The sequence below is a fragment of the Ochotona princeps genome, chromosome 14 (genome assembly GCF_030435755.1).
Source record: "Ochotona princeps isolate mOchPri1 chromosome 14, mOchPri1.hap1, whole genome shotgun sequence".
Taxonomy (NCBI): domain Eukaryota; kingdom Metazoa; phylum Chordata; class Mammalia; order Lagomorpha; family Ochotonidae; genus Ochotona; species Ochotona princeps.
The window spans coordinates 59,631,615-59,775,793 of NC_080845.1; positions in this window are offsets into that span (position 1 = coordinate 59,631,615).

Here is a 144,179-nt window from a genome sequence, read left to right on the forward strand (position 1 = left end):
AAAGATACCTTCTATTCTGGATAGTTGCTTTAAGTCTGTTTTTTCTTTTGTGCCTTTGAACATCTTGGCTTTTTTAGCATGCCTGCTTTGAGATATTAGTTATTTTAATGTTGTTCCCCCTGCGGATTCATACTCTCGTAGTACCATTCATTGAAGGGTTCTGCTGTCCTCTCTCTGTCAATAGGCAAGGCATTATAGGTGAAGACTGTTGCCATCCCTGCATGCTACCACTTACTCCCAATATTTAAGATAGATTTGTTATGCATTAGACAAGTTCCCCTAATTTGCCTTTTTAAAAAAGCGATGTCTTCCCTATTTTTAGTCCTTCATAATTATATTTACCCATTTTAGAATCAGCTTACCAAATTCGACACTCCAACATAATAATTTTCATTAGGAGTTGATTAGAGGGAAATTGATACATTTAAAATTCTGAGCATTCCAATCTGTGTGCCTGTTAAATCTTTTTCTCACTTGTTTAGTCTCTGCTGCTATTTCTCAATCAAGGAGAGGCAAGGATGAGACTCCCTCTCAATTGAATGTACAAGTCCTCCTCTGTCCAGTTGTCCTCTGCCACATTCTTCTTGTTAAATTACATCACTGTCAATAGTAAAAAAAATGGGGTTCTCTGGGGCTCAGGTATTTATAACACTCAGGAGTTTCACATTTTGGGTATATTACAGTGAAATTTCTTGTGCTGGGATTCCCAGCCAAAGAAGCCAGATCTTTGCAGAACAAAATCATTCATAAGTTGGCTAGAAAACTTGGTGATTACAGTGTGATTTGCAAAATTCCTGGTTATCATCATGATTATGTGCTGTGCTGCTTGGTCCTTTGCAGCATCTTTCTAAATGTGGTTCCCTCTGAATGATCCCCAGGTGTACAATGGTTGAGACTTTCGGTCTGAGTTTATCGTACCAACCTGGAAGAACTTAGTCCTTTTTGCCTTGAGCCGAACATCGTGGATTCTCTAGCAATGTCAATCTTTCACTAGTAGCCTGTTGAGGTGTTGCTTAAAACTGTCACACCGTTCTCATGCCATCAGTAGGTGCTATCATATAAAGGCTGCCATTTTTGTATCTATATATTTGAAGTGCAAACAAAGAAAAGTTTCTACTGGTTAGCTCTCCAAATACCTGCAACAACTAGGAGCTGGCCAGGCTAAAACTGGGAGCCCAGAACTCAAATCTGGGTCTCCCACATGAATAATAGAGGTCTGGTCACTTACATTTTCACCCATTCCCTGCTGAGTGCAACAGTAGCAAGCACTGGTGGGACTCAGAGCCAGCTACTGTGAGAGGACAGATGATGTCTCAACTGCCGCATCAGGTGCCCACCACTAAAGAGCACCTTGAAGGGGAATAAACACCAAATTATTGCTGCTGATCGAAATCATGACATACAAGGATGGTTATTCAAGGATTGTAGAGGTAGGGTTAAAATTGTGAAGCTGATTTTTATATTTAAAACGAGCATCAGGAATAACCTTGTATAGAAAGCCGTACTTAACTTATAGACCTTTTTTATGTAGGACGCTGGAGGCAAATGAACTGGTGTGGTGTTACCATATTTGTCAACATCTTATCCCCAGAGTGACTCATTGCCAGGGGAAGTAGATTTTTTAATACCATCTGGCGATGAACATTTTTGGCAACATTTTCCTGAATATTCATCAAGGCCACTGCGGAAAAAAAGGAATGTTCCTTGTCCTCCAAAGGCGTTGCTAAAGGGGTCACCTAACACAAGCATGCTTCCAAAGGCTCATGGACAAACAGAATGAGAGATCAAGCACATTTTCCGTGAATTTTTGTTCCTGCTCCCTCTGTACCATATGAAGGATGCCTCCCAGGAAGAGAGTTTGCTTCCTGTTAATATTTATTATTTCAAGGATGAAGGGTAAGGCTATAACTGCAGGGTATTATGTCTCTTGGGGGCAATTTCTGATATTGAATAATTTTACTCCATCTTGCATTTATTAAGATTTTTACGATGTTGAAGATCTGAAGGTTGGAGCATCTTTATGCTTCGAAGAGAAAGATTTCATGTTTATTTCAACTCTTATCCAGCAAATCAGAAGCTGTCTTCAGAGGGTCGGCCATAAGGAAAGAGCATCCCACCCCTTGGGGAAGTGGGTAAGAAGGAAAAGAGAAAACAGAGGGAAGGAAGAGATCCTAAGCTGTCTCATGGAAGAATAAATGCAGATTTTCTTTAAATGTTGTAAGCAACAAGAAATAGCTTCCTAGTACATGTACAGTCTGTACATCTAACATGTATCTTTATCTTTTATTTATGTTTTTCTTTTTCATAATACAGTTCCTTAGGCTCAGGGACTTCCCTAAACTGATATCTTTAAATGAGTCAAAATCCCAGGCCAAGATTACTTTACTTTGGAAAAAACCATAGACATCCAAAGCCCTTGAAATCATCAGGAGCTTCCACAAAATCATCCTGCAGAGCAAAGAAAAAAAAAAAAATAAATGTTCCTGGCTGAGCTGACATTTGCAAAAGATTTCCCTCTTGACTGCAGCAGAAATGGACACAATCTAGTGCCAAAAGCCAAAGCTGGTGCTTCGGGTCTGTTGCTGCTTCCAGTTGAAATTCTGGTTTTTGAAAATTCTTCCTCGCTTTGTTACCAAACTCAGTTACCATTAAATGAAGATAGAAATTGCAACTGATCAATAACGATGGCTGAGTCTTAGTGTTTAATTTTTGTGCCTGGGGATTCAGTAGGATAATACTATCCATGGTCTTCTGCATGGCATTAGCACTTGGTGAGCAAACACTCATTCTCACTGTGCTTCCCAGCTCCTTAAAGAAAAAAGGAGCCTTCCCCAGAATTAGGGGTATAAAGAGGTCTCTGTGCACCTGCTACATTTCATCATTTTCATTTGACCTCTTGAAAAATGGCTTTCACTTCAGGCTGCAGCTGTCTTCAATATCCACACTATGGCCAACTCATCTCTCAGGTCCCCTCTCTCCCTCCATATCTATTGCCTAGACTCCATCCATTCTGGAATCCTCTGCAGCTGCTTTTGTCACCGTCTGCTAGCCTACTGGTTCCTGTCCACCTTGCTTCATGTCCTCCCCTTCAGCGGCCCTGCCTCTCCATGGGTGTGACACACGTGCCCACTCCCCCAGGACACGAGGAGATTTGGTTGTTTCTGCTCTTTGGGTCGGGGGACAGCCTAGCAGAAATCCAGTCATACAACTTATGAACCGAAGCATTGCACTGGAGCTTGCAGCTGCTATGTTTTTGTCATAATTATGTGCTCTCTTGGTATTTTTAGTTTTGTGGCCTTTCAGACGCCTGCACTTCATTCTGCAGAATACTCCGGGACACGGAATTTTCTCTGCCATGTTTTGTGCTTTCAGCACCACCCATGTGTTCATTGGCTTATTCAGTCAGTCATCCTGCAACTCCTACTGTCTGAATCACAGCGAAGTGTTCAATTGATTCTTCAGAATAAAATCAAATTGGGCGAAGATCGTTGTTGAGGCTCTTATTGTAAAAATCAATGACTCCAGGAAGCACGGGACAGCATTGGCTTAGTTTTCAACTCAAGGATGTAGTTTGTCAGACTCTGTGAAGCGTAATGATTATTCGCTTAATGAGCCAACAGAAAAAGCAACTATAACACGTGAAAAAGATGCCAGCCTGTGGGATCTGAAGACACCTGAGCTTTATTTTAACATTGTAAGACACCCAGTGTCCCATTCAAACCTTAATTGGCAAGGCAACTTCTAGGATGTGTCCTCACTGCTGAGGCTGCTGATTCCTGGATTAAACTCTCACAAACTCTGGAGCCTGCTGGAAGTAGATTGGATGTTACAGCTGTCTCAGCAATCACCTGCAGGAGGCCGGAGTTGTGGATCAGCAGGTTAGGACTCTTTGGCACTGTCAGTTTCAGTCCCAGCTACTCTCCTTACCCAAATCCCTGCTATGCACCTAAAGAGACAGCAGAAGATTGCCCAAATACTTGAGCCTCTGCCACCTTCCTGGAAGACTGGGATGGGGTTCCTGGCTCCGACCTTCAGCCTTGGCTGCGGCAGTGATTTGGGGAGTGAACTAGAGGATGATAATCTCTGTTTCTCTTTCCTTGTGTCTCCCTCTCTCTGTCACTCTGCCTTTCAAATAAATACTTAGATAATGTATCTAATGCAAATAAACCTTTACAAGGATATAATCTGGGGCTGACTTTATGATGCGGTAGGGGATACTGCCATATCTGTATCAATTGTTTAAATTACATTAAAATACCTGAGGGGCCCGTGTTGGCACAGCCTGAAATGCTGATATTGCACATGGGTGCTGGTTCAGGACCCAACTGCTCCACTTCTAATACAGCTCCCTGGCAAAGCAGAAGAAGAGGCCCAAATAACTGGACCTGCTGTGAAAAAACAGAGAGAGCTTTCAGAATACAACAAAACCCTGAATTGAGCTTCATAGCATGCTGTTTTGGGAGAAAGGCTCTCAAGAGACAGCAGCCCAGAAAGACGAGTGCACCATTCTGTGTGTGCTCCACAGAGCATTGGCCATTTCTAAAATGGCTGTTGAAGATGTGAAAACCGACTATAGCTTTTAACAGCTCAGATTGGCACAGTGAAGCAAAATGAGATCAAGTCTTGTCCAGAAGGCGGAGCTTAGGAGATCGTTGGGTTCCTCGAGAGCTTCAGGTTGAGCTCAGCCACAGGTGGAGTAAAACTGAAGTGAGTAGACCAGGTTTTGGAAGGGTGTGACCCGGCCTTGGGGGATGCCAGTTCCTATGTGGCTTTTTGAAGCCAACCTCACAGCTTATCAGCTGCCAGAACAAAAATCAATCATCCCTGGGAAATATCACTCTGTGTTCAAGTGATCATTAAAAGCATGCAGAAACAAGGCTTGGTTTTCTATTAAAAAAAAATCACTGAGAACTACTTGGAGTAAACATGGTGGCATTGCCAGCTAAACCTTCACTGGTGTTGCCAGCATCCCATATGGGTGGTGGTTTTAGTTCTGGTTGCTCTATTTCCAATCCAGCTACTGGTTAATGGGTAGGGAAAGCAAAAGAGGATAGGCCAAGGCCTTGGACCCCACTAGCAGAAAGTTTCTGGCTTCCAGCTGCATATCAGCCCATCTCTGGCCTTTGTGGTCATTTAGGGGAATGAATTAATGGTTGGATGCGCGCTCTCTCTCTCTCTCTCTCTCTCTCTCTCATCTCTCCTCTCCCTCTGTGAGATCTAACTTAAAGATCTAACATATGAATCACTGGGGTCCCAAAGGAAAGAGAAAACACTAGGTGACAATCTCTAAGAGGGATGAAGGACATTTAGGCACAGCACACACCAAACCAGGGAACAGCCAGCACATTTGGTGAACTGCCTGTATAATAAAGACAATGAGGCCAGAGGGAGGAAATATCATTTGTAGAAAAGAAACAAAGACCGAAGACTGACTTACTCTGGCAAAACTCAGAAGTAGTAAGAAAATGCAGTGTGCTGTTCAAAGGTTTTAAAAGAACAAAAGAAAGTGAGGTAAAAACCATCAGAGAATTCCATGCTCAGAGAAAAATACGCCACCAATGATTTGCAAGCAAAAGGTCTATTGGATTTTTTACTGGTATACTCACTTTAAGCTGCATGCTCAAGAGAGGGAGTCCAGGTAAAATCTCAAACAAATGTAATGTGACAGGAGCACCCCAGTGGGACAAGGCATCACAGGGAGGCAGCGTGGATAGTAAATGGTTGTAAGGATAGTTGCACTCAGTATTTTTACTGTGATATTTTATCGAAATATATACCTGTCAATACTTTTTGAAGTGTATTATCTAAATAGTGGTTCTCTAACATGCTGTTTATACCTCAGTGGTTTTTTTTTTAAGTGACTATGTTTGGAACAGTATCATAAGGATAACTTAATGAAACATATGCATCATTACCACCAATGATAAGAATGATCAGAGATGAGTGGAAATCAAGTTATAACCACAGACATGGTATTTACGCCAGTTCTAAGGCTGATCTATAAATGTGTGCTGTCCTGCTACGGAATCCCTGTAAGGCTGGCCTATGTGAACACTGATAAATTGATTTTAACATAAAGGTTGAAAGTTAAAGACTAAATACATAAAAGACAAACGGGAGAAGCCACCCAGGGAACTCACTCTACTGTCTGCCAAAATTCTAAGTCATGTGCCGCACAAGGATCTTCCAGTCTGTGACAATAGCACATGAAGTGGTGTCCCCATAAGAGCTTGTCCATCATAGGCACTTTGTTGTGTAACTCCCTTCCATCATATCTGCACAATAGTGAAATCACTGATGATTCATCTTTCAGGATGTATCCCTGCTATTAATGACACACAACTGTGTAAAGTTCCAGTAATAGAATGTGGGCTTAGGGCAGATAGACACAATCAGAACAGGATTTCTGGAAACAGAAAATATATGATATGAATATGTATATATATATATATATATATATGACTATACATTCATAGATATATGTGTATATATATATTCATAGATATATATGTGTGTGTATATATATATTGATAAAGCAGGCACTGCTGTGTCACGGGACAAGGATTTCTTTAATACCAACAACCGACTCTTAACCTTAATCTCATTGGACACAAAATGGTGAAGGTTAGCTGTAGATTACAGCACTGAAAGAAGAAACTGGAGCTGCTTAAAGATAACAAGGGCATAGCACTACATCTTCTGAATCTTAGGTGGAGACGTTTTTATAAAATAAGGTGCCAAAAGAACTACTTACGCTTTTTTTTTTATTGTATTGTTGTTGACAATCTTTACATAGTTAATTACAGTTAAAGGAAAAAGAAGAAAAAAAAAAGACAAAAAGAAAAAAAAGGTTCAGGGGGATAGGAAAGTGGGCAATGCCATTATGTCCATATTGTTTCCATCATGCATCTGAGGTAAAGGGGGACATTGAGGGAGAAGCCCCACCCGGTTTCCCGCCCACCCCAAGTCCCGGATGTGGGGCATGCTCTGAGATATGTGCCCAAGTGGTGCTAATAGTTCTCCAGTTATGAATCGCTGCCAGTTTCGCTTGATGAGGTCGTCCACTGATTGACATGGTCCATCATAAAGTCTCCGTTTGCCCCATAATTTGCTGCCAACATATAGCTGAGATGAATGATTGTCCCGTTCTGTCTTCTGTCTTTTCTTGGTTACACTTTTTTTTTTTACTATAAATTTACACGTTGGGCTAAAAATGCTTTCAACAAGACATAAAAGTATGAATCATAACGGAAGTCTGATAAGTTGAACTATATCATATGTACAAATATGAATTCATGTAAGATAATCCAATCTGAAGACACAGAGACAAAAATTGATGTGTTATACTAAACTATACTATTTTTTGGTATATTTTAAATGTTAATATTTCCCCCCACATCTGCGTGGCTTATAAAAACAGAAAATATATTTCCAAAAATGTAATGGCAGACATGAATCAAAGTTTTAGATAGACCAATTTAAAAAATTGAATCAAATATTAATTTTAAAATTAATACATTAAATGGAATATCAAATAATATTGAGAATAATTGTCTAAATGAAAAGAAAGCTGAAAAGGAGACACAATAGTGGAAAAAATGGTAAGTTATTGAATATAACATGACTTATATGTAGGTTAAGTCTTCAAAATAAATATCATGAGAGTAAAAAATTCTATGTTCTATATAAGAGACCCACTCTGAATATAGACACAAAGAGTTGGCAAGCGAAATGATGGAAGGAAAGATGCTGTGGAAATAGAAACAGTGTACAGCCTATTAATATCAGATATTGATTTCAAGATGAAAAATGATATCAGCAGTGAAATATTCGCTTTTCACAAATATTAGAATTCTAAACATTTAGTAATCTAACAACAGAATTTCCAGATATGCAAAGCAAGTATAGATGAAACTAAGAAGAATAAGAAATGTTATGACAGGTCTTGTAGGATGGAGATATATATGAAAAGAGAGACAGTATGGTTTTCTCTGTAGATAGATATAGATATAGATATAGATATAGATAGATCTGATATCATTGTAAATTCCAACACTTAGCCAATACATTCAAGGACATGGATGAAAATAACAAATTCTTTAAAATAATAACTTACCAAGATATTTGCAAGTAGAATAAAAATCTGTATGGCCCTTTGGTTTTTAGAAGTAGCATATGCAATTTAAAAGTTTTCATGGATAAACTGAAAACCTAGAGTTTTTCATTTGTGAATTTCGACATTTGAAGCAGAAGTAGTACCAAACTTAAGCTATGCAAAAGTAGTGCAGAGTAGCACCTACACATTTTTGTGAGGCCAAAAAGAGTACGACACCTTGAAAATAAAAAACTAAAATAAAATAAAGGAAAAGGAAAGAAGGTTACAGGACAATGTTCCTTGGAACAAAACACTTACCTTTAAAATCCAAAATTATTTATTTGTATGCCTGTTTGGGTGTATTTTTATCATGTTATATAAATGTTTAGGGTTTTTCCCAGATATTTAAACATGGTTTAATGTTTAATTATTAGGAATGAGAAATGTAAATTGAAACCAAAATAACCCAGGATTCCACATCCAATGGAATAACTGAACTATAAGGAATCTCATATCACACAGCACTGAGGACAGCCAGAACTCTGGAAGACCGAACAAAACATATTAATGCAACTTCATTCGTATCTAAAAATCTGTCTTTCAAATAAAAAATAAATAAACTTTTTAAAGCAAGAATAATTAATCTGCGTTAATAAAATCTGTCATTGTAGCCCTTGGGAGAGGAGGGCTGGTTTTGTTATTTACTGGAAAGAAACAAACGGAAGCTTGACAGGCTGATGGAAATATGCTTTTGTTTGATGTGGGTGTTGGCGACACGGGTATGCATATTTAACAAAAACTTACTGAGTTACACACTTAACTCTTGTACTTGTCATTACGCATGTATTTTCCCACTTAAAATTATGAGCTTACATATAGAAGAGATGAACATGTTAGACCTCAGAAAGGAGATCCATACTTGGTACCCAAAGAGCATAAACTGGGCTCTGTCCCTGTCCCTAAGTCCATGTCACAAAAATCTGAAGATGTTAGAGTCATTTTCCTGTTGTTAAAAGTAACACAGTATTTGTCATGTGGTGTGTAAGCACAGATCAAAATCACAACCAAATTAAAAACAAATACATGCTGAGTCAAGCAAGATAACCAGACATTTTTCACGTAATTTCCAAGGCAGTAGATGCCCCAATCACACCACCCTTGGCTCTGCCATTTCCATGGCAAACTCATCATCCACAGTGCCTCAAGCCAGCCAGCTGGAGGGGAAGCGGTTGGCAAGATTTAGAGCCTGAGCTGCAAGGACCAAGTTCCACTTCTGCTCACTTGCTGCTTGCAGGAACACAGGCCCACAGCCACACTACATTGTGAATGCAATCCAGCTGAGTGTGCAAAGAGAACACAAGGGAGGCTGGCATCTAACCAGCCAGTCTACCATGCCCACCAAGAGCTCCTGGGCTCAGAACAGATTTCTGTTTTTTTTCTGCTTTGTTTTCTCCTCCTCTTCTTTCTAGTAAGGGAAATAGGCAAACGTTCCTCCACCGCTCAGGATAAATCTGAGCACTGAATATGTGCTATTTATTCTGAAATATACCACGCATATTTGAAACCAACTTCATTGAACTTCTCAGAAAAATGACTTTCTACCTGGGCTTCTACCAATGACTCTCAGGTAACAGAAAACACACCCACGAACCCACAGGCAATGCAAGCATCGTCTGCGGACTGTATAAAAAACAAATCTTGCACATCCAGCTTGTGCCCGTTTGCTTTTTCAGAAGTAGTAGCACATTTTACTTAATGTCTTAATGAATATTAGCCGTGTTTTTTTTTAAATTGCTCTATGTTATTTCAATTCTCTTGTTTTCTTATTGTAGATGGGGTCCCTTATTCAAAATGTTTGATAACCATGTTATTCTAGAAAGTTAGCAGGTGTTGTCATTACAATTCAGAAGACTTTAATTCAGATTTCAGAAAGTCAATCAGATTATTTCTCAAAATTGGACTCCTTTTGATGAGGAGCAGGGGGTATTAGTCGTTAGGTTATTGCTCCAGGTTCTCATCAGCCACAAAGAGCAGCACACTAAGGGCTGACACAAATAAAGTGCACAAAAATGATCCAATGCATAAAAAGATGAGAAAGTGAACACACCCACTCCAGTGGGCACAGATTGCTCCGCACAGACATGTTCATCAGGAGTGGGCAATGGGCCTGAAGATTGGCTCAAAAGGACAAGGGGTGAGGAAGGAGAGACAGAGAACCCGTGTAGCCCCTCTAGCCCTGGTCTCCTGAAGGAGAGAGAGTGAAGGCGAGAGCAAGAGAGAGAGGTGAGAGAGCCTTTCATCTACTATTTCACCCTCCCCCAATGCTTACAACAGCCAAAACTGAACTAGAAATTCAATTTGAGCGTCCCCTGTGGGTGTCAGGGACCCAAGTCTCTGAGCCATCACCTGCTGCCAGCCAGAGTACATTCCCAAGATGCTGGAATTAGTAGAGCTGGGAGTGGAACTTAGGCACACCACTGTAGGATGTGGGCATCTTATGCAAGTCTTACTCACAGATCCAGCTGCCCTTCATCTAGTTCCTTCTTAAGATGGGCAGCACCACCTGGGCTTTCAGCCTCTGACATTTTTCCCATTGATCTTCAAAACGACAGCATCTTTTCACCTCCTGATAGTGCCGATTGGACTTTGTGCTCACACGACTCGAACTCCATAGACAAGCAAGGCTTTAGAAGTAGAGTGAGACCCTTTGCATGATTAGCTTTTCGTAAAAATATAACTTCACTGAATTAACACTCACTCCTGCTGCAGGAAGAGACATTCTCTGAAGACGCGAGCGGGCAGAACCAGAAATCCAGAGAAAGTCAGAGAAACTTTGTCTTTCCATTGAACATCTAGCATTTCCCTTAAGATTGCTAAATTATCATGTGGTTATAAAGAGAAAAGACATGGCAAATGATTCTCATGTGTGAGAAGTTGTAAGAATGACTTTCTGCTTTAGTCCTTTGAGGAAAAAATTAATGTCACTGTTTAGTTATAAATAAGTTATTTTGGCATCTTCCTTAATAGAAAAAGCAGCGGATGAAGACAGAATGCAAAATGCTACCAAGCAAGTGACTTGGCAAGTACATTCCAAGACCCTCCGTGCCAGCCCTGGGGATCAAGGTTCTGGCCACGGCATGTGGGTGGTGGCCTATGAGAAAGAGCAATAGAAATATGAAATGGGCTAATACAGTCATGTTGAGTTGTTTCACTGTTGACTATGTGAGACAGAGAGCCATGGTAGACAAGCTGTCACAGTGTGTGGACAGGCTAGACTGGCCACCCAGCAAACGAAACCGAGCGTTCAGTCTGCACGCGGATTGAGAATTCTACGGAAATGGAAGCCAGGAGCCACTTCTTCCCAAGTCTCCTTTCCCTTCCTTCTCCTTTTGGGATGCTGCCGGCCAAAGGGCTTTCCCAGGGTGAAATTCATGAAAATTCCTCTGAAGGTATAATGCCCAGTGTTGGCAGATTGGGTAGATTCCTCTTTTCCAGGCTGTAAGATTTTCCTGGGACGTCTCCAGGGGGAGCCTGCAATCCCCTATAAGGTTATCAAAGACAGGACTTTGATTCAGCTGTGGGCAGGACTTTGATGTGACAATGCTGGGCTGCTTCCATGGCATGCTTCTAAAACCGCTATGTTCCTGACCCTAGGATCTTCTCTTTTTGGTTTCTTCACACAATCAGCTACTAAGTAGCGTCCTGTCACTAAACCCAGAACTCAAGCCTCCCTTCAAAGCAAACTGAAATACGAATTTCTGAACAATTCCGACCTAATATTGGATTGAAAGTACAATTGATTTCGAGTTTCTTGAAAGAAGCTGTATTCTTGTTTGAAAAACAGAGAGAATGAACATCTGGAGCTCCACTGGTTCACTCCCCACATGTTCGAAAGAGTAGGGGCGGGGTCAGGAGGAAACCAAGGGCCACAGATTCATTCCATGTGCCCTACATGGGCCATAGGAACCCAACTACTGCTTGTCATGGTTCACAGATGCAGTTAGTGGATGAGGCTGGATTCAGGGCCTCAGAGGAGGAGGGGGTGCCCTCTCCCTGCACCTCCATCTCACAATCCTCTCTCTGCATGAAAGAAGCATGCTCCCTGTACAAAGTGGTGCAAAACAATATTTTGCTCAGCCCTGAGGGACTTGGGTAAGCCAGCCAGAGGTGAATTGCTCTTCATTTTTCCTTATTTTTTTCTTCTCAAATATATGGGGAAGGGCTCCCCGGGTCATGATTCAGGGTCAGATGGCCACTTGAGAAATGTTACAGTTAAGAATATTGCTAATGAATTAAGAAATGGCCATTTCCTTATCAGCCCTCGCCCAGCCACCTGGTCCCCCATTTCCTCCCCCTTTGAAAGAAAAGACCTTCGAGGCCTGCTCCCACACTCCGTATTGTCACTTCTCGTCGACAGGGTGCTTTCCTTTTGCTTTGCTAAAAATAAAGCTTCTGCAGCTCCTGCAATTTTTTCCTTGCTTTTCATTAATGTGCTAAGCTGCGCATGAGCCCCTCTGAGCATTGAGCTTCACTGCTCATGGTGGAATTAAAAGCAAAGCTGGGAGCCCAGTCACTCCAGGATGGAATGCAGGCGCCCTGAGTAGAGTCTTAATGACTGTTACGCACATACAAACCCTGGAGTTCTGCTTGTTTAGAAAATATGGAAATATAGTATGAAGATGCTTCAAAAGTTCATTGGAAACGGAATTAAGTGATATGCTTAATTTGGGTAAATTTAAAATCTGTGCATAATTTTTCACACTACACATTTTCCATGACTTGCAAGACACCTCATATGCATGGATTTCAAGCTATTTGCACCCCAATACACATCTATTTTAATTACATTTTCTATGGGCTTTTTTTGAAATATCCACATACGCTTAAAAATCACCAAGCATCTGAATGGTCCCTGCACATGAACTTCTATACAAGGATTTCAGAGGTGGGAAGTCGTACTGAGTCGACAACCTGTTGCTGCAAACATCAGTTACTTATCTGCTTGATTCTTCGTAGGTTTTTCTAGCATGCATCCTTACTTCATTATCTGCATAGACTTGAGTAAGTGCAAAATCATAAAATGATGTATTTTAATGACCACATGTTAAGATGCAATGTCTCCCAACTCCCACACTAAATAACCACTTTCAATGAATTACAGATACACCTTTCTCCCAAGTGTTCGGTTCCTTTTTGTGCCTCCAAATAGATGTTGGAGGGAACAGGTCTGCACTCAGTGCTGTCAGTGTTAATTAGTGTCTGCGAAGCACGGCTTCCTGCCAGAGGCACTGGCCAGCTCCTGCCAAGCCCACAGGGACACACACACAAACCTTGTTTATGACCCAGCATGCTTCTGTGCTTGTGTGATTTTATGGCATTTTAGCGAAGAACTCATCCAGCGCTCTCTGTAGGAGTAGAAATCTATTTTATAGGCGGCGAGAACTTCACCTAAGCTATTATTGGAATGATGACTCCTCAGCTGGACATAAAGTTTTACCAAAAAAAGCCCCCCAAAAGAAAAAAAATTAAACCTGAGAAGTGAATTAGCAAGCTACATAAAGCAGAAGTGGAAAAAATCCATGAGATTTTTATTCAGTGTCATTTCACACATTCCTTATGGCATTTTAAGTACTGGGTGGCTTCTGCAGAGAAAACAAAATCACTTTCTGAGGACACTGACAAAGCAGTCTTGCAAGTAAGTGTAAATGCAAGGTGAGCCTAATCATTGCTGAAATTCCTTCCCTGGGGAATGGCAGGCTCAGAAACATGCTAATGAGTCAAGGGAGCCTTGTTTGCTCACCTGCCAACATCTAAAGGATCTAAAGGATCCATCCCCCCATAGGTGGGTGTGAGATCCACCAAGCCCCTCTGGCCTCTCCCATGACTTCTGCTCCAGCGGCTGCAGTGGCGAGGGAAGAGCTGCAAGCTTGACCCACGTGGATGCTGGAGGCCCAGCAGTTCTGTCCTTCCTGTGGGAGCAGCCACTTGGGCGAGAAATCGGCAATGTGTAAGGTCCTCAAATTGTTGTGGGGAAGTGGGGATTGATATTTTTTATTCCAGGCCCTAGCCATGCACAACAGAAGAATTCTTGGTGCTGACATTTATAAAGTGTTACTGGGAAGGTGAGAAAGAAAGCATACACAACACACATATGTATGCACAAGCATACACACACACACACACACACACACGAGCAGGTCATGGTCCAGAAGGACAAAGGGATCGGGGAGGTGAGGCAGAGCACACCTCAGCATCTCCTCCCCTTGTGGTGGTTGGTGGGAGGGAGAACTCCAGCCAATTATTGGCCACTTGCATGAGGATGGAGGGCATTGCTTTTATAGGCATGAAACCAGCTGGGCGTTTCATGATGCCACATACAATTTCATATGGACCTTAACATGCACGCTCACCTGGCAGACTCCTCCCTCACATCCTGGGAAGCAGGGGCATCCCAGGAAAAGGCTTTCTCTATTTTTAAAAAAGATTTATTTATTTTTTACAAAGTCAGATATACAGAGAGGAGGAGAGACAGAGAGGAAGATCTTCCATCCGATGATTCACTCCCCAAATGAGCACAATGCCCGGTGCTGCGCCGATCCGGAGCCAGGAGCCAGGAATTTCCTCCAGGTCTCCCACACAGGTACAGAGTCCCAAGGCTTTGGACCATCCTTGACTGCTTTCTCAGGCCACAACCAGGGAGCTGGATGGGAAGTGGGGTTAGCCGGGATTAGAACCGGCACCTATACGGGATCTTGGTGCATTCAAGGCGAGGACTTTAGCCGCTAGGCCACTGCGCCGGGTCCAGGAACGGGATTTTGTTTTGACAAGTAGGAGAATAGAATTCCACTCGACGCAGTGCTTGTGGATTGCAATTACCTCCAGCACCAATTTTGCAACGGCTCTGATCACTTATTGTCAGCAAAGCAGGAATCCCCCTTTCAAAGGATGGTTCCAGCTGGCAACAGGCCTCCCTTCCCTTTTTAGTGGCAAGCATTTGGTTATGTGTCCAAATGCTGCCCTCCTCGGAAACCCAGGCAGGCTTAGTGCCTCATCTCCCTTGTCCCTATCTCTACAGGCTGGACAGTTACTACTAATAGGTAGTCTCTCCTTTTTTAGAAGATTATTTTATGTATCTGAAAGCTGGTGTTATGGAAGAAGTAGGGGGAAATAGAGATCTTTCATCTGCTGGCTCACTTTCCAAATGGGGCATCCCAAAGCTGGGAGTCAGGAGTTTATCTGGGATTCTCACATGTGTGCAGATTCCAAGCAGCTGAGCCATTTTCCATTGCTTAGCCCAGGTACATTAGCAGGGAGCTGGAGCAGAGGTGGAGTAGCAGGGATTCAAACCAGTGTCGATATGGGGTGTTGGTGTTAGCTTAAAATGTTATTCCACAGCATCAGCCCTGACAGCCATTCTTAATTGGGGAGTATTTGTTCTATGATAGGCACCAAGCTAAAGACTAAAACAGATAATTTTATTTCATACTTATGCATAATGCATTTCCTTCTCAGATGCAGAAGGGACCCACCCACACAAGACTGGTAATCAGAGAGAAGTCCTGGTACCTAGGTACCAGAGTTCACATTGTTGATTACCCACACTCTGAACATATTTGGAAATTTCCACTGTGGTCTGAAATAGTAGGGGGAGGGGAGGAAAGGACCTCTAAGTAAAAGAGAGGCCTGAAGCCACACCACGTCCCTTCTTTACACATCTCCTTGCTCTCTGGTTTTGTGGAGACCAAACTGTTACGAGCCTATGTGGCTAAATTTTTTAATTCCAAATTGTTATCACTCCCCTTCTCCCCCTCCACTCGGCCCTAGGAGATAAGAATACAAAGCTGAGTGTGTGTGATCAGGATTTATTCGAAAGTGAGAGGACAAATATGCACTCACTGCTGAGTGTGGGTCACCCTCCCCAGAGAGACTTCTGTCATGAGAGGGCCAGAGCGTGTGTGCCAGGAGGTCAGTGGAGGACCGAAACTGTGGAAGGGCCAAATGGGCTTCTCCTCCAGGTAATAACAGTCCCCTCATGGAGTAGGAGGTGGTACCCTATTTGAATTTAGAAACGGATGGAGTTCAGTGTGCATGAAGATTCTTGGGAGCTTCCTGGCACCCCCACGTGGAGTTTAACTTCAGGAGGGCTGTCGTTGTGTTGCCTCCTTTCCTGTCCTGGAAGAGATACAGGTGCAGCAAGGGCAAGTGGAGATACTGGAATGACAGTTCAGAGGTGGAGTCACAGTGAAGGCCTAGAGCTCAAAGTCATTAGGAACATTTTCCTAGTCATCTATTCCTACCTAATCTTCCTGTCTGTCTCCCCCATATCAAAACCATAGTCTGACCATGTAGTTTTATTTCGATGCTCATCTTGGTCATGAAATACCATTTGAAACCTCTCCCTGTGTTATATCCAGAAAGTAATAAAGTTCAATTTGGAGAAGGCCACAGACTACAGGTTTTTCTTGGAAAACTACTGAATATGTATTGCTTTGCAGAGTGAGAGTGTATATCCTGTGCTCACAAGTGCTGGGAACTGGCAGAAACAAGCAGCTCCTCCACACCCACCAGACGCCAGAAAGGCTCTCAGCCCACTGGGATCTATGACATGCCTCCCACTTCCGCATGCAGGGGAGTGAGAAGTCTGGAGAATGACAGTTCTGCCTTGAAATGACTTGGCATTCTCTTTAAAAAAATTCCTGGGTGCTTCCTCTGGAATTCATAAGCGAGAAGTCAGTTTTGCCAATAGTCTCCTGGAAGTGGTCCCGGCCAGTTCCATGAACCTTTCTGCTCCTTGTGCTTCTCAAACCATAAGCTGGAGCTATTCAGGGTGTTCCCCATGGATGGTGTGCTAAGAAGAAAAGAGCAGCAAGCAAAACACACAGCAACTGATGCCTGGTCTACTGGTAAACTGCCTTATTTGTTTGTTGCTGCTCTAACTGAAAATCACAGATTGGCTAAATCACAAGAACACAGGGTCATTGATCTCATAGCGGTGGGGTATGCAAAGTCAAAGACGTGACATTGGCATTTGGTAGGGACTTCTTCCTACCTCGTTATATGGGGAGGGCATCCCAGGATGTGAGACAGCAAGCTGCCAGGTGGGGTCTCTCAACTTCCTGTTACAAAGTTACCAGCATCATCATGAGGGTGGGAGAGTGGGGTCCTACTCTCACAACCTCGTCTAACCCTCTTTTTTCCCCCCAAAACTCCAACTCCAAGCAACGTTGATAATAGAATTCAGGGGTTAGCTTTTTAGCACACGACTATTGGGGGACCAAGTCAAGATGTAGCATAGATGATAAACAGCATTCATCCATGTTCCTCTACTGACGTGGGCCTCAGACTTCTTCAATTCCCGGTGAGCTCTTCCATTGTGCCTGTCACCATGTCTTTGCTAACCCCAGCGTTCTCTCTCTCTCTCTCTCTCTCTGTATGTGTGAGTGTGTGTGTTGGGATTGGTCATTTTGCTCTATGCACCCAGCAGGAGGAAGCTGTGACTGTCAGAGATGGTGGCATGAAAAAGAACATAACAAAACAGAGGTGCAAGCTCAGATCCTAAAAAGTAATAACTGAGAACAAGTTTCAAGAAGGGACTAGGAGGAGCTCTCCCACAGAGAGCTCTATAGACTGTGTACGGAATCACCCGCGCAGTGTGGGTGTTTGGAACACCCCTGAAACATTCTCATTGCCAGCTTCCTAGGAAGCACTCCAAAATCATTCTCAGCTCCTTGTGCCAAGGACTCAGAAGTCACTTCACAGGTGAAAGTCTGAGACATCTGTCATGGAACAGTGAGCAGGTGTTATGCAATTTTAATTCCGGTGGGCTGCTGGAATTGTGCAGGGGCTGGAACAGGGAACTACAAGATCTCAAAAGTAACCAAGAGAACATCGTAGAGGACTCAGACCAAGAATTGGAGGACTCAGACCAAGAATTTGAGAATCTAGATGGAGTAGTTCTAGTTACAGGGTACAATGAAATTAACGTGAATTTAAGTGGCAGAAAATCTTGGTAGAAATTGGAGAAGCCAAGAACTCTCCTGAAAAAGCATAAGATACCCTTCACCAGGTGTAGGCTACAATCTCTTTAAGAGAGAGCAATTTTCCGGGTTACAGAACTGGTCTGTGGCATGCCAGGGAAAGTCAGCTCAGAGAAGTCTGCCGGATCATGATGATAAACCTGTACCACACGCAAGAAGCAAGCAATATCTTATTTAAGTACCTACAGAAGATAGGAAGACCTGCAAATAATGATTGTGATTCTGAAGGGTGTCCTAATCTGGCAATTCTCCCCCCATAGAACACTTTTAATGTAATTTTAATCAAAATCTCAAGGTGATTTTTATTCAATTTGACAAACTCATTTTCAAGTTCCTATGGGAAGGAGAAAGATCTAGCAAAGTTGTTAAAGAAATGTTAGAGAAGAAAAGAGAGGCGCTTACTTAGTAGCTATCAGAAGCAATCATGAAAGCATAAATAATTTGATACATTAAGAAAAAAACAAAATAAAAGAATACATAGCTGCTTCAGGAACCAGAACAGAGATTTCTTGCCCAAACATACACGCAGCCGTGGTGAATATGTGAACACTATACGTTATTGGTTGAATGACGAGTGCCTGAACAGAGGTGGGAGGATGTCACCTGTTGTGCTTCATTGAAGGTATGAGATTATGGGAGGATAAACAGGGATGTCCCATGTGCTTCTTCTAAAAAAAGAAATTTATTTTATTTATTTGAGTGAGAGAGAGAGGAAGAGAGAGAAAGAGATATTTCCTCCACTGATTCATTCCCTCAATGGTTACAATGGCTTGGGCTGGGCCAGATCCAAGTCAGAAGGCTGGAATCCATCTGGGTCATGACATGGCGTTGCTTGGGCCATCTTCTACTGCTTTCCAGGGGACTGGGTGGAAAGCAGAACATCTGGGATTCTAACCGGCACTCAGACTTAGGCTACCAGTGTTCCAGGTGGCATCTGAAATGCTGAGTCCCATACCAGCCCTACTATGTTTTTAAGTGTTTGGATCTTTCATACTAATATATTTTAATGGATTGTATATTTCCTATTCAAATATAACATTGGCAGGGAGCAGTATGATGATTAGATATCTGTGAACAACGTGTGTTCCTCAGGGAAATGGGCATTTCCAACACTTCCAACTCTTTGTTTTATGAAAATGTGACTCGTCCAGTTCTTTTGAAGTCGTCCCCATCCATTGTACTTCAGTTATCCTACTGGGCTATAGAACATGTAACTAACTCCTATATTCTAATGGTTGGATTATGTGATTTTTAATGTTCTTTTGGCAATTTTTGAGGTTTTGTGAGCTTTACGTTTTTCTTTTTTTTTTTTTTATTTCAAGTACATTTTAATTTTAAAAATAAGACAGATATTTTAGAACTTCTTTTTTTTTTTTTTTTTTTTTCTTTTTTTTTTTTTTTTAATTTTATTTTAAATTCATTAATTACATTGTATTATGTGACACAGTTTCATAGGTACTGGGATTCTCCCCACCCCTCCCCAAACCCTCCCACCATGGTGGATTCCTCCACCTTGTTGCATAACCACAGTTCAAGTTCAGTTGAGATTCCCCCATTGCAAGCATATACCAAACATAGAGTCCAGCATCTTATTGTCCAGATAAGTTCAACGGCTTCTTAGGTATACACTCTCTGGTCTGAAGACAGAGCCAGCAGACTATCATCCCGATCAATTAAAAGCTCCAACATACCATCAGCAAAAATTTACATCACCATGGAATTAATTGACATAGTAACGAGTAACCAATATGGTAAAAGTAAATGCGATTTCTTATCCACCTTCTGTGACCACCTCATTGACATTTCAATTTAGGTTTATACACAACATATAACATTCATAACATAACTTGTTATACATAACATCGTGTCATCTTAAATTAAGGCAAACATGTGGTATTTAACCTTTTGGGATTGGCTCATTTCCCTTAGCATTATGGTTTCCAGTTTGGCCCATTTGGCCACAAAGAACTGCATTTTGTTTTGTTTAATAGCTGAGTAGTATTCCATGGAGTAGATGAACCATAGCTTTCTTATCCAATCCTCTGTTGATGGGCATTTTGGTTGCTTCCATGTCTTTGCAATTACTGATTGTGCTGCTATGAGCATAGGAGTGCATGTTGGTTTCTCATAAAACAAGTGTTCTGGATATATTCCTAGGAGTGCTATTGCCGGGTCATACGGTATGTTGTATTTGAGTTGTTTGAATGTTCTCCATACTGATTTCCATAGAGGCTGTACCAGCCTGCAGCCCCACCAGCAGTGGAGTAGGGTTCCCTTTTCCCCGCAACCTCGCCAACAAGTGTTGTTGGTGCTTTTATTCATATGGGCCAGTCTTACTGGCGTTAGGTGGTACCTCATTGATGTTTTAATTTGGATTTCCCTTATTGCCAGGGAACTTGAGCATTTTTTCATATGTTTATTTGCCATTTGGGTTTGTTCCTTTGTGAAGTGTTTGCCCATTTCCCGTGCCCATTTCTTGAGTGGCTTGTTTGTTTTGACATTTTGGTTGTTTTGTAGCTCTTTGTATATTCTGGAGATCAGCCCTCTATCACCTAAGTCGTGTGCAAAGATCTTCTCCCATTCTGTGGGTTGCCTTTTTACTTTGTTGATTGTTTCTCTAGCTGTACAGAAGCTTCTTAGTTTGATGAGGTCCCAATTGTTTATTTTGGTCTTGATTTCTACTGCATTTGGAGTCTTTTTTAGGAAGTGAGGGCCTACCCCTAAGTGTTCCAGTGTGTTTCCAACATTTTCTTCCAAAAGTTTGAAGGTTTCTGGATGTAGGTTTAAATCTTTTATCCATTTGGATTTGATCTTAGTATATGGTGAGAGATGTGGGTCTATCTTTTTGTTTCTGCAGGCTATCAACCAGTTGTCCCAACAGCATTTATTGAACAGACCTTCCCATTTGCCTGGGTTGTCGTTTGTCTTTTTGTCAAAGATTATTTGGCTGTATTTCTGTGGGTTCCCATCTGGTGTTTCTATTCTGCTCCATTGATCTTCTTCTCTATTTTTGTGCCAGTACCAGGCTGTTTTGATAACCACTGCCCTATAGTATGTCCAGAGGTCCGGAACTGTGATTCCCCCTGCTAACTTCCTGTTCTTGAGAATGGTTCTAGCTATTCGTGGTTTTTTGTGCTTCCAGATGAACCTTTGGATCATTGTTTCCAGGTCTGTGAAGAATGTTTTGGGCAATTTGATTGGGATTGCGTTGAATGTATATATTGCTTTTGGCAGTATAGACATTTTAATGATATTGATTTTACCTATCCAGGAGCATGGGATGTTACTCCATCTTTCTAGATCTTGTTCAATTTCTTTTTTAAGTAGTTTGTAGTTTTCCTCGAATAGGTCTCCTACATTTTTGGTTAGGTTAATTCCCAGATACTTCATGCTTTCCTTTGTTACTTTGAATGGTATCTTGCTGGTTAGATCTTTTTCCAACTTGGGGCTGTTAGCATACACTATGGCTGTTGATTTTTGTTCATTAATTTTGTACCCTGCCACTCTACCGAACTCTATCTCTTTGATGAACATTGATGCTAAGATTCTCAACAAAATCCTAGCCAACAGAATTCAAAAACACATCAGACAGATCATTCATCCAGATCAAGTAGGATTCATCCCTGGAATGCAGGGATGGTTCAACATTCGCAAATCCATAAATGTGATACACCACATCCAAAAACTGAAAAACAAGAATCACATGATAGTATCAATAGATGCAGAAAAAGCTTTCGACAAAATTCAGCACAACTTCCTGCTAAAGACCCTAACCAAGGTAGGCATAGATGGAAAAATCCACAACATAATCAAAGCAATATATGAAAAACCCAATGCCAGCATCATACTGAATGGAGAAAAACTGGAACCCTTCCCACTGAGATCTGGAACAAGACAGGGATGTCCGCTTTCTCCGCTGCTATTCAACATAGTTCTAGAGGTACTCGCTGAGGCCATAAGACAAGAAAAAGAAATCAAAGGAATCCAAATGGGAAATGAAGAAGTCAAGCTTTCACTATATGCAGATGACATGATTCTTTATATGGAAGAGCCAAAAGGCTCAACACAGAGACTACTAGAACTTATACGAGAGTTCGGTAGAGTGGCAGGGTACGTTTTTCTTTTAAAGTATTTATTTGAAAGTCAGAATTATATATATATGTTTTATGTGAGTATATGTAACAAAAATATACTACATATATATACACACATATATACATATGTTATAATACAAACACACACACACACACACACACACACACACACACACATCTTCCATTCATTGACTCTCTACTCAGTTGGCCGCCATGACCAGGGTTGTGCCAGTCTGAAGCTGGCAGCCAGAGTTTTCACTGGAGTATCCCACATGAGTGGCAGGGGCTCAAGCACTTGGGTCAACTCCTGCTGCTTTTCTTAGGTCTTTAGCAGGGAGCTGGATTAAAGTGGAGCTGCTGAGAAATAAACTAGTGCCCTTCTAACATGTCCATGTTCAACCCAGTGGCTTTACCTGATGAGCCACAAAGCCAGTTCTGAATTATGCCATTTTCCTGCCTGCCATGGCCCAAGTTCAAATCCTGAATCTATGATTTTCCATCTGAGGGGTTATTGGGCCTGCCATTTCACCTCTTTCAGTGTCAGGTTCTTCACCTGAATCTTGGGGCTAATGATACTCTGTGGCTGTCAGGAAGCCAAATGAGACACAATATTCTTGGTATGCTTAAAGCAAATCATATAAGAAGCTACTTGGTTGACTTGCAAACTGAAGGGAGCAGCCTTGTGTTGCTGGGATTCCTGAGTTTAGGGGGTGATGCCAAGAGAAGCTTCAAATCTTAGAATGATTAAAGGCATTGGGAAGCATTCAACCATTATGGGACAAAAATATACCCATGGATTTGTCCTCTCAAAGAATTCTCCTGGCAGAATAAAACTGCATGATATTTTTACTCTGTTATATGATTAAATTCATTGTGTATAGATCAAAAACCTTTGTCAACAGTGACCATGAACACACAAAGGCAAAAAGCAGTTATTTCCCAAAGCCTGGGAAGCATAACTGTGATCATGATCTCTCCCAAGAGCACATTTGGGCCCCAGTCCAGAGAGGCTGATTTTTACAGCCTGCCTGCCTGCCCGTGACAGGGAGACAGAGAACTGCAGGAAATGTCACGCAACTCAGGAAAAGTTTCAGCATTATGTCAGGGACTCCACGACACTTAAACCATCTTTGTATATTGTATATTTATTTTGTTCTTGAAGCTTTTTTCTCTTGCTAGTCTTACTATGACTCATTATTTTGAGAAACATCTTTTTAGAAGTAAACCAAACACATGAGCTTTAATAGTCAATTTACTCATGCTAACACTGACCTAGTTTCCAAGCAGAATCATAATAAGCTCCAATGAATTTGCTTTGTGTTATCAGAAATTTTGCGGGGAATTTTAATGCATGTTCAATGTTTCAGTAATCTAGGATATTAAACTGTATGTTTGGTCTCTGAAAGAAGTGGAAAAGATTTAAAAAGACAACGTTACTAATCCATCTTTTTATTTATATCAAATAAACACATGTTCAGTATCTGAAGCATAAGAGAGATTACAAAACTGGTTTTATTCCTCATGGCTCTTGTTTCCTTTGCCTTGGATATTTTCATCTCTCCAACACATTTGTGGAAGAGGCAGGGCAAAACAACTCCTTTGTAGAATCCTGGGGGAAAGAATCTCTCTTGGAAAAATACCTGATATAATGGGTATTTGTGTCCGAAATGTAAACAAGGGGATATTCCTGTAACTATTGAACTAGCAGAGCAGATTGCAGAGGCAGGGCCAGTACTTTGTGCATAGTTTTGATGTTAAGGTAGGGGGAAACAGATGGACAGAACACAGAGCTTTCTATTAAATGTTCACAAACGGATTTACCAGTGTGTAAGAACAGTGGATGGGTTGGTAAGGCCCCATGTATTAGTGTTGGACGGCATGAAAATTTCATCTTACGTTCATATTAACATGTTTAAGACTCAGAACTCTGGTTTTCAGAGATAAATACTGGTCTTTTCTATGAAATCTCTCAGCCGAGGGTGCTGCAAAGGAGATATGGCTGCTGCCGAGGCAAACTTGTCAATGTGAGGCTTCATTCACATTTTGTGACACTGAAAGCAATTGAATGGTGTGCAAAATAGCCTACTAAAATCCATCCACAGCCTTTTTCTTTCCCCTCTACGAAGCATTGGCATTTAACTTACTGGAAATCTTACAAGTCACTGGAAATCATGTGGTTTTTAAAATTTTTAATGTGCTTTCCAATTTAATTATTATTCTTACCAATGCACCTTAGCTAGCCAGTTAAATTAAAAACCACATTTATTTATTATTTTTATTGGAAAGTCAGATTTACAAAAAGAAGCAAAGATAGAAAGATCTTCCATCCACTGGTTCACTCCCCAAGAAGCCACAATGGCCAGAGCTGAGCCGATCTGAAGTCCCAGGAGCTTCTTTCTGGCCTCTCACAGGTGCAGGGTCCCAAGGCTTTGGGTTGTCCTCTACTGCTTTCTCAGGCCACTAGAAGGGAGATGAAAGGGTAGTGGAGCAGCTGGAATATGAACCAACGTGCAAATGGGATCCAGCACATGCAAGGCAAAGACTTTAGTCACTAGGCTACCATGCCAGACCCAATAGTTAAAAATATTTAGTGGAGTATTTAGTAAGTTTATATTTAAAATGTAAAATTGCAAAGAAAAAAAGAACATGATCAAAGCTAGTGAGAGAGAGAGACAGAGGCAGAGAGAGAGAGAGAGAGCCAGCTAGAGAAAGCACATGCTCCCATCTGCTGATTCATTCCCCAAATACCGTCAATGGCTGAGGCTGGGCTTGGCTGAAGCCAAGAAGTGGAAACTCGGTCCAGGTGTCTCAGGAAGCTGACAGGGATTATTCTAATGGAGCTCTCACTGCTGCCTCCCAGAGCACACATTCACAGCGAATTCAAAACAAGAACCGGAATTGGGTGATCAGATCAGTAACTTGGAAGTGAAATGTAGTCATCTTAACAGCTAGGCTAAAATGCCAGCTCCCAGTTATGCCATAATGCTTAAGCAGAAGCTAATAAATCCTTCGTTACTTCCCTGAGTGTACAGAAGAATGCCAGTTGAGGCTTGATAATACAGTTCCTCCTTTCTGTTTTCCTCCTGTCTCTATTTTCTTTTCTCACTCCATACCTTTTGTCTGTCTCTCTGTTTCCCTCCCTCCCTCCCTTCTTCGTCCCCCAACAAGCAGCATGACCCTCCTGGTACACACCCCACATTCATGGCTCCCAAGTCCTCTGACCTAGAACAAGACTCTCCCTGCCTTTCCACTCACCACCATTCTCTTTTTCACTAATCTGTTTCATTTAGATTGTCTCCCAGAGGATCTCCCCCAAAATATTGTCTTCAGCCATACCTTTTCCCAATATCACAATGCTCAACTTTTACTCCTGTTCTAGCACCTGTCCCAATCTAAAATGACACCTTTGAGGTGTGTGTGTACTGGGCTAGCGAGAGTTCAATTGTGTATGACAAGTTCACTGCATGCTTCGAGCAGAAAGACTTTTTATGTTTTGGCATGGTTAGGCTTCCAGAATTCTCAGAGAAACTAGGAAGCCAGAAGAATTCAACCACAGCACGGACCTGCAAAGTCAAAGTTTTGCTACTGCTAGACGAAGCTCAGACCTATGATATTCCAGCAGAGCCAGCAATGGACAAAACCTCCAGCCCATTCATTCTGCAAAATACACACCACACACCCATACACACCACATGCACACACAGGCACACTCCACACACACGTGCACATGCATGCGCGCGCACACACACACACACCTGACTCTTACACTTGCACCTCCCAGGTCTTGCGGGGGACAGAATCCAGCAGCAAGAGGCCCATGCACAGGATGGAGCAGACAGGAAAGCTGGGTGCGGGCCTCTGTTCTCTTCTGCCCACTGTCTTGCCCTGGCCCAGAAAAGCAGCTTTGTAGTTACTACGCATCTGAACCTCCAAGTCTAGAGTGCTGTTTGTCATTGTGCCTCTCCAATAGTTAAAAATGGTGATTTTTGTTTGAAAGAGCACACACACACAAAACGAATCTTAGTAATGATCCCTAATAGTATCAGGGTAGGTAGGCTTACTGCATTTTTTAAATTACTTAATTATATTTGGAGCAAGTAAGAGAGAGAGAAAGAGTTCAACAGAGAGAAATATGAATGCGTTCACTCCCTAAATGCACACAATTGCCAGAGCTGGCCCACGTCAAAAGCAGGAGCTAAGTGTCACCCACGTGAGGGGTGAGGGTCCAGTTACTCAAAGTGTCACAAGTGCCTCTTCTGGTCTGAACCACCAGGAAGCTGGACTTGACTCCAGCACTCTGCTGTGGGATGTGGAGGCCCCAAGTGGCATCTTAAAGGTTTATGCCAAAGGCTGACCCCATTGTTACTTTCTCTCTAAGGCGACACCACCACCAAATCAGAAAAAAAAAAAAAGTTAAAACAAGGGAAATACTCCTATTTTGTAATAATCACCATTTTTTAGTATTTGTTTTCTAGATTTTTTATTTCTCCCTTGACCCAGCTGTTAGGGACGATTAGAAGCTCTTCAGCATTTTCTAGTTTTTTTCTCTCTAGTTGTCTCCCACTATGATCAGAGAATGTGATTTAGTTATGTGGTCTGTTTTGTACTTTCCTGAGTATTCTTATAGCCTACATGGGAAAGCTTTGTGTGTAATTAATGAATGCTTATAAATAGACTCATGGATATGTAGTATCACCCTTGTCAACTTGCCTTATGTATAGGAATCTCAGCCATGGCTTTCACAATTCTTAGCCATGATTTTCAACTCTTTCTTCATAGTGTACTGGAGAGGAATTACTCAATTCTTCTCCTATGATGGACTAACCAAATACATTGGTTATCCGAGAACATTTTTCCTTTTCTGTGTCTTGGCTTTGAAAATACCAAGAAGAGTCAATGAGGTGGGCCTTGAGGATAACTCCATGAAAGTTCGTTTCCTTTTGGTGATATGTGGTCCTTTCTGTTAATTCCATCGGGGTGGCTTGGTTTGGTGGTGAGGACACCCATGATGATGTCTGTGTGGGAATGTCTGTGTCTGAGTGCCGACTGCAGCTCTGACGCCAGGTTTGTCCCAGTGCAGTCCCTAGCAATTGGATTTCTGCCACCTGGACTGCAGTTCTGCTTCTGTTGCGGGCATTTGGGGCAATGAGCTAGCCAATGGGAGCTCCCACTCTTTCTCTGATGTTCCACCTCCCAAATAAAGCATAAATTTTCCTAAAAGTATTTTATCTGACACACAGCTTTGCCTATTGATTTGAGTTAACAAGATATCTTGAGCTCTCATCCCTTACTCAAGGTAAGACCTCTAACTTCATTGCTGGTATTACAGTTTTTGCTAACAGACCTATTAATTCTTCAGCACATGTAGGAATAGTCTCTTCTACATGATTTTATGAAATCTTTTCTTTTTTATAAAAAGATCTTAATACACTCTCTGACTTTAAACATGCCTACCTTGTGATGTTCAACCTCTCTTGGTCATTTTAGCGTTTCTTTCCGTATGTTCACATGTGCATGTGGGTCTGCTTCTTAGTGATTAGGGAGTCCTAGAGTGTGCTTTCAGGTTTTGTAGTCATTCTTTTTATAATTCTTGATCTTACACGTACCCTCTGATTCTGGATTTAGCACTCTCACAGAGCATCTGTGGATTCTGAAATGACTAAGAGAAAATCACCATTCTCTACTTCCTCTCACTTCCCCTCCACCTCCAGACTTCTCTGGGCTTGATCCTTATTTATAGTTTTTCTGGTGGTTCCCTTTGCAGCCCTGAGTCTTCCTGGCTTTCCCACTCGCTGCTGTAGCTAAGGAGGAAACACTAGCTTTCCTATTTTCTTCTTCTGCTCATAATTCTTGTTTTCTTTGGTAATGAACCTCACTTTCTTGTAGTTCATAAGATCTATCTTGTGGGTCTGAATTGACCAGAGAAATAATACTTTAGTTTTATTTTATATTTATTTATTCATGAAATTGATAGGCAATGGGGCAGAGAGAAGGAGAGGAAGGAAAGAAGGGAGGGAAAAGGGGAGAGAGAGAGAGAGAGAGAGAGAGAGAGAGAGAGAGAGAGAGAGAGAGAGATTATTTCCATTAGCTGGTTCACTCCCTAAAGGCCCACAATAACTGGGGATGGTCCCAGGCTAAAGTCAGGAACCTTGAACTTCAATCTAGGCCTTTCACAGGGACCCGGGTACTGACTTCATCATCTGCCTCTTTCTAGGGAGTCCATTAGCAGAAAGTTTGAATCAGAGGCAGATCTAGAACTTGACCTCAAGCCAGGACTTAAAGTCAGGGAGTCTAGTATGCAAAGGCATCTTGACCACCATGCCAAGCATGGAAGGGCTTAGAAGCAAACTGGCTATTGAAGTAGCCTGCCCCTTGACTGTTCTTTTGTTTCTGTCATTGCCAGCGATGTGTCCTATCCTCCATGAATGTATAAAGAATTGTGGTGTTTTTATAATCATATCTAGTAGTCCCCGTGTTTTTGTGCACAATTTCTAAATTATTTATTTGAAAAGTGGAGTGACAAAGAGAGGGAGAGACAGAGAGAATGAGATCATCCATCTGCTGGTTCGCTCGCCAAGTGATCGCAACAACTGGATCTGGGCCAGGCTGAAACTGGGAGCCACTCATCCGCATCTCAGTGTGGGTGGCAGGAGTCCCAGCACTTCGATCACCATCTGCTGCCTTATCAGGCATGACGAGAAGTTGGGCCACAGGACCTGAACCTGTTCGCCACTATGGGAACAGTGGCTTAAGCCCAGTACCACAATCCAAGTCAGTGCTCATGCTGTTCTGGGTGGATCTGCAAGTTCTATGATTCTTTAGGTTTAGGAGAGAACTTTTTGATTAGATCATTGAGTGTGGTCCCTGGTCCCTGTGCAGGGCTCTAATGGCAAAGACAAGGCTGTTGGCTGAGTCTGGCCTCTGTGAATGCTCTTTCTTCTTTAAGCACATTTGGGTCTTCTTGTCTTTCCCCATCTGCGTTTGTGGGCAAGGCCTCTGACCCTCCAGTCCACCGGTGACTGGACTGGACTGGACAGGGAGTCTGGTAGAGTCCTTGTGATTTGCTTTATCATATACACTGGGGATGTTTGAACTCAAAATGTGAAGTTCAGGAGCTCCTCTTCCAGGAACAGATCTTTCTGTGTGCAATTTTGAGTCGCATTTCTCCCTTCTTCCTTCCCTTCTCTCTTCTTTCTTGATGACTTCATCACTCATGCGTTCATGCTGTATCAAGTCTGTGTGAATGACATATTCTATTTCCTCACATGCTTATACCTCAAGTGCACACTTGTGCCCTTATGCAGTGGAGGCTGGATCTCCCTGGGTAACTTTCCTGGTTCCTCTGAGAACCAGGGTCCTTCCTCCCTGGCTTCTGGGGTTTCTCTGAGACCGCCCAGCTCTGCTGTAGCAGGTGCAATGGTTATGTTACACAGGCTTTCTGACGTCCTTCCATATCTTGCACCAGCTTCCTTCCTGCAGCTTAAAGGGCATCAGAAATACCTGCAGTGCCTCTCTGTTGGTGTAAGATACTTCTGACCCCTGACAGTTCTTTCTCTTCTGTTCTGCTGTCTTTGGGGAGAGAGAGGCTACCAGGTTTGTGTCCTGGCTTCCTTTCTGGTCCCCTTGCTTGATTCCCCAAACAGACAGATCATCACCCTGCATGTTTGTCTTAACTGCTTTTTTCCTTTGGGAGAAGGTCATCTCTGCTTTTGTGACTTTTCTGCTTGCTGTGCTTACTCTGGTGGGACATGGCACTGGCTGTGGACACTACATATGCGGCCCAAGCAGTTATAATGAAGCTCCTAGCTCCTGGGTTGGCCTTCAAGGATGGGCTTCAGGCAGCTTTCTTCCGACCCCAAGCTTGGATGAGGACAGCTCCCCACCTTAACATGGATGCCACTTAGACCTAGCTCTCTGCTTTCAAGCAAATTACTAGATGTCTTCTTGAGTGCATTCAGAAACAAGTTCTTTTCTTTATTTCCTTGAGGGCTTATATGCAAAATATTCAACCTAATGGTTGAATATGTTCAGTTTTCCAACACCCCGTAAAAACATATTGTATTGTTTGCAAAAAAAAAAAAATCATTTCAGAATCTGGCGTAATAGCCTAGTGGCTAAATCTTCACCTTGCAAAGTTCTAGGATCCCATATGGGCACCCATTTGTGTTCCAGCTGCTCCACTTCCCATCTAACTTCCTGCTTGTGACCTAGGAAATCAGTAGAGGACAGCCCAAAGCCTTGGGACCTTGGGCCCAAGTGGGAGATCCTGAGGAAGCTCCTGGCTCCTGGCTTCAAATCTGCTCAGCTCTGGCCATCGGGGAGTGAACCAGTGGATGGAAAATCTTTGTGCTTCTCTTTGTCTTTGTAAATCTTCCTTTCTAATCAAAATAGTAAATCTTTAAAAATTTACAAATTCATTTTATATGGACAGGGAGATAGTTGGGTGTTGTTACATGTAAAGTCTGGGGATGGGAAGTCGCCCATAGAGCAGAGCCCACCTTAGCCCCCATCACTCTGGGGTCTTCAAGCGAGTACCTGAAGCTTGTGTGACACCAAGTCCTATAGATCCTATGTTCTCCATTGTCTCTGCACACTTCAGAGTCCATGGAACATGTTCATCATGATATGCATGGTCTCTGCCTGTGGAACACCAGCAACAGGTTTTCAGGTCAGCACATTCCAAACTTATCATCTAGTTAGTGAGACTTTATCTCTGGCCACCAAAATAACCTTATGTTTTAATTCCATGGACATTTTTGATGCCTGCTCAATAAAGTTAGATAAATAATCTAGAGAGGATTTAAAATGAGGTTCTGTGTAGGTTCTGTGTAAGTCCTACATCATTTTACAGAAGCAACTTGGGAGACTGTGGATTTTGCTATCTGCAGGATAACAGTCGTCAGCGGACACCAGGCACGAGTACATTTTATGTCTGCTGAGCGTTAATGAGTTAATGACTGTTGAGCATCAAATCTCTCTCTCCCTGCAAACAGGCATGGTGTCTGCAGTTCAGACGCTATTTATTAGGTCAAACACACATGGGAGGCATTGTACTAGATTCTGGAAATGAATAGGACAGACTTCCCAGAGTTTATGGCCCAATGTCAGGGAAACGAAACACTGAGATACACTCAAGTCCTCGTGCGGGTATCTGACACGGCTCCGTCTGTGGTGTGCTTCTCCTGCTTGCAATCTCTCTCACTGCCACTTACCCACAAACCCCTTTCTTTTCGTAGTGCTGTCATCCCGCATTCCTCACCAGGACTGGGGCTGGAGCCTTGCTCTTCACAGGTCTCCAACTAGGATCTTCCTGTGACCACAGATTGAATCTACAGGTGTGTGGTCAGCACCTCGCCCCAACAGATCTTTTCTGGTCATTGCAACTGGATTGGTCCCAGTCCTGCTGTTCTCCTCCACCGCTTGCTGTTCTGTTTCCAAGGGACTCCTGTGACTTGAAGTAGCAGTGGGCGTGTCTTCATCTACTTGTGGATGTGACTTCACTGTATCATCACCTTCTTGGGAGCAGTGGTTTGCCTCAATTGGGCTCTAGTACCTGAATGACAGCTGTGAAAAAGACGATAAAGGTCTGCTAGATCTATGGACTGAACGGAACTGTCATTTAAAAATGCTTTTGGGTAAAAGACAAGGAAAACACATCCAAATAGACTGAAACAATACGTGTGCTTCTCCACATCATAAGCTTTCAGAGAAAGGGGCTGGTATGATGGCACAGCATCCCATATGGATCTTGGTTCAAGTACCAGGTCTTCTTGAGTGTCTGGGAAAGCAGCAGAAGGTGAACCAAGTGCTTGGGCTGCCATGCACATGGGCTATCCAGCTCCTGACTCCTAGCTTTAGGCGGGACCCGCTGCAAACTACCGTAGCTCGTGAAAAATTGGACCAGCAAGTGACCGATCTCTACTGCTCACGCCTTCCATCCCTCACTGCCTCTGTCTTTCTCTCCCCGTAACTGCCTTTCAAATAAATAATATAGACATGTTTTTTAAAAGGTTCAGGCATAGGTTTCTGCAGCATGGTATCAGTTGTTTGATTATGTGACATCATTTCTGATTTTCTTTTTAGAGGTCTCAGCTTTCCTTTCATGGATTCAATATACAATGACACTGCAAAAAGCTTGTGAGAATGGAGCTAAAAGATAATTCTAGCTTGTTGCAAGAATTCATGGGATACATACAATATGAAGAAAAAACTGCATGTATTTCAAAAGCTTTTTTGCACCAAAGTGATTCTGTTTCCATGGACTTTTTGAAGGATGCATATGTTTGTACTTATTTTCTATTTGTGCATGATAAAATGCTCCAAAAGTCTGGCTTTAACCTATTGCTGTCATCTTCGAAGTTCTTTGGGCTGAGTTCAGTGGGATTATGTTCCACTGGGATCTCTCATACAGTTGCAATATTTACAGCAAGCTTAGTTGAATATAGAAGGCATAGCTTGAAAGCAGTTCAAAGGATTTTCTCAAGTCTTTGATATCTTGTAATAGCATAATTTATGATATATAATTATAAGATATCAAGTCTTTGGAAATTTGTTTCCTAGAACAAGGTTTTCTCCTGCCTTTGATGAAAACTTGAGCAGGCCAACAAATTTGTCCTTACTTCATGAATGCAAGACCCTCTGATCCTCTGATCAATAGTTAATATTGTCAGGAACAGATAACCAAATCACATAACTCCTACTGCTGAGACAATCCAAATCTTCCTTAGAAAGAAGCCGGGCTTTCTCTGTGCTAATGTAGGGCTTCTATTTCTCTTTGGAGATGGGATGATTAAGGGGCATTTTTTGCCTAATGGTTCTTGTCACGGTTTGGGTTCAACTCTCTGAACCTGGCAGATGTTTTAAACTAACTTTAATGAGAATTTTGAGTCTTCAAAGTGACTTGTTTCTGTATAGCAAAACATCTCCGAAAAAAATGGATTAAAAGAAATGCATTGTGATTGTGTCTTGTGATAATGTGTCCTGAAAATTTGGGCAATAATTTGCTGGTTGATTCTTCAGTTCCTGTGGCATAGATTTGGGCCAGAATTTGTTTGCCACATAGTTAGTATCGCATCTTCATAAGGTCTTATGCTGGAGTCTCAGTTCTTTGGTTCTCACGTCCTCCCTCCTTCTTCCCTTCCTCCCATCCTCTCTTCTTTTTCTCTTTCTTCCTTTCTTTCTTTCTTCTTTCTTTCTTTCCTTCTTTCCTTCCTCTCTCTCTTTCCATTTTCTTCTTATTATTATTTTATTATACAATTCCGTAGACTCTGGGATTTCCCTTACCCCCTTCCCAAATCCCCTTCTCCCAGCCACTGGTTTCCCCTGTATCATTATTGTAGGAGTACAGCTGATCAGATCTTTAAGAAAATAATTGATTAAAGAAAGGACGATGGGAATCCATGCCAGTGTGGAGCCAGAGCTAGTTGCAATTCCACTGGGAAGGCCCCAGAAACAGTTAATATGTAAATGAGCAGGCAAGAGACTCCCTAGTCCTCAGGTTTAGAGAATAGATCAAACAGAGGTGCTTCCTCCCCCAGGCAGGGGGGCTGGAACTAACAGACTGAGGAAAGGAACCTGCTAGATGAACAAATTGTGTATTATGAGACCCTCTCTTGCTGTTGAAATGTAAATTCCTCAAACACCCCTCCGTGATGGCAGGTGACCACCTATCTTTAAAAAGTCTTTTGCTGGGCCTGGTGTGGTGGCCTAGCGGCTAAAGTCCTTGCCTTCAGTGTGCCAGGATCCCATATGGGCGCCGGTTCTAATCCCAGCAGCTCCACTTCCCATCCAGCTCCATGCTCCCTGCCTGGGAAAGCAGTTGAGGACAGCCCAAGGTCTTGCAACCCTGTACCCCTGTGGGAGACCTGAAGAAAGTTCCTGGCTCCTGGCTTCGGATCGGCACGGCACCAGCCGTTGCGGTCACTTGGGGAGTGAATCATTGGACGGAAGATCTTCCTTTCTGTCTCTCCTCCTCTCTATATATATATCTGCCTTTGCAATAAAAATAAATAAATATTTTTTTAAAAGTCTGATGCTGCTAATAAACTTTGGCTATTGACCATCAGTTAGCAGTCCACAGATATTCTTACATCAACTCTGTGCACCAAGTCCATTGCTGCTGGACAGTGAACACATTACAGCAGTATAGTCCTTCATAAACCGTCATATGTCCATCCTTCTGCTATTGTATAAACAGTGTGCTGTAAGTGTAAGACATAACATTTAAAGAAATCCCAGGATATCATTGTGTTTGACAACCGTGGGTGGGTATCTTTTATCCAAAATATTTCAGACAGAATTATTTTGAATTTCAGGTTTAAAATTTGTTTTTTGAATATTTGTGTATACGGAGGAAGAAATCTTGGCTAAGGGTCTTAAATTCAAGCATTTATTCTACATGCAGTCCAAAGATACTTCTTATGCCATCTTGGTGAGCCTGCATTTTGCTGCAATCTGTCACAAGCAGGTAGTGTGGAATTTTCCACTCATGGCATCTAGTTGGTGTTCAGAAAGCTGGGTTGTGGAGCATTTTCAATTTATGGCTTGGGAATTAGGGATCCTCCACCTGCCCTTGCACTGATCCCTGTGATTATACATTGTTTTCACTTCCAGCCTTACTTTTTCTCGTGTGTAAAACTGGAAAATTTGGATAAAGTATACTGGATATGAAAAACATGGTAATGTTTGACACTTCGCCCCAGCTGGCCAATCACAATTAATTAGCGGCCATATATGATTCAATTGGCAGTCAATATTAAACAAGCTTTTATTTATTTTTGTTGGAAGGGCAAAGTTCCAGAAAGAGAAGGAAGGACAGAAAGAGATCTGTCATCCATTGGTTCACTCCTCAAATGGCTGCAGTGATGGATGATGGGAGTCTGGCCAGAGGTTTCCTCCAGGCCTCCCATGTGGGTGCAGAGGTTCAAAACTAGGGACATCTTTCATTGATTTCCCTGGCACATCATCAGGGAGCTGAAGTAAAAGACTTGACCTGGCCTGTATGGGCTGCCACTGTGGTGGATAGAGGCTTAGCATACTGTGCCACGGCACTGGCCCCACTCATGATTTTATTATATTTTTTAAAGATTTATTTAATTTTATTGTAAAGTCAGATATACAGAGAGGAGAGACAGAGAGAAAGATCTTCCGTCTATTGATTCACTCCCCGAGCAACTGTAACAGCCAGAGACGCACTCCGAAGCCAAGAGCCAGGACCCTCTTCCAGGTCTCCCACGTGGGTACAGGGTCCCAAGGCTTTGGGCCGTCCTCGATTGCTTTCCCAGGCCACAGACAGGGAGCTGGATGGGAAGTGGGGCTGCCAGGATTAAAACTTGTGCCCATATGGGATCCCGGTGCATTCAAGGTGGGGACTTTAGCTACTAGGTTACTTCGCCAGGCCCCTCATCATTAATTTTGATTTAAATTCACCTATTTGTTCCTTCACTTTTTCAAGAGATTAAAAGTAGAGTGGTTTAACGGAAAGCTTTTGGTTCTGAAGTCAGCAGAACTGAACTGTAACCCCAGCTCTACTTTATGCCATCTGAGTAACCTTGGCAGCACAGTTTTTCTAATTTAAGCCTCAGCTTTCCTTTCCCTGGTATTGTTCATGGAACTGTGCGATATCAGTGGTTCCATCAGAAGCCATTGTACCTCCTGGGGGAATTTTAGAAGCCAGTAGGCATTTAGAGAGTGAGAACTTTGGTTCTTAACACCCCATAGCATCTAGAATCCTCCAAAGTCCACTATTCTGAAAAACCAAGCTGTGTGCTACACTACATTTGAATCAGCGAGAATGCTGAAAATGTAGAAAACTTAGAGTTTAATGCCTTACTCCATTTCACATATAATTACACTGCTTTTACAAAATTGAGACAGGCATTAAAATTTCTAGAAATGAATCTACCCCTTAAATTAATGTGGAATAACAGCCTGATTTACTGGGCATTTAGTAAGTGCTATTGATTATTTCTAGAAAGAATGCTACTGCCAGGAGTTTTCTTCCTGGTATTTGAGTCATTGTGAAAGCACACTTCATCATCTATATAGATAGCAGCCACACTTACGTGGGTTGTACATACGGAGATACACACTTAGTCCTAATTAATTAATTTTTTTAAACTTACTTGAAAGGAAAAGTTGGTTGACTCCTCTAATGGCCATAACAGCTGGTCCAAAGCCAGGGGTTTCTTCTGCGCCCACCTCATGGTTGTCAGGGTCTCAAGTGCTTCGTTCATTTCTCCGCCGCTCTTCTAGGCACATTAGCAAAAAGTTAGAACAGAAATGGCGCAGATGAGACTTGAACTGGTCTTCACATGGGATACCAGGGAAGCAGGCAGTGACTTCACCCACGAAGCCACAGCATCTGCCCCTCTCACTGATTTAAAAGTGTCAAGTGTAAGGATAAAGTGCCAAATTAGGTTCAGTCAAATGGATCTTCTCTCTGTATTTATTCAGCCAGAGAGGTTACAACCATGAACTAGGCAAACATTCCCCCCAAATATCATGACAGAGATGTCAAATATATAGTTCATTTCCAGGATGCAGAGAAATGATTTGGAAAGGTCATAATGTAGCTCATGTAGCGAAGACATTTTTAGATCTGAAGGAAAAAGATTTCATTGCTTCCTGGTTAAAATTAAATTAATATGAAGCCTGACAAACCACACAATACTTGTGAAAATTATCTTGGCAACTGTGAGCTATTATTAGTAAAATGTGGAACGAAAACCATGAAAAATAACTATTTTTCACTGAACACTTTTGAAGAGAGGAGAGAGATGTCAAATCTATCTTTACACTGTATTTCTTTCATGTTGAGCAAGTGTTGCGCTTTGCTGTTGGCCTACGTTGAGTTTATAAAGAAGTCACAGAGGAAACGTTGCTTTACAAATGATGGATAATAGACATACAAAATTTCCATTCCCCCAACTCTTAACATTGCTAAAAATAGTGCGTTTCTCGGCGTCACGCCTTGCTTGCAGATGGAGAAGCAGGCATGGTGAGGTGAGTCACATGGGCAGACAACAGGGGTGTTTAAATGCCACACCAGGTGTTTAGCAGTTGTTTGCCTAAGGCTCACTAACACGCTTCTGGCCGGAACTGCAGCAAAAGTCACTGTTCCAGGCCAGAGTGGCCATGGCTGCTCCTGCAGAAGGCTCAGCTCCGTGAACTGTGCTGTGACAGCACTGCGCTATCTTACTTGTGTGGCAAAGGAAGTGGCTCCCAAACAGAAATTTCTTTTTAAAAAATCCTGTTTACTTTTGATGGTCCTGAAAACTTTTAAATTGATTAACTGAAAATAAATTTATGTTGAAACTGAAATATTAAGAAAGTATTGAGCACATTTTATACATGTACTTAAGATTTTCAAGGGATGCTCTTTAAATCGCAAAAAAATTGAGAATTCAAGGATTATCAGGGAGTGAACTGTATATAACATTTCTCACTAAAAATTATTTTAAGGATGCACATAAAAAGTTCTAATTTGGAAGTAGATTGCTCACAGTTAGAGACTATTTTCAGTGTGTGAAAAAATAATTCAAAGATCTCTATCAATATAATAGGCCAGAACAAACTATTGTCCTGTTCAAATGACCAAAGAAGAGGTTAACCATTTGCAGGAAGTTTAAAAAAGTAAAGATAAAAGTGACATTAAGACTAAAATATCTCTTAATTGGTAGAGTTAGAAAAGATTTTGTATTTTAAGATTTTCACACCCCCTCATTTGGAAAGGAACCGGATTCCTTATTTAGTCCTTATTTCCAACTTTGTATTTTGCCAAAGATGGTTTCAGTGCAGTAGGGCGGCTTCTAAAAAAAGCAGAGGAACCAGTTGTAGCATCTCAGAGCAGGAAATGTGAGCTGCCTTGTAACAGATGGAGAATCAAATGTTACCAAGCTACTAGAAAAACATGAACCTAGGGATCTCCAGATTTTATCAATGTACATCTACTGTCTCTTATTATTTGTACCATCTTTATGTATGCTTTTAAAGCACAGACCCATAGTTGTGCAAGTTGATAATATCCACTTTGTGTTGTGAAAGTACATATTGGGTGGAAGTAGAGGTTGTCATCGTCTGACTGACCTGGCCTCTCATCCTATCTCTGAGGAGGCTCTTGGTTAACTATTTCCTTTTCTTTACCTGCCAGCACCTATAGAAGCCTGTCCACAAAATTTAAGGAGAAAGCAGCGTCAATTAAAACCATTTGCCAATGCTTACCTTCATCAAATGAAAAACCAGTGACACCCAGAGCATATGGATAGTAGACCTATAATATTATCCACAAATCCCTCTAAAAAACTGGGATTTGTATTTTGAGAGATATCTTTGCTTCTACTATATTATTAACAATAGTCATGACATGCAATCAACCTAAATACGCATTGAGAGACGAAAGGTTGAAAAACATGTGAGCTATAGTGCAGTGCAATATCATCTTGTTTCATGAAATAGGATCCCACCATGTGGAAAAGCAGGGAGGACCCAGAGGATGTGATGCTAAGCGAAAAAAATCACACGCAGACAGAGAAATACTGCATGAGTTCTTTTATAGGTGGTACCTAAAATCGTCTACACTGTGGATGTGGAGAAAATGATTGTCACGACAGAATGTAGGGAGTGGGATTCATGAGGGATTGTTACTCAGTGGGTATGAAAGTTATCATCACATATGGTGAGTATGTTCCGTAAGTCAGGATTACAATAAGAAATATAAGAAACCCTGTACTTTATAATTCATTATGAGACTCTCCTATTAAAGATTCATTTTTATTATTTTTCTTAACAGACTTATTTTATTTTTGATGATGTTGGCAACCAATTAGGGTGGGAAGGGTTAAGGAATTGGGGAAAGTGGATGAGACAACTGCTTATAATTTTCCTTTCTGTTCTTCTTATATCTGCGGAAGAGATGAGGAGAGGGCCGCTCCCAGCAGCCAAACCACATCAGTACCCAAGGATGTAGAAAGGCTACTCGATGTCATCCTAGGGTCCTCAGTGTGGCGCATGTCCTGGCTTAAGTGGCTTTGATAGTTCTGAGATGCTGTTGATTTCATTGCTCCAAGGAAATCTCTCCAGAGTCCATTGGCGGACATAATCCACCTCAGAGTGACTACTCACTCAAATACCTGTTTTATCCATTTTATTCTGCCCTCTAGGCTATTAGACATCCTCTGCAGGCCTCAATGATCTATCATGTTCTCCATGTGCCTTTCTCTGGGCATGCCTTCCATGGCACAGGTTTCAGCAACAAAGGAGTTCCAGTTCGGGGACATGCACTCCATGGTCAGAACACAGATTCTGTGATTTTCCCTGTGGTTGGAGTTTTGAGTCCAGAGGTCCAGTTTATTGGGTCCAAAAAGAAATCTTGCCTGAGGTGACCACTGACTCCTGTGTGTGCCAGCCAATGCAAAATCTGAGTCAATCTATCACCCACATTAGCCTACATGCACAATGCTGGTTACAGTTGCCTGATCTGCTCTGTCCCCAGCCTCTTCTCACATGCAAGCCAATGGATGCTATGATCCAGCCAACCCTGCCCAGCACACATTTGGCCCTTACACACCAGCAGGAGCTGCAGCCCAGTTGGAGTGACACCCTCTGCCCCCAGGCCTGCCCCCAGGCCTGCCCCCAGGCTGTCTGTGCACAAGCCAATATGTGCAACAGACTGATCCAGTCTGTCCTGTATCCCATTCGGCTCTTGTACACATCAGTGGGTACTAAGGCCTTGCTTCAGCATGACTGACCCCATTATCCAGCCCACACTTAAGCCAGTGGGTGCTTTAGTCTATTTAGCCAGGCCTGTCCCAGTCCTGGTTTTCATGCTCACTGGTAGGTGCAGTTGCCCATTAGAGGGACACATTTCTTTGCAAGGCCCACTGCCCACTCTGGATCTTGCAGTTTTCAGTCGGTACTGCAGTCCAGCCCGAAAGGATCTGCCCACAGTCCCAGCATGTGGGCCCCGGTCTCCCAAGGGTTAACTCCACAGCTTAGCTTGTTTCTAAGAGGTAACACAGTGGGAAATCTTGGCCTAATGCATTTAGCCCCTGGCTTGACTGCAAGTTCGCTCTTCCTTACTTGCCTTTTGTTAAGATGCCCTCAGGGGGGCTAAGGTGTTGCTTGAACACTGGGATAATTCTGGGAGGGGCTAAGCAGACTATAAGATGCAGGCGGACCCCAAATAAAGTTGGCATTCTGTGTACAAGAGTGACCCACTGCGTGTTTTCTTGTGTTGTCTTATGTGTTGTCTGTCTGTAACCCTAGCCCCTCCGCTTGGCTCGGGGTACGCGGCGACGCGGGCGTTGCCAACACCAGCATTCGCCAGCTGATGTTGTGGCAAAAACCTGAACAGCCTGAGCTTACTCTGGCTCATGCATGCATCAGTGGACATGGTCGCTTAGCCCAGCCTGGCTCTCCCCATAAGCCAGCTCATATGCAGGCCAATGAGTGTTGTAGCCCAGCCCAGCCTGGTCTGCCCCTAGGCCCAGCAGCCTCTGTAGCCCCCTACTGGACTCATTCCCCTTCCCATTTCAGGATCTTACATGTGCTAGTGAGTGCTGTGGCCCAGACTGACATGGCCCACCTCACCCTGGCATTTGCTGGCAGGTGCTACAATTTGACTTGGCCTAACCTGCCCCCAGTTCTAGCTCCTTCTGGCGGGTGCTCCAGCCTAGCCAGCCAAATCAGCTCCCAGTCCCACTCTAATGTGAACTGGCTGGTATTTTGGCCTAGCCAGTCTATCCCGTACCCTGTCCTGGTTCTCACATTTGGCAGTGGGTGTTATGAACTGGCCCAGCCTGGCCTGCCTCCAGACCTGACCCACACGTATGCTGGAGGGTACTGTAACCTGACTTGATCTGGGCTGGTCTCACTCCTGAGTCTTTTGCTTACCTGCATGGACAACATTCTGACAGAGGAATTTCCCAAGCTCCTTCATCATGTCACCTCCCATTCTCAGATCTTGAGCACACAGTCAAATCCTTGGCCCAGCCTGACATGGCCCATCTCCTATCCTGGCAGGTACAGTGTTCTTGCCAGACTGGCCCACACCTATTCTGTGGCTTACTATTAGATTTTTGAGCAAGCTCTGCCTGGCCCAAACCCAAACCTGGCTCTCACATGGCTCTGTGGGTATGAAGACCTAGTACAGCCAATCCTACACCCATCATGGCTCTCATGAGCACCAGCTAAGTCTAGCATATGTCAAACCCAGTCTACATCCATGTTGAGGAATATTGCACCTATGTCCAGCCCAGATCGCAACCCTATCCCTGCTCTCATGCTTAGCACTAGTAGCTGCAGCCCTGCTGGGACATCCTCTTAGCTCCTCAATCAGACCTACCCTCAACCACAGATTTTGTGCATGCCAGTGGTTGCTCTGACTTAGCCTGGCATGGCTAAACACCATCTTGGTCTTTGCCATCAGATGCTGCAGCCTGGCCTGGCCTGGCCTGTCCCCAATCCTAACTCCTGTTGGTGGGTACTGCAGTCCTGCCCAGCCTTCCCCCATCCCTGAATTTCATGCAAACTGGTAAGTGTCTCAGCCTAGCCCAACATGGCCCCCACCCATTCTGGATGCTATGCACACCAGTGTACTATTGTCTGGCCTTGCCTACCTGGTCTGTTCCTTACCCTCCAGCCAACCGACACACCTGCTGACAATCTTACCCAGCCTGATCCACACCCACAGCCATGCTCCCCACCAGGGTAGTTCCCCAAATTTCCCCCACCATGCCCACTCCAAGACCCAGATTTTATGCATACCAACAGGTACAAGGCCCTTACCCAACATAGTCCATATCTCAGTCTTAGCCTTTGTATGTGCTGGTAAATGTTATGGTCTGGCTTGCCCCACACCCAATTTTTGGTTGCTGCAGTGTGGATGAGTGAGCCTGTTCCCAGCTCCAGTTCTCATGAATATTGGTGAGTTCCATGGTCATGCCCAGCTCAGCCCATCTCCACTCCAGGTCTTGAGCAAACTGACTGGGATAGCAGTCCACAAGGTAAACCCACATATCTCCCACAGAATCTGCCCTCAGACCTGGTTCTTTCATGTGCCTAACATTACCTGTCTTTGTTGCAACACTCACCGGTAGATATAGTCATCTAACCCTGCCAAGTAGGTGCCCTGCCCTAGCTTTAGTGTGTACCAATGGGTGGTTATTGATGCTATCTAGCCCTATTCAGGTCTCCCATGTGGTGAGTGCATTAGTCTGACCCAGAAAGATCTTCCAGTTTCTCTCCTCAAAACTGCTCAGTCTCAGTCCCCTTGTTGATTGTAGGTACAGTGGCCTTGTCAGTGGAAGTCCCCCAGAAGTCATTTCTCATTTGCAACTTACTCCCTCAGTGGTCTCTCCTCTCACGCATCCATATACCCTCTTCCATGAGCATTTAACAGTCCCCATGCCAGGGAGTGCATGGGTTCTCCAGCCATCTTCTTCTTCATGACTGCCTGGAACTCTGTCCACCAACCAGGGACCCAAACTCATGTACAAGTCCCCAGACCAGGTCCTCTGGTACCTATGCTGGACTGAAACCTTACCCTTCTATCTGCCTGGGACTCAAACACGTGTGCAAGTCCCCAAACCCATCCCAACAGCACAGCTTGTCAGTGTGGGGCCTTTCCTTTCCCCTCCCCACCCACCTGTGGAAACCAAACACAAGTATGAGTCTTCAGGCCTATTCCAACAACTACTGGTACAAGTCCCCAGGCCCCAGAGTCCATGGAAAGAAGACATTGGAAACTCCATGGGTGGAGAAAGCCCAAATATTCTTTTTTAAGTATGTATCCATTTTTTATTAGAATCATAGATCTACAGAGTAGGAGAGACAGAGAGAAATATCTTTATCTACTGTTTTACCTCCAACATGGCCCCAATGGCTACAGCTAAGCCAGTCTTTAGCCAGGAGCCAGGAACCTTCGCCAAGTTGCCCACATGGATGTGCAGGGTCCCAAGGCTTTGGGCCATTCTATGCTGCTTTCCCAGGCCACAAGCAGGGCACTGAATGGGAAGTTGAGCAACCAGGACATGAACTGGAACCCACGTGAAATAGAACATGAACGGCCCACATTAAAATATTCTATCACAAAACCAAAAAAACGTGAACCAACCAAACAAAACAGGAGCAGTGCTAAAGGTACGTAAGGACTTTTGGAGGTTTTATATATATGTATAAACATATGTATGATATATATATCATATATATATACATGTAATTACTTGGATTGTGGTGAAAATAACATACACTTGCACTTGCAGATGAAGGATTAGCCCAATGAACCACCACACTTTCTCTCTCTCTTTTTTTTTAGGTTAATCAGCAGATTCAACACAATAATGGTCAAGTGAAAGTTCCCAATAAATTACTTTGAAGGAACATGAAAAACACATTTTTAAATTTATATTAAGAGGGCCTGAGTCTGTGGCTCAATTGGCAAACCCTCCCTCCTCAAGTGCCAGGATCCCATATGGGCACCAGTTCGTGTCTCAGCTGTTCTACTTCCCATCTGCTTCTTTCTTGTAGTCTTAGGAAAGCAGTAGAGGATGGCCCAAAGCCTTGGGACCCTGCACCTACATGGGAGACCTAGAAGAAGCTCCTGGCTCCTGGCTCCTGGCTTTGGATTGGGTCAAATTTGGTTGTTCCAGCCACTTGGGGTGTGAACCAGCAGATGGAAAATCTTTATCTCTCCTTCTTTCTGTAATTCTGCCTTCCCCATACAATAAAAAAAATCTTTTAAAAATTAACAAGAAAAGACAAATGTACTGCCCAGTCTAGTCAGCACAACAGTGAGGAAGAATAACAATGCTTTTTTGTTGTTATATTTTTCTCTTTCACTTTTGCTACGTTTTTCCATCATTATAATTATGATAGTGTGGTACTAGTGACAAACACTGAGAGATCCACAGAAAACATCTCGCCACTTGATTTTTACGAAGAAGAAAAAAGTATAGGAGTGTATCTTCAGCAAATTAGGGTAGGAAAAACTGGCTTTTCAAATGCCAACAAAATTATCTAGCCATAGAGACTACAGATCCTAAAAATTTAAGTGATCACAGACCGATTTTTAAAAAATAATTGTTAGTTACATTTGGAAAAGAGAGAAAACAGATGCAGATAGATTAGATGTGTGAGAGAGAGAGGGAGAGAGAGAGGGAGAATCTCCCATCTGCTGATCCACATGTACAGGAGTCATGCTCTGGAGAGATCAAGGCTGGAGTCCAGGAACTCAACCCGGTCTCCCAGTGGGTGGCAGGATCCTAGTGACGCAGCAGCACCTGCCGCCTTCCAGGACGCACATTGAGACGAGGCTGAATAGGGAGTACAGCAAACACTCCACTCAGTCACAACAATGCAGGACACCCGTATCTGCATCATTGTGTTGAATAACTGTCCCAGGAGATCTACATTTAAAATGTGGAATCATGAAATTTCAGATAGAGAAAAAAATTTACATGAGTTTTGATTTGATAGTTCTCAGAAACCACAAATCACAAGTATTCAAAGAAACATGTGAAAAGATGGATATTATAAACCAGAATCTCATATGCATAAAAAGAGTCTCAAAAACTTGGAAAAAGTTGCAAATGAAGTATCTGAAGAAAGACTTGGAACTAAATATAAAAGAACTTATACCTATTAACAATAGTGTTATACAACTCTATTAAAATGGTCAAAGCTTCTAAACAGATATTTCATGAAAATATAGAGTTATAAGCAAGAATATAAAACAAATAAATACATTTATACCAGAGAATTGCAAAAGTAACAAATTACTAAAATCTGGAAAATTGTCTAGCAATGGTTGATAATAAATGCAGCAAGACAGCCTAAGCATTCACTGCTGATAGACTGCTACTGCTATGGTCACATTGTAAGACACTTTCATGGTTACTTAGAAAACTAAAAAGAGCGTACCACAACCCAGTCACTGTGCTTCTGAGTGATTTATCCAACTATTTTGAAGACTTGCATGCACACATGAACCTGTGTACAATTGTTTGTAATAATTCTATTGATGACTTCCCCAAAGAGAAAACCACCAATTTGCTAAGGGAATATAGAGACCACCTGCGGCATTCTGGTTTTTTGAATACTGTATATTGATAGAAAGAAAGAGGCTACATTAAGGTACAAGAAAAAAAATGGAGGAACCTTAAATATATTTTACTAAGTGAAAGAAACCTTCTGAAAAGATTCCATGTCCTATGATTCCAATTATATGACATTTTGGAAAAGGAAAACTATAGAGATAGTAAATAGGTACATTAAATTTAGAATATAAATTTGAATTTAAGGCAAGTATCTATTGGTCAGCTTTGTAATTAATTAATTCTAAAATTAATGATTGGATTAACTTGGCTGAGCAGTAGCTTTTAGACTGTACAGCAGTTAACAGCAACAGTTAATCACAATATTTTAGAACAGCAGAATTTTCTGTCTTCAAATATAATAATTGATATAAAACATACGTTTGTCAAGACATGTAGAACTTAATTACATAAACAAAGAAGCTTAATATTTGGAATATTTTTAAATGTCATTTGAGAGTCTGGGAGATGTAAATCCTAGAATGGAGAGGAGATGGTGAGAAAGAATTCCAAATGTGTGACATAACCTTCCCAAAGACCAGTGCTGATTTTGCAAATGAGAGGAGATTTTAAAACTAAAGGCACAAAGGAATTATGCTTATGTACCTCTATATTTAAGCTATTAAAAATTTTCCCTTTTGGGTTGTGGATTGGAAATTTTTATATCACCATGTATGTGTACTGGGATTGAACAACTAAGAGAATTGTTGACAAATGGTGGGAAACAGGTTCCTTACTACTGGGATAAGAAGTTGCTGACAAGCAAGATGAAGCACACAATGACTCAGGTGACCACAAGTTAGAGATGGTGGCGTTAGTATCACATTCATCTTCATGTACAAACAAATGGATGCATACAGATGGATATGCTCCTGTAGGTAGCAGATAATGACATCTCTGTAGCAATGATCCATCTGGCAGCAAGCCACAGTCTAGAAATATTCATCAGTGAACTAACGAGCAATCTTCAGAAATGATCGCATCTGAGACAAGAGGTAAGATCACCTGAAAGTGTCTCATTGTGCCAGAATGTAAGAAAGTGCTGCCTGACATCTCAGAGATGGGTCATGTTAAAGAGACACAGAGCAAACACAAAGAACCTCCAAGCCAACCATAGAATAACTTAAGGAGCAGAATAAATAATATTGCATAAGAGCCCAAAGTTTCAAATAGATACATGAGAGCTTATACTAAGTTAATTAAATTGGTGACTGAACAAATAAATGAAGAACAGAGAAAAATCTCTACTTTGGAATAAATCTGCATAATTTCAGTAGATACTCTACTTCCAAGGAAACAGAATTAACTTCCTACACCTTAAGTGTGGGCTCTCCATTGTGCCTTCCTTCTGGAGAGAACAGTGCAGAAATGGAGAGAAAAGCTGTTGCAGGAACCCAGCAACAATGCCTCAGCCAGGTGACCCAGCTCAGTGTCACCAGGATAAATCATGAGGGTAGTCTGGCCTCCTGACATGATATGTTGATGATGGCAACACATATTTCTGGTTTTCCTTCTTAAATCCAGCACCCAGGTCTAACCATCAGGAAAACATCAAGTTATAATGGAAGAGTATTTTACAAAAATTTTGAACAATTTATTCAAATTTTCAAGAGCACCAAAAATCAGAGAAAGTTTCAGAAATTACTGTAGCCAAACAGAGGCTAAGGAAATGTGAGCAGTGTAAATGATGTAGTATTTTGGATGGGATCCTGCAAGATAAAACAAAAATTAAATGGGAAAGTAAAGAAATTTCAACAAAAAAATGGATTTTAGGTAATAATATCTTGTCAACATTGTTTCATTTATTGTAGCATAGGAATCTGCGAAAATGCCAAAAACACTGAGAAAATGAGTTTTGGGTATGTGGGAATTTTCATTACTGTTTGTGATGGTTATTCTGATTTGCACATGCTCAAGGTAGGTAATTCAAACACCAGCCTAGCTTCTTCTGTAAAGAATTTTTGGAAATGTGGTCAACTTGTTATTTTAGCTGTCTCCGGGTAAAGGAGAGGATGCTCAGATACTGCAGGTGTACTGCATTCGGTTAGTTGAAAGGTCTTAAGAACAAGCTCACTACAGCACCACCACCTGCTGCTGGCCGTGTTTCTGGCCAGTTGGTCAGCTCTATAAATTTTGCACCTGCTGGCTCACAGAATCATGTGACTCTGTGCCTCGAAATAACTCTCTTTATAGACAGAAATCTGAACATACATCTAGATGATGGCAGATATTGGAGGTTTTGTAGGTGGATAAATCTTAAATACATATGTGATATAAATAGATAAGTACATAATACTGATTCTCTTATGGACTGGGAGATTATCTTCATAGTTTTTCTGCAGACTTTGAGTTATCAGAAAATAAAAAGTCGATTTTAAAGTCCATGATTATAAAATCATGGTATAAATCTTAACGGCCTTGTAAATTAGGATTCCAACTCATCGCTCTAAACATACAAAATAATTTGAAATAATTAAACCTACATTCCATTTCCCAGAATACTTAACTGTTAAATGATAAACAGCTCATTTCATGCAAAATTCTAATAAAGGCAGGAGAGAGAATGGAGTTAGAAAACCAGCATTTGGAAAGGACTGATTGACATGGAATTTTGTGTTAGAAAAAAATGGACTGGTACCACCTACGTGTTCTGTGTCTTTGCATCACGGAACTAAACTGATAAAAAATCTAATCCCTTAGGAAGTTGTACAATGGAAATTCATAATACTTCCTATGAGACATCCTTGAAAAAACTAACTTCAATTAGTCATAACCGAGTCTCACTGCCGGCTTAAAGGACACTCACGGGGAAAGAGGAACTGACCTGATGGTATCACAGAGAAGTAGTGGATTGAATTGGGTGCGAGGACGCATAGGGTAGATGAGTCAGATTCTCTCCCCAGCTCCCCAAAACCCTGTGAAGATGAAGATACAGAAACTAAATGAAATATATGACGTTGTTTGGATTCTTTTCTCTTTCCATTCTTCTTTATTTTCACTTTGTTTGAAAGGCAGAGAGAGAGATCACAAGAACTCCCACCCTGTTTACCCACCTGATGCCCACAACAGCTGAGGCTGATTCAGACTAAAAGCAGGAGCCCCAAGCCCCATGGGTGGCTGGCAGGGACCAAAGCACTTACCTTATCGCCTGCTGCCTTGTAGGATGCTCATCAGAACCGAGACTCAAACCAGGTACCGCACAATGGAATGCAGGTATTCCAACTGATATCTTAATCACCAAAACTAACACCTGGCCTTTGATTTTAACTTAAACTACTTTACCATGAAAATATATCTTTAAAGATAATCAGGGAAATTTGAATATATACTGTATATTAACGACAGATAACTTTTCCTAAAAACTCCTTGGTGATGAAAGTAAATTGATCAGCTCCTAATCTTACACAGCTTTAAAATACATAACATAAATACATGCATAAGGAAGGAAGGAAGGGATACAGGCAAAATGGAAAGAAGAAAAAAGCAAATTGGTGGCTGACAGCTTTACCTTGCAAAGATGACTGCTAAATTCATGGAGACAGCTATTTGAAATCTTCAACAATGATGATTTTGCCTAGCAGTATTCTAGAGAGTTTTATAAAATTATACTTTATTTTATTGTGTCTTGTCGAATGTTTCCAACTGTGGAGACCACACGTGGCTTGATGTTAAGAACAACAGTTTTGCACACCACACCGTCTGACAGCGTGCAGAAATACCTTCACGCCGTCAGGAAGATGAGACCCACAACTTTTACTCTGAAAGTTGGAAGTTGGAATGTGATGCCAGATGTGTAAGCCACAAGATTGTTCACTGTCCGGTAGGAAACGAAGACAGTCCAGCTAGGTTGTAAAGGACCCATATCCACTTGCACTCTGACAGTCAATGCAGCAGCAAGCACAGAGGCTTGGTAACCAAACTGATCGAGAAACTGAAGGGAAACTAAAGATTTTTGGCAGTCAAGAAAGGTGTTAGCTGATTTGCTCCAGTATAGATAAAGCAAAATGTTTTCAAAGGCAATACACAGTTTACCAATTTTTATCTTTGCCTGAAATTTAAATATTTAAACAAATATTAATTTAGAATACAATATTAAATAATATAAATTTTATTATTAAATAATTAATAATATAAATTCAAACAAATAATTAAATAACATGGATTATTTATTTATTTGGATGATGTAAATTTAAACACTAAATATTACAAATTTAAATAAATATTTATATGTACTAAATGCCTAGTAGTATATGGTAAATATTAAATATAAATATTTGAATAAATGTCTTCACGAGTTTATTAAAATTTCTTTTGTTGCCTTTTTTCCCTTCAACACAACTTTAAAACATTAGGCTTTGCCCATTCTTTAGTGATTTACCAACTGTTTCTGGGGACAGTGAGGCTCCTCTTTACAACTTACTCTCAGCCCTGTCTGTCCCACTGAGTCCAGTGTTAGCAACGAATCTTGCGAAGCCAGAGTCTCCTCCCCTTGATATTTAATCAAATCCTCCACGTTTTACCCGTTTGGTGCCAGAATTCTCTTAGTGATCTTCTTTTCCCATTTGTTGTATTTGGAGTTGATGTCTTTCTTCCATTAGCCTTGATTAAAATCTCTTTACCATTTTTAACAAATGTTAGAATAACTTGTCTTTAACATACTCCACTAATTGATACTGTACTGTAAGTTACTGAAAAATTAACCGTCCGTTTCCACACTAACATCCTTTGCAATTTTGGTTATCTTATTTTTATGTTGTTTGGCTTAACAAAACTGTCATTCCTTTTTATTGATTACAACTCACATAAAAATCGTATTTTAGATTATATACAGAAAAATCAATTCCCATGTAAATAGTACTGAAAAGTCAACCGAGTTACAGAGCTGTTAATGGTTTTCGATCAAAATTCTTCAAACTATACAGAGTACAATAACCAACTGACAGTGTCATGAAGAGAACACTATTTCATGGCCATTTTGTGTGTTCGTGTGTGTTTGTTTTTTTCTCAAAGTATCAGAAAGTGGATAGTTTATAAACAGCAGAAATGTACTCTCTCACAGTTAGGGAAGATGGTTAGTCCAGGACCAAGGCGTCATGGGCGGGGCCCATTACCTCCGCTTCCATGACAGTAACTTTAGTGCCACATGCTCTGGTGGGAGCAGCACTGTGTCTTACACTGTGCAAGAGCAGAGGAGAGTGAACCCGTCCACTCCCACCAGCCCTGTCTGTAGTGGCCTTAACACACTCACAGGGTGAGGCCCCAAATGTCCCACCTCCCCGTACTCCTGTACTGAGGATTAGATTTCCATTGTGACTTTTGGAGCGAACAAAACACCCAATCACTAGCCATATGTATATAAGATTATGGACATTTATGGTAAGGAGTTGACTTACATGATTCTGAGGCCGAGAAACTCTGTGATCTGCCTGGTGCCAGAGGGAGACCAGGAGAGCAGTCGGTGTAACTCTGAGTTTGATGAGCTAAATCGAGGCTGAGAGCAGTGGCAGTACAGATGACCTGTGAATCAGGCAGGAAACATAGGGTAGATTCCTCTTCCTTCCATGTTTCTTCCTTGCAGATCCTCCATAGATTGGCTGGTGCCCACCTGCATTGCGGAGGAAGGCTTGGCTATTCTGGGTGCCAAGTGTTCATGGCATCTTGAAACACCTCCCAGACACATCCAGAAACAATGACAGTCCAGGAGTCCTGTGGCCTACCCAGCTTGACAGAAATTATCATGTTCATCTTGGTGTCTTCTGGTGGTGTTGGTGGTAACCTTAGGAAATAGAGGAACATTTGTAGAAGTTATTAAGGGATTGATAACAGGTTAAGTCATGGCTCACTGCTATGCTTTTGATACAGTTCCTTGCTGATGCACCTGGGAAGAGTGAAAAGGCAGCCTGCTCTTCTGTTGGTGGAACTCTAGGCGAGTGCAGCCACTGTGAGGTCAATATGGAGCATACCAACACAACTGAAAATCGATCTACCTTATTACCCAGCTAATCCCACTCCTGGAAATATAACGGAAGGAAGTAAAACATGCATATGAGAAAGTGACCTGGAGCCCTGTATTTATAGCAGCACAATCCATGATAAGTGAAAACATGGAAAAAAAAACCCCAGATGCCTATCAAAAAAGGAATGCATAAAGAAATTGTGGAATATTTCTGCTCCATGGAATACTACTCAACCATTCAAAAGAAAGAAATTCTAACATGTGCACCAAAATGGTCCCAACAAGAGACAATTATGCTCAGTGAAATAAGCCAACCCTAAAGGACAAATATCATATATTCTCTCTGATATCATGCAACATCCATGCAAAATGCAAAATCAATAAATATATAGGTAAACATGTTTATACTTACATTCTCATAGATGAAATGCTTAACGGTGATTAGCATACCAGGAAATGAAGACACACTGCAATAGGCATCTCTACCCTTGAATAAAAGCAGAACACCCAATGAAACTGTTAAATAGATCATGTCATTAGGATCCTAGACTATCTACCAGTGCTAATACCTACAACATCATGATACACTAAAATAACAGGATGTTGGACTTATGACTATTGCTGAAAAACTAGACTATTGTAATATCATGGGGGGAAATTGTTAGGGGTATAATGAGGAATGAGGAAGGGAACTATATCTACAAAATCATATCATGAAGGGAAAAAAAAGAAGAGGCTGGCCCAAGTGCTTGGACCCCTGTCACTCACATTGGAGAGCTGCTTTGAGTTGCAGGCTCTTGGCTTCCGCCTAGCACAGACTTGACTGCTGTAACCATGCAGGGAAGAAACCCGCAGATTGTGTAGCTCCATCTCGCTCTTTCTTTTCCCTACCCCTGACCCCGTTGTTGCTCTGCCTGTCAAATAAATAAATCTTAACAAAGATAAATTAACAAGCATTCAAGTCCAATTAAGAAATACAGAGCATGTGTATTTTCTCCCATTATTGTGTTTTTATTTTATACAGCTCTTGCAATTATCAGGAAAAGCTATGCAAAACTAAAATGGATGAACCCCCCCACCACCACCACCCGAAAAAGGCACATTAGCTACTCTGTCTATTCTACCATTTTGATTATTTCCACTGCTCACACCTTTTGAGTTATTTTACCACTCTTCAGTAAGCTTCAGAAAACTGACATGTGCACAAATATTCTTACCCCACTAAAATGCAAGTTCACTACAGATTGCAATTGGTTATCTGCCCTGTGGATATAACCTATTTGCATCTGTTTATAAACTGATTTATAATTAAGTAGTTCCTTATTCCCCACAGAACTGTGGTTCTTTGATTTTTTCTCTTTTGAACTGGTTTTAACATCTTGTAAAGTTCGCTCATTAATTTTTTAGAGTCAACATTTGGCACATGTTCATTTTATACTTGTATCATAGTCCTTAGTTTCCTTTAAAAAATATTGTTGAGCTCTTTGCTTAGTGAAACATTCAGTCTTTGACTATTACATAAATTAAAAATATGTCATCTCCTAGCTGGCGTGGTGAAGCAGGTTAAGCTACTTGCTGACATACCAGCATCCTAGAAGGACATCCGTTGCAATCCAGCACCCCGCTTAGGCGCTTGGAAAGCAAAGGGAAATGGTGCAAGTATCCGGAGCCTAGCTGCAGACAGCGAGACCTGATTGGAGCTCCAGTCTCCTGGCTTCAGGCTGGACAAGTCCTCATCGTTGCGGCCAACTGGGGAGTGAATCAGGATGAACAGTCTCTTTTGTGACTTTCCTTTTCTGTCTTTCAAACAAATAAACTTAATCTTAAAAATGAAAATAGTATCTCAGAAGTAATTAAAAAAAGGTTTAAAAAACCCTGTAACACAATGTTGAGATTGGTAGCGTATATTTTTGAGCTGTGTTCCCTCTGGTCTTGTCACTGTTCCACAGGTGAGAGGGCTGAATGTTTAGACTAGCAGCATTTTTCTAAACTCCTCGTTTGAAATGTTCCATTGCTTATATCTTCCTAGGAGCATCCTGGGAGCCATGCACGCAGTGAATGCCGGGGACGGGGGTACCAGTTTGCTCTTTGCAATGACAAAATAGGGAGGAAGAACCTTCCAGATTTCTATCAACAGTGGTGGCTGACTTGTCATGCACTGTTGGAGTAACGATCTACAGTTCTGAGAGATGAAAGTTGCAACAGTAAGCCAACGTTGACTGAAGTGTATTCCAAGGGAGGAACAGGCCAGTGAAGAGAGCATGTGGCAACATTTCTTCCTGGCTTGGGGCTCCTATCCCTCAGCTCACGTGGACTGAGTTAGGAATGTGGCTGTGGTCCTCATGATTGGCATGTGTGACTGACATCTGGGAGCTGCCTGCCTCGGGGCTCTTTGCATGTGGTTACAAATGGGAGTTTCTGTTCAGGCTGAGCTCCTGTGTCACCAAGATTCTGTAACCACGAGATAAACCGCAAAGTGGGTGGTCTTGGGACAGTCCCAGTGGAGTGTGAGACCCTCGGACTCACTCCTGCAGGAGGGTCTCATGGCACCTCCTGCAGCTCACCCTGAGCTTCCTTCTCAAGCATTAGAGGCTGCTCTGGATGAATCTGAGGTCAACTGACGCCTCCCTGTTTAAGCTATTCGATGATCCGAGAAATTCTTTGTTTCCCTGAAAGTCATCCACACAAACAGAGTGGGCCCCGGGGCAGGTCGTTTTGTATCACGTTTCCCGGAATTAAGTGTGCCTTTGTGAAGTTCCTCCATCTTCCTTCCCCCTCCCCATGGAATTCTGGATTAGATTGCCTATTTGGTCTATGCAAGGTTTCATTTTCCTTTCATTGTTTTAATCAGCTTGTTTCTTGATATTCATGGTGGTTATTTACATCATTTTTAATCTATAATTTGCTTTTAAGCTGCTCTCTTTTTCTTCACTGTTTCTATTTTCTCCCTGTAGAAGCATATTGATTTTATTTGTAATTTTCTCATCCTCACAATCTCTAACTTGGACTACTTTGATTTTAATATGCTGTGCTTGGACTTTAAAAGTAAAGTCACTATTCTATATTCTTCTGCATAGAGCCAAATGTTAATGAGTCTTTATTTCCTTGGATTTGGATTGTTTTCCCTGGTAAGACACTTTAATCTCTTTTCTTCTTGCCTACTGGCTCTGGGATGTTCCTCTCCTTCCCCAAAGGTGCTGGAGTCTGTCTGTCAGTATTAGCTGAGTTCAACTGGTACTCTCCCTGGGCTGCTGGCTGGTTCCTTGGTAGGAGTGGGCATATATTTTATCGGGCTGAATGGGATTGATTCCTACCTTCACCTAGTCATCTTAACCCGCAGCCATCGCCTCTTCTGGGAAATAGAGGAGCTAAATGGACAGGGTCTGGACTCCTGTGTAGGGCTTCCCCGGGTTTTCCCCAGATAGCTGTGTGTACCTCACCTTTCTTCTACTTGCCTGTGTTTTTATTCATTGCTCAAGAAAAGTGAACTCGTTCTTCCCCTTTTCCCTCTGATTTTCTCTCTTGAGGAAGACACAGTTGTATGGATTCCTGGGTGGTTGGTTGGTTTTAGTGTTGTTCCTATAGAACCAGAAAATGGTGATCGTCTCCCTGCTCTTTCTGCTTCCCCCAACTGAGGGCTAAACATAACCGCTGTCTGGACCCACCACAGCTCTCTTAAGGATCTCCACGCGGCACAGGATGGGAAGTTCTGTGTGGACACATCATGCCAAGGTCTGAGGACTCCTAGGGAACCCTGCTTCCTGTGTAACTGCAGACACCTACCCATCCAAACAACTCTGCTTCCATTTGTAGCAGGGCACTTCTTCCTGCCTCACCCCACAGTGCCTCTTTGCTTTCCGCTATAATTTATTCTTTATTTCCTGATGGAAAGATTTGCATTTCCATCTTTACTTGACCAATTCTAGCCTGAAATCACACAGTGCTTTCTGGAATTCCTCCTGCAGCAAGGCCAGATGGCAATTTCACTGCATCTCCGGAAGTAAAAATGCACACCACAGCATAGCTCAAAGGCATTTCTTAAAAAAAACAACTGTGAATGTGTTTATTTTCAGCCGTCCTGGTGAAGGAGGAATGACTCTAAACTGTCACATTTAGCTTCTTAGAATGTACTTTTAACAAAAGCCAATGCAGTGTCACCTGGACGCCTAGAAGTGGAGTTGAACATGGCTAATATGCCTTAGAATTGAATCTGCTCTGTCAATGTCACATTTTAGCAACTGCCACCACTTCTTTCCTCAACCCACTGATCAAGAGCAGATTGATGTCCATAATATGAGGTGCGTAAGTGCATGGGGAGTGCTGCATGTTAGGATACATTTGGCAGCTGCACAAGAAGGAACAGGGCTGAGACCACATGCCTGGTTAATTCAGAGGAGGAGCCCTGTGTTCCAACACAAGGTGGCTTCTTCTTACTTAGACCCTTTGCCCTGGACATCTAAGGGAGCAATGAAGCTGCTGCTTGGGACCTCTGCATTCTGTTATGCAGTACCTTGGTCCTGTCTGTCAGCTTCACTCTCTATTCCAGCTTCTGGGTAATGCATGTTCCAGAGGCACAAGTATTTGTCCCAAATATCTGGATCTCTGCCACCCACGGGAGAACTCAGACTGAGTTCCCGGACTTTGGCTTTAGCCTGGGCCAGCTCTGGCAGTTTCAGGCCATTGAAGAATGGACTAACAGATAGTGAGGTCTGTTTCTTTGTGTGTGTGTGTGTGTGTGTGTGTGTTTCTTTGCTTTTCAAAGAAATAATATAAAAATCTATTATTAAAAAATTATTTTCTACTCCTTTCTTACATAACAAACACACCATTTATTCTATGTATCTTAGCTATCAGGCAGTATTTAAATACACTTATGTGTATGTGATAGGACATATCCTGAGAAAAATATCAGTGATTCCATCATGGACAAAAACTTAGATTTGTAGAGCAACCACTAGATGTGGCCTCCAGATACACAAAGGAGATAAGGTGAACATAAAATATGTGAAACTGCTGCCAGAAAAAACATGACACATTGGTGTACAGCAAAATCTTTAATAAACAGGAGTATATTCTAAACCAGCAATAAAAAGTAGAGTATGGTGAATACATTATACAGCACCATCACTGCTAGTTAGCATACTCAGTGTTATGAATTATGCATAATTGTATGAGCTATATTTTCACATGACTGACAGCAACATAGGTGTGTTAATATCAGCATTATCACAAACATACCGGGAATTCATACCTCTAAGACTTTTCGAGAACTATCACATCACTAGAAAGTAGGAGCTTTTCAACTCCATGATAATCTTGGGAGACCAACATATGTGCAACCTACTGTTAGCTGAAATGCTCCCTGATGCACTATTGAACTTGGCTAACACGGTCTCATTGAGTTCCCACAGCAAGCCTACAGAGAAGATCTATGTATGAGGTTGTGCGAAACTGAAGCACCACCAATAGGCTGCTTATATGGGTTCACCCGGCCAATGTGGCAGCCTGTGTTCAAACCCAGCAGGGTGACCTCATAGGTATTACCTCCCTTCTGGCTACACACTTACGATTGCAACTATTACAGTACTGAGGAGGAGAGTGTGGGAGAAACACATAGAGGAAAGAACTTGTGGGAGTCTCAGGACCGCCAGCTTCATGGGAGTGAGCTCATTGCCATTTCTTTGAGGCTACAGAATGGCACATGGCTACCGCTTTGCAGCGCTGAGCTATAGGTTCCAGAGAATTCCTCTAGGGCACCTGCATGCAGCACTTCCCATGTGGTTGCTGATTGACTCTAGATGTGGAACTTGTATTATCTACATCTTTAAATCACATAAATGTCAAAGGAATAATCCTTGCATGCATTTTCAAGAAGCTAAACAATTAGATGTGAATGATTTTAAAAATAGCACAAGTAGGAAAAAATATATGTATATATATTCAGAGTGGCGTTGAAAGATTAGTGGTCTCCAAAAAAGGACATATTAACATTTCAAAACTGAGGTAAGAAATGAATCACAGATCCACAGTTCTGATAATTATTTTCTAAATTGCAATCCCGTTCTTTGGCCAAATCTAGCTGGTGAGAGCCAGAGCAAATGCGTCATTTGCAGGGATTTGTGAAGTTTAGCTCCTGTTGTTCCTTCACTTTAATACAAGGGAGAACTTGATGTTTGGGGTTGCATATGGTGCACCCAACCTACAACCTTGGCTGTGAGTAGGAAGATAAAATGCAGCTGTCACAACCACAAAACAAGGAGATGAAGAGGCCTATTGTGGGATAAATTGTGTTATCTTAAGAATGCTTACGTTTCTAACTTCTGGCACCTGTGACCATTATTTTACAGGAAAATTTTTTTTCCAGCAGTCGATTTAACATGAGATCATACATGTAACTCTAATTCAATATGACTGTGTTATTATAAAAGGAGGATTAGGACCCAGGGATAGACATGTAGAGAAGGACAGATTGACAAGCCAGGAGAGGCCAAGATGGTCAGCAAACCTTCCTGATGGAAGACAAACCCTTACCAGGGCCTTGACCTTACATCCTTCAAGGCCTTCAAGACCGTCAATGATTACATTCTTATTGCGGAAGCCTCCCAGTGAGCGGCATTGTGCTGTATCAGTCTAGGACACTAATACACACTGTTTGATGGTGTGCTGAGCTTTCCTTCTTGTTCATCTTGTAGTAGAATCTGCATCTTATTGTAAAACTTGGAAGACATACAGAATTTGGTAAAGTTTCATATGGAGACTTAGAAATATGCCTGAAGGGCATGGGGTGGAACACTTGGAACAAGAAATGTTTGAGGACAGCAATGTTATTCTCTTATTGAATGATTAAGAGATGAGAGCTGGCTTCTTAGTGGGACTGGGAAGCAACAAAGGCAGAGGAGTCCTCTCCTAATCTCCATTGCCTCATGATTCTTCATGGAGTCAATCAGACCAGACTTCTTGCTCCTGTGTAAGATCACCAAAGATTAACAGAGAAAAAAGATGCACAATCAAACTACATATTTGGACAAGTCCAAGAAATGCATTAAGATGGGGGCCAGTGCAACGGTTCAACACACTAATCCTCCATCTCCAAGTACTGCATCCTATATGGGTGCCGGGTCATGCCCTGGCTACTCCATTTGCAATCCAGCTCCATGCTTGTGGTCTGGGAAAGCAGCAGAGGATATCCCGACTCCTTGGGACCTTGCACCCATGTAGGACACCAGGAGGAAGTTCCTGGCTCCTGGCTTTGGATCAGCTCAGCTTCAGCCATTGCAACCATTTGGAGAATGAATCAGCATATGAAAGATCTTTCTCTCTGTCACTACTCTTTCTGTAAATCTATCTTTCCAGAAAAAAAAAATATTTTTTAAAGAAATCATTAGGAAGAACTTACAGGAGTGGAAATATGACTTTCTGATCATTTTGAGTTAGTAACAGAGTCTGGCCTCTACTCTTCCTGGAAATTGAAAGCGACATCTGGGATTCTTCAAATTTAGTCAAAAAACTTACTGCAAGAAATGGGAGAGTAGGAATAACCCTACAAAATCTCCTGAAAATGGAGACTTTGAATCATACTAGCAATCTGTGTGACATGGACAGAACACAAAAGGCAGCTGCTGTAGAAAAAGAAGAGGAAATTTCACTTTTATTACCATTATCCAGGCTCATGGATAGAATGATGTCTTTGCTTAATTCTCAGGAGAGAAGGAAAGATGCAAAAGTGAATTGTACAATAGCAAGAAAGCCTTGAATTATCCAACTGTACAATGAGAAATCTATAGCAATCACAGAGCCAGTGAGATTCAGAACTGCAAATGGAGCATCAGTCAGTCTAACTTGGAAAACCAGGAGTTTGAAATGGCTGCTTAGCCTAAAAGCTAAGACACCAGCATCCCATATACTGGTACCTGGATTTGGCTCATGGCTCTGGCTTCTAACTCCAGCTTCCTGCTACGGCAGATCCTGAGATGGCCCAAGGAATTGGGTTCCCCCCATCTATGTAGGAGACCTGTATTGAATTCACACCTCCTAGTTCTGGTCTGGTTCGGGCCTGACTGCTGCAGGCATTTAGGAATTGAATCAGATTAACATCTTGGAGTTCTGTACCACAAATACATAAATACAATTTAAAAGGAAGAAAAATATGATTTTAAACTATGAGGAAATCCTTTGAAGCAATGTGGCTGCTACCCTTGAGTCATTAGATAACAGGAAACAGACAGCCTAGACATTTCTGACCACAATATGCTTGTGGCTATACACTCTGGAATCCATTTTTATGAGCAAGATGAAATCTCTAAAAATAAGCTTTCAAAAAAGACTGACTCCAAGCAATTGATCTCTAAGGTCTTTCCTGGAAAAACAAATCCATGTAATCTGCGTCCTATACCGTATTTCTCTATAGCTGTGTTTTCAGGGCGTTGGATAACTAGTGGCTTAAAGTTAATGCCCAAGCCAGTGAATTTCAAAGGACACTTTGATCAGAAATAGGCTGCCAAGCAGTTGTTACATATTAACTTAATGTGGTTAGAAGCTGGGGAGACAAAAGTAGTGCCATCAAAATTCACAGAAACTACCTCAAGTAGAACAACACCCATAGAACTGGGACTTGGAAGCCAGACAAAGGTGTATAAATTAGGATAGAAATAATAGGAATAGTAGTTCACTGTTAGCAAGCACGTACCAGATATTTGCATTTATTCTCTTCAACCTGATTACCAACACTGGGAGGAACTAGCATCAAATATTAGTTCCAATGATTAACATGATCAAGGACACGTGTTGCTGTATAAACGCAGTGGAGTGCTCTTTGAGGCGTGATCCTGTGTTACTGTATCTTAGTGACTGACGCCGACATGTCTGCAAAGTGGCTTTAGATTCTAAGCTGTAGCAGACTTTGCCCGACCCGATGCTGACTCCTAGCTGTAGATGGACATGTTGCTCTTGAATGTACTTGGTTGCTGAGTAAAGGGCACCTGTCTTTATGAAATTCTCAGGTACAGAAACTGAGTGCAGTGGACTTCCATATACATATCCCCCAGCTTCAGCAGTTAGCAATGCATGACTCGTCTCAAAGATGATGTTTTTAATGAATAGAACAATTTGGCCCCTGAACATTATTTTTTTTTCCTATAGATGACCAACATTTTCACATGTATATTTTAAGGCAGGGGGGAACTAGTGATTTACCCCCCAAAAGCAGAGATTTCTGAGTTGAGAGTTACACAGATAATTGTCACTAGTACTATGTTAACATACAAAAGATAGACTGAGCACATCTGTCTAGATGTATTTGAAAGTGATTCAAAAATTGAACATATATTCTGCCAGGAAAAGTTGTTCTTGTGATTTTTGTCACGTCTCACTCTCTTGCCTCCTTCTTGACACCATGGCCGTGATTGATAGGGCGAGTCTGTCATTTCATCAGTGCTCTCATACCATAATTATTATGGACAAAACCAAGCACAACAAGCAGAGCAGTAAGGCTTGAAGACCGCCACGCTTCTGGGAAATGAGTGCTAATCTAACAGACACTAACATTCCAAGCCCAATCCATCACACAGGCTGGGTTCATCCTACCTTGCTTTAATTCCCTCAGTGCCAGTGTATCAAGTTTATGCAGATAAGTATTTCCATTGCACAAATACTCGGATGGAAGAACAGCCCCGACAGGAATGTCAACATAACCATTGCATCATCTTCTTGTCTTCCCTTTCCAAGATCCAGCCTCCTGCCTCCTCCCCGTGAATGTGCTTCCTAGTGCAGGGACAGTTCAGTCTTCGGGTTCGCTTGCTGTTTACTCACGGCTTCCTTTCCCTCCAAGGCACCACTACCAGGTGTCTTCAGGACTCAACTTACAGATCAGCAACCTTATATCTCTCTCATCATTAGCAGCCTTATATTTACACCTCAACTGCCTTGTACCCAGCAGTCGATCTGCTGTCATAAAGCCATTCCTGGCCTCTAACATCAAGGGGAGACAACAGTTCTATTGGGCCATCTTGCTAAAGCTACTTGTCCTCTGACACATGCATTTTAAGACTAGTTGGGTTCATCTTCCTTCAACCCCAGTTTCTAGCCCAAGATACCCCTGGTGCCTGGAAACAGTCAATATAGCACTTTCTCCTTCCATCTCAGCTCCACAAACACAACATGATATGTGGCAATGCAATGCATTTATTACCATACCCGTGCCTCTCTTTACTCCATTTTGAGGTATCTGCCTGAATACTTCTTCTACTTGGTTTTGCTTCTCAAGGACATCATTTTACTGAATGGTCCCTTACACCAGATCTTCACCCTCTCACTTAGTTCAATTCTTACTTTTGCATTCATTCCTTGCATTTTTAAATTTTTTGTTGTCAACAAAAAACCTTTACCTTTATTCCATTATTTTTATGTTTAGTTCCACTTATCTGTTTGTCACACCCCTCCCACTTTAAACTCAGAATCATGACTTTGGCACAGTGTCCCTGTCTTAATCCTCCACACCTATAAAAGTGTTACAGGGAAGGAGGGATCAAAGTGGATGGTCAGGTTCCAAGATCGTTCTGGTTTATCAGAATAAGTATCCAAGAGTCCTTACAAGAGGCAAAGGAAATGGCAGGAGCTTTAGCTCATTTAGGGTCACTCTGTGATGATTTGTCACAGCACCAATGGGAAGTTGGTCCATGCTCCCTAAGCATCCTTCTTCTCTGACTCTTCCATGTTGATTCAATTTCACAAGCAAAATGATGAACAACAGCAATTCCAAAGAGGTTTTAGGAGCACTGATGTGATTCCTACAGCTTTGTCATTTACTTGAATATGATATATATCTGAAATAATGTGTTTATGTGAATATCATGTGTGTGTGTGTGTGGTTAGGAGTAGGATTAATTATTTGAAATTCTTATTTATGCATGTAAAAGTTGAATATTAGCAATTTAATATGGACTTGTACTTTGGTGTTCATAAAAATTTGTTTGCTCTCTCAGTAAAATCCATGGGTGCTCAAATTTCTTATTTAAAATAGTATATAGTTTCTGCATGAACCCCTAACCTATACATACTTTCCTAGGTTTTTTCCAAATCATCTCTGAATTGCTTACCATGCCAAATACAATGTGAATGCTGTGTAAAAATGGTTGCTGTTTATTTTTTGGAGGATAATGACATGGAAAAATGTACACTTTTAGTATAATCACAGTGTTTTTATTCATGTATTTCTTATCCACAGATGGTTAAATCCTCAGATATCAAACCTATGGCTACTTAGAGTTGACTATAGTTGGGTCTTGTGTATGGTATGCAGTATCACTATTCTGTGTACCAGAATAAAATACCTATTGTTCTGAAGACAGATAATAAAAATGTTTAAGCCTTACCATTAGGTCCACGTTTTCACCCACACTTTGGGAATTAGTATAAGGATTAAGACAGCTGAAGAGAAATCTGTTTGCCTCCTCTATCGCTTCTGCTTAGAACATTCAAATGATCATTATAACTATGAAAAACCAAAGAGCATGTTTTGTGACTAATGACATCGCTACGGAATTTCCTTATGCAGAGATGTCTTCCCTCAAGTTAGTGCAACAGATGGTGTATATGTTTGCATGTCAACATGTGTGTTTATTCACACATATGAAGGGGAAGTAAGACTAACTTCAATTAATGAGAAGAAAATCTAGGGCAGACCCAAAGAAATATGCTTTTGGAAGAGCCAAGACATTTTCTAGTCAAGCATCCACGTAGTTATGAAAAACAAGATTCAAGTCAGCTCCTACTGTTTTTATACTCCTCTCATTCTGTGAGAGAAAAATGAAATCTGATAAATGGAAGAAAGAATACCACAGGGAGAAGGAAGAAGACAAGGAGGAGGTGGAGGACGATCAGACAGAAAGGAGAGAAGGAAAGGAGCAATGGAGGAAGATAAATCGTAAGGTCAAAGACATGTGAAATTTTATTTGGACACAACTTGAGTCCCCCTTAGATAAATAATTCCCTTAGAAAGTAGGCTTATGCGCCCCCAGATAATGATATTCGATATCATTACCTCACTGAAAGTGATATATTAAAGTATTATTTCACTGCTGCTGTTTTACAGATGCCAATATTATGCAATAGCATAAAATTGCAATCTGATCTTATGAACTCCACTTGTGGCCATTATCTGGGAGGACTGCTTCAGCTCTGAAAGTAGTCTTTATATATCCTACCTTCACAGTTGAACTCAGTCATGCTGGTTCCTGATTTAACTTCCAATATAATAAAAGTTTGGTCTGTAGCAATGGTTTATAAGAAACCTGAGCACTTTGGTTCATTTGTGGACAGAGCATTACAAAAGGAAACTCAATTCTTCCTTGGAGAAAGAGGGGTAACTGTGGTTTCAAGTAGGACTTTAATGCAGCAGAAATTTATATTCAAACCCACAGGTGGGTGATATGTATTTTAGATGTAAACTTTTTATTATTGTATTTTAAAACTTCAATTCTTGGAGCACTGTTAAGTTGAGAGCAAAATTGAGTGGCGAGTACGGAGAGCTTCTTTCTACTCCTGTTCTGTATACACACTACCTTTCCCTCCCCCAACATCCTTCAACACAAGGCTTTTGTCACAGCTGGCGAAGGCACATGAATATCATTGTCTCTCAGAGTTCATAGTTAACATTGGGATTCACCTTGGTTCTGTGAATGTTTTGGACAAAGAATACACCATGGTAGTGCCCAGCACAATAGCGTAGTGGCTGAAGTCCTTGCCTTGCATGCCCCTGGATCCCACATGGGCACCAGTTTGTATACCGGTGGCCCCACTTCCCATCCAGCTCCCTGTCTGTGGCCTGGGAAAGCAGTCAAAGATGTCTCAAAGTCTTGGGACCCTGCACATGTGTGGGAGATCCAGAAGAGGCTCCAGGCTACTACCTTCAGATTGGCGCAGCTCTAGCTGTTGCAGTCGCTTGGGGGTGAATCACTGGACAGGGGACCTTCTTCTCTGTCTCTTCTCCTCTTTGTATATCTGACTTTCTAATAAAAGTAAAATAAAATAAATATAAAAAGAATACACCATGATAGGTAGCATCATGACAGAGACAGAGAAACAGAAAGGTGGGGGAGGGGGAGTCTTCCATTTGTTGATACTCTTCCCAAATGCCTGTGATACCAGAGCTGGGCCAAGCGAAAGGCAGCATCCTCAAGCTTTATCCGAGTGTCCCGTCCAGTTGAATCATCACCTGCTGGTTCCCAGAATGTGTCATTGGAAGCTGGAGCAGAAGTAGAATAGCTGAGACACAAACTGGCTTTCAGATTTAGTTTGTGCACATCGCAAGTGGTGGTTTATGCTACTGCACAATAAGGCAGTTATTTTCTCAGATGATAGTTGAAGGAATCCTTTAGGTTTATGACACAAAGCAAAGTACAATTGTACGACACAAAAGAAATGAGTCTTACTGAACAGAGAAGGAACTTTTACACAAAAATGATGAGTCACCTAAATGAAGCTCATCAGATGTTGAAAAATTTTTAATAACTCTATTAAAACATTAGAGATTGACAACAGCAAAAGCATCCTACAGCCTACATTGGTCATGATTGGAAAACTTCCTCCAAATGTCTAAATCTCTGGAATAACTTGCATTTCCAGGAAACAAAGTAGTTTCTGTGGATGGATGAAGTGTGTTTGACAGATGAATTCCATATAATCATTGTTAAAGATATGGTGGAGAAAGAGACTGACCATGTTGCATCCTCTCATGAGATCTCCAGTCTGAGTGATGGCCATTTGGTAGTTGGTAAGAGTTCAAGTTGGAAGGTGCTGACGAAGAGATGAAATGCTCGCTCCTCCATCATTCATCAGCCCTGACTCTGTAAACCGGATGCCAGGAAACCCCTCGCTGATGCAGCGGGACATACACATACCCTCCTAGAAGGAAGCTTTCTTCTTGAGTCAGAGTCTACTCAAGGCTTCAGTGCTCACAGCAGTAAGATAATCAGCACCTTGATGGAGGAAAAGAAATTCAAACCTCAAGAAGCTTTGTAGAACACTTGACCTTGGTTTCTTCAAGGAATCAACCTCATTAATAAAGGACTTAAGAAAGGAGGTTAAATTTGAAAAAGGATTAAGAGGTTAAAGTGAGGACAATGTGTGAGGTTTCTTTTGTGGGGGAGGGTGGTCACATCTGAATAAGCAGAGTTGAAAGAGATACTTCTCATATGCTTAGAGGTATTTGAATCTGGAGCCCTTACATGTTCCTGAGGAATAGCTGTAACTCTTAATAAATGTTGGAAAGGCACTGAGATTATATTTCTTAAAAAGACTAATTTTCTTTAAAAAAAGTATGACAAAGCATGGTGAGACTGAAATGATAGCAAATCTTGATTTTTCTTGAAAGTGCTCCAATAAACAAAATAGGGATAATTGGAGCAATTGGAGCAAACTGCTGGTTACTGCTGGGCTTGGATATGTATGTCTGAAAAATTTCACTATGGCAACAATGCATGGTTTAGGTTATATATTAAAAGCCTGAAATACACCGACCTGAGAAAAGGATCATTCTCCTCATTTTCATCTAAAAATGCTCAAATGGCTTAAGCTGGCATGCATGATGCAACCATCCCACATAAGCACCAGTTCCAGCCCCTCAGTTCCAGTTCCAGACCAGTTTCCTGCTAATGCATCCGAGAAAAAACACCAGAAGATGACTCAAGTGTTTGGGCCCCTCCCACCCAGAGCTGGATGGAGTTCCTGGCTCCTGGCTGTGGAGTGAATTGGTGGAGGAAAGGTCGCATTGAGAGAGCCGCAGCTGTGGTGGTAATTTGGGGAATGAATTGGTGGATAAAAGATTCTCTCTCTCTCTCTCCCCTTGGTAAATAAATAAAAAACTTACCCTTTATCCAAAACACAGATCAATTGCTAGATATGACTCTTGTCCCCTTCTGTGGCCTAACCCACTTTCTTCCCACTCTGGTTTAATGACTGAAAACTTGATGGATTAGAATCACTTAAAACCATATTCTTTAACAACTTTATACACCTTTAGAAGGGAATATTATATAAAGAAAAATATCTTAAACTCTGAGTTTTGTGTACTTAGTACTCTACAATCTAGCCAATTTTGCTGTATAACACTGTGTCTGGCCTCATCATCCACTTGCTCACCTGTGTGTGACTGTGTCAGTCACAGAGAAACAGGAGGTGATTTTCCTCATGATCCTTTTCCTGAAAGTCACTTAACTATCTCTTAGCTGCTTACTAAAATCCTCCTAATCTTTTTTTTTAAATATTTATTTATTTTTTTTATTCCAAAGTCAGATATACAGAGAGGAGGAGAGACAGAGAGGAAGATCTTCCATCCGATGTTTTACTCCCCAAGTGAGCTGCAACGGCCGGTGCGTGCTGATCCGAAGCCGGGAACCAGGAACCTCTTCCGGGTCTCCCATGCGGGTGCAGGGTCCCAAAGCCTTGGGCCGTCCTCGACTGCTTTCCCAGGCCACAAGCAGGGAGCTGGATGGGAAGTGGAGCTGCCGGGATCAGAACCAGCGTCCATATGGGATCCCAGGGCGGTCAAGGCAAGGACTTTAACCGCTAGGCCATGCCGCCAGGCCCAAAATCCTCCCAATCTTGAAGGCTTATTTGAAATAGTAGCTTGCTTATCTCCCCCAATGCCACTAATTAGTTCCCCTGACCTTGTTGCTAGACACTGTATTGAACCATACCCACTTAAGAAATTTCCTTTTTTCTCCCATGATGACCACCGATGCTCAATATATGTTGTTCAAGAGGAGTATGATGAACATTTTATCATATTAACTAATGAGTGATAAATGCTGACACTACAGATCCAATCCAGCAGACACAAATAAATAGTACATCTCAGACTTACAGACACTGTCTTTCCATACACACTCAGCCCACCCCTCTCCCCTACAAACACGTAACACCAACCAGGCCAGCAAGAGCATTGTGACTCATAAGATGCTTCACAGTTCTTATTCTTTTAAAGGTATTACAGATCTTTCTGGAGTCTTCACATAAGCACTTTTGTGGAAGAAATGACAGATTTCTGGATAGTTGTTTTCCTTTGTGATTATTGTACATGAGAGAGATTTCAAGAAGTTTAAAAAAATGAGGTGGAGCTGTTACCAAACACTGTCAAACTTTGGTTCCATAAATGTTACTTGTCCTAGGAAAGTCAAGAAGGGCTTCATGTGGATCCCACGCGTTGTCTCTCTTAGTGCTGTGGTCGGGATGTGGTTTGAGTGTTTGTCAAGTGTTCACATCTTGGAAGTCCGGTTGTCACTGTGGTGATGCTGAAGTTGGGCATGCTGAGGTCATTGGGGGTATCGTCTTTCGAAGATTAATGTGGTTCTCATTAGTTGCCAAGAAAATAGGTTGTTATAAGACAACAAAACTGGTTGCTCCCCGCTCTCTGGCTCCCTGTCTCACCTTGTCAGCTCTTGCTTTCACACACTCCTACAATGATGCCACCCAATATGTTCTAACATAGACAAAGACGCCATCACCAGTTAATAGGTGTATTTAACCTTGAATGAACTTCTTTTCTTCATGAAGTAATCATTTTCAAGCATTCTTATGTAGAAGCAGAATGTGAAATAATAGAATTGGGTATGAATTTTCATGTGACAATAGAATGAAAGAAAATACAGTTGTAAGGCTGGTTCTTTACTGAGCAGACCAAAATTTCAATCAACATTATTCATATATTAATGGCTGAATAGTGGAACCGGTGCCATTAAAAAGGTGGAATAGGTATGCCGATGTGGTGATGGTGCTGATTGTGTTCGCATTGCCCAGTTCTGAACAAGGGCACACTATTCCAGGAGGAGGCGAGTAAGTGAGAATAGTGATCCTGTTAGAACAGTTCTACATGACAAAAACAGAGGTTATATAAAGTAAGAGTGGTGTAGAAATATGCACTGCCACTCCTTGGATTTTTTTGTGAACCCAATTATACATGTGGATTTCAGGTACAGTGCTTTACATTTTCTTAAAATTTTTAAATTCTCTATTTCAGCTCACCTTATAAAAGATACCATAGGAAGCTATTATCTATTCTGCTGCTGTGATATAGTTTAGTTTTTGAGTTATTAATAATGATTTTGTTAATTATCTTATTTCATCAATTAGAAGTCGTATATCTACTCTAAAGTAAGCACTAGGGCTATGGCAAACACAGAAGAGCCACATCTTATCTGCACCAATCGAACAAGCTGGGGAGATGATGGAGACAACTAAACATGGAAGTATGTCAGAGAGTAGCAAGAAAAAGTTAACCTGTGTAACACACATGCAGCATATTCTCAATGCTATTTGCATCACAATAGATACATTCTTTAATAATGAAAAGCCTATGAAGGGACCAGGAAGTATAGTATGAAGAAAAACCTACTTATGTAGTCAGGATAGTACCTAGGGAAGACATGATGGTTGGTGGAAGCCTGGAAAAGAAATGCAATTCATTGAGGAGAGGGGGTAGCATCTAGGAGAAGTCAGGCTGGCCAAAGTGTGTGGGGAATGATGGAGTGTTCAGGGTAGGGCTTTGTTCAGTTTTATCATCTGGTGAGCAGTCCAGTTGGCTTTGCTCCATTTGTAATTGCTGTCAAAGAGGTGGGCATCTGAAGGAAACCTGGGAGGGAGATGGCAATTAAGGCATCTGACTAGGTAAAACACCACCCAAGGAGATGAGGATACGTGAGAAGAGGGACTTGACAGCTCTTGACTAATTCTATCATCGGTGCAGAGCAGGGCAGAGAGATCAGCCAAGAAGACAAGAGCTACTGAAGGGAGAGAGCAAATCAACAAAGAGGACACACCTGGCCCTGTCCATTTCTCATGGGATGGGAAATATCCATGGCATTTACAGCTATGGGGTATGAAATCTTAGGTGACTGCCGTGATGTAACCATTTGCATTCCTCTCGCTGAACACACACACACTCACACACACACTCACACTCATATGTTGGTATGCTTCAAGGTGATGATTTAGAAGATGGGGACCTTGGTAGGTGATGGTGATGAGATGACAAGGGTGAAGCCCACATGTGAGATTAGGGCCCTTAAGACAGAGACTCCGGGGAGCTTGTTGTTCCTCTCTTCCATGCAAAGAAAATGCTCCCGCAACAAGAGGATGCCATCCATAATTCAGGAAGTGAACCCACCTGGGACATTCATCTGCTGATGTCCTGATCTTACACTTCCAGCCTCCAGCATGGGGAGAAATAAATTGTGGAGTCGATAAGCCACCCAGTCTGTGGTATTCTGTTCTGGGCAGTAAGACAAGAATTGTGTCGATTGGGAAGTGGAATAAAGGCCAGATTTCCGTACAGAAAGTCATGGCTTGGAGGGTAGGCCATGGAGCAGAGACCATACTCTCCAGAAATTAATCATGAAAGACAGGGAACAACGCAGCAAGGGAGGAATGCAGGGAGAGAGAAGGGAGAGCAAGGTTGCTCTGCTTGGTTTCCCAGTGTAGACAAGCACGGCACAGCATTCTTGCCATGTCAGCCACAACTGCAGGGTCTGACTAGTTCCTCTCCCATTGCCAACCTCACATTGGATGAATTGTAAAGGATCTAAGATAACTATCCCCAGTGCAAATTGCTTTGTCTCCTGCATCACACATACCACTCACAATACCAGAAGGAAAATTCCTAGCCCTGCACGCTGGAGGTCTCTGGAATGGAGTTGTCCTTTTAATTCATGCAGCCTCATGCTTCCAATGACCATTTTCCTAATGATGGGATGCAAAGATGCAATGAATGGATTTCCTAGATTCCTTGTAGTCTCCAAATTCTACCCCCACAAATCATTGTTTCATGAGTTTTCTAGCACCTATGCAAAATCATCAAATCCTATCAGAAAGAGCTCATTACATGCATTTCAGAAACACTCCTCCACAGATTTCAAGAAAGGGCAGACATGCATGGAAGAGTATGTGTGTGTGTATTTAGGAGGATTGGAAGCAGGAAATGTGGAGAAATATCAAATATATGCATTAAGAGAAACTGCACAAAAACATAACTTAGAACAAATATCAAGCCAATTGAAGGTAAAATGTGATTCACATATATATATATATCTGAAAATATTTCTATGTGTTATATGAAATAGAGTTTAACTATCAACTGACACAAGTTTCTCAAAATAACTCTCTGGGTCATCTATGACAGTTTTTAACTTAGTCTTGTGATACTAAAATGGCACAATACATTAATCAAAATGATAACAATTTAAGTTGTTTCTCATTTCAAATTTGAAATTACTTCAATACTCTAAATGTTCAACATTGATGCTAAATAATGAATAAAATCGCTTCATAACAAGCATTTGCAGCATAGATAAAAAACCATTACTAGCATGCATAACATTAGGTTACAAACTTTACTTTGTATAATTGACATGTTTGATGATTTAAAACATTTTTATCTGATATGTGGCAGTAATTTAGAGGCATTAACTGTCCTATTTCAATGAGTCCTAAAGAAAGGTCAACCCTAATCAAGGACTTCACAGGGTATCAGAAGCATGACCTTTCATCTCATGGGACTCATGGGAACAACAAATTGTCCTACCAGTGAATACAGACAAATAGCAGATAGCACCTGGCAGGCCTAAGTGTCCAGCTAAGTAGCCACCTGTAGTACTGGCATCCTATGCGAACATCTGTTGTCCAAATACAGCAACTTCTGATCAAGTTTCTTGCTAATGTGCTTGGGAAAGTAGTGGAGAATGCCTCATGGGAGCAAGGTGTGGCTTGGGAGGAGGAGGAGGAGTGGCTCCTGGCTTCTACCTGACCCTGATTTGGCCATTGGTTCCATCTGGGGAGCAAGCCAGTGGATGAAAGACCTTCCCCTCTCTGTCTCTATGTCTCTGTAACTCTGTATTTTTAAAATAAATCAAATAAATCTGAAATATAAATATGAAGTTTCAAGTATGTGTTACAAATGTATTAACAATCAAGATAAGCGAAAACAACCAGGGAGAGAAAAGTGAGGCATATGTAAGCATTCAACACCACATCCTTTTTTATATTATGAGATTTGAAGAAGTATATGTCTATTTCATAGCACATTTTATACTAAGTACAAACATATAAAAGTCTCAGCTTCTGATTGTTTTATATCTCTTTTCTAAAGTAAACTACACTACACACATAATTATTAGGGCAATGTGATATGCACAGGATTATGAAGAACTGGAGATGATGTAAATAAAAAATCATAGAAAATTTTCTCTCTTAAAAGACTTGCATTTTTTATTTGAAAAGCAGATTTACAGAGAGGAAGAGACAAAAAGAAAAATGGATTTTCCATCTGCTGGTTTATTACCCAAATGACCTCAATAGCCAGAGCCGAACTGACTTAAAGCCAGGAGCCAGCAGGTTCTTTGGATCTCCCACATAGGTTCAGGGGTTGAAGAACTTGAGCCATCCTGACTGTCCCAAACTGGCAATAGGGAGTTAGATTGCAAATGGAATATCCAGGGCCTGAAGCGGTGTCCGTGTAGCATGTTAGCTCAGAACTTACAATGAGAAATGAAAATACTCTGATGTCATAATCTAAGGTTTCTCAACTTCGAGTTCTAAATTGAAATCTAAAGCTGTTCAGGCCCCATCCTTGGTAATAAGACTGGACAATATGCTAGTCCAATCATTGGGAGAGTGAAACATGCCAAGTTAGATTCCTCTTCAGTTAGACTTTTCTTGCTATGGTAGAACCGTGGATCTAGAGTGATTCCTTGCTATTGCTTTGATAAAATGCAGAGTGCGTGGAGGGCAAGAGCTTGGGGTGTGCTTGTTTCTAAGTGCAGCGTCCCTGTTATTGTGGTGTTCTCATTAGCTGTTTTCATCCTTAAGGGACATGTGAAATACTCTGCTATGTGTGTTGTGCTTTTGTCTCTCAAAGATACAGAATTCTTCTTTTATTTTGTTACTGCTTTAAGCATTCCTCAGTCGCCAGTATAACAATTTGCATTGGCGTGATGTTCTGGCTCACATACCCTCCCTCTGAATACTGCTGGGGTTTTCTCATTGTGATATAACAGTAGATTAACATCCATGAATTATGAGAGCATCCTGATTTTTTCCACTAAGGAGATTTATTCTATGATTAAAGTTTTTTGTTTTATTAACGTTAAATTATAATAAATTAATCAGGTTATGTTTTAGTATTCTTCTGTTATAGAAGAAACAGATTTTACAAAAAAAAACCCGATTCTGTAAGGAAATTTTTCTGCTTTTTATATTGAGTTCTTTTCTTCTTCTATCACTTTTGTTCTATGTTTTGTGAACTCTAATTATCCCAATATTGGGTCAAGTTTGGTGCTTGGGAGGAGGCCTATGGAAATGATGGAGGAATGAAGGATGAGACAGAAACATAGATCTGAATTTGATGTTGTCATGAGATACTGATCATCACGGATCAGAGCCTACTGAGACCATTGCATTGGATTTCCCGGGACCAGGAAAAAACCCTGCAACTTTAGATGGACTTTGGAAATCACAACCTCTCACAACAATTGTGCTCTCTGCTCTGAGCTCCATCACCAAGCACCATAGTCATCTTCCCAGAATGGGGGAATGAGGCTACAATCTCAGGATTGGATCCATATCCCTGTATGCCTGGGAACACAGGTTAGAACTAGGATTATTACAGGGTCATCTAAGAATCTTCTCTTTTTCTTTGATGCCACACAGTCACATTAAAAAGAAAAAAAAAAAAGATGTTTCTAACTTAGTTTCCTTTCTGGTATAAAAGAACGACACCTGAGGCTGGTAGTTGGTGCAGAAAAAAATTTTGTAGCCCAAAGTTTTGCGGACTGAAAATCTAAAATTGGGATGCTCGTCTGCTGGCTTCTAGTGAGACTTCTGTGATTGAAGCAGGCATCACAGCGATGAGAGCAGGTGTGGAAGAGACCATATGGTGAGACAGGGAGCTCGGGAGCTTCAGGAAGCAGGCTTGCTCTTCCCTTTTATTTATAAATTTGAGTTTTCAATAACCATGGAATAAGGCCCTGTAATTAGCTGTAGTTGACTGAGAGGTAGCCTCCTAAACCCCCTAAAAGGAAAACTGAGACCTCTGAGGGAGAGTATGGAAAAATGCAAGTTACAAAGGTATGATTATTGCTCAAGGACCTAGTAGCTATTTGTAGAGATTAATCTAGAACTCTGTCACACGAATCTAATGGTGAGAAAGAAATGTGGGGCAATGCATGGTTTTAAGTCTGATCTCATTTCTTCAGGGTCAATGTTTCTTTCTCTGGACATTTCAGTCCCCAACAGATGCATCTAGCCAGCACTTTCCCCAGGATCACACACGGGTTACTGAGCCCTGACTGGCTTGTTCTTTTCACAACTTGCCTGCTGGCTTGGTAACTAATGGAAACCCCACGTGATTTAGGTGGTGACCCTCCATGACCTAGCCACTCTCCAACAGACTCTACTTGCTAATGCTTCCACCTCCAGCATCCAACACTGCCTCTTGGGAAGCTCCAGTATGTGCAAACTTTGGAGGACATACTCAGAGCTGCTTTTTCCTTTCTGTGTGCTTATTTGTTGCAAATTGTTTCCTCTTTGTCAGACCCTCTCTTTGGTTTATTTTTTTCTTTTCTGGGTCAGTTTAGTAGAAATTGAAATGCAACTCTGGCCCAGCTTTGTCTTCAGTTGGACCTGGCAGGATCAGGATGACAGTCTCCTCCACTTGTCCGTTGATTGCTCACTCCTCTAGTAAACCTATTGCTGCATAACAAAATCCTCAGACTTCAGTGAATAAAGTAGCTATTGCATTATATTCAAAATTTTCAAGGTCAGCTCATCCTTCGGACTGCAAATGGCTGGGCAGAGCTCGAGTGTTGACCTGTGACCATGGGCCTGGATCCATGACCAGGCTCTTTGATTCTTCTCCACCTACTCCTGCTGGGGTTGGAATGTTGGAGATGGTTTCTTTTCTGACTTCTCCCGTCTTCATTTGTTACGGTAGTTGAGCTTGATAGCTGGGAATTGGGAGTTAGGAAATAGGAGCCTCTTTTCTTCCTGCTTCTCACACTGCAGCTGGCTTTTCCCAGAATGAATGTTCCTGAACAGGAGGTCTACGTTGCTGAACTCAGGATCTTGACCTGCAGAAGACATGCACAGTGTCACTTCAGTTGCTCAAAGTAGTCATAGACAAAATCTTTAATATTACCTTTTGTGATTCAATTAACAAAATTAATGGAATGAACAGGTGTTCAGGACCTAACTGGAGCTGGTATCCTCTTTGACTCCTCAAACGGCCTTATTATTCAACCTCACAATGATTCTTCGCCAACATGTAAAAGGCACCTAGATTACTCACTCTGGTGCTGAAATACTTTGGAAACGGCCCTACTGATAGCTGCTGTATGCCATTCTCCTATTTGCTTCGCTGCCGGCCATGGGGTCTTCTAGAGCTAAGCCTGCACCACGCCATGGCACTTCCTTTTAGCCTTCAAACTTGTGAGCTAAAGAAGCCTCAACACCTTATCTCAGAAACATCGCTGTAGTAATGAAAGCTGACTCACACACAAGCACAGAGAGGAAGCCCATTTAGCGTGTGTTCTATGGCAAAATAGAACTGCTTGTGATGCTCAACACTTCCCCTGGTGATACTTATTTTTATTTTTCCATTCTTGAGTTTTCAAGTGAGCACAAGGATACAATTCCCATTAGTATCATATCTCCCGGAACTTCTCAGAGCATAACAAGAAGTCACAAAAGCAGCCATCTGCTACGTAAGAATCTTAATTCTCATTGTGAGTCATGTTGAGCTAACACCTCAGCAGGTGCTTCTTTTCTTAGAACTGCAAAAAGAAGAAGGAGAAGGAAGCAGGGGAAGGGAGAAAGGGAAGGAGGAAGAGTGAGACAAAGAAGAAGAAAGTTATGTGTGTACCAGGTGTTCTTGCACTCTCTGTACCCATTCTTAATTTTTATTTTATACTTTATTGTCAATATTGCTTCTCCCTCTTCATTTCTTTCCTCTATTTTAAAGCGCAAACTGAATTGTGTTCATTTTTGCTTAACATCTCTTTTAAATTTAAGAGACAATTGAGCATCATAAAAGCAAGACACCAACCTGCAAAAAGCTTTACTGTAGTAAAACAAGTTTCCCCAGCAGTAAGTGTACTTGCCAAGTTCTTGTGGGTGCTCTTAAAACAAACAAGACAAAGCAAAACAAAACAAACAACTATTTCTCTTTCGTAGCTAGACAGTATATACCAATTTCTCTTATACAACATGGAGATTGGATAGAAGAAAATCACACAATTATATAACTGAAAGGAAGATATAGAGAATGGAGAGGGAGAGAGAGAACAGATGGAGAGAGAGAAAGGGCGCATGCGCGAGCAAGAGAGTCTTCTATCTGCTAATTCATCCTAGAAATGTCCACCATAGCTGCCAGATTGAAGCCAGAAGCTGGAAGCAGGAATTCCATCTGAATTTTCCTTGTGTGTGAAGGAGCCCAAACACTTGTGCTATCTTCCACTGCTTTCTCAGATACATTAGTAGTGAACTTGGTCAGATTTCAGAACAGCTGGGACTTGAACCAGCTTTCATGTGACATTTTGAAAGTTGCTTAACCTGCGTGCCACAGCACCAATTCCAATATACGTAATATTTTAAATAGCTTTTTTTGTTCTAATATTGTTGCAATTCATTTATTAATTTTGACCAGCTATAAAATTTGGGGGGTTTACCCCTCAAGTAATTATGTTATGGCACTCTATAGGGAGAACAGAGCAGAGCAGACAGTTCAAGCAGATCCAAAGGGCCTGAGACAGTGAGCAAAGGAGTTTTTATTATGGTTGAGAATGGACTGGGCAGGAGTTCCCATGCATGTGTGAGCTTTGGGTTTGAAAATCTTGCCAATACTAAGAGAAGGAGACCTAGGCTGTCATATTAACTCACCTGGTTTGGGCACAAAGGAAAGACGGGGGAAAGGCTTCAGAGCTATAAGCCATCAAATGTCAACAAATAGAACACCTTATTTCACAAATCTCTATCCCATTCTTAGCATTTTTAAGAAGATTTATTTATTTTTATTGATTGCAAAGTCAGATATACAGAGAAGAGGAGAGACAGAGATGAAGGATCTTCTGTCAGGTGATTCACTCCCCAAGTAGCTGCAAAAGCTGGAGCTGAGCCAGTCCGAAGCCAGGAGCCAGGAGATTCTTCCAGGTCTCCCACGTGGGTGCAGGGTTCCAAGGTTTTGGATCATCCTCGACTGCTTTCTCAGGCCACAGGCAGGGAGCTGGATGGGAAGCAGGGCCACCAGGATTAGAACCAGTGCCCATATGGGATCCTGGTGCGTTCAAGGCAAGGACCTTAGCCACTACGCTACCGTGCTGGGCTCCCATTCTTTGCATTTTTAAAATAGACTTTGAGGGTGAACATTTTGACTTGTCAGAAAGCTGGATACTCACCACGTGGGACTGGAATAAGGGCGGGAGTACGTGCCTGAATGTCTATGTCTTCTCCCTAGCCCTCAGTCTTAGCTGCTCCACCTTTGGCAAGTTTGCCTTTCCCATGACTTCTACAGCTCAGATCAAGGTTTCCTGTGTTTGGACTTAATATAAAGGGATTCATGATTGGCCAGCTTTGCTCAATTCAGTGAGGACAGGTTTATCCTTGCTTCCATGTGAGTTACGCTCATCTTGTTTCCGCAAATACTTGACGTCCCAGTTCATTTCCAGCCGCTAAAACGAAACAGCCTGGGTGCAGTCATTTGTAAAGAAAAGGGCGTTTTGTAAAGGAAAAAGCAGTTTGGAGTGTGGAGGCAGCATCCCAGTAAGGGCTTCCTTGGTGCAATCACAACACAGCAGAGAAATGGACAGAGATTCCATTTGCCTTCGGGGCCAAGGACACAGCATGGCCTGACTGTAACATCCTCTCTCACAATCGCATTCCAGAAGATGCAAACCGTTTTTGCAAGACCAGCATGAATCCATTTGCCAGTCTTGCTGTAGTGTCCTAATGAGCTCTCAGTATGTCCCAACTCTTAAACATCGTCACACTGGGGACCAAGTTCTAGTGCATGACTGTCTGTGGGGAGTGACTCAAACAATACCCCAACCATAACACACAGTGCTCCCTTAGGACTGTATTAGTTGGTATGATTTACCCACACTTACTATAAAGTTAGTCTGTATTATAGGTGACAGTGAAATTACTCTTCATATGTTTTGCATGAACATTCAAACATGTGCATTGAGTTCACATAGTGAGGGATTGTTGGATATGCGTATGTCTAGTGTTGATAGTTGCAAAGAGTTTCTGAAAATGGTTTTATGTAGTCACCCAGCAAAAGGAGTTACAGCTGTTTTACATCCTTCACCTTGATGGTTCTTTCCAATCATCTGTATGTGACTGGATGAGGGTGTGATACTCCTGTAATATCTTCGTTTTTGTTTCTCTGGTGATTGCAGTTGAATAAGTTATCTTTTTGAAAAAGATTTTTATTATTTACTTTTATTGGAAATTCAGATATATAGAGAGGGGGAGAGACAGAGAGGAGTATTTTATGTCCACTGATTCATTCCCCAACTGGCCACAGCAGCCGGAGCTGCGTCAATCCAAAGCCAGGAGCCAGGAACCTCTTCCAGGTCTCCCACGCGGGTGCAGGGTCTCAAAGCATTGGGCCGTCCTGGACTGCTTTTCCAGGCCACAAGCAGAGAGCTGAATGGTAAGAGGGGCTGCTAGGATTAGAACTGGTGCCCATATGAGATTCTGGTGCGTTCAAGGTTAGGACTTTAGCCACTAGATACTGTGCAGGCCCGAATAACTTATCTTCAGTGATCATTTGGACATTATGTTTTGTGAAGCGCTTATTTAAGAGTTTTACTCATTTGAAAATGCTAGCTTTTCCTTTTTCTATCTTGCAGCGTTCTATTTCTCTTCCTAATGAGAATCTTTGATAAATAGAAGTTTGATTCCAAAAAGCCCAGTTGATCTGTCTTTTCTATCATATTCATCTTGTTTGAGAAATGCCTTATTATCAAAATGCCATGTGTTATTTTCTGGAAACTGTGTTCAATCAACTTCTACATTTAGATCTATAATCCATCAAGAGGTATTTTTTTCTGTATCTTGTGGGATGTAGTGGCAACGATCATTTATTCCATGTTTATATCCAGTGTATTCAGCATAGGTTACTTTAAGGAACCACAATTTTCCATAATCCATGTCTTCACCTCTGACAAGAGAATCAGGTGCCCGTTATGCCCGGGACCTGCTGCTAAATGTCCTGTTGAGTGTTATTGTGCTATAATCCCATTCTTGTTCCAGTTCCACACTGCTGGGTCATAAGTAATATGCCCGTAAAAGGATAAGACTCTGGCAAACTTAGTTTCAAGAACAATTGGCTTTTATTTGGTACTCTAGAAGAGCAAGGTTTTAGTCTATAAAACAGAATGGTGCTGTAATGTGCTGAGCAAAGGATGTGAATGTATGGGCAGGAAAGACCAAAGAAAGCAGAAAGAAAATGAAGGCGGGGCGGCCATTTGTTACTTTCCTTACATGGTAAAGCACAGGGGATTTCTTTATGATGTGAGTTCAGTTCAGCTGACCCCCGGATTGTTTTAGGTGACTTTCTTCTTGTGAAAACTAATCCATTTCGGAGTCTGGTTTAATGGGGGCCACTCTGATCTAGTTTGTGGCACCTTGTGTAAGTGCTCAATATCAAAAAAAAAAAAATAGTTTCTATGACTCCTAGCTTTAAACCTTTAATAAATACTTTTTCTTGGGTTTGTACTTAAACTGTTTGTCTTGGCAAAAGTTACTTAAGGTATTCCTGACCCTTTCAATTCCCATCCATGCTTGAAGAATAAGCTTACAAATTTACTTAACAAAGACAAGGGGCTTGTACAGTGACCCAACTGGCTAATCCTCCCAAGTTCTTTGGTCCCTGCACTCTTACGCGAAACCTGGAAGAGCCCTGCCCCCCTACTTTGGCTCAGCTCAGCTCTGATTGTTGCAGCCATTTGGAAAGTGAACCTGCAGGTGAAAGATCTTATCTCTGCAAAATCTGCCTTTTAAATTTAAATAAATATTTTTTAAAAAGTAAAAGCAAACGCAAATCAGGAAAGTTTTTCCCAGTTCTGACAGACTCTTCAACCTCAGTCTAGTAAAACTGATATTAAAGTAGAGCTTGATGTTCTAGTCCCTAAACACCGTATATTATTCTCTTGGTTGTTCTCTTGGTTTTGGTCTTGCTTAATCATCATCAATAATATTTTGCAGGGGTTTTTTGTTGTTGTTGTTTTTAGTATGTGTGTGAGTAGAAACATTGTGACCTGATGGTGTTATGCAGCAGGAATTTGACTTGGTTTACCTGTTATGGCACACATCCTTTTAAAAAGGGGTTGTTTATTTTTTTTGTTTCTGGCTTGTAGCAATAAACTTTACTTTTGTATGATAACCTTGTGCACAGAATCTTTGCAAATTTCAATGATTCATGCACCTCCAATACATTTTTGGATCTTTATGGATGTTTTAAATGCAAAAATGTGTCACCTGTGGGTAAGAATAATTTCTCCTTCTTTCCAAGACTGATAGCTTCTGTGTCTTCTTCTAGCCTTAATTGCATTGGTCAGAACCTAAGTATAGAGTAACAGGTAAGTGTAAACAGTGAATCCTCCCTTCCCTCGATGTGTCTGTGAGACTTTTCCATAAGTGTGAGGTCTGTTGACGTTTGTTGCAGGCATCATTTCCCAAACCGAGAACTTCCTCTTCTCTTGCTTGTGAGCCAAGCAGTTAGGGGGTTGGGCTTTAATTCTTTTCCTGGCTTTTTATTTATCTGTATCAATGTATCAAGGTATCTATCATCTATGTATGTATGTATGTATGTATGTATCATCTATCTGAATGGCAGAGTGGCAGAGAGAGAGATGATGGGTAGATAAACAGATATACAGATAATAGATCTGCTATTCACTCATTTCTTGAATAGCAGCAACAGTCACAGATGGGCCAGACCGAAGCCAGGAGCTAGGCAGTGCATCATGGTCCCACATGAGTGGCAGGGGCCCAAGTACTTAGGTCATTTACTGTTGCCTTCCCCCAAGTCATAGCAGAAAACTGGCTAGAAAGCAAAGTATCTTTTTTGTTTTTGCATTTTAACAGAGAATCTTGCAATTTTTGTCCTTTGTTAATGTAAGAATTTATGGTGATTAACTCCGTTGGGAAACCAACTTTGTATTTCTGAAATACACACAAGTGACTCCTGTCTACCATCAATTTCTTGTATTTCTTTCAGTTTGTTGCTATTTTGCTTAGCATATTTGAATCTCTAAGTATAAGAAGATTGGCTTACAGCTTTCCTTTCTTTTCATGATCCAGGACAATTTTTGAAAACCAGATTGTGTTGTAATGAATGAAGTTGGGTATTTTCCTTCTATTCCTATACTCTGAAACATTTGACTGACATTTGTGCTACTTCTTCTTAATATATAATATAATATAATATAATATAATATAATATAATATAATATATATAGCTTTATATACCATATTATATAGTATATAATTATATATGTATAATAATTCTATCATGAAGCCATCTGGCATTAATGTTTTCTTTGGGGAACAAGTTTCATTATGAATTTCTCTCATAGTTACAGTAGCATCTTCGGTTTATTATTGCTTCAGTTTTCCATGGTTTTAGTTTTCTAGGTTTTTGCCTCACATCATTTTTGTGCAGGTTTTATGACCTCATCATTTGCTGTCTTTCATCTTTCTCAGTGTGCCCTTTTCCATTGCCGATGCTATGTGTGCCTGCTGTTCTACATGATCAGCATCTTGAGCAGTCTGTGAGTGTTTTTTCTTCTGAATTGCTAAGAGGGTCCTTACCAGCTCTTTTTCATGTCACAGTTTTCTACTCGTGTTTTTAATAGCCACACCTTTCCATTTCTATTTGAGCATTTATCACACAGCACTCAATGATTCTGTGGTCTCTGCTTTTCTGACTCGTGTATCTCAAGTTGCACATTTTCCTCCAGGCCCAGCTTTAGCAGACTCACATCCATATGACCCGTGGTATCTTCATCACTGTATGGATACAATATTTTCTGATTTCTTAGACTCACAAGTGAGTGAAAGCATCACTCCTAGCTTTAACTGTAGTCTCATTAGAAGGCCTTGAAAAGTTTGTGGGAAATGAGATTCAAAGGTGAGTTTGTGCAAAAGATTTTTGAGATCCATGCATACCTGTTTCCTCATATAAGCATTTGATGCACTTTTTGAAGATCCCTCATAGAATCAAACTTGGGGATACTTTCAGACCTTTGAAAAATGCTGAGATTGGCTTTTCAGCCTAGTATATGGTCACTTTGGCCAAATGGTTGATGCACACTTGAAAAGAGTGCAGGTGTCCTGTGATAGTGGCTCATCTCCAACCTGTCCTTCAGCCTGCACCTTCCTTTCTCTTTTTTAAATATTTAATTAATTCTGGTGGAAACCACTAAGACAATTATCGAGTCCTGTATAGCAGCAAGAAGTAACACAGAGAAAGATTCTGTATGCTTTGCTCAGTTTCCCTAGGTGATGCTTTGGCAAAGCTTGAGTCCATTGCATCCAGAACTGATGCGGGTGTAGTGATGCTCTGCTTGCCATGACACTTGTCCGGGCTGCCTGGTGGCTGTGGGAAACAGAGCAGGGCGTGAATGCCAATGGAAAGCAATAGGCTCCTGAAGCAAGCTTCTTGCTGCGCTGTCTTCTGCACCTGCTCACCTGTGCCTGCCTAGCTCTCCTTCTGCAGAACAAGGAAGTTACAAATGAGAGTGTTCTTACTGGGCTTGTGTTCTTGGTGGGACCCTCATCCATTGCCCACATTGGTGGAGTCGTCTAGCCTGAGGTTGCACAGGGAACTCTTCTGCTCTCAGGGTAGGAATGAGTCTGATCCCAACAACCTCCGCTGTACACTGGGAATAGGAATGGCAGGAGTGGGAGGCCTTCTCAGACATGTTGCCAGTCCTGAGCCAGATGCAGTGTGTCCTCTGTCCTCCTTATAGAGCTTTCTTCTGTGGTCACCTATGCTGACATGAGGGGCATTAGTTCTGCGGAGCTAATGACTCGGACAAATGGGTCTATACCATCAGGTCTGGATCAGAAATCTCTGACTTCAAAATAATCATTTGTTTAAATTATTAATTGCTCTCAGAGGTCAGAGAAAAACGAAACAGCAGAATCAACTACAGAAAGAAAATTAGAAAAGCGAAACATGCGGAAATTAAACCACAAGGGGTCAATAGAGAAATTATAAAAGAGGTTATGACAGTGAAAATGGAAACACGGTGAATCAAGCTATGATACGCAGCACAATTCTAAAAGGAATTACAACATTAAGTGCTCACACTCACAGCAAAGAAGAAAGGCTGATTTACATTTTAGGCAACCAGAAAAAGAAAGGTCAAAGAAGAACAGAAGAAAGTAATAGGAGGCCCTTGTTGCGGGGTGATGGATTAAACCACTTCCCATCACCACAGCTCCAGCAATGCATAGGGACGCCGATACCTGTCCTGGCTATTCTACTTCCAGCCTAGAAGAAGCAACAGAGGATGACCAAGAGGCTTGAACCCCTGTATGAACTCCTGCATGTGGAAGATCTACAGGAAGCTTTGGCTCCTGGCTTTGACCTGACCCAGCCCTGGCCAATGCAGCCACTGCAGCCGTTTGAGGAGTGAATCAGCACATAAGAGAGAGCTCTTTCTCTCTCTGTGTGTGTCTCTGTTTTGTTTTGTTTTAGAAGAGAAGAAAAGAGGAAAAATTAAGATTATAACAAAGAGTAAAATAGAAAAAACAATAAACAAAACTGAGAGCTGATTTTTTGAAAAGATCAGCAAAATTTCAAAGTTATTTTTAGCTTAAGAAACAGAGAAAGTATTTCATATTATTTAAAATACAAAAGGCAAGGCCATTGTGGTTAAGATGCTCTATGGAATCACCAGAGACTCATTCAGAATAAACTTTGATCATGTCTCCTTAAAAGAAGGGCCTGATTAGGTCGAACTTGGAGCTTACTCACAGCTTTCCTCGCTACATGGAGGGCCAGGTCAGCATGAGCCTGCACCTGCTCAGCACCCACAACCGCAGGGTGTCACTCCAGGCTCTAGAGAAACAAGGCAGTATGGATAGAAACCAGAGTCCATTGTCCTGGCCAGTTCCTGCTGTGTGTTACTCTGAAATGAGGAATATGCCACTCGCTAGCATTAGAGAGAAAGCGTGTTTGGTGTGTTCCACCCACCGTGGCAGTCACACATGCAAGTGAAGACAAGCACGAAGGATCCTGACGACTTGAAAGCAAACATAGCAAAGGAGGACCCTTGAAAGAGGGGCTGTAGTCATTACAGTCAACTTTCTTCTTTTTTTTTCTTTAAAGATTTATTCATTTTATTACAGCCAGATATACACAGAGGAGGAGAGACAGAGAAGAAGATCTTCTGTCCAATGATTCACTCCCCAAGTGAGCTGCAACGGGCCGGTGCGCACCGATCCGAAGCCGGGAACCTGGAACCTCCTCCGGTTCCTCCCACGTGGGTGCAGAGTCCCAATGCATTGGGCTGTCCTCGACTGCTTTCCCAGGCCACAAGCAGGGAGCTGGATGGGAAGTGGAGCTGCCAGGATTAGAACCGGCGCCCATATGGGATCCGGGGCTTTCAAGGTGAGGACTTCAGCCGCTAGGCCACGCCGCCGGGCCCTGTAGTCAACTTTCAAACTCAAGCCACTCTTGAGTTTCCCGAAAACCTAGCAACCAGCAGAAAGAGGATCCCAATATTCTCCTTGTCCCCTCCCTTCGTGGGTTTCAGAGTTGGGGGCACAACACTCGTGATACGACTTGTTGGCTTCAGACCACACTTGAGATTTACACCTGGATTTTCACTAGGAAAGTGTAGTTGTATGAACCTCCCAGTTCAAGGTCTTTATTTAGCTCTTTTCTTGTATTCCTAAGCTATTATGGAAGTATCTCCAAGCCTAGACAAAGCAGATTTTTTAGCTGTAGAGTTTAGCGGGTTCAGGGGCTTCATGACTCTTGAGTCTATGTGTTTGGATTGCAGTGTGGGCTGTGTCCCACCTCCCAGCTTCCAGGGACCTGCAGGTACCATAGCACTGCAGCATTTCCCTTGCACACACTGGCTTGGAAAGCTTGCTGCCAATCAACTTCCTCATGCTATGTTTGAAGGGCTTGAACGAACCCAGAAACTTTCAACCCTCAGAGCTTCTGTTGGGACTGACCGGAGTCTCAGGTTCATGCAATTGGTTTGCTCTTTTTAGGGTAGCTTACAGTTTTATGCAAAGTGTAAGCAGCAGCTCTGAATGCTCCCAAATGGCATCTTTAAGAAATTGTCTTATCCACATCTCTTACATGAAAATAGTGCTGAAGGTCTCAGCCAGCTTGTTGCCCGTCTTGAGGCATACTCTTCTAGTATCAGATGAGCACCCGATTTGTGTCTCAAGAGGATCTATTCTCATTAAGTGGAAGGGGGAATGGGTGGTGATTAAAGCTGTCAGAGCTTTTTTCTGCAAGATCTTTAATATCTTTCAAATCTAGGCTTGTAACTTTGAAGAAAGTCCCATTTCGTACAGGTGCACTGTTTTTATCTCTAATTACAGTTATTACTCTTAACTCTTAATATTTAAGCAGTTTGCAGAATTCTGGAGAAAGTTCTTTTCATTATTTAAGGCGAATTCTTAAAAGGAACCCCAGTGGAGTCTCCATTTTAATGGAATCCATTCTTTCAAATTACTGCTGAGACTTCCAGGCATAGAAATTTTACTTACCTTTAAACTGAAAATGTGAAATTTAAGCCAACTGCCAGATTGCAGAGTGACTGTAGCATGCTGAGTGCTAACTGCTGGGTGAAGGGTGGGTCCTGGAAGCACACAGCAACTGTGGACCAGAAAATCTTCCTGGTCATGGGAACCCAAGAAGCACCTGACAGACACAAGCCTAGACAACTAGGGAAGCACTGTGCCCTCATTGGCTGGAACTCCACGTCAGTAACTGTACTGCTCTCCTTTCTGAGTTGTTCTACCTCAAGTCACCTGCTACCGCAACGGGTGATCAATCCACTCTGAACTGTGCTCATGAGCCAGAAAAGCCTGCCCAGAGTGAGGGCAGACTCCATCCCATTTGCTCCCAACTAGGCTCAGGTCTCCTTTTGCCTTGCACCCCATTGTCACTACACCCTGCTGTGTGACTTCTCAAGGTGACCTAGAGTCCTTTTCTCTTTTGCCTGCCCTGCAATCTTTCTTTTTCTAGCCACCTCACAGGCTTTTCTTCCAACTACAAAAAGGGGACATGGGATTAAAAGGTAATGCAGAAACAGGCTTCTGACCAGTATTCTTTGAGGGCATGTCTGAATTCAAGCGCTAGCTTCTCCTTTGGCCTGTCCACTTCCAGTTATTGGAGGCACTGGGAGAGAGAAACAGTGGATGGTTTCTGTGTCTTTGTCTATTTGCTTTGCAAATAAATGAAGAATTATGCAGAATTTTTGTGAACTTTTCCAGATCCCCTTGCAACGTCTGTTTAAAAAATTTAATTCACAATCCTTATTAAATATGGGTACTCAGATTTCATTCAAAGGGATCATAGCAATAACTATAGGGACTGCTACTCTGGGAAGAGAGGTGGGACTCTGCATCAACTCCAATAACAACAAAAGGGGTTTGGAACCAAGCACATGCAGGAAGCCAGTGTATGGAAAAGTATTATGAGGAAGCTTTAAGAAGAGAAGATTTCTAGGAAAATTGATTGATAGGTTCTTGCAAGAGGCAAACCAGGGTGACTAGCTGTCAAGATGGTCAAGAACTATGGCCAAATTTTCACTGAACTGACCTGGAGGGGTTCTTGCTCAAGTCGAATTCAGTCAGGGTAGAAAAGAAAGCCCACAGCCCATCTCCAAGAGAGGACTCTGGAAGCTGATCCAGGTGTGGAACAAACCAGTCTTTGGCAAGTCACTTCTCATGGCTGTGAAAACATGAACTCATGCCAATGGCTTTGAAATGTGAGAACACAACTGAACTTAAACATATTATACAGCCGGTCCTGCTTATCTGGAGGAAGATGTAATAAGATTCTTATGGATGACTGAAACCAAGCAGAGCAAAGAATTCCATATACACTGTTTTTCATATTCATGTATACGTAAATGGATTCCAGTAGTGGGTTCCATTTTAATAGAGCATGATCCTTTCAAATTATTGCTGAGGCTTCCAGGATTAGTTTGAGATTACATTTACATTTAGCTTGAAAATTCATGAAATGTAAGTTAGAGAGTAACCATACAGTGTTGTCGGCTCCTTGGTGAGTAAAAGATGGGCCTTGGCTCGGGTAAGAGGTACATTTATGGCCTATCTATCCATCTAGTTAATGAAGTAATCATAAGCAAATATTTTAACTTATGTATCAGGCACAGCAAGAGATATAAAACAAAGTAAATCCTTTACAACACAGACTATAATTACTGTGAATGTAGTCTTTCTTCTTGTAAATACCTTCTCATTCTGCATTCATCCTTCTGGTGATGTTGGGGGATGGTACAGTGTCTACCCGAAGAGATGAAGGGAAGTGAATGGCACAGGCATAGTTATCCAGGGCTAGGCTATGAAGTAATGGTTACTAGAACAATGGCAGTGAAACTGATAACCTGGCTATACAGGCAACACAGCTGTTTCAGATGAAGGAATGGTTGGAGCGGGGACGGCAAGAGATTTCATCACAGTATGCAATGTAGCTGGCCACTTATAGATTTTTTTGTGTATCTATGGAACTTTTATATTTTTGGACCATGATTGACCCTAGATAACTAGGTAACTGTGGATAAGGGGGAGGGACGGCATTGCAGTTTCATCTGTGAGAAACACAAGGCAGACATAAAACTCCTTTTCTGAGCCCCAACTGTGCAGGATTCCAGGGGGCACACAGCTTGGTTTCCCAGGTTGCTGCTTGTAAACAGCCTTGCCTCGTCTGGCCAACCCCAGGGATATACTTTGATTTGTGCAGTGGCCCCGTTCTGCCATGCCAGCAGCCCTTATTCTCCGTTCTTTTTCAGTCCCCCTACTTTCCTCCCGCTTAGTTTTATTTGCCTTCTGTTCTTTGTCTCAAGTTCCTTTATTCTCTTCCTCTGGGATGCAAGGCATGGAGCAGTGTTCCTTTGGTGTTTTTCAAGATTACACATGTCCTGAAGTGGTTATGTGCTTCTTCACCATCTGGCGTGTAAACACTGTTACATGTTTGACTGCGTCTTCCTATTTGCCTGGCCAGATTCTTGGAGTGGTTTGAGGAGGGCACACATGCTATGATAGAGTCCAACAGTGAACTCCCCAGTGGTTGAGTCTTTGGCTTGTCCCCTCTTTGCTTTGCACAGTAGATGCATCCTTTGTAGCCTTTCTTTCCTGCTCCTTTTTCTTGAGGTGGGTAGCAAAGCAGAGAAAAACAACGTCAACAGAAGAGGCTATCTGATGACAAAGTAGCCCATAAACACAGAGAATGGAATCTGGGAATGTGCACCTTGAAGAAAGACGACTGGGGAATGGCAGAACTCAACTAAGGAAATGAGCACGATGAGAGCTGCAGGGTGCACTGGAAGTCAGCTGACCTTGGTTCTGATTACTTGGGCCTATACAGTAGTTAATCAGGGTCAGTAAGTACCACGGAAAGACGAAAGCATAGTTTCCCGAGGATCATTTATAAATAAAATACAGGCCTAAAGGAGTGACAGGTGGAGTCACCATGAATTACTGGAAGAGCCCTGGTACTCTGCGTGCTGCACTCATGTAGACAGATTTTTGGCACTTCCTGGCATTAAACATGCAGCATGTGAGTGTATAGGAACAGAATTTTCCTCTGCCCACTTCCAACTCATGCCAAGCCTTCCGGGAGGCAGAATATATTAATAAAAAAAAGCACAAGACAGCATATGCAATTTGCTTTATACATGGTAATAATCCTGTGGTCATGTTGTTAAAATAAGTATATGCACACCCACATTATAAACTACAGATTCAGCTCAGTCATTCCGAATTCTTGATATTTTTACAAAAGAATACTTTCACATAGTATGAAAGGTTCCTATCAGAAATCTTGGCATACACACTGAGTGGCAGTCCAATAGGAGTCTGTCTTTATTTTAGCAAGGGACTGCTTCATAAAAAATATATGCACACAAGGAGACTGTTCTCAGTTTAAGATTGTCTGCCTTCGTGTGGTGTGCAAGTTGGGTTTGGGTCTTTCCCAGGCTGGCACTGTTTGGTCTGTTCCTCTTTGACCATGTGGGAGGTGCCAGGTCATCCCTGTCATCCCCAGCAAAGCCAAGAGACTCTGCAGGGCACTGTGTGGATTCACAGAGGGCCACGGGATTTGGAGTGTATTGGCAGTAACCCCATGGTAAGACAAAGAACACCTGTATGCTTATAAACATACATGCACATATGTAAGCAAATGCATACATGTATTTGCATATACATGTACAATGTTTATGTCCGTGTGTGAGCACCTCCCGCTCACACATACATACAAACACTTTAAGTTTGTAGGTTTAAACGAGTTACAGGAAATGTTTGTTTTGTGATAATGGTTGTGTTTGACTTCTCTTGATGAGAGCACAGAAATGTCCTAGGAGATTTTAACTACGCTGATGCTCTTCAGACCCTGCCAGTCTCCATAAATCACCCAGAAGCAATACAACTACGGGATCTGGAGAACTGTGCCACCCACTCTGGGCTAACTGCATAGTGCCCTACGCTGTCTGTAGACAGAAATTCCTGAGTCATTGGCTGTGCACACAAACCCTGCAGTGATATTATTCCCAAGGAACATTTGAAAAGTGCTTCACATTTGGTAATTTATGCTTGTGCATTCCTTGTCTTAATTTTACAACGGTTTTATGAAGGGGATGATAGCAACACCAATCTGCCATGAACTCTCTTGGTGCTTTTGTGCCCTGATGGAAATCAATCATTTGCAGACAGGTTATGGACTGGAATTTGGATGTCGCCAGTTTTATGAGCTCTTTCAGGATATAACCACTATCCATTGCTCTCAGCATGGACTCAGCAATCAAGGCTTGGGATGATGGGTGTGTGGGTGCGGGGATATTGCACAAGGCCTATCTGTAGAAGGCCCACACATGCTGACTGCTTTGAAGGTGGAAAGCGGGTGAGCAATGACTTCCTGTGAAAGCTTGGGACTTTTGTCTCTTCAGAATCCTGATCGTCTCAGACTGCTGGGGATAATATTCATGATTTCCATGTGCAAATGACTGGGAGTTGCCAGGCAATAAGGCAGGCAGAGAATCCACCCCGCAGCCACTATTTGCTCAGAAACAGTGTGCTGCTGTCCGCTTGCAGAAACTGGCTAACACTGACTTTGAATTATTGCTTTTTGCCTGAGTGGCTTGATGTGTGAGCTACACTGAGACAGTTTACATCATGGGATTACACAACCCTCCAATCACGTGTCTTTAAAAAATGCTTCGTACTTCTAGTTGACCAGACACCACTGGACCCAAGCAACTGAGAGCTGTACCTTGCACCCTACACTTTTGAGGCCTCCCCTGGCTTGCTCTTGACCTGCAGCTCCCCATGAGACAAAGATCAGTAGTAACAACACTCTAAACCCTGAGCTTACTCCTCCCAGGCCACCACAAAAGGCTTCTAGGACCCCAAAGCATGGAGGTCACCTCCTGCCCCTCCCATGGAAGTTGTTTGGAAGACAGGATATTATGCAGAGTTTTGGATGAGATTTTTGGGAGGAGGCACTACATTTAATCTATTGCCTTCATTGGTGTGCCTATGTGGCAAATATGGGGAACCACAGGGCTGTGAGACACGGTACTTAATGAACTGAGTCTAGAGAGGAAGCTCAGGTCAGTCTGCTTGAAGCATTGGCTGTGAAAGCTGGCCTTCTCTCAGAAACCACCTGTCAACCTCTGCACTTAACTCTCTCCTTAACGGTAGCTTTATTAACCCCAAGGAGCTTCTTTTTATTATTATTATTATTTCATCTTATGACACAGTTTCATAGGCTCTGGGATTCCCCCAACCCCTCCCAAAGTCCTCCCCCCCATATTGAATTCCTCCATATTGTTACAGTAGTGTAGTTCATAACCAGTCATGATTCCTTCATTGTGAGCATGGACCATGCAGGGAGTCCAGCATCTTATGTCCAGATAAATTCAACAGTCTCATTGGAAGGTCATCCTTGGTCTGAAAGTAGAGCTGGCAGATCATCATCCCCTTCAAAGAAAAGCCACTACACAACTTCAACAATAGGGAGAAACATGGAATTTTACAACAGCATGAAGTTAATTAACATGGTATTGAGTGACCAATATGTTAGAAAGTGCAAGTTCTTAACCACATCCTATAACTACTTCATTGACATCTCAATTTTAGTATCTATACAACTGGCTGCTATAAACCTTAAAATGGTTATAGGGTACTATTCAGCTTTCTTGTGTCTATTTTCATTTTTATATTTAGCAGCTTATAGCATACAAGTTTTATTTTTACTGAACTTCATGAATTAACCAATGAACCACTAGTCAGCGAGAGACAGACTGCTTATGAACTACATCAAAGAACTGAAAAGCGTGATATGCTTTTTTTTAAAATATTTAGTTATCTTATTACAAAGTCAGATATACAGAGAGGAGGAGAGACAGAGAGGAAGATCTTCCGTCCGATGATTCACTCCCCAAGTGAGCCGCAACAGCTGGTGCACGCCAATCCGAAGCCGGGAAAATGGAACCTCTTCCGGGTCTCCCACACAGGTGCAGGGTCCCAATACTTTGGGTCGTCCTCGACTGCTTTCCCAGGCCACAAACAGGGAGCTGGATGGGAAGTGGAGCTGCCGGGATTAGAACCGGAGCCCATATGGGACCCCGGGGCGTTCAAGGTGAGGACTTTAGCTGCTAGGCCACGCTGCCGGGCCTTGATATGCTTTTAATGCCCTATGTTATTCCGCAATGAAATGGGAGAGCAGAGAAATCTTCTACCTTATTAGAGTGTGTGAGGAAGATATTAAGTATAATCTATCAAGATTGTAACAGATAACTTATAGACAGCAGACTCGAATCTGCATTAGACATGAGCAAAAACTATAAAGACATACAGTGGGATCCAAGAGTGATCCTAAGAGCCCCTGAACAGGAGGTCATATGCATGGAGCGGGGGCGGGGGGGGACCCCAGAGTGGAGCAGGAGGACAGGAGGAGGCTTGTATCCTAACCCTGGAGACTCCCGGTACCTCACCAAGGACTATTGATATTGGCACCTAGGACTATATCCCAATTGCCAAAGAGATCACAGGGAATTGGAGTGCCCTCATAGACCGAGAACCCCAAGAAACTTCTTAAAGTACCCAGAGGTAGTCTGACTTTGTGTGTTAGTAGGTAAACCACTGCTTAAGAAATCGTTCTATCAGGATGGAGTGCTGGTTGGAGTCCTGGCAGCTCTTCTTCTGTTTCAGCTTTCTGCTAATGTACCTGGAAAGGCAGCAGAAGCTGGCACAAGTGCTTGCGTCTCTGCCACCCACATGGGAGATTACAATGGAGCTCCTGGCTCCTGGTTCCAATCTATTACAGACTTGGTTGTAGCACCCATCTGGGAAGTGAACCTGCATATTGAAGATCTCTTGCTCTTTCTTTGTTTCTTTTCCCTCTCTATGGCACTCTGCTTTTCAAATAAATCCTAATAAATTAAGCACAAATATGAGTGGATTTCAATTTTTTTCCCTGTAATAAACTTTTTCCTTTTAATTCTATAGTCTACAAACTTTTTGGAGCACTATTACAAAAGAATATGTTATTAACTGTGAGTATATGAAAGACTTGAGGCTTCTTAATTATACTCCATGTCTAATTGCAGTAGAAATTCACACCTTTGAAAAACTAAGAAAATGTAAAAAGCGAAAATTGCTGTGAACACACTATTTTGTGTTAGCTTCTTTCGGTACAAGCTCTTTTCACAAGCTAAAAAAATAAACACAGAGAATCACACAGAGAACATGACTGTTGGGCGGGAGCAGAGGCAAGAGACGGAGCGAGCCATCTCCTCCCACGGTGGCAGGAGGGGGCTCCAAGGGAAGGGAGAGGGGGAGCCGGAAATGCAGCAGGAGCAAGGGAGTGTGCGTTTATGGCCGGGGCTGGATAGCACAGGGCCGTGAGGGACTGGTGGATAGCACTGTTGGGGTCACAACAGATTTGTAGGTAGGGTGATTGGCAAGGACTAGCGGGGGTTGGTGGAGATGGCTGTCAGCTACATGCCATGAGGTTGCAGTGGACTGGTGGAAACAAGGTTATAAAGTTACAGCTGATTGACAGGCAACAAAATTTGAACCTAAAGGGCTTTGTGAATCTTAAGAAAGTTGAGACCTAGGGCAAGCAGATGTTTAACATAGTGCCAAGTCCACAATGGCGTGGGCCTTCAGGACCGATATTTGAGTCACTCCTTACATGTTTTTAAAAGATTTATTTTATTTTTATTGCAAAGTCAGAGATACAGAGAGGAGGAGAGACAGAGAGGAAGATCTTCCAATCCTTTGATTCACTCCCCAAGTGACTGCAACGGCTGGAGCTGTGCTGATCTGAAGCCAGGAGCCAGGAGCCTCTTCCAGGTCTTCGACATGGGTGCAGGGTCCCAAGGATTCGGGCCATCCTCAACTGCTTTCCCAGACCACAAGCAGGGAGCTGGATGGGAAGCGGGGCCACTGGGATTAGAACCAGCGTCTATGTGGGATCCCAGCACATTCAAGGTGAGGACTTTAGCCGCTAGGCCATCGTACTGGGCCCCACTCCTCACATTTTAAGATTTAGTCTTAGGGTGTTGTTGAGATCACTTACAGAAGGACTTTATATGCTTTTATATAAAAGCATAAACGTATATGCTTTGTTTAAATTCACGACTAAAGTATGAATAACGTGTGTCTATGTATTTGTAAATAAAGGACCACACGCTACTGTACAGATTTCACATACAATTTATCTACTTTAACTGAGACTTTGTAAACCATCAATTTTATTTTATTTGCTTTAAAGATAGAACAACAGAGAGAGTGAGGAAAAGAGAGAGAGAGAGAGAGAGAGAGAGAGAGAGATTTCATCTGTTGATCTACTCCCCCAAAAGCCTCCAAGGTCAGGGTTGGGCCAGGACAAGGTAGGAGCCAGGAACTCTATCCAGGTTTCCCTGTGGATGACAGGGATTCAAGCACTCGAAACATCAACTTCTGCCTTCCCAAGAACATTAGCAGAGAGCTTGATCAGAAGCAGGACAGCCCGGAGTTGAACTGGTGCTCAGATATGAAAGCCTGGCAGCTGCCAAATCCCTGAAAACAATCTAACGATGCCAATAAAAACACTTTGCTTTCACTGTAGCACAGTGTGTCCTCATATGGTGTGGCTATCTGATCATCGTTAGAACCCATTATTTGCCTGTTTCCTCACAGTCTTATCAGCAGTGGCCATGAGTGTTTTGGAAAGAGTTTTATAGGTAGAGTCAGAGGTAGTGTGTGATTTTTACATGGGATTTTCTTTATTATGACAGAAACTTGCCAAAGAAGCTTTGGAAGGTACGCGTGGGTATCTGATTTTGGGGTGATGATGTGGGGACAAGATCACTTGTTTGGAGGGCCATCATTTGCATATCAAATGGCAAAGCCTGAGGTAGGGGAGGCCTTCTTGCTGCCCTTCTGTTCAGGCCTGACCTGCGTCTAGTTGCTGCTTCTCCTGTTAGAGCTCAGGGTGTCCCCACATGCATGCATCCAGTCTGGTTTAATTTCCAGGAGGGAACAGCCTGAGCTGGGCATGTTTCTTCTGTTCCCCACATGTCTTTCAGGGAATGAAGGAAGAAATTCTTGACATGAGACCCCTTAACATTGCTTGCCTTCAACTGAGATTTCACTTATCTGAAATTTTACTTCCAGAAGATTCCATATGTAATTAAAGTGGGTTATCTATGATTATCACATCCAGTTTCTCACAATGCACGGCCAAGGGACATATCTGAACACAAAGCTCTCTGAGTTTTTTGTTTTTTAAGATTTATGTATTTTTATTTGACAAGCAGATTTAGAGAAAGAGAGGTAGAGAGAGAATGTCTTCCACCTGCTGGTTCATTCTCCAGATGGTGACAGCAGCCAGAGCTCAGCTGTTCCAAAGCTGGAAAACAGAGTCTTCTGGATCTTCCAGGTCGGTGCGGGGTCCTGAGGTCTTGGATCATCCTCCATGGCTTTGCTAGGCCAAAGCTGGATGGTAAAGACAGCAGTTGGGAGAAGAACTAGCACCCATAAGCGATACTGGCACCACAGAGAGGAAGATGAGCATGTTGAGCCTTGGTGCTGGCCCCAGCTCTCAAAGGTTTATATAATCTCCCTTGATTTCACTTCTGATTTTTCTCATGCTGATCTTCACGCAGGTATGCCTGCTCCCACCCAGCCCCATTTTTCAATTTTGATTGCTGCATTAGAGAAACATCTACTTTCAAACCTCCTTTTTCTTTCTCTCTTCCCCTTCCCTTCCTCTTCTTACTCCTTCCTCTGGTTAGCACAGGGAGCTTGTTAGGATCATCTTTGTCCTGGTCATTTGTGTGTTCAGTTCTGGAGTCAAATCATGACTTTTCTAAGTCTCGAGGTTGTTAACACAGATGATTACAGTCCCAAGCTTCCTCTGTGTAAAGACAGAGAATCCATTTCAGAAGCAAAACCATAGCGCATGTCATCTCACAGAACAGGATGAGCTCAGTGGATCAATGATTCATGCCTCTACTAACAGAACAGGTTCTCCATCACATTGTCCTACTCCCCTTCTCCACATGTGAGTGTTGAAGGTAGGGGTGTCACTGATTAACCAGTGCAATCAGTTAACAGTAAGAATATCCACATGCATGTTCTCAGGCCCTTCCCTGGAGACTGGGATGCAGAAAGTCCAGGGGGTCTGTTAGGACTTGCTAAACCATTGGGAGTGCAAGTAGGTAGTTTCACACCTGACTGAGCCCCAATTCAGCACAGCCCTGAGGATGTCAGGTGGAATTTTATGGCCAATGAGTCTGCCTGTAGCTCCGGCTCTTATCCGGATATCCCAAGCACAACAACATACATTACAAATCGCTGATTCCCATTATCACCTATCAAGGTGTTGGTGGGAGGTGTGGGGAGTAGGATGAAGTGTGGTGGTGGTGGTGGTGGGATTGTCCGCTGCTGGTTCAAACCCACCTTACTGCAGTGGGCAGTGGGTGTGGGTGTCTGCTTCAATATATGGCTCTTCCCAATAAGCAGTATCATTGCTGGTGAGCTGAAGCTCTTCCCAGATACCCTGGTCCACTGTCTGGGCGGGCTACAACCCTACTTTCGCCCTACCATGCTGTCTGGAGTTTAAAAGGAAACGTCTTCTCTGCTTTAACTTGCTGCCCCCTTGCTGCATTAGAAGGCCCTAAAAAAAAAATCCTAAAACTACCAGAAACCCTGGTCCCTCTTCCTAAACACGAGTTCTAGATTTTCTGGTTAGCAGGAAACTTCAAGCCAATGTGATGACTGCAGTCATGTGGGGCATTGGGCATAACCTGCAGACGGTGAGCAGGAGGCAGCCTGCGTGGTGGGATCTGTTGACACAGAAGGTTGCTCCACCATACCCGTGTTTTCAGAGGTTTGTTGTGTCATTGTAATTACAGGGTGAACGGAGCCACGTTGCTCACTGCAAACAAAGTCGTCACAGCCCCACTCGGAAGCAATTGTTCCCCATTAGGGAAATGCTAGGTTTCTTCTAACGACGAAGAGCCCTGAGCAACCTGTAATCATACAGCCGTGGCACAGTGTGCCCAAACGCCACAGAACTCTGTCATGGTGCTTGGAAAGGTGGGGTGCTTTGCTGAGGTTAATTTGCAACTTTTCTTCCCAGGCAGGTCAAGTGTGATTTTCCTTTCCACCTCATCTCTTTCACTGTAATTGAACAACATGTACATTTCTGGAGACCGGTGCTTTAGAATCAGTTGCGCCCAAAGAAAATGTGGATTTTTTTCCTGCAGTTTCTTTCATTCGAATCTCCAAGTAGACTGTTGTATCCCTACAGCTTTTGTAGAAGTAATTCACACCGATGACACCTAAGTCATGCAGTTTTATAAATGGTTGGAGTTTGGTCAGTTCTATACACATGATCAGCCACACTCAACATTTTCCCTACCTCTCGTCACTCCTTCCATACCCTGCCTACTCCCAGAGCTTTACCCAGAAAAATTCAGGCCTCCTGTGACCACCCAACTGCTTACAAAGATGTAGTCCATCAGTAGGGGAGGACTAGGGTCAGTGTTATGGTCCTAAGGGTTAAGCCACTCCCTGTGAAGCCAGCATTCCATGTGAACACTGGGTTTGAGTCCTGGCTGCTCCACTTCCAATCCAGCTCCCTGTCAATGTGAGGGTATAAAATGGCCTGAGTCCTCAGGCTGCTGCCACCCAAATGACAGACCTAGATGGAGTGTCCGGCTTCTGGCTTTGATCTGACTCAGCTTTGGCGGGGAAGCTATTTGAAGGAATGAACCCGTAGAGGGGAGATTTCTTTCTCTGCATCTGTGTCACTCCACCTTTCAAATAAATACATCTTTAAGAAAACAAGAGTTAATGCATTGCAACTTCAGCCTCTAAAATATGGAGAGAGGCAAAAAGTTATGAGCTACTCTTGCTATATCTCTGCTTTGTGATTATGGCTGCATATGTTGTAGTACATATGGAGGGATACCAGAGTGAGTTGTTGAGTGGGAAAACTTTAGGTCTTAGCGTCTTGATTTGTTTTCTAATAGGACAGGATATCACAGACTGAGTGAATTGTAAACAATAGTTTGTCGGGCTCCCAGCTCTGGAGCCTGGAAAGTCCGAGATGGAAGGCTGAACCTGGTGAGTGTCTTCATGCTTTTGATTACAATTGGTATTGCATTGGAGGAGAGAGAGTTTTCATTTATCCTTTTGTTAGAATCCCCTTCTGCAGTAACTAGCCTATGCCTGCAGTAACAGCTTTGCTCCATTCACAAGGGCAGAGCCCCTAGAATGCGAACACTTCATCACAAATTTGCAGGCCATGCTAATCTCTATATCATTTCAATTTTGGTATATGTGCTGCCAAAGTGAGCACTTCTTAGAGGACTGCTTCCAACACCATTACTGTGGTACTTCGTTATCTAACATGTGAACTTCAGGGGATGTAGGCAAACCATGGCAATGTTCCTATCCCTCAGTCAGGACCCCATCATCCACATTGGACCAACTGGCATGACATTTGGGTTTCTGAGTCCACAACAGATGCATTAACTTTGTAGATTATGTCCAGCTGGAACCAGTTGCAGATTCTCATTTTGTGTTGGTGTATGTGGGTCAGGATGGGAGTTCTTTGCTTCGGGTTTGTGGAAGAAATTGTTTTGGAGGATCTTTTCCAACTATTTGAAAAAAAAAAAAAGATTTCAAAGAAGACTATATTGTGATTGGACTTGGCCTGTGGGAACTGAAGGGTGTTATTTGAGCAGATAAAAATATCCTTAGTTTTGATTGTTTTCCAGCCCCACAAGATAGATTGTTTCCAGCCCAATCAATCTCATACAAGAGTGACTGAAATAAAAATATCTCTCTTTCATCAAAACTTTCATGGAATACTGAGAGCAAGGCTGGTGCCTACAGCCTTGGAAGGTTGTGGGCAGCTGCAGAGAGTGGTGAGGGAGTGAAATGCCAACTCTCTGCCAACATCAGTGAGCCTGCACAAGTTGTGCAGCCCTGAGCGGTCACTGGCAGGTGGCCACAAGGGCCCAGAGTACACAGGAAATCATTTGGGATGCAATCCAGTACCCATGGGGCAAGACTGATCCTCCAGGGAAATGGGAAAGAGAAGGGAAATGTACTGGGCCTCTGTGGAAGTTGCTGTTATGACAACTATTCAAGACTTTGAGAACAACTAGAGGTTCTTCTTTTTGGTAAATACAAAACTAACTCTTACAGCAAATGAGATTTATTTGGAAAATGCTGAGTCACAGCTTCCTTAGTTATATATTGTATAGTTTGAGATTTTAAAGCCTCTGTTTAGAAATTAAATCTCTTGTTTTTCTTTTTTCTTAAATAATTTTACTTATTTGTTTAGGGTACAAAGGGTCAAGGGCTAAAGGAAAGTGGGTAATACCATTGTTTACACACTAATATCATCATTTTCTTCCCTGTATCTTTGTGTCAGGGGAGAGACAAAGGGAAAAGCCCCACCCAGCCTCCCACCCATCCCAGGTCCCCGATGGTCCAAGGGTTTTGCTCAAGCAGTTTTGATAATTCAACAGTTCTGAATTTCTGCCAATCTCGCCATTCCAATCGCAATGAAATCTATTCAGAATCCACTGGCTGACATAGTCTCTTCATGGTTGGGGTTCTGAGATCAGCAGTTCAGTTGGAGGGATCTCCAAAGAAACTTTGTCTGAGGTGATTCCAGACCTGATTCTTGTGTGTGCATGCCAGTACAGAGTCTGGCACCATCTGTAGCCCAATCAGCTTATGCACATGCTGGTCATTGCACTTGCTGGGTCAGTTCCGTTTTCAGCCCGGTTTTACACACACACCGATGGCTGTTGTAGTACAGCCCGATCCTGCCTACTTCATACTTGGCCCTCACGCAAACCAGTGGGAGCTGCAGCCTAGTTGGGGCGACTCCCCATAACCCCCATCAGGCTTACCCCTTACCCTGGTTCCCATGCATGCCAGTATGCACCATAGACTTGTTCAGTCTTTCCCACATTCCCATTTAGCTCTCCTACATGTCAATGGACATTGAACCCTAGTTCAATCCAACCAACCCTACTATCCAGCCCACACACATACTGGCAGGTGTCTTTCTGTCTAGCCACCCTGTCCCTGTCCTAGTTTTCGTCCTCTCCAGTGGGAGTGGTAACCCAAGAGGCAGGTGCCCACTATCTCCCTACTAGAAAACTCCAACTTCCAGATTATGCACTCTCCAGGTGGTTCTGAAGTTTAATTTGACAGATTAAGTTTCCAGTGCCAACCTCTGCCATCTGATGCTGCGGCAAAGCCCAAGTAACCCTCACCCACTCTAATTTTTGCTTGCACCAGACGGAATAGTCAGCCCAAACTGGCCTTTCCCTAATCTAGTTCACATGAGGCCCACAGGTGTTGTAGACCTGCCTGGTCTGGTCTGCCCCCATCCCAACTCAAGCTCTCCAATGGGAGTGGCTGTCCAGCAGTGGAGCCCACATTTCCCCTGCCGGTTCTGCCCCTCCTACACCCCTGGTTCTCATGTGTGCTGTTTGGGCGCTGCAACCACATCTGGTATGACTCACCCCACCCTGGAATTCCATAATGTGCACCGGTTTGTGTCGCAACCGAAGCTGGCCTGATCCACACTCTATTCTGGTGCTCGGATTCACCAGCAGGTATTGTGAACAGGTTCACCTGGTCTGCCCCTCCTCATGCCAAATGTATGCCAGTGGGTATCTTCCTCTGGCCTGGTCTGGGTTGCTCCCTACCATGGTTTTTGCACTCACCTGTAGGGACTATGTCCCAACAGAGGAGTTTCCCAAGCTCCTCCATCAGGACCTCTCCCTATGCCAGATATTGGGCATACTGGTGGTTCCATGGGTCAGCCCTCATTGCTGGCCTTCAATCCATTCCAGTTCTTGCTGTTGATTGTTTCAGCCCAGCCAAGGCTTGTCCATACCCAGACACTGCTCACACATTGCACAGTAGGGTCAGAGACCCAGCCTAGTCCATCCTACATTTACCCAGGTTCTCCAGAGCATCAGGTGGTGCTGGCATCTAGCCTGGCTCGGTGCGTCCAGACCCAGTTCACACTTGTGCCTAGGGAGATTGTAGCCATATCCAGACCAGAATGCAATCCACACTCCGGCCCCCAAACTCTCCAGTGGAAATCCCAACCCAGCAAGGATGTACTCTCACAGCTCCCCCACTGAGTCTATTCCCAGTCCTAGATTATGCACATGCCAGTGGTTGCTCTGACCCAATTGGCTAAAACCTCCACCTATCTCAACCTTTGCCCTCAATGCTGTAGCCTAGTATCCCTGGCTTTTGCAGTCAAGTTGGTGTAAAAGCTTAGTTCGGCAGGACATGTGCTCCATTCTGGATTCGATTCTAACTTGTGAGTTGTGGTTTGCTTAGCCTTGCCTGGCCCACCCCACATCCTATTTTAGGATGCACATTTGGGTGCTGCTGCCTTGACCTGCCCAGATTGCTATTGATTCCTTAACTCATAAGTGATGGCATGTGCTATGGTTACACCTAGTTCAGCCCAGCACCACCCCAGTTCGCGAGCTAACTTGCGGGACTTACATTTCTGAGAGTTTGGCCCACACTTTCCTGACAGAATCTACCCCCGGACCGAGTTCTCTCGCATGCTGGTTAGTGTCTTGACCCTGCCAAGTGTGACCTGTCTGCTGCTCCACCACTCAGTCAGGTATTGGTACCTAGCCCTGCCAGACAGGCCTCCATCCATAGCTTTGGTGTGGACTGGTGTGTGGCAGTCAGTGATGCTCTATGCTAAAAGCCCATCTCAGGGTTGCTAATTGGGCTGGTGAATCAGTCTGACCCAAGTAGATCTTATGGACACTCCCCTCCAAACCATCAGGTCTCAGTCCCCACCCTTGCCAGAAAGTTTCATGAACCCATAACCGGGAATCACCTAGATTTCATCTCTCACCTACACTAACACTGGCCTTATTCATGGGAGTCCCTAGGCAGCAATTACATATTCTAAAAACCTCAGAGTTCACTGACATGCTGCCTGCAGGCAGAGCCTGGCACCACTTAGTGCACTGGCTGCCCAAAGTAAGGACTCGGTCACTGTCTTTGGGTGGTGGCTTTGTCCTGAATCCCCAGCATTAGGTCCAGCCTGGCAGGGGCACCCCCTAGAGCCGCCACAGTTTCGGGAGCTGCTTTTGCCCCCACCCCCAAGGCCCAAACTCCTCCCAAACTTGTCCTTCTGCAAGATGCTAGCAGCAGGGCAGAGCTAGGACTTTAATCCAGTTCCCAAGCTTCCCTCAAGATGTACTCACCCATTATTTCCCTACTAGGACACTGGAGCTTCTGGGTCTTGGTTTGGTTGGTAATTCAATCTGCTTCTAATAGTTCTTATGGGTAATCTCATTCAAACCTTCATGTCTCAGTCCCACTCTTGCCCTAGCGACATCTTCCTCCTAGGTAACTACCCCTCTGATGAACACGAAACCAAGATAGGGATGGGAATTCTAAATGAAGCTCATATGCCAGTATTTATCTGGGATGGGTAGAGGGCTGGTCAGGTCGAGTTTGGCTTCAAAATGCATCAACAATTTCCGGAGTTTAATGAGAGGCTGGACAGACTGAACAAGACTGCGGTAATGTTTTTATGTCAGTCTGATTGCTCCCAAACAATCTCTTTCCACTAAAATTCATCACGTGCTCATGAAGCAGACGATGGCATCATTTTTCCCAAAAGACTTCTGTGTTTCCTTTTAATTAAGCATGTATAGGTTACTCAGAGGCGCATTATTTTACTAGGGTGCTATACTCTGTTGTTGATGTTGTTGTGGTGGTGGTAATTGATGTGGCTGTCATGAAATGAAGTCAATCCAGAAAACAGTAATATTGTTTCAACCCCAAACCGCCTGTGTCTCATGCAATAGGACGTTGTGAGGTGGCCAATGAACCAACAATCGATATGAGTCAGATTGCTTATGATCTGCATCAAGAATTGTAAGACCTAATAAATTTGTAAGGCCCTATGATACTTGGAAATGGGAGGGAGGGCAGAGAGATCTTACATCACCCCAGTAGGTGTGAGGAAGACGGGGGAAGTATAACCCATCAGGATCATAACAGGTAACTCATAGACAGCAGACTGGAGTCAGCATTAGACAATAGCAAAACTACAAAGACCTGTGGAGGGAATCAGGAGCAATCCTAACAACCTCTTAACAGGAGGTCATACGCATAGAGCAGGAGGGGACCCCAGAGTGGAGCAGGGGGACAGGAGGAGGCTTTTATCCCAACCCTCAGGACTCCCAAAGCCTCACCAAGGACTATCAGTACGACCACCGAGGACTACATCCCTACTGCCAAGGAGACTACGGGGGAAAAGGAGTGCCTTCAGAGGCCAAGAACTCTGAGGTCACCCACTCCCATTTGGATCTACAATGTGGGATGGAAGAAGCCCAATTCCTCCTTTGAAGGATCCAGGGTCATTGGAACGACAACCAGGATCCCTGAGCGGTCCGCAGAAACAGAAGAACAGTAAACTTCCATCGGAACTAGGGAGAGGAGCTTTCTCTGGCCCTTGCCTGCTTCCAACTTTGGGTCCCCACCCTCTTTTGTAAGGACCAACAGAATTGCTCCAGAAACCCCTCACAACAAACAAACATGAACAAACAAATTAGAATAGATAGACAGAGAACAACTAGGAAAGTTTAGAAACAGACAGGAAGCGGCCAGCTGGGATGCACTTATAACTCACTGGGTGGTACACAAAGATCAGTTACTCCTCTCTGGGGTGTTGAGGATTTCTCTGCACACCCCTCCCAAAACCGTTCACCTAAACTGTTGACATTTGTCCTGTTAAAGTTATAGAGTTAGACTACCCGAAAAACAACCAGGTTCAGCAAAATCATGCTTCAATGCTATAAAATGCTAAATACTAACATTGAAATAGACAAGAGACAGCTGAATAGCAATATATAGCCATTCTAAGGTATATAGAACATGGTTAAATATAAACCAAAATTGAAATGTCCATGAGGAAGTCACAGGTTGTGGCCGAGAACATGCGTTTCTCTAGTAACATTGGTTAATCAATACCATGTCAATTAATGCCATAATGTTGTAAATGGTTGTAAATATTATGTTGGGTTTTTTACTTGATTGGGATGATACTCTGTTGGTTCTACCTTCAGACCAGAGATGGTCTCACCAAGAAAACTTACCAAGACAATAAGATGCTGGACTTTATGATTGGTCAAAACCTCCAATGAAAGAATGTCAACTGAATTTGAACTATGGAAATGCAACAAGGTGGAGCAATCCACCGTGGGGGTGGGGGGAGGGTTTGGGGAGGGGTGGGGGGAATTCCAGTGCATAAAAACAAATGTGTCACATTATGCAATGAAATTAATAATAATAAAAAAATTGCACAAAAAAAAATGAAGAAAAAAAAAAAAAAAGATGTACTCACCCTGAGGGAAGAGCTCTCTTGGGCCTCGAGAAAGTCAAGGACTCGGTCACTGCCTTTCAGCAGTGGCTTTGGCCTGAGTCCCAGCATTGGGTCCAGCCCAGCAGCGGCATCCCCCACAGCTGCCACACTGTCGGGAACTGCTTTTGCCCCCAACCCCAAGGTCCGAACACAGATTTTTATTTACTTATTTTCTGGAGTTCTTAGCTTATTTAATGACTAAATATATATTTGGAGATGTTCTTTTATAGTACAATGTATTAGTAAACTCCAAAAGTGTTTTTTAAATGAAAAACAAAGCTTAAGGAAAACCATTTTCTGTTAGCAGTTAATAAAATGCACAGGTAGATATTAGATGATTAGTAATTTTTCCCATATCCTTTTCTCAAAGGCGCATAGCACAGCTTGCATACATACATCCATACACATCACATATTGCTGTATACATCACACATACAACATAAGCCTCACACGTGAACACACATACTGCACACTCTTCCATTTACACATCCCATATCCCATATGTACCAAACATACCACACATACACACACGGTTCACTCTACACACATCCCATACTCCATACACACACTTCCTACCACATAGAGCACTAACACACACGCACGCACACACACACATACCCATGGATTTTGATCCAGTGTTTACCAGCTTCTAAAGGAGACTTCCCAATCGTTGTGTGTATGTGACACAGACTTCCGTGTGATCTTTTCCGTCAGATCCCACGTTTTCTAAAATACTGTCACCCATAAGAGCATTCATGGAACAGGTCTCCCTCCACCTCAGCCTGCTCCTTTGCTGGCCTGTCTTGGTTTTTATTCTTCCTTCCAGTGGCTTCGCTGCTGCTTCCTGCCTTGGTGAACTTGGAGCTGCTGGAGATACCAGTGGCTCAGGTGCAGCACTGTCTCTGGTATATCCCAAGGTGATCTGTTCCATCCTGCTGGTTTTCAATATCCTCTCTCAGCAGAGATCTTCCAAACCCACTGGGATTAATCCTGAATGTATTTGCCAATTCAGCAATTTTCATAATTTTACATTCTAAGCTCTTGTTTGAGCAGGAGCTCCTCCTCAGAACTGCGTAGGTAGACATTAATCAAATTTAGGGTTAAATTACCTAGAAAATTTCCTAAATGTAATTTACATAGAAAATTTCCAGAGTGGTAAGTGCCACAAAAGAGAGGTCCTTGTGTCCTTTGCATGTGTCATTAGGGCATCTGACTCCAGAAAATAGGTCAGGGAAGGTTGTCCTGAATTACTGGTACCATTTCAAGTCTAAAGCATGAGCCCGTGTTCACTAAAACAGTTTGGGTCCACTGACCATGGAAAAAATATCATGTGTGCAAAAACAGTGGACGGGAGCCTGAGAGCAGCATAGTGGACAGAGAGGATGGCTTGTGGCAAAAGCGGACTTCAGGAGATCACTACTGGTCAAAGCAGGCACCTTACTCTGCATCGATGTTAGCAAGATTGACTGCCGCCTCCTCTCCAGGTTTTGCTCTTTTGTGGCCTCACTGACTCACAATTCAGGGTTATCTGAAAATATTAAGTGGAAAATTCCAGAAATAAAAATTCTTAAGTTGCAAATGTCAACTCTCTGAGTAGCCACCTGCCCATTAGCATCCTAGCTGCTGCCTGTTATGAGGTCACAGGTGTTTTCAAGTGGCAACATCACCATGCCTACCAAAGTCACCTGATCACCGAGAAGCTCTGGTTATGATGATAAGGAGAGGGGAAAGCGTGATGCCTTAGTCATGAAAGACATTGATAACATGATCTATACATTTATTTGTTGACATTTTATTATCTATTTGAAAGGCAGGGTTGCTGAGATGAGAAGTGGGGCAAAAGGAGACAGAGCTTTCATCAGCTAGTTCACTCCTACATGGCTATAATGGCTGGGGCTGGAGCAGGCTGAAGCCAGAAGCCAAGAGCTGATTCTGGGTCTCTCACATGGGAGCAGGAGCCCAAGGCCTAAGAACTTGGGCCATCATGCTTTGCTATCCTAAACACACCAGCAGGGAGCTGGATCAGAAGTGAAGTAGCCAGGACTCTACCTGACACCCATACGCAATGCCAGCATTGTGGACAGAGGCTTAACCTGATGCCCCACCCTGCCATTCCCCACATGACTTTTAATATAATATATTACTAGAATTGTTCCATTATTGTTGGTTATTTCTGTCCATTTCTTTCTGTCCAATTTATAAAGAATTATTAAGTGTGTGTATGAATACGAAACGCAAGTGTGGAGATTGGGAATATGCGAGGTTTTAGGCATCTGTTGGGGGTCTCGAGCTGTATCTCTAAAACAATGAGAAGGAATCAGTTTATGGGATCTTGGGATATTTTACCAAGCATGGCAGGTGGACAGTGGCCTGATGGAATAAGGTTTGTGGTTCAGAAAGATCAGCTGTGAAGCATGTAGACTGTGTCATGGCAGACCAGTAGTAGCGTGAAGGGAGAAAGGGTTTGATACCGCAATGTGTTTAATGTTTTTGTTGGTTCATTTTGCCGTTGTCCCTGAAATGTAACATCCTTGAGGCAGGACCCAATCGCCACTGATACAAACAATGAACCATACTGTAGAGAAGGTATGGACATAAACAGCAAAGGGGAAGAGAGTAACAGCAGTGGTGGAAGAGTGTGCCAGGGAGAACATAAAATCTCTCCTCAGCATTTAGAATTTTATAGCTGGGATGGATGCCTGTAACAAAGGTGGACTAACAAGGAAAGAGCAAGGCTGTCTATGAAGCTATGCGAGGTACCTCCCGCAGCACTCTGTGAAAGGGAACTCGAAGCAGAGGCTCAGGACTCGGGCTGAGAGTCTGAAAGGAAGGACAGCACATTTTTTTGAGAAAAGTAGCAACACAAAAGAATATGAATAGAACAGTCTCTAGGACTGTCAATTTGGGGGTTAGGTAAATAAGTAGCAGAGAAAGATCAGTGAGAGAAGTCTGTTGGCATGGATTCCATTGGCTCTGTCTTGGTTGGATATCAGACTAAGGCTGCCTTGAGTGGCTAACCTTCATTCCCATGGTAACCAGTAAACCTGTGCACCTTTCTGCTTTTAAATCCATGCCCTGCATTTATGCCAGAACATGGAGAGCTCTCTTGCACCTGTTCTATTTTGACGTCTTTTGCCTACCAGTTCTTCCTATTTGGCGGGTTAGTTCTGGTTTCTACAATTTTATCAGTTGCTGCTTCTGGGCTTGCCTTCATGGGTAGAAAGGGAATGGAAAAGACTAAGGCATGAGCAAAAAGAATAAGCCTTTTGAAGGAAAGGGTGAATGAGTGAATGAATGCAAGAATCGGTATTTGTGCCTTTTGGCAAAATATTGGCTAACTAGTCTTGATCAAGGTCCAGGACTGCGGTTCTAGGTATTGGCAAAAGTGATGTTGTGGCTCCAATAGGCTTGCTGAGGAAACAAACAGGAAAGAGGTGAGGGCCCACACAGTTTGCTACCAGCCCGCTGCCACACCAGGGCAGCCCACAGGACCTGATCTGTGGTGAACCCTCTGTGTCCTCCAGCCAGGCTGCTGAAGGCATAGCACTCGGAACATTTCACTCTTGCTGATTAAACCGTGCAACCTGCAGAGAGCACTCTAGTCTCTGCCAAGCACCTTCCGAAAATAACACACAGAAAAGAGCTCAGGCAGAGCTGAGGGAAGAAAAATTCACCTCTGTCCTGGGCAGTGAGGAAAGAAAACATCAAGTCACAGAGAAATGAAAAGATTGAGCTGTTTTGACTTTTCCCCCAGGGGATATTCAACAGATGGATTTGTCTAGTTTCTCTCCCCTAAAGAATCAAGCTACCTCTAGGGAAGCAATAAATCCAGCTCCCTTCTGCCCAAATCGGCCTCTTTCAAGAGCTTGTACTTGCCTCAAACATATCAGAGATTTTCCTTGACATTTTCATGTTAGAAATTGTCCTTGACTATTAAAAAATAAATGAGTTCCCATCGAGAATATTGCCATTAGCTTGAAGACACAGTCTGCAAAAATTCTACTTATTGGGGAAGATGAAATGAATTGGTCAAGGGGGAAAGTAATTCAGGGAGAAAGAGACTAGAGCAGTGGGAAAAGAGTGCAGGAAGCCTTCTTAGAATGTAAAGATCCATATCTTGGCAAGAATTGGGCTTCTAAAAACAGGTGTTTGCGTTTATCAAAACTCCTTGAATGGTCTTTTCATGATTTAAGATTGTTTTACTGTCTCTAACTTTTCTTTACACCCCTGCACACACGAACAGATAAATATTGAATTCCAGTAAAGGATGCACATATCTTCGCATTTAGGGGTGTTGGCTACTGATGCTTGCAAGTTACTTTAAAATGGACCAAAAAAGAGCTGTACTGGGGAGTGGGCAGAGGGAAAGGCAAATGAAAAGATGAGGCAAATGCAAGTGTGGTCCAGCATGGGTGGCGGAGTCTGAGAGTTGGCTGGATTAGGAGTCTTCACTGCACTCATGGATTCCAAAATTATATTGTACCAAATCAGCTCATCCTTAAAAAAAGAGATTGATTTTACTTTTATTGGAAAGTCAGATACACAGAGAGGAGGAGAGACAGAGAGGAAGATCTTCCATCTGATGATTCACTCCCCAAGCGGCTGCAATGGGCCGGAGCTGAGCTGATTGGAAGCCGGGAGTCAGGAGCTTCTTCCAGGTCTCCCACATGGGTGCAGGGTCCCAAGGAGTTGGGCCATCCTCGACCACTTTTTCAGGCCACAGGCAGAGATCTGGATGGCAAGCAGGGCTGCTGAGATTAGAACCGGAGCCCATATGGGATCCCGGTGTGCTCAAGGTGAGAACTATAGCCACTAGGCTGCTGTACTGGGCCCCTAAGTTCATTGATAACCCCACTTTCCATGAACATTTAAAAGGATTCTGTGTAAAAACTTATCTCCCAATTCTTTCAGCTTTTCTGGGTTTGAATATTTGGGAAACGAAACAAAAGACAAGTTTTAGTTTAGCAGCCAAGATGACAGTTAAAACGCCTGTGTCTCATACTGGAGTGCCTGAGTTCAGCTCCTGTCAGCACAAACTGGAGTGACTGAGTCCAGCTTCCCTCCAGCACAAACCTGGGAAATAACCTGGTTGGCTCAAGCAACTGAGTCCCACACACCCGTGTGGGAGAGATCTGGATTGAACTCCTGGCCCTCAGCTTGGGTCTCAGCTGGTGCGAGCATTTGCTTAATGAACCAATGGATGCAGGCACTCTGTCTTTATGCCTCTCAAATACACAAATAATTTTTAATTGAAAAATGATTGAAGCAGTTGGAATTGTGTCTAAGGTCCATGAATTATTTTGGCCCAAGTCCAGTCAGTTGCTCACAGAGACAGGGTCATGGCTGCTGAGGACTGGATATTTTTGTAACGGGACCTTGCTTGTACTAGTCTAGAGTGGCAAGCTTGTGTGCAATGCTGTGCTATTTTGTGTGTGTGTTTGTTTTTTTCTTTCTGTCTTTACCCTCATCCAGACCTACCTCTTAGTATTTGTATCCAATGTTCTATTTTAGTGAAGATATATTCGTAGAGTCTTGCAACGATCTGGAAATGTATTTGAAGAAATGTCTATTGGGGTGTTCAATTTATAGCTTCATTTAGATAGAACAACAGTATTGCATTTACAATGAACTGTGATGCAGATTTTTCGGGGGCAGAGCATATATTAACCCGGCAACTTGCATAAATGTGGCTGCCTTATAGAGACTCAAGCACATCAGTGTTACTCATAGTGACAGTTTTATGGTTGTGGCTTGTTTGCCCAGAGTAACCCTTTGATGGACCTTTTCCTCCACATCGACTGCTAAAATGGGTAATCTCAGGAGTAAAGGATCAGACTTCCAGAACTCCAGATTCTGGATTTAAGTGCTTTCAGCCATAGTGTGGGCCAAAGGACCACAAATGAACAGCAGCTCGAAAGAGAATGTCTTAGCTAGTGTTCAAATCAAGATTTCATGAGCCAGAAAATGAGTCAAGACCCTACCCGTGTGTGAAAGGCCAGGAGTCCACACAGCATCTGAAGCAGACATCTGAGCAGTCTAGTGTCCAATTGTCATCCTCTGAATTCTGCAAGGGGTGGAGAGGGGAAAGTTTTGTGGTCTTGTAACCCATTTAAACTTTGCAGACTTGTAAAAGAACGGTATTCTTCAGAGGTTGCCCATGCTTGGGTTGATGCTGGACTGTAGTTCCTTGCCTACTGTTAAAATTTGGGTCTTTGTTCTTTTGTCTTTCAAGTTAAGCACAGACAACTGCGAATGCACATGGGGATGTTTGCTGATGGTGAACTTGGCTCTCAGAGCTGTACCAAGCAGCTTCCCTATGCCCGACTAAGGCAGTCCAGTTATGGTGGCACCTCAAGGGCACAGCAGACCCTGGGATCTGGACCCACATAGCCGTGATAACAGCAGCAGTGGTAGCAGCCGTGATGCCAGCAAGTTTCACGAAACCCAGGTGAGAGGTATGGGACAGCAGCAGGACCTAGAGTGGGACTTGTGGCCTGTCAATCATGTCAGCAGGTTATTTCAGAACCACAGTGCACACATGAACATCACGATGAAGCATTTCGGGGAGCAGCGTTATTCCCCCTAGCAACTTAACATTCAAAGTTCTCATAATGGCTGTAGCAGTGCAAAGCAAATGCACACTGTATGAGTTAGAAAGAAAAATCAAATTTAAAGGCTGTCACATTGAATGAGGAGACACAATTCTCTCATAAGAGGCTTCTGATGAGCTCATTATGAGCAAAGAATGCAATTTGAGAATTAAATTTTCTTTGTAATTGCAGTTTCAGTGAGAGGATACACACGTAGGCATTTGAATCACACACAAATCAGGAAGCCACACAGTGTTTCTTGTATGACCTTGTATAAGCTGGGGAAGATTTCACAGGGGAAACAGCAATTCCATTGTATTTGCATTTAAATTTAGAATTATAGAAAATCTATTTGTTTGGAGAGGTGACCTTGCATAGACAATTTGTTCTGTAAGCATCATCATCTTGAGATGAACTTAAGTTTAGATTCTTTATCATCATTTTATTTGAGAGTGAGAGTGAAAGATGGAGAGACTCTTTCACCTACTGGTCTGCTCTCTGGTTGCTTGTACAAAGCAGAGCTGGGCCAATTTGAAGCCAGGTGCCCAAGTTCCCCAGCTGGGTGGCAGGGATCCAATTCCTTGACTTATCAGCTGCCTCTCAGGATACATATTACCAGGATACTGTATCTGAATCAGAAGAGATGGGACTCGGATATGGGATGGCAACAAAATGACTGTTCAACTTGATATTTTGTAATAACCTGTCAGAAATCTATTTACAATATTGTCAGGGCCTGTAAATTCTTCTCTCTCTCTCTCTCTCTCTCTCTCTCTCTCTCTCTCTCTCTCATTTATTCATCCATCACCCATATCTGTCATTCATTCATCATCTGTGAGCCAGAAGCTAGGAGCTTCTTCCAGGTCTCCCACGTGGATGCATGGTCCCAAGGCTTTGGGCCATCCTTGACTGCTTTCCCACCCACAAGCAGGGAGCTGGATGGGAAGCAGGGCTGCTGAAATTAGAACCAGTGACCATATGGAATCCCAGCACCTGCAAGGCAAGGCTTTTTAGCTCTACACTATTGTGCCGGGTCCTGAGCTACTTTTCAATGCATTCATCTATCAGTCTTCCATCTGCCTATACTATACTGTACCTCTTGGTTCTGTTTCTCTGAAGAACTTCAATTAGTCATCCTTCCATTTTGTAGGTGATACGATGCCTTGTCTTTGGTGCCTTAAACTGTGCTTCTTCCTGTCTCTGTAGGAGCCCCGCCTTCTCCTGCCTAGCCCTCCCCCCGCCAAATCCTGGAGCCCACCCTGGGGGAGCTTGCAGTTGACTTTTTCACACAGTTCAGCTCCTTCCACCCTGGCACCTGTGACTTCCTGAGCACCCCATCCATCTAAGCACTCCTCCTTCTCTCCAGCTTTTTTGCTTTCAACACCTCTTCTCATTTCTGCCTCTTCTTGTCCTAAGTGTAAGGTATTCACATTTGCCCATTTTACTTGCCTTCATTGGCTTATGGGAAACAGGTATATCTTATTCCTTGGATGCTGGAATATGGGAACAGGCTCTTGTTTGGTCTAATATCAAGGCAGTTTATCAAAAACATTTTCTTAGGGCCAGGATTACACTCTTTTTACTTTTTTTTTTTTTTTGCATTTATAAGGATTTATTTTTTTCTATGCTTTGAGTTTTATAGCAAAACAATTTTTTAAAATTTATTCATTAATTACGTTGTATTATGTGACACAGTTTCATAGGTACTGGGATTCTCCCTACCCCTCCCTAAGCCCTCCCCCCCCCGGTGGATTCCTCCACCTTGTTGCATAACCACAGTTCAAGTTCAGTTGAGATTCCCTCATTGCAAGCATATACCAAACCTAGAGACCAGCATCTTATTGTCCAGTCAAGTTCAATGGCTTCTTAGGAAGACCCTCCCTGGAAATCCAAATTAAAACATCAATGAGGTAGCACCTGACGCCAGTAAGATTGGCCCACATGAAAAAAAGCACCAACAACACTTGTTGGCGAGGTTGCGGGGAAAAGGGAACCCTACTCCATTGCTGGTGGGGCTGCAGGTTGGTACACCGTTATGGAAATCAGTATGGAGAACATTCAAACAACTCAAAATCTACATACCGTATGATCCAGCAATAGCACTCCTGGGAATATATCCAAAACACCTGTTTCATGAGAAACCAACATGCACCCCCATGTTCATAGCAGCTCAATCAGTAATTGCAAAAACATGTAAGCAACCAAAATGCCCATCAGCAGAGGATTGAATAAGAAAGCTATGGTTCATCTACTCCATGAAATACTACTCTGCTATTAAAAAAAACAAAGTGCAGTTCTTTGTGGCCAAATGGGCCCAACTGGAAACCATAATGCTAAGGGAAATGAGCCAATCCCAAGAGGTTAGATACCACATGTTTGCCTGAATTTAAGATGATATGATGTTATATAAAACATGTTATGTTTTGTATGTTATGTTATATGTTGTGTATAAACTAAAATTGAAATGACAATGAGGTGGTCACAGAATGTGGTTAAGAACTCGCATTTATTTTTAACATATTGGTTACTCAATACTATGTCAATCCCGTAATGATGTACATTTTTACTGATGGTATGTTGGAGCTTTTAATTGATCGGGATGATACAGGAATACACTCTTAACTGTTCTGTGTCTACTCTGATAAAAGCGTCTTGTTCTCTGTCTTGAGTTGCTTCCTCAAAGGCTTATTCTTCTACTTCAATTTCCAACCAATCTGGGCTCATTCCATTAGGAAAGTCTTTTCCAGTCTTCTCTTTTGTCTGAATGCAATAGTATAGTATAGTATAGTATAGTATAGTATAGTATAGTATAGTATAGTATAGTATAGCATAGTATAGTATAGTATAGTAAGGAAGTATTGGTTTGAATCATCTTGATGTGATTAGATTTTGCAGCAACATCTTCCACTAAAGGTAAGGCACAGGACTCAGATTTCTTTCTTTCCTAAACAGCGTTTATGCTTCTGTGTTCGATAGATCATGTTACACTTATCTTTAGAGTCAGAGCCTTCTATTTTCCAAATCCACCATACCCAGAGCTATTCTGGCAGAGCCATACACTTCTCAAAGCATCCCATTAAGCTTGGTGAATTCCCTGGACAGACCTCTCAATTATCCAACCACAACCCTCTTCCAGGGCTATCTTTGTCCATCCCACACCTCTCCTGTGGCAGGCTCAAGGGGCTCAGAGAGATGAGACCCACTGTTCCCATCAGTATAGATTCTAGGGAAGACAAGGGTTCTAGATCGTAGCTCTGGTTAAGGTTTGACCTCTCATTGCTCAGCCATGTTAGCATTCATGAGGACAGATATGGGGTCCCATGCTTTATCTGAGTCATCTGCAGAGCTAATCAGATTATGCTTTTAGAGAGATATTTGGTTTCTCTGTCAGACAGATATCCAGCCATGGGGATTTGCTCATAAACATATTGTAGACACTACCAATGGTTCTCAAAGAATGGTCTCTAAAGCAGAAACAGCAGCCCCACAAACTGGTTACAAAATCAAATCAGTGGAGCCAGCTCCATGACACAGCTGACTAAGCCTCCGTGTGCAGCCTCCGTGTGGATGCCAGCTCACGCCCCAGCTACTCCACTTCCGATCCAGTTTCCTGCTTATGACCTAGGAAAGCAGCCAAAGGAGACTCAAGTCCTTGGGCTCCTGCAGCTACAAGGAAGACCCAGAAGAAGTTCTTGGCTCCTGGCTTTGGATCAGCTCAGCTCTGGCTGTAATGGCCATTTGGGGAGTTAACCAGCAAATAGAAAACCTCCCTCTTCGTCTTTCCTTTCTCTGTGGCTTTGCTTTTCAAATTAAAAATAAGATTAATCATTTTAAAAAGGAAAAGAAAATCTCCAGGCTCTTTTCACACCTGCTGATTCATAACGCTGTAGATCGGTCCCAGCAACTGTGCTTTGGGAAGGCTCCCAGAGAGTTTTGCTGATGTCCACAATACCCATGCCTTCTATTCTGGAATCAGTTGCTGGTTTCGTAGCTGTTATAACAGTCTCACGGATAAGCACTGTTATGGTGTAATACTGTGGATATTATCCCCAAATGCCTGTCAGTTAAAGACTTGTGGATTCCTCTACTGGTATTCTACCATCTACAGCAATCATCTCAAATTCCGGGCCAATGGTGTGCCTTGGATTGTGAGCCTCCTAAGCCATAAGCCGAAGAAAACCTTATTTCCTTGTGGGTAACTTGTTTTAGGTATTCAGTTTAGTAATGAGAAGAGAACAAGGACAGACATGATGCTAGCTTAGTGCTTCTTCTGACCTTTTACTGAATGAAACCAGGGCTGGCAGATCAGTCCTCATTGAAAGCCCAGATGCCAAGCATCAGGCCTCTGAAAAGTAGCTCCTTCATCAACCAGATGACCTTAAACTCCTCAGTAACAGGTTCTCCTAGCTGCCATGTTTGTTCTGTAGAATGATGATATGTAGCTCTATCTGCAGACTTGGACTAAACAGGGAATGGCTGAGCCATGTGTCATTGTCTCAAAGTCTGATAATCCCTGCACATCACACTTTAAAGAAGTATTTATTTATTTGAGGTGTAGGAAGACAGAGAGATGGGAAGAGACACATGCATAAATACCAAGATGGTGTTCCCACCTTGCAGGCTCACGTCCACATCAATGGAGACTGGGCCAAGTCAAAGCCAAACACGGGGGACTTGGTCCTCTTCTCCCATAGGAGTTACAGGTCAGATCCTCAACTCTCTGAGCACAGCCTGCTGCCTTCCAAGGTATGTATTAGCAGAAAGTTGGATTTGGGGGCAAAGCTGGTACTTAAACTCAGGCACTGTGCTTTAAGGGATGTGGTTATCCCAACCAATAGTTTAACCACTGTGGCAATCTCTTCCCCCACATCATGCTTTCATTGTTTCCCATAACTGAGATGTGGTTTGAGGTTCTCTTATGTGATTCCTTAATGTGTCATTCTGGACTGCAAACTTCCTAGCAGGCTCCTTAAAGTGGCGGTGGTTGCATCTGCTCTGACGGCTCTCCTGGTGACTCTCAGCAGGGAACGATTTTCTTTTTTTTATCTACTAGTCAGAGCTCAGAGGACATGAAACTTATGATGCTTGTCCCTCCATAAGCTCTTGCGGACAAGTGTTGCAGACACCACACAGGACAGCCAAACTTCTCTGTGCATTGTCTGTAGACATGGTCACTGTTATGAGGCTTCTTCTGTGTGCACATGTGGATATCTGCATCTGGAGAATGGCCAAACGTTACCTCCGTGATGCCGATGAGCCCAAGAAGGGGACAGATGAAGCGTCTCTACCCAAGTTGTGCAATGCGGGTTTCAGAAACACAATCAGAACAAAGACCCTGTCTCCTTCAAACATTGCTGCCAGGCACCCCAACAGGGGACCTGTCTCAAGCAAGCAGTGGGGCTTTGCAAAGGGGTGAAGCTCACAAGCAGTGCATGGACGAGATTCAAATTTCCACTGTCCCTTAGGGAGTCTGGGGAGATCCTCCCCTTAGTCATAGCTGTCAAATATCCCTGAGGCTTACCTAATTCCACCATGGAGAGAATTTGGAGCTACTTATTAACCATTACAGATGAGGATAGAGTCTGGAGTAGGGTTCCTTCAGGTGGGGAACTGAGCTGCCCTGTGTGTAGCCCGAAAGCCTTTGCCTGGTATGTCTGAGCACTTCTGAATGTCATCCTTTCAGGATGATTTTTCTGCTGGGAAAGTAGGAATATGAGTTAGCCAAGGACATCTGGCCATCTCCTGGAGAAGTGAGGACTTGTGGATCCTCAGTATGCAAGCGTTTGGATCACATCCCTGCTCTTCACCCATGCTGGTGACTGACCAGGATGACACTGTGGCAGATGGCATCCCAGCTTCAAGGCACATGTCATTCCTGTGGCACCATTGGCAGTTTCCCAGTTCATCCACATCAATCACATAGGCAGGGGACATTCTGAGGGGCCTCTAATAGGGGAGGAGATGGGGAACAGCGGCTGAAGCCTGAAACTGACCTAGACACCTGTGTAGGAAACACTCCCGGCCTCTCTACAACAGGACCTAGTGTGAAACTCAGGGTCTCCAGGCGATGGGGGGTCCTTGAGTTTACCTGTCTTAAGATGCATTATTTCCTGTGCTGCTAATGCCAAACTGATCTCGCTTTAGCATCTTTTGCTTCTTTTTGTGCAAGACAGATGTCTCTTTTCCCGCCTGTGTTTCAGGCGGTAGAAACTCTTCTGTCATTTTCTCCTGGCTATGTACCAGCCGTTTCTCTGTCACACTAACATTTGCCACATCTTTAATAAAGGGAGACAGTCCCTCAGTCTAAAAGCCATGCAGATAATTATGTCCTGCAGGCCAGGGTCACAGAGCTGGTGCTAAGCTTCACAAGAGACCTGTGACAAGCCTGATGCATTTCTGACCTGAGAGAGCCACAGTGACTGCGCCCTGATGGCATGTAAATAATTTAGGGCAAGCAAGGAGACTGAAATTTCATCACCAACGCAGCTCAACTTCTGCCTAACTGGGAGTTTTAATCAGATTAATTAACATGACTTAGGGACCTCGAGGTGACATAAAACATATTGGAAGCAAAACCACATGTTGGTGATTATTAAGTGAGAGCAATTTAACACCTAATAAATCAGACTACAAAATCAGAGTGTCTGTTGCTGAGCCCCAGTGAAAACACATTTACAGACCCTGTGCGAGGTGGCCTGCACTGTGCCTAATGAATGAGGGGGTGGGGTCTGATTAGATGGATGCTGTCATCATGGTTTGATGCTCAGCGTCAGTCCCTTAGCCATGCCACATGGTCTGCTAGCCACTTGAGGTGAATTCTACTATTAATTTCAACGAGAGTTAGTGATTTGATGCTTTTTCCTCAGGGCAATATAAAAAGTGGAGTGGGGGGGGCTTCAAAAAGTTCATGGAAAATGCAATGGGTTTTTTTTTTTCTGTCTCTCTTTCTGTGTACTCTGTAACTCTGCCTTTCAAATAAATAAATCTTGAAAACAATCAGGGGTGGCATTACGCTGTAGCGAGTGAAACTGTCAGCTGCAGTGCTCATTTCCCATATTGGCTTGAGTCTGGCTGCTTTATTTCTGCTGTAAATCCCTACAAGTACACCTGGGAAAACAATAGGAGGTGGTCCGGGCACTTGGGCCACTGCTACCCATGTGGGACACTTGAATAAAACTCAGGTTCCTGATTTCAGCCTGGCTCAGCCCCGGCTGTTGAGCCATTTGGAGAGTGAACCAGTGGACAGAAGCAAACTCTCTCTCGCTTTCCTTTCTTCCTCTCCTCCCCTCTCCTCTCTGTGCACTCTATAATTCTGCCTTTCAAATAAATACATCTTTAAGAAAACTAAAAGCGTTTATTTTTGATGAACCACTGTTTTTAAATCCCACACAGGTTTTTCCATCATGTATGTTCTCATGAATTTCCTAAAGGCCCCTTGTTTATAAAGGTGGAAACAGCTGTGTTGCTGAGGCTGAGAAGGAGGACAGGTTTGAGGCAGGAGGGGCTGATCTGTGCTGGACCCCTACAGAAATGCCTCACGCAAAGGAGAAGGAGAGGAGGTAGAGTGTGTGCATCTGTGTGCATCTGGTGTGCCTACATGTATGTGTCCATGTGCATCCACGCATTTCTGCACATATGTCGACGTGTGTCTGTTGTGCATGAATTACACTGGCTACAAATCTTAATGCAGTTGTTTACCTGGAGTGGAGTCACATCCTACAGAGGAGATGCGATACAAAGTTTGCACAAGGGAAACCACACAGTTATTACTGCATGTCCCCTGGTGATCCATTACCAAGTGAAGTCCCTATAACACAGTGTCTAGTATTGGCCTGGAGCCCAAACACATCCTCCCACATGCTTTAAATCACCTTCAGTTGTGTGATCATACCGGGCACAATGTAGATGCAATGCACAGGTATTATACTTTACCATTTAGGAACTGAGACAGGAAAAACCATCAGCAGATGTTCAGAATCAACATACACTTTATGTGTAACATCTTCTAGCTTGCATTTGTTCATCTATTTGTATATGTGCTGCTGAAGCAATCACAGTGTTTGTTGATTTATTTGAAAACCGAGGAGAGAAAGAATAAGAAACAGAGAAAGCTCTTACACATGTTTTATTCTTCGGCTGGGCTGGTGTGGACCAGGCTAAAGCCAGGAGCTCAGAATTCAGTCTGAATCGCCCGCTCCCTGGGTTCTTCTGTCCAGCAGGCCCTCAGACCACCGGGGGCAGGGGGTAAGGCCACAGTGTTTCTGTGCAAGCAGACAAACTGGTGGTAACAATGTCCATTTATTTGAAAAGGTTACAGGCTTGTATAGCATAGGAAATGGGGGCAGGACAGAAGGGCAGTCCTGACAGTAGTCCCACCCAACAACGACACTGTGACTGGCTAATAGATACGCCTATCTGTTTGGACCCTCCAATCAAGTTACAGGTCAGGAAGTACAGAAAGCTGCTGGAAAAGCAGGATGGATATAACATTTCAGTTCCTAGAGTTGTTTACCAAGGAAGTCCTAGCACAGGTCATTCAAGAGAAAGAGAAGAGAGACTGGGGTATAGCCCACCATTCTTGCTGCATGCCCTGTGAACAGGCCATGCTGAGGTCTCCAATGACTGCGACTCCCATCAGGTATTCTCCCAGGGACACGGTGTGCCAGTGTGCATGTGCCTACGGCTTCCCACGTGGGTAGGGAGGCAGAGAAACAGAGACCCAGGGGTGATCTCCCACAGTTCACATGCATTATAGGGGCACCCGAGCACTTGGGTCATCACCTGCTGCCAATAGCACGAAGTTGGAAGCTGAGCTGGGATTTGAAGCCAGGTGCTCAGGTGTGGGATGCAAGCATCTGACGTGGCATTTTAATGACTGCGCCAGGTACCCACCCCTGGACACAATTCTTCTTTTGAAACTTTTCAACCAAAATTGCGACATGAGCATGGAGTCTGTGAACTGGCAGGCTGCAATCCGTAATGTAAATACAAAGAAGGGCAGAGCCAGGTCCACAAAGCCGCACTCTTCCCTCCTGCGTTGGAACAGGTGGGTCTGTCCCTTGAATTCCATCCATGCGATTAAACAATTACATATTCGAACATCCAAGATTCACATCTTCCCAGAAAGTGTGCTTGTTTCATGCAAAACTCACAAGGACTGAGAAAGAGATGAGACCAGCTCAATGGTCACCTCTGGTGCAGGGAAACCTGCTATATTCTGCCCCATTGCCCCGATGTAGCTGTCAGTTTAGTAGAATTCAAAAACCCTAAACTCACATACAAATCCATTGTATTAATCAGTGACATATCCTGCTTTGGGACTCCACTAATATAACTTACTCCTTTTTTTTTTTAAAGGACTGGACTCATAAAAAGTTCAACTGCACAGCTTCTGGGCATGACACAGCATTTCAGATACTCAACAGAGCTGACTTACAGCAGCTCGCTGTCTGCCTTTAAATGTGCATAACTTATAATGAGGAGGAAGCACTCAAACCAGAAAATAAAATTCTGATTCAAGGCTTCTGAATAAAACATTTGTCCCAGAGCTCTTCAGAGGCAGTTTTGCATCAGTAGGTCCTTATTGCCTGTCTGCTTAGTTCTTCTTGTCACTCAGGGAGGTCCAGGATGACAAGTGGTGGCAGTTGAGGACTCTGAATTCCAATCTGCACCCCAACAAGCTACCAACAAGCTCATAGGTGCCTGGTGGGGGGCACAGGGCCATCTCTGTGACATGTTGATTTTTGTGGCTCCCTGGCAGAGCTGCTGATTTTCTAAAAGGCAAAGAAAAGAGAAACAAGACAAGGGAAGAGAAGTTGTCTAGAAATGCAGCTGGGGGCAAAGTAACATTTAAACAAGGGAGGAAACCACACACAACAAACTAGTATCCTGAGTGAGGAACAACTGACACAGACACTAAGTTTGGTTGAAGACAAAGTGGAGGTGTTGCTATTGTGGAGCCAGAGGTAAGGCCGCAGGGGAAGATGCTGGCATCTCTAGCAGTGCCAGTCGGAGTCCTCATTGCTTCTCCTTCCCATTTGTCTCCCTGCTACTGCACCTGGAAAGGCAGCAGAAGATGGCCCAAGTGCTTGGACCACTGTACCCTCACTAGAGACACAGAGTTTTCGGCTTCTGGCTGCCGTCTGGCCTGGCCCCAGAAATCACAGTCATTTGAGGAATGAATCACTGGATGAAAAATCTCTCTTTTGAGCACGTTGCTTTAAAAAAATGAATAGTTAAAGAAGAAAAAGAAAAAGTTAGGTAGTCAGTGGCTAATGTAAAAATTAAAAAAAAACAAAGAAAAATGCATCAATAAAGAACTGGGCTCAATTCCAAATAAAAGGAAAACGGGAAACTTACAGCTTTGGACCATGGTGTTGGGAATCTACAGATGGAAAGTTAAAGGAAACACAATGCTGACCTGATTGAATTCTCACTGAAGACTGGCCAGCATGTCCAGGCACCCCTGTGGGGGCAGTGAAGGTGGAGAATTTGGTAAGCCTTAAGTCTGGTGAGATGTAAAGGGTAGGGAGTTCTCACTCCCCTGACTTGGCAGAATTTACGCTACAACTGAGCAATTCAGGCTTGACAATGATAGACACAGGTGGAAGGATGGCTAAAGATCAGCTGAGGAGGGCTCATCTGAGGATGTGGAATGAAACCAGATCTGTCAATGCAAGTGCCGACCACGGGCAATCACTGCAGCCTCGTGGGAGCTGGGTGGCAGGTGCCAACAACCTGGCCATTTTCTCACAGTCACAGGGTAGGTGTACAATGGACGCTCTAGTCACATGCCCTGGCATCACTCCATTCAGGATCCGAAGTCACTGACCCAGTCCTTTGCTTAGGTAGAGAACATTAATTTACACACCAGTACAGCAGTGCACATTTGCACAGAGGCCATCTCCCATGCTTTCCAAAAGATACCCTCAGTGTTCCTGGAAGTATGACAGAGGGATGCTGTGAGTCAAAAGAAGTTGACCTCATTGAAAATTTAAAAAAAAATCTGTTCAACTCTTTAGTTATGTTCTTTGTAGGATAGTTTAAGTGAAGGTAAGGCAAGGTTCTCAATTGCATAACCTTCGAGTAATGGTTTAAATAGATCAAACAGCAGCATCATTTTCTCCAAGAAGGTTTACTTTCTGTTTTATTTCTTCATTGACACATTGGTTATTTGGTAGCATGTTATTTAACTCCATAGTGTTGTAACTTTTTTTAAACTTTATTCTTGTTGTTGATTTTGTTTTATGCCTTTTCATTTAACGGAATGTGTCCCGACCTGCAGGACATGACGCTCAAACCCTGAGGGTGGACTGGGAATGCCAGGCTGGTAGCCCCGAGCTGCTGGCCCAAGAAACACACGGACACATGTACTTGGTGGAAAAGAGTGCCCCATGCTCTTTGTTTTACTCCTCATATATACACCTTCTTCTCTAGGGGAAGAGGAGAAGAGGAGGGGTTTCCTGGAACTAATTACCTTCACTGAAGCAGGGAAGGAACTAATCATCTATACTGAAACAGAGGAGGGACTAATTATTTGAACAGGAACAAGGGTGGAGGTTCTATTCCGCTTGCTTTGCACGGGATGGACTGGCCCCAATATCCTGCTTGCTGTGGCCTTGCTTGCCCAAGGCAGGCTTTGCAATGCAACAGACTGTCAGGTAGGCCAAGTCTAAGGCACCAAAGTCTGTGGCTCCTAACAGGAATGTATAGTAACTGTATAATAGACTATCACGTCCAGATGTGAGGATACAGTGCAGTGTCATCTCTGCTTCCAAATTAAAGAAGAACTTCCAATAAGACTGTTGGATATATCTTGACCATAGGATGCTAGACTGTCTGCCATTGTCTGTACTAGCAATGTCAGGACACACTTAAATAGTAGACGATGGACTAATGATTGCTTATGAAGAACTATACTATTATGATAATATTGGGGAAGTCAGTTGGGAGGAGGATATTTGGGGAGAGGGTAAGGAAAATTCCAGAGCCTATAGAATTGCATCATAAAGTTAAAAATAAAGTAGTAGGAGAAAAAAATGTGGATAATAGTTAATATAAAACCAGTAGTATCTGAAATATGTGCATTACTCATTTTTGTTAATTCCCTTCAAATAGTTACATAATTGCAGCAGAGAATCATCAGCAGAATGTTACAAGGTCAGACTTCAGTTTGAATATTGACTCTAGCACATGGTGTTTATGTGAATTTGGCCAGGTTAATGAGAAACTCTGAGGCTTAATTTTTATTTATTTATTTGTCAGGTAGACTTACAGAAAGAGAAGCAGAGAAAGACAGAGACATCTTCTATTCTCTGGCTCACCCTCCAAAGGCCTGCAATGACCAGAGCTGGGCCAGGGCCAAAGCCAGGAGCCAGGAACTCCATCTGGGTCTCTCGTGTGGACAGAGCAGCCCAAGCATTCTGGCCTTGCACTGCTTTCTCAGAAGCATTAAAAGGGAGCTAGAGCAGCAGTGAAGTAACTGGAACTTGAACCAGCATCCATATGGGATGCTGATGCTGCAGGTGGTGGCTTAAGCTACTACGCCACAGTGCCAGCCTCTTCAACATGTAATTAATTAAGTAATCATTCATGGTGTGAGCTGATATAACCCTGCTCCAGAGTCATATAATAGTAGCATGCTTAGTGTAGTAGCTGATATACAGAGACAGGTTAATACACCTTTTTTTTTTTTAAAGATTTATTCATTTTATTACAGCCAGATATACACAGAGGAGGAGAGACAGAGAGGAAGATCTTCCGTCCGATGATTCACTCTCCAAGTGAGCCGCAATGGGCCGGTGCGCGCCGATCCAAAGCCAGGAACCTGGAACCTCCTCCAGGTCTCCCACGCGGGTGCAGGGTCCCAAGGCTTTGGGCCGTCCTCGACTGCTTTCCCAGGCCACAAGCAGGGAGCTGGATGGGAAGTGGAGCTGCTGGGATTAGAACTGGTGCCCATATGGGATCCCGGTGGGGCTTTCAAGGCGAGGACTTTAGCTGCTAGGCAATGCCGCCGGGCCCAGGTTAATACATCTTAAATGTCATTTGTTTCTTCTCTCCCATGATTATTTATCAAGGCTTTTGTGTATGTCCACCCAAAAGCTCAAAGGTTGCTAATGTGATGGTTGTAAGTATTGCAGACTTAAGAGGTGGTGGGGCCATGAGGACTCACTTTCTTGGATGGGATCAGGACCTTGAACAAGGGTTTGATGGAGCAGTCAACCTCCTGCTGCCCTGCTTCTCTGGAGGATATGCTATTCTGGACACCTTTAGCAGACCTGACCGTACAACTGCTGCTGCCTTGACCTCGAACTTCTGCCCTATGCAAATGAATTTCTATTTTTTTAATAAGTGACCCAGTGTTCCCAGAACAAATTGACTGAGGGATTCACCTATGATTTTCTAGGGAAATACACATGATGAGGGAGTCACCTATGATTTCCTTTCTATATCTTCCCTGTCAATGCAATCAGCGTTTTAATTATCATCACCCTCACCTCCACCACTGCCACGATCGTCCTCATCATCATCGTGACCTGCAGGTGGACAGGCAGCTACAATGCAGGCATTGCCATATTCCTATTGGAGTAGACAGTCAAGATGTGTTTCTGAGGAGTGATGCTGGTTCACTTTCATTATTAATAAATGCAGCCATATTTTCCTTCACCTCAGCAGAACTAATAATGTATGAGTGATATAACATATTGGCTCTAGATGAAGTCTCCCCCAGAAACTCTGAACTTCACACAAGAAGATTACTCTCAGAAAACTAAAAAGAAAATCAATACATGTTGAATGAGGACAGTGGAACTTTTCTACTTGAACTGTTTTTTATTTATTACTGATATTATTTTTGGTGAAAAAATATTCTAAACATCAAGAAATGCATACAACACTGGATCTTTGCAACTTAGACCAAAAAATTGCTAACATTTGACTGTTGCAGTTATTTTAAGATGGGAAAATATTTAAATCTACAAAATGACACAGAATGACACAATGCCTTCATTTATCCTTAATGTGATACCCAGGATCATCAACTCTTGAGCAATGGTATTTCCTTTATATCTCTACCTAGATATCACACAATTCACTCATTTTATTAGTTCTGAATGTATCTCTGAAAGATAAACCTCTTTTCTCCACCAACATAGGACCTTTATCATACCCAATAAGTTAGCAAAACTATTAAATATCATCAAATACCAAAGAGTGTTGAAATTTCTAAATATTTTGTAAATACAAGGTGGCTTCAGAAATTTCATGGACATTGATAACTATTAATTTCATTGTCCATGAGTTGCTTGAAGTGTCCTTGTATCATAGCATATATCAAATTGTTGAATCACTTTTATGATTTTGTCCACATAGGCTGTTCAATTTATTATTGGTTAATGTGTATTTTAATCCCGTTAAAAACTTATTTATTTACTTGAAAGGCAGTGTTATGGAGAAACACACACAAATAGTCTTCCATCTGCTGGTTCACTCCCCACATTTGCTGGTTCTTTTCTGAGAGGCCTGCAACAGCCAGAGATGGGACAGGTCAAAGCCAGGAGCCAGGAGCTTCCTTTGGGTGGCTCACATGGGTGTACGGACCTAAGTTCTTGGGCCATTTTCCTCTGTTTTTCCAAGAAAATTAATAGACAGCTGTTTTATAAGTATAGCAGCTGAGATCCCAACAGAACCCATATGGTATTTGATATTGCAAGTGGTAAATCAATCCGCTAGGCCAACAGCACTGCCTGTTTTAATTCCATTTTAAAGTATGCATTTCCCCATTCTTAATGTCTCCAGTACTTATCTCTGGGTGCTTTGTTTTGTTTTGCCTCTTACAATGAACTGTCATTGTGTGAGGAGTCATACAGGATAGTAGGCAGTTAGGGTTTTCTGGGTCCCCAAGTAATTTCTCTCAAATATAAAAGTGGCATTTTCTCTTCCATATCTCAAATTCACCAGAACATGTTTCTCCCAAGAGACAAGGGCAAAATTAACATTTCGACTCCCCATCTAAAGTGCCTGCCAATTCCATCTCTGGATAGTGAATTGCTGCCAATCTCTCAGTTCCAATCGCAATGAATCCTATTCAGAATTCGCTGGCTGACACAGTCTCTTCATGGTTGGGGTTCTAAGATCAGCAGTTCAGTTGGAGAGATCTCCAAAGAAACTTCATCTGAGATGATCCCAGGCCTGATTCTTGCGTGAGTTTGCCAGTACAGAGTCCGACATCGTCCGTCACACCAATCAGCTTATGCTCATGCTGGTCGTTGGGATTGCTGGGTTCGTTCTGTTTCCAGCCCTGTCTTCCTCGTGAACCAGCGGATGTTGTAGTCCAGTTCGATCCTGCCCACTTCATACTCGGTCCTCATGCAAACCGGTTGGAGCTGCAGCCTGGTTGGGGTGATTCCCCATAATCCCCACCAGTTCTGCCCCCTACCCTGGTTCCCATGCTTGCCAGTAAGCACCGCAGGCTTGTGAAGTCTGTCCCACATCCCATTTAGCTCTTGCACATGTCGATGGGCATTGAAGCCCAGCTCAACCCAACCAACCTGCTATCCAGCCCACACACTTACTGGCAGGTGCCCTTCTGTACAGCCACCCCTGCCCCTGTCCTGGTGTTTGTGCTGTCCAATGAGAGTGGTAGCCCGGAGGCAGGTGCCCACTATTTCCCTTCTAGGCCACACTCACTCCCAGGTTATGCATTCTCCAGGTAGTTCTGGCATTTGACTTGACAGAATTAGCTCCAAGTGCCAGCCTCTGCAGCTAGTACTGCGGCTAGCCCAACCAACCTTCACCCGCAGCAATCCAGAACTGATGAACTATCAAAACTGTATGAGCAGGACCCTCAGAGCACACCTCCTGTTGGGGATCTGGGATGGGTGGGAGGTTGGGTGGGGCTTTTCCCTTTGTTTTTTTTCCCTGACCCCAGATACAGGGAAAAATGATATTGGTGTGGAAACAATGGTATTACCCACTTTCACCCTGTAGCCCTTGACCCTTTGTTCCCTAATCAACTAAGTAAGATTATTCAAAAATAATTTCAAAAAAAGGGGGGGATAGTGAATGGTGAGTTTTCAGAAAAGAACTGAGGAAGTTAACACGTTTCTGAGCTTTTTTGTTTCAGAACCAGGATTCTTCCTCCTGCCACTATGGCAGGAGGTCTGGGGTTTTCCCTGGCATGGAGCCCCCTCCTGTCACTAAGGCAGGAGCTCTCTCTTTTTTTCCTAAATAAATCATTCTTTACTAACTGGAGTGTGTCCACATGAACATTCTTCTTTCACGTGAGACAAGAATTGAGGTTGCAGCATGATTTGCGTGGAAAAGTCATTGTCATTATCGCTGGCTAGTTTAATACCAGCTTTTAAAAGAGCCAGGACCTGGCCAAGCGTCTTACAGGATTCTACAGGGTATGAATTTTGCTGACAACTGCCTGCTCTGTCTATTCTATTTCACATGAATTGTTAGTTGGATTTAATAGCTTGATCTTATTCTTATTTGATTTCTCAAATAAGTTACCAATTCCTATGCATGGGGCAGAACTAAAATCTATGACCAACTCAGTAATGAAGCACATTTGTGGGCCCAGATTCAGTTTTTTAAAGTCAATTTCAAAATATAAGAGGCCAGAAGTAAGAAAAAATTGAGAGTAGCACTGGAAACACTGACAAAGCAGATTACTCCAAATTTCAACATGAAAATAGCAAATCTGATTAGTAAAGCTGGATAACAAAACCCTGAATCTTGGACAATATTCACGAAAAAAGAAATTGGCAATGCTTTTGTTTTCAGGAATGCCAGCCCTTGAACAGCTGCAAAACCTGTTTTCTGAATTTGTGCTGGAGAAAGTAGAAGGAAGCAGTGAAAGCTCTGAAGAATGGTAAACAACAGACCCTCAAAGAGTTAAGAAATGTGCCATCGGCCACCTTGTGATAGAAAGGACCAAGAAAGGGAGAGTTTGTCAAACAATTTGGAAAACTCCATGATCCTGATAATATCAAATAGTTCTTCCTTTGCAACAATTCATTAAAATTGCCTCTATTATTTCATTATTTTGTATCAGGACATCTTGGTCATGACTTACTGGGTTAACCTGTTTCTCCAGATGTTAATACAGCAGTTTGGGCAGGAAGTCATTATTTATTTGGGTTGTTAAACTTCTCCTTGTTGCAATCTGGGGAGTGACATCCTTCAAGTTCCTTGGGGTTCAAACTGAAAGTCTTGCATGGCTATTTCAGCGGTTATTCTTGGTCTTAAACATTTATAAACAGAATGCAATGAAAGGAAGCATTCTCAAGAGAAACTAAAAAGGCGTTTTGTACCAATGGAAATGCAACTTATCAAAATATGTAGGGTGCATCACACACACACGCACAAAATTGATGTGTAATGCATGTATTAGAAAAGAAAGCACAATTCATACAAATGTTACCTTAGGGGAGCACAAAACAGGAGATAGATCATTTTAGAACTAAAACAATCCTAAGGAAAGCAATAATTAAAATTGAAGTTGAAACCATTGATGTTGAAAACAGGAAAACAACAGAGGAAATAAACTAAATCAAAAGCTGCTTACTTGAAAAACCCAATAAAAGAGATTAGCCTCTGAAAATAGTAACCACGAAGAACCAAACCAAAAATAAATAAATAAATAAATAAATAAAACCCACAAAACACGATATCAGAAATGAAAGAGGTTGTGTGGGTTTGTGGTGAAGCAATTACATTGTCACTCGAAGCACCTGAATTTTATATCATAGCAAAGGGCCTAGTTAAAAAAACTGAAAACTCGACTATTCCACTTCTTTTTTTTTTTAAGATTTATTTATTTTTACTGTAAAGTCCGATATATAGAGAGGAGAAGAAACAGAGAGGAAATCTTCTGTCTGATAATCACTCCCCAAGTGACCACAAGAGCCGGTGCTGCGCCCATCCAAAGCCAGGAGCCAGGAACTTCCCCCAGTTCTCCCACGTGGGTGTAGGGTCCCAATGCATTGGGCCGACCTCGACTGCTTTCCCAGGCCACAAACAGGGAGCTGGATAGGAAGTGGAGCCACTGGGATTAGAACCAGCAACCATATGGGATCCCGATGCATTCAAGGCGAGGACTTTAGTGGCTAGGCCATGCTGCTAGGCCCACTTCTTCTTGCTTCACTTCTGATCCTGCTTCCTGTTAATGCACAGTGTGGGAAACAAGAGATGAGCTCTTGCAGCACGTTTGGGAGATCTGAGTTGGGTTCTGGGCTCTTAGCTTTGGCCTGGCCTGTACGAGGACAACTGATTGGGTATCATTTGAATGAGAACAATTGATTGTGCACATTTAACCAAGAACAAAATGGGAAATGGGAACTAGCAAACCAAGGAAAGGAGACCCTCTCCCCCTTACTGTTGAAATGTAAATGTCTCAAACCCTCCTCCCTTGTGCCTGCATGACCCTGAGTCCTTAAAAGTCTGATGCTGTTAATAAACTTTGGCTATTGAACATCAGTTGGTAGTCTACATATGTTATTATTGGCTCCATGCCCCAAGTCCATTGCTGCCAGACAGTGCACACTGGCCCAGCCCTGGCTACTATGACCATTTTGGAAGTGACCCAGCAGATGAAAGATCTCTTTTTCTTTCAAATAATATGAAAATAAAAAAGTGAAGTGAAAAGATTCTTTAAAAAGAAACAGGGTGAAGTTCAACTTTGGGGCCAGGGTGATGGGAGCTTCTAGCAGCCTGGTGGGTGGTGGGAGCTTCTAGCAGCCTGGTGGGTGGTGGGAGCTTCCAGCAGCTGAGTTGGCTGCTGGAAGTAGCCAAGCCAGGTCGGACTCAGTGCTTGGGCCCCTGGCCACAGCCACTGCTGCCACATGGTGAGCAAGTCCTGGGCTTACCTGAGCCCAAAAGGCTTCTCCCTTCCCAGTGAATATGCTGGGAGGGGATCTTTTGGGAACAAAGATGGGCATTAGCTCTACCTGCCACCACCATTGCATGGTGGATGGGACCTAGAGGAGTTCGACCTCTGGGCCTGGGTGGTGGGAGCTTCCAGCAGCCTGGTGGCTGCTGGGAGTACCCAAGCCAGGTCAGACTCAATGCTTGGGGCTCTGGGCACAGCCACCACTGCCATGTGGTGAATGAGTTCTTGGCTTGCCTGGGCTTCCAGTGTACCAATTAGTGTCAGGCTCTGCCTGCTAGCCTCCCAACATGAGCTCTTGGGTCTTGGAGTATGGAATTGCTGCTTAAGTATGTCCATGCATGAGACCACTGTGCGTGTTGGTGAGCAGTCAATTCTGAAGGACTCACGATGACAGTCTCCTTACTTGAAGGTAAGCGAAGGTACTGGGACCTGGTGGTTTGAAGAAGAGAGGTCAGACAAACTGGGTTAGACTGATACACCAGCCTACATGTGAGTCCTGTGTAAGACTTGTTATCACCGAACAATGCTGACAACACACGACAGTCCATGCAAAAGCTAGGGCTGGGAGCCTGTCTATCAGGGCTAGATCCTAGTACCTGACAGAAGTTGGAACAGGAAATGGGTCACTTTAGGCAGGGCCATAACACTAACCAATACATGAGAGAACCGGGTCTGGGGGTAGATTCTTTTGGGATGTAAGGGCCCTATCCTGTGAACATACAAGTCCCGTGGTTAGCTCAAGAGTTAGGGTGGTGATGGGCTGAGCTAGGTGTGACCATGGAACCTGTCATCACTCATGGGTATACGAACCGATAATAATCTGGGCAGATCCAGGCTGTAGCACCCGCATGTGCATCCTAAAACAGAGTGTGGGGCTGGCCAGGCACCAATGTTCACCAGCTCATAGAAGGCTAAGATGGAAGGGCAGACTATGCTGGGCACTGGCCTAACACCTGCTGGCATCTCTGAGATCTGGGTCTGGAAGTGAATTAAGTGGAGGAACATAGGAAATTCCCCTAGTGGATAATAACTGTCACTGCTGATCACATGACCCAGGCCTGGGGGTCGGGTAAGCTGGGAAAAGTAGTTCTAATGCTTGGCTAATGTGTGGGTTGGTTATGGAAAGGGGCAGACCAGGCAGGGCTGAGCAAACCTTAGCACACCAGCAAGAACAGAAATCAGGCTGGAGTACAGGTAATGTCAAGCTAGGCTCTTACACTGATTGATGTGCATGAGCTAGGGATGCCAGGTTACAGCATCTAAGGCAAAGGCCAAGATAGGTGGGGGGCTATGCCAAGTTGGGTCAAAGCAACCATTGGCATGTGTGTGGTCTATGGCTATGAATAGGCCTGGTTTGGAAGCTAAGGGGACACCATGGCTGGGTTGTGGTTCCCACTGGTGAGTGTGGGGATGGGAGTGGGGGCTGCAGCATCCCTTTGCACAAGTGTGCATTGGTGCTGGGTGCACCAACCCAGTCTAGACTCCAGTGCCATCTGATGTTGTGGAAAACCAGGGTAGGTGTAGGATGGATTAGGCTAAGTCTCAGCCCCTACTGAGCAATGTGTGAGCAGTGTCTGGGTATGGACAAGCCTTGGCTGGGCTGAAACAATCAACAGCAAGAACTGGAATGGATTGAAGGCCAGCAATGAGGGCTGACCCATGGAACTACCAGTATGCCCAATATCTGGCATAGGGAGAGGTCCTGATGGAGGAGCTTGGGAAACTCCTCTGTTGGGACACAGTCCCTACAGGTGAGTGCAAAAACCAGATAGGGAGCAACCCAGACCAGGCCAGAGGAAGATACCCACTGGCATACATTTGGCATGAGGAGGGGCAGACCAGACTGAACCTGTTCACATCACCTACTGGTGAATCCAAGCACCAGAATAGAGGTGGGTCAGGCCAGATTCAGTAGTGACACAAACCGGTGCACATTATGGAATTCCAAGGTGGGGTGAGCCGTACCAGATGTGGTTGCAGCACCCAAATAGCACACGTGAGAACCGGGGTGTAGGAGGGGCAGAACCGGCAGGGGAAATGTGGGCTCCATTGCTGGACAACCACTCCCACTGGAAAGCGTGAGTTGGGATGGGGGCAGACCAGACCAGGCAGGGCTACAATACCTGTGGGCCTCATGTGAGCTAGATCAGGGAAGGGCCAGTTTGGGCTGACTATTCCAACAAGTGCAAGCAAAAATTAGAGTGGGTAAGGGTTGGTTGGGCTTTGCCGCAGCATCAGATGGCAGAGGTTGGCACTGGAAACTTAATCTGTCAAATTAAACTCCAGAACCACCTGGAGAGTGCATAATCTGGAAGTTGGAGTTTTCTAGTAGGGAGATAGTGGGCACCTCCCTCTTGGATTACCACTCCCACTGGAGAGCACAAAAACCAGGACAGGGAGACAGGGGTGGCTAGGCAGAAAGGCACCTGCCAGTATGTGTGTGGGCTGGATAGTAGGGTTGGTTGGGTTGCACTAGTTGGTTTACTGCCCATTGACATGTAGGAGAGCTAAATGGGAATGTGGAACAAGTCTGTGGTACATATTGGCATGCATGGAACCAGGTTAAGGGGCAAGCCTGATGGGGGTTATGGGGAGTCGCCCCAACTAGGCTGCAGCTCCCACTGGTTTGCGTGAGGGCCGAGTATGAAGTAGGCAGGATCGGGTTGGACTACAACAACCATAGGTATGTGTGTAAAACCGGGCTGGAAACAGAAATGACCCAGCAAGTGCAACGACCAGCATGAGCATAAGCTGATTGGGGCGATGGACCGTGCCAGACCCTGTACTGGCATGCACACACAAGAATCAGGTCTGGAATCACCTCAGACAAAGTTTCTTTGGAGATCCCTCCAACTGAACTGCTGATCTCAGAACCCCAACCATGAAGAGACTATGTCAGCCAGTGGATTCTGAATAGATTTCATTGCGATTGGAATGGCGAGTTTGGCAGAAATTCAGAACTGTTGAATTATCAAAACTGCTTGAGCAGGACCCTTGGAGCACACCTCACATTGGGGACCTAGAATGGGTGGGAGGCTGGGTGGGGCTGTGTTCGGCTTTTCCAAATGATACTAGTGTGTAAACAATGGTATTACCCACTTTCCTTTAGCCCTTGACTCATTGTACCCTAAGCAACTAAGCAAAATTATTAAAAATAATAATAATAAAATAAACACAAAACAATAAAATGCAGTTATGCATCACAACAAAGTTGGATTTATGTCAGGTATGCAAGATTATTTCCACATTTGCATATGAATCAGTGCATTGTGTTCATGTCAATAGAATAGAGAAGAAAAAGAGGCACAGATGCACACAGAATGCTTGAATGCCTCTCATAAACATTAGACTGAGGACAAGAAAAGCCAATCTGAAAAGACCCCATACTGATGATTTTCTTGCCATACCATTTTCCGAACGAAAAGAAATTATAGACATTGGAAAACACAGGAATGGTTAGGGAAGGTGGGGGTAGAGGGCTTTCCTGTGACCTTCAAGGGTGTTGTATAAGATGCTGTGATTGTACGATCCACACACAGAACAGAATGATACAGAGCTATATAGACCTGCCTCACATCAATGTGATATTTTTGCATAATTGGTCAACATGTGGACAAATGTATAGTGCCTAACTGTGTCATCATTGACAAATTCCCAAGAACCTGTGATGATTTCAAAATATAAAGACCCAGATCAAATTAACAAAACTTCAAAAGAAAAGAAATGACAGAAAGTGTTTATTAGTTTTGAGGAACAAAGACAAGTAAGGTTTGACAAGGGAATGAGACTCCTCGGAAAAACGGCCAGAGCAGAAATGGCAGATCAAATAGTAAGCATTGCAATTTATAAATCTTAAGTTAGACCAACAAAAAAAGTGCTGAAACACCATGCATGTGCAAGTACCAATCAACAATAACCAGCGCAAAAATACAGTAAGATAGTCATTTTTAAACTTGACAAGACTCTTGGCAAAATGAGTCTATGCTTTCTTTGAAAATCGATTTGGTTATCAGTGACAAAAAAGCATAAGAAACACAGAAAAGTGTATCAAAGATAATCATAGAAAGAGAAAACTGATCTTTATTTTACTTAATAAGCAAGGAGATAAGATATTTTCCACCTGCTCTTTCATTCCTCAGACGCCAGAAGCCCAAAATTTCATCCATGTCTCCCTCGTGGGTGGCAGTGTCCTGGGATTTGGACCATCACCTGCTACCCTCAGAAAGTGGAGAAGTGCCACCCCTCCATGGTGGGCCCTCCGGTGTGTGGTATGGGTGTCTCCAGCAGCACCTTCACTGTACCAAAATGTTTTCTCCCCGCTGCCTTTCCTTCTGATATAATCACTGTGTCAATTTATCTATTTCCAGCTCCACGCCTAAAACTTTTAAAGATAAAAATATATCCTGAGTTCATACTTTCCATTCAAATTCAAGACTGTACATTTTAAAATAGATAATCTCTGCCGTCTTATGTTTCTTTCTACTTCCTCCCATGCTGAGTGCCATACCAAGGCTTAGGAGATGTCAGTAAGCCTTCTCCAACAGAGATGAGACAATCAGGGTGTGACAGATAAGATCACAGGATTTGCATTGAGAGGGAACTGCATTCAAATTCCAATTTTAGCTTAGGATAGGCTGCCAGATCCTTCATAGCATTCAGCTTTCTGGTCTAAAGGGAATAATACCTTTATCACAGTGTTGTATTGAAGATTCAAATTAACCCAGAAAATAAGCGACTCCATTGAGGGCATCCAAGGGGATCAGACAGCTGGATTTGCTAGTTGTATTCACATCTTGCTTGGACTGTGGTGGTTCTTTCTGTGTTAAAATGTCCAAGGGGTGCTACCAGTGATTTCCTAAAATAGCAAATAGGCAACCTTGAGTTAACTTTGAACTCCACTGTAACGCAGCATTATGTCCTGAGACAGCTGTTATTTCTCTGTTTCATTGTTTTCAGAATTTCAGATGAACCGTAGCAAAATAATAAAAAAGTAAATGCACAGTCATGTGAATGTCATTGAAAATGTACACTTAAAATCAGTGATGATTTTTGTTGTATATAACTTACTACAATAAAACTAAAAAGGTATAATGAGATCAGAGATTTTTTTGTTGTATCAAAAGAAAAAAATCTTTTTTTTTAAATCTATTTTATTGTATTGTTGTTGACAATCTTTACATAGTTAATTACAGTTAAAGAAAGAAAAAGAAAAAAAAAGGTTCAGGGGGATAGGGAAGTGGGTAATACTATTACGTCCATATTGTTTCCATCTTGTATCTGAGGTAAAGGGGGATATTGAGGGAGAAGCCCCACCCGGTTTCCCCGAGTCCCGGATGTGGGGCATGCTCTGAGATATGTGCTCGAGTGGTGTTAATAGTTCTCCGGTTATGAATCGCTGCCAGTTTCGCTCGATGAGGTCGTCCACTGATTGATATGGTCCATTATAAAGTCTCCGTTTGCCCCATATTTCGCTGCCAACATATAGCTGAGATGAATGATTGATCTGCTCTGTCTTCTGTCTTTTCTTGATTAGAATTCTGAGTCCAGCAGTTCAATTGGGGAGATCTCCAAAGAAACTTTGAGGCATTCCCAGACTAGTTTCTTGTATGTTCTAGGAAGCACTGGGCCCGGCACAGTCCATCATCCCAATCAGCTGGTGGTTGCAATTGCTGGGTTGGTTCTGTTTTCGGTCCCGAGTTGCACTGGAACCAATGGGTGTTGCAGTCCAGTCTGGTTCGGCCCTTACATCAACCAGTGGGAGCTGCAGCCTAGTCGGGGCGACCCACAATAACCCCCACCAGGCCCGCCCCCTACCCTGGTTTGCCAGTATGTGTAGCAGAAGACCAGTCTGTCCCCCATCCCATTTGGCTCTTGTACTTGTCAATGGTTATTAAAGCTTAGTTCTAGCTAACCAACTCAACCATCCAGCCCTCACGGGCGTTGTTGAGTGCCTCTCTATCTAGCCATCCCAGCAAAAAAAATCTTACATAACAGCAAAGACAGAGAGACAAAGAAGTAGAAAGCGAACCCCCATCCACTAATTCATGCCTCAATTTCTTGCAACAGCTAGCAGCTAGGGTAAGCTGATAATGAAAGCCAGGAACTCAGTCTGCACCTAACACATGGATGTCAGGAAGGGCTTTTGCTCTTGTTTCCCAGCACTGCAGTATGGGATGCTGGAATCCGCAGCTGGAGCTCAGGTTTGGGCCCAGGTACGCCAATATGGGACATAGGCTACTTAACCAATGTCATAATCACCAAACACTCGTTTCTAGAGACATTGCAATAATTGGAAAGCAAATTTCAAAAATTTCAAACAAGGCATAACTTGCTTCTTTTTTTAAGATTTATTTTATCTTTGTTGCGAAGTCAGATATACAGAGAGGAGAGACAGAGAGGAAGATCTTCGATCCGATGACTCACTCCCCAAGTGTCCGCAATGGTTGGTGCTGTGCCAATCTGAAACCGGAAGCCAGGAGCCTCTTCCAGGTCTCCCACGCGGGTGCAGGGTCCCAAGGCTTTGGGCCGTCCTCAACTGCTTTCGCAGACCACAAGCAGGGAGCTGGATGGGAAGTGGAGCTGCCGGGATTAGAACCGGTGCCCATATGGGATCCTGACTTGCTCAAGGCGAGGACTTTAGATGCTAGGCAATGGCGCCAAACCACACTTGCCTCTTTTTATACATTTATCAGCAAAGATCATTATTTTTGAAAAAGCCAGGAGTGGACACTGGAAAGAGAAGAGTACAACAGGAAGAATCAAGATCGCAGAATGGGGTAAGGACATACTCCAGATTCTGAAAGGAAAAAAAAAATTGTCAGCCTAGAAAAATATACCCAGGAAAGCTTTCCTCTGTCTTTGAAAATGCAATTAATTTCTTTCACAGTAAAGAAAAACTCAAAGAATATGCTTATTCCAGACCTGTGCTACAAATGATTAAGATTTTCTCTTGACAGAGAAAAGTAATAGCATCCATATAAATCAAAAGCAAGTATGAAGACTATCCCAGTAAAATAACAACAGAAGACTAAAGCAAACAATAAGCAACCCATTGCTAAAATGACAAGACCAAGTTACCACCAATTCATATTATGTAAATGGCTTAAACTCATTAATCAAATGTCATAGATTAGTAGACTGGTTCAAAAAACAAAATCTACCTAATTTTTGTCCATAAGAGACACATCTCACCAGCAAAGATGAACATGAACTCTATCTCATGGATTTTGATGTTTTTGTTTTTAGTTTCATTTCTTCAAAACTTTTTTTCTCATATTAAATTCTTCACTGACATCATTTTCTTCAAGAATGTTCTTGATTTTCATTTCTTCAGTGACACATTAGTCATTCAGTAAACATGTTATTTAAATTCATGGCCTTTTAAATTTTTTTCTTTTCTTCCTGTTGTTGATTTTGTTTTATGACTTTTCATTTAAGGGGGTGTACAGTAATTGGGTAATGGAGACTATCACATCCAGATGTGAGGATACAATGCAGTTTGCATCTGTACTTCCAGATTAAAAATGGACTCCCAATGAAACTGTCAGATTTGTTTTGACAATACGATGCTGGACTCTGTAATTGTCTATGGCACAATGATAGGCTTATAACTGTTTATTAAAAATTATGCTATTGTAATAATATAGGGAAATCAGTGTGTTGGGGGAGAAGGTTTTGAAAAGGGAATAAGGGGCCCGGCGGCGTGGCCTAGCAGCTAAAGTCCTCGCCTTGAGCGCGTCAGGATCCCATATGGGCGCCGGTTCTAATCCCGGCAGCTCCACTTCCCATCCAGCTCCCTGCTTGTGGTCTGGGAAAGCAGTCGAGGACGACCCAGACCCTGCACCCGCGTGGGAGACCCGGAGGAGGTTCCAGGTTCCCGGCTTCGGATCGGTGCGCACCGGCCCGTTGCAGCTCACTTGGGGAGTGAAACATCAGATGGAAGATCTTCCTCTCTGTCTCTCTTCCTCTCTGTATATCCGGCTTTCCAATAATAATAAAATCTTTAAAAAAAAAAAAAAAGGGAGTAAGGAATATCCCAGAGCTTATGGAACTATATCATAAAATAATAATAATAACAATAATAATAATACTGAAAAAAAGAAAAGAGTACAACAAACTTAAAATTTTAACCTGCAAGAGTGTTGTTAACTTGGATTTTGTGGAGTTCAAAAATTAACTTCAGTCAACTTCTACGTCCATTGTTTTCTAGCATAAAACATGGCCGATTGTTTTTCTGGTAACCATTTCCTTAGCTGGAAGAATGTCAGTGTGAACTCCCACTGAGGAAAAACCAGCCTTAAGTTCAAACGCCTGCAGGTGGAAACAGCAGCCACACTCTCCATGTTCATGGGATCAAGTGAGTCCATGAAGAGACCATGGGCCTGCTGAGTTCCTGTGTGAGCGTGAGGCCTGTCCTTGCACCTCTAGAAGGTGGGCACCTGCCGAGACCTGGGAAGCGTTCTTCAAGATGCTGCCTTCCTGATGATTAGACAAATCCTGTGGCAGATTGCAAGGCACTGATTTCTGTTCAACCGAAAGGGTAATCGGTGGATACTCAGAGACTAGAGCGTGCATGCATACATGCATACATACATACGTACAATGTCATTGCTTCCAAAGCTTTGGGTTTTGAGGATTTTAGGTTGTAGTGCTATGGATACTCCATGTGTGTCATATTCTAGGAAGAGGAATAACTGTACAAAGCTACTTAGTGAAACTCATTAGCTTTTCAAATTCTTTTTGAGAGCTCAGAGGTACACGTGCCTGGAAATTTTTACCCCCCCCCCTTTTTTTTTTGACTTGTTACTGAGCCTGCCTTGTTATAGAATTTTATTTCTGGAAGGGTCAATGGGAAATGCTTAACTCATCTCATTGCATGTGTGACATTATCGATTCTGCATGGTAAGTGCTGTTTAATCAACCCCTGCATTTCTGATTTCTTAATTGGTAACTCCAGGGCAGATATTGATATTTCGCACATTCATTATCATGATATTGACTTGTGTGGCTTACCTTTTTTTTTTTTCAAGTAGCAATTTAACATAGAAATGCCCTCACATACCACCTTCCTCTGTGGAAGCTTCCTCTTGGAGCCCTGTGGAAACTTGTAGTAGGACACAGTCAAGGAAATAGTGATGTCTGTGAGCATTCTGTTCTCATGAGCCATCCTTTGGTGACGCACTGTTGGTGGTAAAATTACTGCCCAGCAGAATCTTGCAAGCCAATAGGATATCAAAAGACATTCAAGACAACACTGAGGGGCTGGTGCTGTGGTCCAGTGGGCTAAGCTCCTGTCTGCAACATCACACATTGGAGGACAGGTTCAAGTCCTCATATCTGTACTTATTATTCAGCTCCCCCACTAATGTGCCTGGGAAGACAGCAGGTGTTGGCCCACTTTCTGTGGACTCTGCCACCAACAGGAGAGACCTGGATGATGGAATTCGTGACTTCGCCCTGGCCAAGCTCTAGCTGTTTTGGAATTTTGGGGAGTGGATCAGCCAGCCAAAGATTTTCTCTGTCTCTAAATCTTTAACTCTCTCAGTTGCTTTGCCTTTAAAATAAATAAATAGATCATTCTTTTTGAAAAGGAAGAGTGTAAGAGGGAGAGAGAAATGCTGGGGAGAAACTAAGGAGAACCCAGAAAAAAAGGACAATATTTCTAACTGGAAGGCCCACATTTAGAAAGATTACATATACTGAAATTGAGGCACCAGGTGGACATTGGGGGCCTGGAGACCCATCTTCTTGAACCTCATCATGTTACTGATTCAGGTTAGGGTCAGAGCCAGTCACCATGCAGGAAACTCAGCTTTCCTGAGCCTACCATACCGTGAGAAAGCCCAAGCAGTCCGAGGACTGCCTCTTGAACTGCTCAATGAATACACACAAAGTAGAGACCTGGTCCACAGGTCTGGGAATGAATGAGGCGTGGGCTGTCTTGCGCTGTGCTTTAGGCCTGGCTTGTCATCTGGCAGGTAGAAACTTAATAACTGCTTGAGTCTGATCAAAAAGACTTCTCAGAGGTCCCAGAGGCTAAGAGGTCCCTAAGAGTGTGGTGTCAGTGTGCTCACAGGGCAGAGGAGAGATGAGCTGCTTCTTGGTGAGGCCAGATGTCCTTGCTGTACATGAAGTACCCTAGAAACATGGAAGGCAGTGAGGTGACCCATGTGCCCATCTTCTTGTTCCTGAATGGCACTGTGAGTGGCAAGATGCAGTGTGCCTCTCCACATCATCTCAAGTGACTACCAGACACACTAAGGTGCACGCTAGAGCTTCAAATGGAAGAAAACATACCTTTGTGCTTTCGTTCGCTAAAGGACCTGTGGTTTGGAAATATACAGATGGACGATTCTATTGGGAGTTCCACAGAGAACACAGAATCCTTGATCCATGATGTTTAATCAAGAAGCCCCTGCTGTGAGAGTTTGAACTTGACCCAGATCTGTCATCGTACTATACCATAAAGAAGAGACAAATGTCCCACTGGGCAGGTCCAAGTACTGCAAACATGTGTATGTGTATGCAGTGAAACATACTTAATACACACCAGCCCAGGCCAAGAGGTCCTGTCCTTCTGACCAGTGATGAGCTGTGCAAATTCAAACACCCACAGAACAAATCAGCCTGAAGGGTGAATATCTGCCCAGCACAGCTTCCCCATTACATCCACCCAACTTCTCCACTGTGTGAATTAAAACTTAAAATTGAGCCTTTCATTAACTCATTCAGTTACAGAAATATCTCCATTCAATCCTCTTGGAGTTTAGCAATAGTAAGCCATTGAACTACTAAGTCAAAAGCAGCACCAAGCCTGGAAAACCTAGGTATCACAAAAAGTTAGGAGCTCAGGAGTATTTTGCTCTGGAGGGCAACAAATACTGAACATCTAAGAAAGTTTTTTTCATTTCTTTTAAAATGAAGTTTTTATCCCTGGAAATCATCTATTGAAAATGTATGCACCAGTCATAATTACTTAAATCATAAAACTGCAGGATCTTGAGTCACTTCTTAGATTTAGCAAATACTCATGAACACTCATCTTAGAACCAAAGGAAGATGACTTCAATTCCTTTTTTTTTTTTTTTCATCTCAAAACCCAGCAAATAAATGCAAACTCTAAGGTCTTTGCTTGGTGGTCTTCACTTAGTGCCTGGGTTTCGGATGGTGCTCACTCCCACACACCCTCACTCCTTTCCAGTGCTGTCTCTGTCACCTATTGTGTTATTGACAAAACCCCACTGGCTACTGCTTAGTACTACTGTTGGAGTAGGGGAAGCAGTCTGAACATCAATCTAGCCTCAAATTACTATTCAATCTTCTTGTATCTGAATTTATTCTGACGCTCCTTCAACTCTAAAAAAAGGCTCTATATCCCTCTCCCAGGTCATAAGAACTCATTGGGTCCTCACCACAATCTGTCAAATAGATTCAATTTTGCCTGATGTTACCATTTTTATATGGAAATTGGAGCACACAGAATTTGGTGGTTTAGCCAATAAATGACTGCCCATAGCAAGATTAGAAACCAGCTGGCCTGATCCCAGAGTCTGCATACCCAATGACACTGCCTCTCCGGGGAGCTGTGTCCAACTGCTAAGTGAAAAAACTACACAACTGTTTTTGAATGTTTCTTAGAGGATTCATAATCATCTACCTCTTAGGAGGCAATGGGGAATTTTGAACGGGGAGGCTGGATTGATGAGATCCTATAGTTTCGATTCCTGTTGTTTCATACAAAGCTGTCAGTGGCTTTTGAACACTGCTATGGCCATAGAACCATCATTCCATTTGTGAATTTTGGAAAATGGAAGCGATGAAAATCTTTGCAAGTGGATGCAGCTCAGACATTCCATCTGCGTCAGCTGGACTCTGACATATTCATTTCCAGTTATGAGAAGACAATAGAAAAGAGGAGAACCTGGGAGGACATGAAGTCCTTCTGGGAACAGAAGCAAGCCACTCTTCTTGTTTCCTTAGCACTCCTGGGTTTCTGACTATGGAGGACTTGTATCTCACTGGTACAATACAAGCTCTGGCTGAGGTTTGCTATTCAGATAATGAGTTGCATCCTTCTAAGGCTCTCAAGACAGTTGGTGCTTCCTTGATAAATTGTCCTATTTGATGCTCATTTAAAGAAAGTGTGCTTGGCTGAGCTGTGAACAGCTTTTTCACCACTATGACAAAAGAACACTCTGAATAAAGAGATGTATGAGTAGGGACTTCAAGCCTGTCATCTGGTTCATGGACATCATATTGGAAGTCAAGCAGCAGTGCGGGGTATAGATCTAAGGGCAGTTTCACACAAGAACAGGGTCACGTGGCAAGAGGAGGCTCAGTAACATAACTGCCGGCAAATAACACAGCACGAATCCGGGGGAAGTAATTTGGTCATTGGTGGTGGTGTAGCTATGAGAGGCTTCTGCAAAGCGTGAAGTACTAGGAGATCAGTGATCTGAAGAAACTGAACACCTGGATTAATGGATGCTCACCATTTTTTAAACAATATCTTTTTATCTCCCAGATGAGTCTTTATGTCTCATGCATGTGCATTTTACTTACACATATACATATATTAACTATACATCTGTGTCAGTACACACGTATGCATCTACACAAGTGTTGTGAGTATGTGTACTTTATAGCTAGACTAAACATCAGGAAGAAAAGAGAACTTGTTCTAACAAAATGAGCCATAGGTTCAAAATTGAACACAATCTTCTCCATACCAGTGCCCGAAACAAAAATGCTCGCAGCATCCTATTATTCAGCAGTAATAGTGTTTGGCAGTCTCTTCTGAAAACAAGCTGGGGTAGCATTCCCACAAGCACAGCTTGCCTCAACCCAGGCAGGTGTCCAGATTGCTCGTGTGGAGCCTGGCTTGGATCAGGTCACTGAGTATGGCTGTATTGGGCAATGAAGGCCTCACAGGAACTTAACAGAGGAAGTGAAGATATGAAATCAGAGTAGCACATTCCGTCGTAGGAGACACAGAAGCACGGTAGCCACAGGACGACAGCTGCATGATGCACACAAGTCCTGCACAGGTGGCATGCCTGCTACAGTCACTGCACTCCATACTGGCTTTCTTGGCCCCCTCTTCCTGTGACAGGATCTAAGCAAGTGACAGAGCACCCTTCCCTGGCCTTCCAGCCAGGCCAGATGCTGAACTGTGCAATCGGTGGAGTCAGGAACCAGCAGGCAAGCTTGTAAGCCTTTTGGCTTATAGGTACTCAAAAGACTTCTCCCCTCTCCTCTCCTTTCTCTTTCTTTGACCTTACCTCATCTCACCTCACCTTGCCCTACTTTTTCTTACATCTGATGGGACTTTCAGAGGCTCATCCTGCAAGAAGACCTTCAAATAATTCATAGATAGTGGCTATTATGAAAAGCAATTTTTTTTTCCAATGGAACAGGCATTGTGGTACAGCAGGTCAAGTTACCACTTGGGATGCCTTCATTCCTTATCAGAGTGCCAGGATTGAGAAATGGACTTTTCTACTTTCTGATAATAAACCTGAGTGGCAGTGGTTGATGACCCAAGTACTGGGCTCTTGCCCAACAGAGAACCAGGAGTTCCTGGCTCCTGACTTTGGCCTGGCCAACCAATGTCTGGCTATTGTTTTTCTCTTTCTCTCTCTCTCTGTTTTTCCCTCTATAACTCTGACTTTAAAATAAATAACTAATAAACTAACTAATAACTAATAACTAATAAAGTCTTTTTAAAAATGATCTTAGGACATTTCTTTCTCTTCAAAGTCCTATTTGGTCTACTCTATGGTACATTTCTGTAGACAGAGAAGACAGAAGCCACATGTGCAGAAACAAGGGCCTTTCCTCCTGTCTGAAGAGAGATGAGCTGGAATCTCTGGCGGACACAAGGAGAGCACCTCGCTTTTCCTCCAGGGGACACCTCTGTGGTAGGATTTTAAGTCTCTGCCAGAATCTGCTTCCTCCGCCCTCCATCAACCACGTGCTTGCTCAGGAGACAGAGATGTCGTAGGAACCCAAGGAGACTCGCCTCCTGACCCTCACGTCTTGTGATGGGGTGGACTAAAGTTAACATCTGCAACACAGGTTGTATGTTGTCAGTAGTCTGAAAATGGAGGAGGCAAGCCAGAGAGGATGCAGTCTGTGACAATGATCTCCAATAGGGATGGTGGTTACTTTTGTCTGCACTGTTTTAGCCAGAAACACCTGCAGTGTGTGGATAGGAGGAACTGCTTCTCAGTGCTGCTGTGAGCATGACCTAAAGCATTCACCATAAAAGCACAGTAGCCCTGCTCCTCCATGGGATTGCAACATCTGGTCCATGGGCCCATAAAAGACCCATACGGATCATCTGGTCTGGCCCTGCAAATGCACTTGCAGGTTCATAAACCCACAGCAGGCTAATAGCTTGACTTGAACATTTTATATGGCCCACAAATGGTGCTCTAAATCCTTATGGGTGTCTTGGCAGGAAAAATGCTTGCTGCTCGTTGCACAGTGTTTCTGTCCTTATTATCTGAAAACAGCACTAACGAGAGCACTACCAAGATTTCACTTTGGAAAGCAAATTACATTAAAAAAATACCTGCATTGAAAATAAACTGATTATTCTGATAGTTAAAGGATTGCAGTAAATAAATAATACAGACCTACCCATCATTACTTGATACATTTTAACCATAATTATGACACATACTCAAAACATTGAAAATTCTTAAAATCTCTATGAAGAGTAAATTAGCCCATTTTCTTTGCGAACATAATTTCATTTGCACCTTTTGTTACCAGGGAAATGTTAAAGAAAGATGAATAAAAGGAAGAAATTCTTCACAAATACTTGTTTGGGGGTTACTATCACATGTCTAAGTTTTAACATGTTTGATATTTGAAGGCTTATTGAAGATGGAGGCATAGAAATGATCCACTCACATGTGCTTGGAAAACAGCAAGCAACAATTACCAAGCACGGCAAACAACTCTACATCAGTTCTTTTTTAAGGTACAACATAATCCCAGATAGAAATAATGCACTGGAGACAGGTATTTGACTCAGCAGGTGGAAGGGTGCTTCAGATACTAAGTTCAAGTCCAAGCTCTTCTAGTGATTCCAGCTTCTTGTTAATGTGCACATTGGGAAGCGGCGGTGATGGTCCCTGTCACACATAGGAGAGACCCTGATGGAGTTCCACGCTCCTGCCCTCAGCCCGGTCTAGCCCTGGCTCTTACCA